The 144,179-nt window shown below is 43.1% G+C and overlaps 1 long non-coding RNA gene and 1 pseudogene across 1 annotated transcript; one reads left to right on the top strand and one right to left on the bottom strand.

Moving 5' to 3' along the window:
* Nucleotides 1-44,976: 44,976 nt before the first annotated feature.
* LOC145512414 (GTP:AMP phosphotransferase AK3, mitochondrial pseudogene) lies at nt 44,977-82,075 on the bottom strand (annotated as a pseudogene).
* Nucleotides 82,076-82,136: 61 nt separating this feature from the next.
* LOC145514818 (uncharacterized) lies at nt 82,137-139,944 on the top strand. The gene is made up of 4 exons (XR_014060480.1): nt 82,137-82,266; nt 83,043-83,105; nt 139,066-139,260; nt 139,666-139,944. It is a non-coding gene; the product is annotated as an uncharacterized LOC145514818 (long non-coding RNA).
* Nucleotides 139,945-144,179: the final 4,235 nt, after the last annotated feature.

Here is a 144,179-nt window from a genome sequence, read left to right as displayed (position 1 = left end):
ATCTGATGAAGTCCTGACACTGTGAAGCTTTTTAAGAGAAGAAACAAGAATTGAAAGCTAGGTTTTTCCTCTGCTGCTCTTAAAGTGACAATTTGCCAAGTGAGTGAGAGACAGAATAGATTAAGGGCATCTTTATTACAAAAGGAAAAACCCACCAATGATAGCTGATCTTTGTTGACAGTTTACATGGCAGGCATTTGTATTAACTTGTTTAATCCCACAACTTAATGCCTATGAAAAAACTGAAGCAAGAGGTGATTCAATAATTTCTCCAAGGTGACATAGCTCCTAAATGGTAACAGTGGAAGCAGAGTGAATCCTGTTTGGTTCTACAACCACATTCCTAGTCTCCTCCCCTCAGTCTGAACGTGCTTCTGCGGCCCTAGAGAAGGAATGGTCTACCGGGGCAGCACATACAGACGTGGACTCCACTGCTCCCGAGCTTGTTGGCATAGCAACTGAGCTGACTCCTGTGCTGATCGCTAGGCCAGAAGTACTAGGGATGGTTTCACTTACTTACTGAGCACTTACTCTGTGTGGCTTAATTTTATTCTTAGACATCCTTTAGATATTGACCTAAGCTGTAGAAACAAAGGCATAAATGGTAAATAATTGTGCAGGTTCACACAATGAGAAAGTGGCAGAGCCAAGATTTGGGGTAGAACTTTGTGACCCCAAAGATTCCTTTCTTAAAAGTTACATGAAACAACTAAAGTGCCTCTCTACTCTCTCCCACATACAGCTCTCCTCTCTCTGTACTCCCTGCCCAGAGTTTTCATCACCATTATTGTGGTGATTGATGGTTGCCTTCTCGACAGCCAGGATGTTGTTTATCTCTTGAGAGGCCAGGGATGGCTTTAGGCATTAGCATGCATATGCAGTTCTGGCTAGTGAGTCCACTGTCCTCTGGCCAGTAAATTGAGAGGTGAGTTGTTGGGGCAAGGAATAGCAACCTTCTTTGGAAAGTGAGCACATCAGGAAGATGGTGGACTTATGTCCCAAAGAACCATCTTGCCTGAGTTAGAATTCAGGCTTTTCTAATACCTAAAAGAGAGGCGGTAAAGCCAAACATTTCCTGTTAGGGTCAGCCTCTGGAGGGGATGTGTTCATTTCTTCCTTCCTGCAGTCATTCATAGGTTGGCCTGGTCAGGATGTTTCCTGTGAGCTAAACAAAGGTATTTTAGCTCATTACCTGGGAGGCAGGGTTCTGAGAGATGGGCTACATACATAATGTAAGCTTATAGGCAACATCCTTTTAGTGATTAATATTTGTTGTTCAGTCTCTCAGTCATGTCCAACTCTTTGTGACCTCATGGACTGCAGCACACCAGTCTTCCCTGTCCTTCACCATCTCCTGGAGCTTGCTCAAACTCATGACCATTGAGTTGGTAATGCCATCCAACCATCGTGTACTCTGTTATCCCCTTCTCCTCCTGCCTTTTAATCTTTCCCAGCATCAGGGTCTTTTCTAATGACACAGCTCTTCGTATCAGGTGACCAAAGTATTGGAGTTTCAGCTTCAGCATCAGTCCTTCCAGTGAATATTCAGGACTGATTTCCTTTAGGACGGACTGGTTGGATCTCTTTGCACCCCAAGGGACTCTCAAGAGTCTTCTCCAACACCACAGTTCAAAAGCATCAATTCTGAGAAGGCTCTCAGCCTTCTTTATGGTCCAACTCCCACATCCACACATGAGTAGTGGAAAAACCATAGCTTTGACTAGACGGACTTTTGTTGGCAAAGTAATGTCTCTGCTTTTTCATATACTATCTAGGTTGCTCATAGCTTTTCTTCCAAGGAGCAAGCATCTTTTAATTTCATGGCTGCAGTTGCCATCTGCAGTGATTTTGGAGCCCAAGAAAATAAAGTCTGTCACTGTTTCCATTGTTTCCTCATCTATTTTGCATGAAGTGATGGGAGCAGATGCCATGATCTTAGTTTTTTGAATATTAAGTTTCAAGTCAGTTTTTTCACTCTCTTCTTTCACTTTCATCAAGAGTCTCTTTAGTTCCTCTTCTCTTTCTGCTATAAGGGTGTTGTCATCTGCATTTCTGAGGTTATTGATATTTCTCTTGGCAATCTTGATTCCAGCTTGTGCTTCACCCAGCCCAGTGTTTCTCATGATGTACTCTGCATATAAGTTAAATAAGCAGGGTGACAATATACAGCCTTGATGTACTCCTTTCTGAATTTGGAACCAGTCCTTTGTTCCATGTCCGGTTCTAACTGTTTCTTCTTGACCTGCATACAGGTTTCTCAGGAGACAGGTAAGGTAGTATGATATTCCTGTCTCTTGAAGAATTTTCCACAGTTTGTTGTGATCCACACAGTCAAAGGCTTTGGCATAGTCAATGAAGCAGAAGTGGATGTTTTTCTAGAACTCTCTTGCTTTTTCTATGATCCAACAGATGTTGGCAATTTGATCTCTGGTTCCTCTGCCTTTTCTAAATCCAGCTTGAACATCTGGAAGTTCTTGGTTAACATACTGTTGAAGCCTGGCTTGGAGAATTTTGAGTATTACTCTGCTAGCATGTGAGATGAGTGAAATTGTGTGGTTGTTTGAACATTCTTTGGCATTGCCCTTCTTTGGGATTCGAATGGAGACTGACCTTTTCCAGTCCTGTGGCCACTGCTGAGTTTTCCAAATTTTCTGGCATATTGAGTGCAGCACTTTCACAGCATCATCTTTTAGGATTTGAAATAGCTCAACTGTAATTCCATCACCTCCACTAGCTTTGTTTGTAGTTATGCTTCCTAAGGCCTGCTTGACTTCACACTCTAGAATGTCTGGCTCTAGGTGAGTGATCACACCATCATGATTATCTGGGTCATGAAGATCTTTTTTGTATAGTTCTCCTGTGTATTCTTGCCACCTCTTCTTAATATCTCCTGCTTCTGTTAGGTCCATATCATACCGATTAATTTATAATAGAATACAAAGCTTCTTCCTTGTTACACTATGAGAGAAAGTCTGCTGGTAGAGGGTAGTTTCCAGAAAATGTTTCTGTCTCCTTGTAAAAGAAAGATGTGACCTCCTCCACCTTTGGAGAGTGTTAGAAGAGGATGTGGTATTTGGAGTGTTGTCCAGCATCTTGCCCCGATGAGCTTTAACCCAGGGTAGGTCACAGCCTACGTGTTGAGAAAGTCACAGTGAAGGCAGGAAAAAGTGTGACTCCTTGATGACATTTTTGAGTCAATGAATTACTCATTCTGGAACTTCTTGACCTTGGGACTTCTCGTCATGTGAGTAATAGCATTTCCTAACAGGTAAAGTCATTTCTGTTTGGGTTTTCTGTCACATACAGTTGCAGGCATCCACAGTGTACAGTTAATATCCTCAGCATCACCACCATCATCATTAACACAGGTTGACTGCTTATTGTTGCTAGAAGCTGTTGAATTTGTGTGTGTGTTATCTAATCTGAACTACAACCCTAGGAGCTAGACGCTTCTATCATTTTATTTTTACAGATGAGGAAGTTGTAGCTTAAAGAGGTTAATATGTCCCAGGACCTGTGGTGAGGGAGTGCAAAAAAAAAAAAAATAAAAATAACGTGTAGAGCTCAGACTCTACTTCCTTCTTCTTTATTAATGTTTGCAATAAAAACAAGTTTTATGGTCCATGTTTTATTGATGAGGAACCTGCAGTTTAAAGAGATTAAGTTCTGCCTCCTAGCTTTTAGTGCAGATTCAAAGTGAGGTCCTTTTTTTTTTAGGTTGTACAACATGATTTTTTTCAATGATGTATAATTTGATGATTTAATACACATCCATAGCGAAATGATTACCATAATCAAATTAACTAATAAATCCATCACTTCATATAGTTGCTGCTTTTTATGTGTGATGAGAACACTTACAATCTATTCCCTTCGCAAATTCCAGCAAATATGGTACAGTAGTAATAGCTATATTCAGCACACTGTACAGATTCCCAGAATTTATTCATCTTATAGCTGAAAGTCTGTGCCTTGTGACTAAATTGAGGTCTTTGTGACCGCAAGCATGTGTTTTTACTGCTCTTTCCAAACTCTGAATTCAAACACCATATTCTGAGCCTTTTGTTTATTTTGTGTTTTTCAGTTAACATTTTTTTAATTGGAGTATAATTGCTTTACAATGTTGTGTTCATGTTTGCTGTACAAAGAACTGAATCAGCTACGTGTATACATATATCCCCTCCCTCCGCAATGTCCCTCCCACCCCACCTCCAAGGCTTTCCTTTAGCTCTTCCTTCACCGCCTCCTACCTGTCTTGTGCCCCAGTCCGCCCTTGCTTTCTCCCAGGTGAAAATGGATACTAATCTCTGCTTACAAGTGATCTTGTAAGACCTAATCTGCTCCCTTTCCTAGTTACTGGATGACTTACATCTGCTAACACGCGCCTGTCTCTTGGCCGCCCTGAAATCTCAATGTAAGGATGGAGAGCGTGGCAGGCACGTGATGGGGTGAAGCTTGAGGGCCCCCGCCTGCTTCAGACCACTGTGCACTGGCATCCTGTTGAGAATGCTTTCCTATGTGAGGCTTACACTCTGCTCCTCAAGCAATTAGAACACAAGACACGAAAACCTGTATTTACCCCAAAGTAGAATGAAAATACGGATAGTGTTAAAACATCAGAGACAGATCAGGAAAGGAAGAGGACAGACCAGAGTTAGTCATTACTCTTAGTGATGGAGCCTTCATGTGGCCCCTCAAATTCCTTTCCACTTTTGCGCATGTGTCACCCCCTCTCCTAGAGGCTGAGGGCCCTCAGAAGCCGTGGCCAGTCTCCCAGCCTGGACTCTTGCAGAACTGCATGGTTCCTGCGCATCTTTCCATTTAGCCCTACCCATTTTTCAAGACTCGGGGTAAGTCCTGGTCTCCACGTAACACCATGACTCACCTGTGTCTCTAAGTTTCCCTGAATTCAGGTTGCCATTTAGGAGTTGTGACGATTCAGCTGCTAAGTGTAGATTGCTTATGAAATTTATTCTGTGCTCTCTCCAAAGCCTTGGGGCTTATGAGCCACGGACATGACCGGTCTTTGGAACTGCTGACCAGTGAGCTGTCCCTGCCTGTACCCTAAGCAGTCTTGTCTACGCAAGACCACCACATGCCCCTGCCGAGGGCATTTCCTGCTGTTGTTTAACCTCCATTCGTTCCCTCTCCTGGTAGCATAACCTCAGTTTTCCTTTGAGGCAGGGGTGTATGTGTGTTCAGTCACTCACTCGTGTCTGACTCTTTGGGACCCCACGGACTGTAGCCCGCCAGGCTCCTCTGTCCATGAACTTTTCCAGGCAAGAATACTGGAGCAAGTTGGCGTTTCCTACACCAGGGGATCTTTCCGGCCCAGGGACTGAATGTCCGTTATGTCTCCTGCATTGGCAGGCAGATTCTTTACCACTATCACCACCTGGGAAGCCCTTGGAGTAGCAGGAGGAGGGCCAAACCCAGCCAATCAGCTCATTTCATTTTTCAAACCTGCTGATTTGTTTAAGCAGACAGGACATGCTATGCAGGTCAGTGAGATGAACCAGTCCTGGGACTAACGTAGAGCTATTCAGAAAGAGACAAGCACTCTTTCCTTAGCCTAGCTGAATGAAAGCCTGGATTCTTCGAGCCTTCACATGAGGATGTGCTGAGAATGAAGCCCGCACAGAGGAATTTGAATGAAGAGTTAGCCAAAGAAAGATTGATTCCTGGCCTCGTTTGATCTGAATTAGGTATCCAGCCAGACCCGCCCCTGAAATGTTTAGCACATGCCTGCTGAGCAAGGGGATTTTTCTCAGTTGGAACTCAGAGTCCCAGATTCATCCACCCAACATGTGGGGCTTCCTAAAGCCATTATTGAACCTGTGCTCTAAGCTCACAGCTGCTTGAAAACAAAAAAAAAAATACTATCATCCCCCAAAACAAATGCTATAGTTCTTCCTTATTTCCCTCCCTTCTCCCTTAGAGTCCAGAAAAGGGTGGCAGGGCCCAGCATGTAGTCTTGAAAACCCTGGCTTTGGACTTGTCCTCAGACCAGTGACTCCATGCTTAGAGGAAACGAAGGCTGGCTCTCCAGACCTTGATACAACCGCTCTGGACCCAGTGAGATGCTTGTGCCAAAGGGCCTCCACTCTTGGGGCAACCTGATGCCAGATATTTCCTGGAATCACCCAGCATTCCAGACCTTCTGGACAGACTGAGACGACTGAAGAATGTTTTGAGCTTGGTAACTGTTGGAGATACAGCAACAAGAAGGCATTTTCAGAGAAAGAATGGTGAATTTTCAGTAGTCTCACTACTATAGTGGTAGGGATTTTTGAACAAGTTTATATCCTCTACAGGCATGGCAAGTTCCAGGGCTCTTTCAGTAAAGCAAGAAAGCTGGAGAGGCAAAGCAGAGAGGACGTTGTAGATAGTGAAGCAATATTCAACCGGAAAATGTAGCAACTGCATAAAAACCCAAAAAACAAAAGAAAACAGAACTGATACTTCCTTGGTTGCTCTTACTGCAGAAGCACTTTTTTTTTTTCTGTAAAACAAATTTTAAAAAATCGAGTCATCAGATTGTTCCAAGGGTTTACCAAGCAGGAGGAAAATTACTTGTCTGTGCATTGATTCCCAGGGACCCCTCTGCCTTGGGTCCCCATATAGGAGGGACTGTGGGTAGGCACCCTGAAGTCTCCAGGCTCAACTTCTCCTCTGGAAGAAGGAAAAAGGCTTGGATGAGTGACCCAGAGCTTGGGTGTCTCCTCCCTTTACTTCATGCAGGTGCCTGGACCTTGAATCCAGGAGGAAAGGCATTGAGGCTGACAGTGGGTTTCTAGGTGAGGCTGGCGGGAGGCTGCCGTGGTGGGCGTGGTGGGCGAGGCGGAGGACGCTGCAGGCAGAGATGGCTGGGATTTTTCTCAACCAAATGACTCACTGGACAAAGATTTGTCAACTGACCGGTTAGATTGGCCCCCTGTAGGCCCCACCTCACCCTGCAAATCACCTCACTGGTATTTAAATATAAGGGCTTTGTTCTCTGGGGCTTTTTACTATGCCTCCCAAGCCTTCCAGATTCCTTAAAGCATGTTTTAGACCACGTTTTCTTTCTTTTTCTGTTGTTAACTGTATTCTTAAAATTACACAAAGAACTCATCCTTATTCTAGAAACAGGACAAAATTCAGAAAAACAAATTGAAGTAGTAATAATAAGCCCAGAAATCATCTTTGTTAGCATTTTGTTACATGTATTTTTGTTTTTGTGTGCGTTGCTCAGTAGTCTTTTTCTTTTAAGTGAGTATAATCTAGATATCTTTCTTTGTTAGTAAATACACCTTGATACAGTCATTTTAAAGATTGGCTGCATTGTGTTGTCCAGGAGGTAGAAATTTCCTCTCTACCAGTTCTTTGAGTTGTTTGGGTTGGTCTAATAATTAAATTGACACAAGACTGATGAACTGGAGAAAAAACCAACTTAATTCATACACACAAAGGTCTCATAGAAATGCGTGCGTGCTCAGTCATGTCCCATTCTTTGCAACCCCATGGACTATGCTCCACCAGGCTTCTCTGTCTATGGAATTTTCCAGGCAAGAATACTGGAGTGCGTTGCCATTTCCTACTCCAGGGGATCTGCCTGACCCAAGGATCAAACCCGCATCTCCTGTGTCTCTTGCCTTGGCAGGCAAGTTGTTTTCCACTGAGCCACCAAGGACAGAGGAGCCTGGTGGGATATAGTCCATAAAGTTGCAAAGAGTCAGACACAACTGAAGCGACTTAGCACACATGCATGAACCACCTGGGAAGCCCCTCAGAGAAACGCTCCCTCCAAAGTGACGAAATCAGGCTCTTTATAAATCACTTTCAGACAAAGAAAAAATCATTTGTGAAGAGTTAACCAAGAGGCTTGTGCTTGGGGTAGCAGACTAATGGAGAAGCAACACAGCTTGTTTATACCGCGTTCTTAGCCTTAAATTCCCCAACTCTGGTGACAAGGATGCTTCCTATACTCCTGGTACAGGAAAGTTACTTTCACAGGGGAGATTTATTTCCCCTTTCTGGGGGGTGGGGGAAGGAGAGACGTCAGGGTATCTTTTTTATTCACCCCCTCCAGCCACCAATGGCTGTTTCTGAAGCAACTTTAATTCAAAATAATCAATAGGCCATTGTGGCATATCTCGGGGCAACCTGCTCAGAGCCCAAACGCTGTGACATTGTCTGGATTTACATAATTTACCTGCATGTCCCTGTTGTTGGATGAGAAAGTGGTTTCTGTTTTTTTGTATGTAACATCCTTATAGGTATGTATTGTAATTGTACACTAATGTGAATATTTCACATAACTTCCTTGACTCAGAATTTTGAGTGAAATCATGCTTGTTTTAAGGTTTTTATGCCCTTTGTCCAGTTGGGCCAGTTATAAGTGCTGTTACTTGAACACCAGTTTTCAGATACTGACGGTAATTCCGCTCAGGCTGCACCCCAAGGGCCACCAACCATACAGAATGCCTTTCTTTTTCCATCTGTTTCCATCTTCTTTGTGATTTCGCCTCTGATGTTCCAGGATACAGCAAGACCTTTCAGAAAAGTGGAGACATCTTGCCCCTCCATATGTTTAAGGAATATCTGCGAGGTGCCAGCTGTGAACTCAGGCTGGGGGCTCAGTAGAGCCGCACACAGGACCCAGGGGCTATTCTCCAGGAGCTTGCAGCCTAATAGTGGTAGCTGGGACCAGAATCTCACATGAGTGATAACCAGTTTGTGCACAGTAATTGTTAAAGTTTCCTCTTGATATGTAGTGCCTCTTTTAGATAGTATAGCAACACTGAACCAGTATTACTATCCCCATTTTATGGATGAAGACATCAAGGCAAAAAGATACCAGCTGAACTAACACAGAGTACTTACTCTGCATCTCATGCTCCTTCTGTTCTACCCCTAAGAGAGCAGAGGGGAAAGAAGGGATTATATTATGGACAGTAGAAAGGCCTGCAAACACAGAAGTGCTTTGTCTCATTGTCTTTCTTCTCTGAAGATCCTCCATGAGCTTCTTTATGGTAAACCTTACCTCCTGAGCTGTACTTTTTGTTAAGAGGTAAATAGACATAAAGCCCTAAGAAAAACAACAGTGTCTATAGGTTTCTCTTTATGGGAATGTCTAAGAGTGGAGGTTGAGTTGCAGAAATTCGAAAGAAGATGAGTGTACTTGATGCTGCTAAACTGTACACTTAAAAATGGTTAAAATTGGTAATTTTAATGTTAGGTATATATATATATGTATATGTGGTCATACTCAATTTTAAAAATCACCATAAACAAATAAATAGAGAAGCAGATGCTGTCATCTGTCAGGTTTAAAAAAACAAGCAGGAGGGTAGCATTTCAGGATATGAGCATTGCCTACTACATATTTAGCATACATGGGCCCTTTCACCATAAGATGTTGGAACTCTAATATTGAAATAATTGCTATTTTAAGAGATGTCAGTTTTTAAAGTTATTTGTTCAAGTCCAATGTTGTTCAATCACTGAGTTGTTTCTGATTCTTTGTGACCCCCATGGAGAGCAGCACGCCAGGCTTCCCCATCCTTCGCTGTCTGTTGGAGTTTGCTCAGATTCATGTCCATTGAGTCATGGATGCTATCTAACCATCTCATCCATTGCTACTCCCTTCTCCTCCTGTCCTCAGTCTTTCCTAACATCAGGGTCTTTTCCAGTGAGTCGGCTCTTCACATCAGGTGACCAAAGTATTGGAGATTCAGCTTCAGCATCAGCCCTTCCAATGAATATTCAGGGTTGATTTTTTTTTTTTAGGATTGACTGGTTTGATCTTCTTGCAGTCCAAGGGACTCTTAAGAGCCTTCTCCAGCACCGCAGTTCAAAAGCATCAGTTCTTTGATGCTCAGCCTTCTTTATGGTCCGACTCAAAATTGCAACCCATCCAGTACTCTTGCCTTGAAAATCCCATGGACAGAGGAGCCTGGTAGGCTACAGTCCATGAGGTCACAAAGAGTTGGACACAACTAAGCGACCTCACTTTCTTTCTTTCTCACTTCCATACATGACTACTGGGAAAACCATACCCTTGACTGAATGGACCTTTGTTGGAAAAGTGATGTCTCTGATTTTAATATGCTATCTAGGTTTGTCACAGCTTTCTTCCAAGGAGCAAGTGTCTTTAAATTTCGTAGCTGCAGTCACTGTGCACAGTGATTTTGGAGCCCAAGAAAATAAAATCTGTCACTTGTTTCCACTTTTCCCCCTCTTATTTGCCATGAAGTGATACGAACAAAGCTAGTGGCGGTGATGGAATTCCAGTTGAGCTATTTCAAATCCTCAAAGGTGATGCTGTGAAAGTGCTGCACTAGATATGCCAGCAAATTTGGAAAACTCAGCAGTGGCCACAGGACTGGAAAAGGTCAATTTTCGTTCCAATCCCAAAGAAAGGCAATGCCAGAGAATGCTCAAACTACCGCACAATTGCACTCATCTCACATGCTAGTAAAGTAATGCTCAAAATTCTCCAAGCCAGGCTTCAGCAATACATGAACCGTGAACTTCCAGATGTTCAAGCTGGTTTTAGAAAAGGCAGAGGAACCAGAGATCAAATTGCCAATATCCGCTGGATCATCGAAAAAGCAAGAGAGTTCCAGAAAAACATCTATTTCTGCTTTATTGACTATGCCAAAGCCTTTGACTGTGTGGATCACAATAAACTGTGGAAAATTCTGAAAGAGATGGGAATACCAGACCATCTGACCTGTATCTTGAGAAACCTGTATGCAGATCAGGAAGCAACAGTTAGAACTGGACATGGAACAACAGACTGGTTCCAAATAGGAAAAGGAGTCTGTCAAGGCTGTATATTGTCACCCTGCTTATTTAACTTCTATGCAGAGTACATCATGAGAAACACTGGGCTGGAAGAAACACAAGCTGGAATCAAGATTGCCGGGAGAAATATCAATAACCTCAGATATGCGGATGACACCACCCTTATGGCAGAAAGTGAAGAAGAACTAAAGAGCCTCTTGATGAAGGTGAAAGAGGAGAGTGAAAAAGTTGGCTTAAGGCTCAACGTTCAGAAAACTAAGATCATGGCATCTTGTCCCATCACTTTATGGGAAATAGATGGGGAAACAGTGGAAACAGTGTCAGACTTTATTTTTGGGGGCTCCAAAATCACTGCTGATGGTGACTGCAGCCATGAAATTAAAAGACGCTTACTCCTTGGAAGGAAGGTTATGGCCAACCTAGATAGCATATTTAAAAGCAGAGACATTACTTTGCCAACAAAAGTCCGTCTAGTCAAGGCTATGGTTTTTCCAGTGGTCATGTATGGATGTGAGAGTTGGACGGTGAAGAAAGCTGAGCGCCGAAGAATTGATGCTTTTGAACTGTGGTGTTGGAGAAGACTCTTGAGAGTCCCTTGGACTGCAAGGAGATCCAATCAATCCATCCTAAAAGAGATCAATCCTGGGTGTTCATTGGAAGGTCTGATGTTGAAGCTGAAACTCCAATACTTTGGCCACCTCATGCGAAGGGTTGACTCATTGGAAAAGACCCTAATGCTGGGTAGGATTGGGGGTGGGAGGAGAAGAGGATGACAGAGGATGAGATGGTTGGATGGCATCACCGACTCGATGGACATGGGTTTGGGTAGACTCTGGGAGTTGGTGATGGACAGAGAGGCCTGGCGTGCTGCAATTCATGGGTTTGCAAAGAGTCGGACACAACTGAGCGACTGAATTGAACTGAACTGATGGCCCAGATGCCATGATCTTAGTTTTTTGAATGCTGAGTTTTAAGCCAGCTTTTTCACTCTCCTCTTTCACTTTCATTTAGAGGCTCTTTAGTTCCTCTTTGCTTTCTGCTATTAGAGTGGTATCATCTCTGTATCTGAGGTTGTTGACATTTTTCCTGGCAATCTTGATTCCAGTTTGTGATTCATCCAGCCCAGGATTTCACATGATGTACCCTGCATATAAGTTAAATAAGCAGGGTAACAATATACAGCCTTGTGTACTGAAGTCCAATAATTCACCTTTATTTCAGAAGTATAATTTATAAATTATAACACCATCACATTCCCCTCATAGAGGTGTGCGTAAAGTCCAGAAACAAGACAGTGGGTTTCTGACTCTCCAGTGTTGGCAGAACCAGTTCCCAAGAGCCATAGGACAGTCTTGATTGTGATTTAATCAAATTGGGAAAACTCAAGGTGTGGAAGGGTCATCTTAGAGATAGGAGAACTTTTGTGTCTGTTAATAAACAAATATATTTCCTCTTATTAGACAAAAATTTAAAAATTAGCTTAGACTTTATAATTCAGCGCTTTCTTGGTTTTCCAATCCAGGCCCTTTTATTATTTTTTTTTAAAGGGTCTGTTGGACTTTTGGCTTTTGTCATAAGCTTTCTCATATAAAAAAATGTAGATGAGGACTAAAAGGTCAATAAAATGGAAGGCAATGTGAAAGCACCCCTTGACTGGCAGGCTGAAATCAAAGGACAGAGTTAATTTCTTTATCTGTCATCCATCCAAGTTTAGACCCCTGCCTGCCTACATTTTACCTGAGGCAACTGCCTTCCTGCTGTCCACGTGCAAGGTGTTTGTTCCCTTATCTATTATTTTCTTGGGCCTGAAGAAGCCAGATGGTCCTCACGTTGGCTTCTGAAGTTAATATTCTTATGCTCAGAGAGCCTCTGTTGGAGACGTGCTGTGTAAGTACGTCTGCTCCTCACACAGTGTCAAAAGAAAAGTTCCTCGAGCCTGAGTGAGCAGGGTCACCCACAACTGCTGCTGGAGAGCTGAGGCCCCAGGATGTTCCAGATGGTAGCAGGGAGGAGAAGGAGAGCGTCCAAGGAGCTGGCCCTGAAGGTCGACCCTGGACTGGGCTGTGTTGCTCTGAGACGCCATCTTCCAGTGGCAACAGGTGTGTCAGCAGACCCCTCCACACACCAGTGTAACGTTGAGTTTCTGCTGGGGTTCTCATCCCTGAGGGGCTGCCTTCTGTTTAAGGTTGGTTGCTACAAAGGGTTTTCTGTGTGGGATTTGGAGTGTGATGCTTGAGGACAATAGCAAAGATCCTCTGACCCTGTTTAAAGGAAGAGAGATGAGCCACATGGGCTGAGGGCTGAGAGCAGGACCTGGCATTCAGGGTGACGTCACTTCCTGGTCTCTCGCCGGTGGGGTGGGGCCCACCTACTCCTCTAGCTTCCGCACCACCCTCGGGCCAAAATGATCTCAAGGTCACCAGGGAGACTCCTGTAAGCTTATGTTTTGATTTTACTGATTTTACAGGGATAAAGAGCCTCTTGATGAAAGTGAAAGAGGAGAGTGAAAAAGTTGGCTTAAAGCTCAGCATTCAGAAAACTAAGATCATGGCATCTGGTCCCATCACTTCATGGCAAATAGCTGGGGAAACAGTGGAAACAGTGGCTGACTTTATTTTTTTGGGCTCCAAAATCACTGCAGATGGTGATTGCAGCCATGAAGTTAAAAGATGCTTACCCCTTGGAGGGAAAGTTATGACCAACCTAGACAGCATATTAAAAAGCAGAGACATTACTTTGTCAACAGAGGTCCATCTAGTCAAGGCTACAGTTTTTCCAGTGGTCATGTATGTATGTGAGAGTTGGACTATAAAGAAAGCTGAGTGCCGAAGAATTAATGCTTTTGAACTGTGGTGTTGGAGAAGACTCTTGAGAGACTGCAAGGAGATCCAACCAGTCCATCCTAAAGGAGATCAGTCCTCGGTGTTCACTGGAAGGACTGATGATGAAGCTGAGACTCCAATATTTTGGCCACCTGATGCGAAAAGCTGACTCATTTGAAAAGACCCTGATTTAGGGAAAGATTGAGGGCAGGAGGAGAAAGGGACAACAGAGGATGAGATGGCTGGATGGCATCACTTACTCAGTGGGCATGAGTCTGGGTAAACTCTGGGAGTTTGTGATGGACAGGGAGACCTGGCGTGCTGCAGTTCATGGGGTCACAAAGAGTCGGACACGACTGAGTGACTGAACTGAACTGACAGGGGTAAAGTCTCTATAGAACTCTAAGCAGTTTATGTTAGGATTAAAAAAGTAAGGAAATAATATCAAAATAACTTATTTTTCTCCTTTCTCTCACTTACTAGTCCTTCTGGAACATCGCATATCACTTCAAAAATAATGAAAGTTCAAAATCTATTTCCTAGGATTAATTTTAATATATCCTTTTAAATAGCTATTTTTTTTCCTTCTCCAAAGCAGATAGCTTCACTTCCCAGGCATTTCCTTTGCAAAAGTGTTTTCTGTCTTTATCTTCAAGGACCACACAAAGATAGCAAAACTGTTGGGAGCAGAAGTTCATTTTTAGCAACTAGGTAAAAGTATCAGAGGTTTTAGAAAGATGGACACTAAGATGCTAGGTAAGAGCAGTAAAGCCAACTTATTATACTACAAGTTCAGGATACTTCTTTGTCCAATACTATTTTTTTTAGATGATCTGTGGTCATATATTCTAATTATTTTGTTACTTAAAGCACAGTATGTAAACCATCACATTTGACATCATTTGGGAACTTTTCAGAAAAGATTTGGATGCTCTAGATTTACATGAATATGAAATAGATTGCATCAACTGTTAATAGTAGAGAATCCAAATTTCCTTTGCTTCAGCTCATTGGTCACAATGAGCTCTGATTACTAGTAATAATTCAACTGTCCTAGCTCAGATTTCCCTGACAGTGCCTAAGACAGGATTTCAGTTCATCTTCAAAGTGTCCTTAAGCTTTCCTTGGAGTCCTTAGAAGGTCACCACCTGCTTCTCGAGGAGCAGATTCCCCCCCACCCCACCCTGCACTGTTGCCTGTGGCTTACTGCCTGCTGGGGTGTTCAAAGGGAACCCCAAGTCCCCTCCCAGAAACAGGCACATGCAAAGGCCATGTTTCCTTCAGTACTGACCACTTCAGATTCCCCTAGGTAATGACCAGAAGTGGGGAGTGCCCCCTCGCCCAATCTCTGACACTATCTTGTATATACTCTAATATTATTGCCAGCCTGACTCTCCAGAGATCTAAGAGCTCTCGAAGGCCTTAGGTAGACACCTGTATTTGATAGACACCTGTATCCTTACTTCCCACATTCGTCTAGGCCCCCTGGCACCAAGTCCTCCCCACAAGCCATTTCCTCTGTCAAAATCACCTCGTGCAGAACCTGTGGGTTGCCATCAGTACCAATCTCAGACGCTGAATCCTCCCAGTTCAGGCTCAGCTGGAACCACTCCTATGAAAAGCAGTAGTATAATGTAGATGATTTAAACGATAAGACAACAGCCATATCAATAGCCAGTGCTTGCTTTTGTTTTGTTGCTGAGCCAACCAAAATACTTAGGGAAGTGTTCTTCCTCGATTACTGAAGATGCTCTTTGATCTGCTGAGACCACAGTGAGGATATGTAATTTAGTTTCAGGAGCTAAATGTTAAGATGGACATTCATAAACTGGAGAGGGCCAGTGTAGGCAAGAAGGTTGCTGAGGTGTCTGGAAAGCATTTATATACAGAGTGAAAGGCAATGGAGAGGTTTAACTTAGAAAATGGAGGTCAGGGTAATGTCTTTAAATTGTAAATAGCTGGCGTGTGGCTAGATGGATTCTCTTATGAGAATTTTTAAACAATCTTTAATGCACAAAGATTAATGAGAGGAAATTATGGAGAGGCAGATCCTAAGGCCACAAGTTGACTGGGGAGAAGTGAATGCCTTGAGAAGCAGAGTTCTATATCACTCATGTGTCTAAGATAAGAGGAGTGGTTTATATTAGAGCACTTTAGGAAAAATTACTGAATTAGGAGGGATTTAATCCATAGTCTAGTATCTTGAAAAGTAAAAGTTAGAAGGAACGTTAGAGATTATTGTCAAAGTTTAGGAGACTAAGGCCCAAAGTGCAAGTTTGACTTGCTCCAGTTCACACTAATTGCTGTCCAAATTTCTAATCACTGTCTCAGTATACTTTGGGCTTCCCTGGTGGCTCAGATGGTAAGGAATCCACCCGCAATGCAGGAGACGTGGGTTTGATCCCTGCGTTGGGAAGATCCACTGGAGAAGGATATGGCAACCCACTCCAGTGTTCTTGCTTGGGAAACCCCATGGACAGAGGAGCCTGGCGGGCTACGGTCCTTGAGGTCACAAAGAGTCGGACGCAACTGAGCAACTTTCACTTCAGTATGCTTCTTGTTACGTACCATTCTTCCCACTCTCCACTTCTTTAATGCTGTATCTCCCCCAGGGGGACCAGGTGAATGAATAGGAAAATGGAAAAAAGTCTGGTGGAACTTGGAGAATTTAAGTAAGTTAATGCTGTCCAAGCTAAACTACTTATCTTAGGACCAGTCTTTCCCACCGACCAGTTGAATCTACACATTGAATCTTTCACACATACAAACTGGTTTATCTTTTCAGAATATACTAACAGAGCTATTTTCCACTTACATTATGACTTTTTTTGATAGCCACTACAACATGGGGAACCTAATTGAGATTGAGAGGGAGATAAATAACAGAGAAATCTGAAGTCTCATTTATGAATGGGAGGTGATATGGGGAGAGCAAGGAAGTTTTCTAGGAAGCAGTAGTCCACGAGTCCGGGTCTTGGGGCAATTTCCTGTTATCTTGAGAAACAAAGTTTGGTGGCTTGTGCTCAGTGGAAGGAGGGAGAGCGATAAGACACAAGAGTTGATGGAGGCTAGAGATGTGGAGCTTTTACAGTCATGGTAAGGATTTTGGTTTGATTCTAAGTGGACTTGGAAATAGTTAAAACATTTAAGCAAGGGAATGACGTGACTAAGTTCGTGTTTTAAGACGTGCCATCTGGCTGTCATTAGAAAGACTGAATGAGTTGGAAGAAGAGAGGGTATGAGGTGTCCAGGTGATGGTGGTTGAGATGGTACAGTGACGTCAAGGCCAATTTGAGTCTATGTTGCGATTAGAGAACGGAATGACTTTCTAATTAGTATTAGTTGTATCTGGCCCAACTACATTTTGGGTTCTTCTCTTCACTTAGTGAGTTTTGAAGAATCTGTAATTTGCTCTTCAGTAGTTGTCTCTGATCCCATTGTCATGGTGTTTTTGTTTGTTTTTCTGTTTTTACCACACTGTGTGGCTTGCAGGATCTTAGTTCCCTCCCCAGGGATTGAACCTGGGCCACCACAGTGAAAGCACCAAGTCCTAACCACTGGCCTGCCAGGGAAATCCCCCATTTTCATGTTTGATCAGTATCAACATCAGCTCACTCAGAAGTCGCCTGTCCCGGTTCTCACTCCTCTCCTCCACGGCGTGGGTCTTCCCTGGACTCTGTCTGTCCTTTCCCTGTCCCCTTCCTGTGGGGCAGGAAGGAGGAAGATGATGGGAACCTGCCGAAGGAGAAAGGAAAGACTGTAGGGGAAGGAGCCAAATGAGGGCTGGGGCCCAGAGGAACTTGGCTGACCTCTTCCTTTTTCTGCCCCAACTTTTACTTTTTACTGCCGTTTGTGCTTGGAAACAGAGCTGCTGCGGGCAGGTCCCTTTTCACATCCTGCCTCTCATATCCCCTCATAGTAGGCAAGACAATGCTGACAAGGCTGTGTGAGCAGAAGTACTGCCGTTGAGGCTTGGCATCCAAAGTGGCTACAATTGTAGTGATTCCTTTGGAAAACGAGATACCCTCCAATCTCTCCCCCTCCCAGGGGAAAAGTTTTTTTTTATAATTTCACCGATGCCTGAAAATGCCTGAGGGAAGTGGGGAAGTGCTGCAGTGGGTGAGGACACAATCAGGGGAGGAGGAATGGACTACAGGTGCTTGGGAACCTTCCCAGGAAGGGTTTAGAGTGGACCTCATACATGCTGGAGCCCTGGGCTTAACCTGAAGACTCCTATGAGAAGTCAGGTGAATTTCCTAGAAAGGACAGTACACGAATGAATCGACCTTTTAACTGTAAACCCTTAATTAAATTATGGAATGAGAAAGTGTTGAGCATTTTCTTAGTGACAGAGCTTCAGCTGGACCTTGTGTCGGGACTGTCTTGTTATTCACAACAAGCCCCTTTCAACCTTACCCAAGTTTATGCTGATAGATCGACCCTGGAGTGGTGATGGGGTCCTGGGTAGCTTGAGAATGGAGCTAGTGACCTGAAAGACTGAACAGGTGAGTCGAGGGTTGGAACTTTAAGCCCCCGCCCCCACATTCTTCAGGGCAGAGAGAGAGGAGTTAGAAATTGAGTTCAGTCACCAGTGGCCCATGGTCTGATCAGTTGTGCCTCTGTAGCGAAGCTCAATGAAAACCTCTCAAGCCTGCACTTGGAGAGTTCCAGGAAAGTGCTGACTGACCCACTTTCAACAATGTAAGTTGATCCAGGTGACCCAATAGTTTTGTTAAATGTATTTTTGTTGACTAGGTTTTGCTGCCTAGCATCCTTCATCCATTTCCCCTTTCCTCTGAGAACAGGATATTCATTTTACTGCAGAACACATCCTCCTGCTCTTTCAGGCCATGGGAGGAGCTGACCCTCCCTATCCCCAGTAATAGGAGTAGTTCACAACCCATGGTGGCTGGTCAACAGATTCCATCCTTTTAAATAATAATAATAATAATTGCTTCAAAATGGGCACATGAAACAAGTTAGTTTAGTAAACTTAATCCTTGGATTTTTGCTCAACATTGCAAAAGAAAATTCTCTTTTTTCTTTTGAGATTGCTAACCTAGATGAATGTAAACAAAGACTTTCCCATGACCATCTCACCTCCATGAGGGTGGTGGTGCCTGAGAATGGAGCCCAGACAAGAGGAAATTGAAGGCTGGGTTGCAGGGGGCAGGGAGAGACTTTCTATTATAAGAGCCGATAAATTCTTCTTTAGTGAGTTCAGATTGGGTTTGTGTAACTTGGAACCAAATATATCCTCCTTAGCATTTTCAAATTCACCTTCCCCTCTAGTCCCAGATGACTTGGGAGGAACATGGACAAAGCTCCTAAATCTATTGTCTGAAATTATTTAGGGTCAGGAGACTCAGTTTAAGTCCTGGTGCCACCCTTATTTACTAATAATGATCAGGACAAGCCATATAATCTCCTGAAAACTGTGGATGAAAATGCCTCCCCTGCCTACCTCATGGGTTATTACTATACTAGAATGAGATGAAGGGTGTGCATATACTATCTTAGCCGTGTGAACATACTAAAACATTAGTGTGGAAAAGAGGAGAAAAGCACTAATGATATTTGGTCTCTGCTTGTGCCAGACACAAGGCCAGGCATTTCACATATGTAATCATATTTCATCTTTCCAGCAACCCCACACCTAGTGTATTTCCTGGTTTGGAGAGGTTGTTAAGTATTTATTTCCTGTCGTAAGTGTGCTGCCAGCTTAGGAATCTGAGATAAATAGCATCTCCATTTCTCAGATTTCTTCAACTGTAATATGGAGGCTTGAATGGTATTTAACATTTCATCTAAGCTGAATTGTTTCAGACAGATTTTGGAACTTGACTTGGAAAAAGAGTTCTGTGGTCACAAAAGTTTGGAACATGCTGAAATCAGAGGTAAACAGGGTCTTGTCCAAGGTCATAGAACAAATCTATAGGTGATGGGATGTTCTACATCTGATAGGGGTCTGGGTCAACCAGGTGCATGCATTTGTCAAAACACAGGACCTGTTATCTTAGTATTTGTGCATTTCATAGTATGTAAATTTTGTATCAGAAGTAAAGATCTGTAAAAAAAAATGCTGAGCTCTAATTAATAATATGCTTGCTGAAGTATTTAGGGGGAAGGGTATTGAGGCCTGTACGTCACTTTAAATGCACCCAAGTTAGCACGGAGTAATGGATGGATAGAGGGATAGATGGATGGATGTGATCAAGCAAGTATTGTAAAACGAGGGACTTCCCTGGTGGTCCAGTGGCTAAGACTCAGAGCTGCCGATTCAGGGGGCCCGGGTTTGATGCCCAGTCAGGAAACTAGATCCCACATGCCACAACTAAAGACCTGCATGATCCTGCATGCCACCACGGAGATCAAAGATCTTGCGTGCCACAGCTAAGAACCGGCACAGCTAAATAAATAAATAGTTTTTAAAAAAGAAAGTATAGTAAAACAATAATGATTGAATCCTGATAGGATTGTGCCAGCGTTCACTGCAAAGTGCTTTCAACTGTGCTGTACGTTTAGTTTTTCATAATAGAACGATAGGAAAAAATACCCCGACAGCCAAGGTCAAATTCCAGCCCTGAGCCTTTTTCTCTCTCTGACCAGCCCACGGCTGCTGCTTCCCTCTGGGCCCCCAGGAGAAGGCCCACTGCCCACAGACTCAAGAGCTCAATCTCTGTAAGGCCCCTAAGCTGGAGCAGGCGCACTATTTTTTTGTGGTGATTCCCCTCCTGGGTAAAAGTGTGTCACCTTTTTTCATAACCAGAGAGGCATAATTCCCTCGTGTTACTAAGAGCCAAAGTGCTCTGTCAGCCGCAGCGAGCAGTTCCGTGTCGCCCGTCTGCCTCAGCTGTCATCACCAGATGCTCTCTTGGCCGTGGCACCTCCTGTCCTTCAACAGTCACTCTGCCACCATCACTGCCACCTCAGCCTCCCCTCAGGCCTGACTTCAGGGCCCAGCAAGCCCTAGAGTCTTTGGAGCTTCTTCCTTTGCCTTCTGTCTTTCAGTCTCATCTAAGATGAACCCAGAGCTATAAGCAAATGGTTTTTACTTTTCAGGTATTTATCATTTTAGTTTGTTTAATAAATTAGTGAAGCATATCAAATCTGCTCCTGCTGTGTCTGAAACTCTGATCTCAGTCCATTTTTGCACAATAGTAGTTCCTTCATTTGCGTATGTTTTCTTTTTTTTTTCTTTCTTGTATATGCTTTTCTTAATACCAAGCACCTTCTGCTTCTCTCCGTAGCTCATTTAAACTTTCCTAATATAGACCCGTAAGTATCATTCAGTTTTCTCAGATGGAGAACCTGGGAGAGTGCAAGCTAACATTTATTGAGTTCCTGCTATATGCACTCACTTGCTACTTGTCGCCCTGTCCCCTGTCCCACTGAAAGCCCACAACCTCCTTGTGAGGTGCTTACTGTTTTGGCCCCACTTTAACAAATGAAGAAACTGAGGCCCGGAGAATGTTTTTTGAGGTCCAGCAACCAGATGACAACTGACCGCAGAAGTGCAGTCCCTCAGAGGACAGAGGAGGGAGGAACGCCAGTGGCTTCCGAGGCCACCCACTGCCTTTTCCACTTGAGGATCCTGAGGCCTCGGGAGTAGATGGGAGCTTTTTAGAAGAGAAGCTGGAATTGGAATTCAGGTCTAAATTTTCTGACTCAATTTAGAAAATGAGAAGCTCCGTATAGATTTAGACATATGGGCAAAGTTGGAGTGTTTCACACCCACAGGGTAGCGATATGCCACTCGAGGCTGGTGTTACCGTTATTAAATCTGCCGTGAGCTGAGGGCCGGGTTGTGTTGAAAGCTTAGCCACTCACAGTCTGTGAGACACTTGAGCCGCCCAGACATAATCGGTGTTCCTGTGTGACAATCCACATGCTCAGAGGCTCTGAAAGCAGAAGCAGAATCAACACTTGTCATATAAACATTGAAACGAGCAGCGAATGGAAAAATCATGGTACTAGCTTGGTACCTGGGCCTGCTCTTTCACAGCTTCTTGCTGTCACATCCTGACTCCACTTGGTTGGGCCTGAGGTTGAACGACTTGAGAGCTCCCGAGTCATCCATGTGGGAACTGTTACAGCCAATTCACTCTTTCTCCCTGAGTGGTGGTCCCCAAACTCATCGGCACACGGGAACCATCTGGGAAACCAAAATACACGGAGACCTGTGTCCCACCCCTGGAGACTGTGATTTAATTGGTCTGTGGTGTGGCCTGCACTTAGAAATTTTCAAAGCTCCCTAATGATGCTAATGTGCAGACACATTTGGGAAGCTCTGCTCTACGAGTCAAGTCCTGAGGGACCTCAACTTAATGTGTGGATATTTATCGGACTCTCCACTGGGCAGGCCCTTTTGTCTGTTTTGCCCAGTGAGGCTGCCAAATACCCCGGCAACTGTTTCCTCCCAATCAGGGCAAAATGACTTTGAATTCTTGACATGGGACTCAGATTTGGTATGGTAATCCTTTGCCATCTCATAAGCTCTTTGATGCCTTTAAGAAAGTTAAAATATAATATTTATTATTCCTATTTATAAAATATATTAATTACGATTTAATATATTTAAGTATATTATGCTACATATAGTACCCTGATAGCTCAGTTGATTAAAGAATCTACCTGCAGTGCAGGAGGCCGTGGTTCAATTCCTGGGTCAGGAAGATCCCCTGGAGAAAGGATAGGCTACCCACTCCAGTATTCTGGCCTGGAGAATTCCATGGACTGTATAGTTCATGGGGTCGCAAAGAGTCAGACATGACTGAGTGACTTTCACTTTCACTTCACAGTAATAATATATATGTGTGTGTGTGTGTGTGTGTATATTCTATACATTCTTTTCCATTCAACAGTTGACCTAAATGGAAGGGTTAGTCTAACCTGTCATTAAGGGATTTGAAAGTCCTCCAGTTGCTTTTTAAAAGAGGGAATAGGAAGTTGTATCATAGAGTTCTTATCCTTCTGAATATATCTTCTAGGTTGAAATTTAGTTTTCCTTCACTCATTTGAAGAGACTGTCTTATTGATCCCTAAGATTCATTGATCTTGAGCACTCACTGTAGCTGTTGAATAATCCTAGTCCTCCTGATGCCTGTTTCCTTATCAATGAAATTTTTTTTCCTCTTTGGGGACCATTATGATTTTCTCTTTTCCCTCAGAACTCTGACATCTCAACTTATGTATTTTGATATGGATCTTATACCATTCATTTTCTTAGGTATGAAAGAGACACTTTCAATTTGGAGATTTTTGTTTTTACTGCTAAGAAATGTTTTTGCCATATTGCTTTCATATTTCCCACTTCTCAATTTTCTCTTTTTTAAGAAATCATTTTGGTTGGGTGATTGACCTCTTGGGTTCATCCTCTACCGTAGTTATCTCTTCTGTCCTAATTTTTAGTGCTCTTTTTTTGTGCCAGTTCTTAAAAGAACTAGCTTTTTCCTCAACTTTATTCTCCAACTTTTCCATTGAATGTTTTATTTTGATTAAATTTTTATTTCTAGAGGAAAATTTTATTTTTTGTTCTTTGATTTATCCTTTTACATAACCTCTATTTCTGGGTGTAAAGAGATAGTATCTTCACTTATTTCCCTATAATCCTAGATTTTTAAATGTTATATCCCCTTCTGTTTGTTTCTTCTAGGTATTTTTTCCCCTTATTCTCACATTAGTCTTTCTCTTTCATGGTAGAGATTTCCCTCAATTGTCTGGGAGCCTTGGTACTCTGTTCATATTTAAGAGTGGGCCTCTAGTGTTTGGGGGCCTTGTGTGAGTGGACAGGACTCACGAACCTTGTCGGGCCCATTAGGGGTGTTCGAGCAGAGGGGTTCATAAGAAAGAGAGAGAGAAAAGGAGGGAACAGAAAACTGGAAGCTTTTCTTTAGAGTCATTTAACTAGTTGAGAAAGAATCTTCTGCTGTTCTTTATGTATCTGTCAGCTTAGGAGGGCAGTTGTGGGAAAGATAACTGTGTAGTTCAACCATTTCTCTTTCAGACTTCCATGTGCCTCCCCACTGCTGCCTCTATCTGGGTAACCCTGAATCTCAGTCTTTCCCATCAAGTTATACAGAAAATAACTCTTAAATCACCAGTCGGGAAAATTAGTAGCCTGACTATGTGCAATGAGGGAAGGATATGACTACTCCATAAACAAACTTTCAGCAACTATTTTTGGCCCCTCACCACAACTGAGGCCTTCAGTGTACCTTCCGTCTCCAAAGCTGAGTGTCTCGGGTTTTCCACTGAGGTGACCTGACTCACTTACTGGTGGTCATTCCCCTCCAGGTAACAGACCACTGCTTCCTCTGCCATGATAAGTCACTTACCTCTTCTCTATCTATGGGTTTCAAGTTCTTGCTTCTTCTGTCTGCCATCTGATGGATGAGGATACGTGGCTTGCACAAGCTTCCTGATGGGAGGGACTGGCTGTGGGGAAAACTGGGTCTTGCTTAGGTAGGCAGGGCCAGGCTCAGTAAATCTTTGCTCTGCTAGTCGGCTCATGGGTGGAGCTGTGCTCCCTCCCTGATAGTTGTTTGGCCTGAGGCAACCCAGTCCTCAGAAGAACGATAATCCCACAGTCTCCAGAATGAAAGCCACAATAACCTTCTGTTAACTAAAATGATCACGTGGCTCACAGCCTTGTGTAACTCAGTGAAGCTGTGAGCCAGGCCATGCAGGACCACTCAAGATGGACGGGTCATGGTGGAGAGTTCTGACAAAACGAGGTTCACTGGAGAAGGGAATTGCAAACCAATTCTGTATTCTTGCCTTGAGAACCTCATGAACAGTATGAAAAAGCAAAAATATATGACACTCAAAGATGAACCCCCCCAGGTTAGTCAGTTCAGTTGCTCAGTTGTGTCTGACTCTTTGCGATCCCATGGACTGGAGCACTCCAGTCCATCAGCACTTCCCTGTCCATCACCAACTCCAAGAGCTCTCTCAAACTCATGCCCATTGAATCGGTGATGCCATCCAACCATCTCATCCTCCGTCATCCCCTTCTTCTCCTGCCTTCAATCTTTCCCAGCATCAGGGTCTTTTCCAGAGAGTCAGTTAGTAGTTGTCCAATATGCTACTGGGGAAGAGTGGAGAAATAGCTCCAGAAAGAATGATGTGACTGGTGGTGAAGGTATAGCCCAATACTGTAAAGAAAAAAATAGCATAGGAACCTGGAATGTTAGGTTCATGAATCGAGGTAAATTGGATGTGGTCAGGAAGGAGGTGGCAAAAGTGAATATGGACATTTTAGGAATTAGTGAACTAAAATAGATGGGAATGGGTGAATTTAATTCAAATGACCGATATATTTACTGCTGTGGGCAAGAATCCCTTAGAAGAAATGGAATAGCCCTCATAGTCAACAAAAGAGTCTGAAATGCAGTACTTGAGTACAATCTCAAGGATGACAGAATGATCTCTGTTCATTTCCAAGCAAACCATTCAACATCACAGTAATTGAAGTCTATGCCCCAACCACTAGTGCTGAAGAAGCTGAAGTTGAATGGTTTTATGAAGACCTACAAGACCTTCTAGAACTAACACCAAAAAAAAAAAATGTCCTATTCATCGTAGAAGATTGGAATGCAAAAGTAGAAAATCAAGAGATACTTGGAGTAACAGACAAGTTTGGCCTTGGAGTATAAAATGAAGCAGAGCAAAAGCTAACAAAGTTTTACCAAGAGAATGGTCTGGTAAACCCTCTTCCAACAACTCAAGAGACAACTCTACACATGGACATCACCAGATGGTCAATACTGAAATCAGATTGATTATACTCTTTGCAGCCAGAGATGGAGAAGCTCTGTACAGTCAGCAAAATCAAGACCTGGAGCTGACTGTGGCTCAGATCATGAGCTCCTTATTGCAAAATTCAGGCTTAAATTGAAGAAAATAGGGAAAACCACTAGTCCACTCAGATATGACCTAAATTAAATCCCTTATGATTATACAGTGCAGGTGACGAATAGGTTCAAGGGATTAGATCTGATAGACAGAGTGCCTGAAGAACTATGGATAGAGGTTCGTAACATGTACAGCAGGTGGTGACCAAAACCAGCCCTGAGAAAAAGAAATGCAAGAAGGCAAAGTGGTTGTCTGAGGAGGCCTTACAAATAGCTGAGAAAAGGAGAGACATGAAAGACAAAGGAGAAATGGAAAGATATACCCAATTGAAAGTAGAGTTCCCAAGAACAACAAGGAGAGATAAGAAAGCTTTCTTAAGTGAACAATGCAAAGAAGTAGAGAAAAACAATAGAATAGGAAAGAGAGATCTCTTCAAGAAAATTGGAGATATCAAGGGAACATTTCATGCAAAGATGGGCAAAATAAGGACAGAAGTGGTATGACCTAACAGAAGGAGAAGATATTAAGAAGAAGTGGCAAGAATACACAGAAGAATTATACCAAAAAGGTCGTAAAGACCCAGATAACCACATTGATGTAGTCAGTCACCTAGAGCCAGACATCCTGGAGTGTAAAGTCAAATGGGCCTTAAGAAGTATTACTGCCAGCAGAGCTAGTGGAGGTGATGAAATTCCAGCTGAGCTGTATCAAATCCTAAAAGACGATGCTGTTAAAGTGCCACGCTCAATATGCCAGCAAATTTGGAAAACTCAGCAGTAGCCAAAGGACTGGAAAAGGTCAGTTTTCATTCCAGTTCCAAAGAAAGGCAATGCCAAAGAATGTTCAAAGTACTGTAGAATTGTATTCATTTCACATGTTAACAAGGTAATGCTCAAAATCCTTCAAGCTAGCCTCTAATAGTACATGAACTGAGAACTACCAGATGTTTAAGCCAGATTTGCAAAGGCAAAGGAACCAGAGATCAAATTGGTAACAACCATCGGTTCATAGAAAAAGCAATGGAATTAAAAAAAAAAAACACGTTAAAAAGAACATCTAGTTCTGCTTCATTGACTACACTAAAGCCTTTGACTGTGTGGATCACAACAAACTGTGGAAAATTCTTCAAGAAATGGGAACACCAGACCACCTCACCTGCTTCCTGAAAAGCCTGTATGCAGGACAAGAAGCAACAGTTAAAAATGGACAATGAAAAACAGACTGGTTCCAAATTGGGAAAGGAGTACGTCAAAACTGTATATTGTCACCCTGCTTGTTTAACTTATATGTAGAGTACAATATGTGAAATGCCAGGCTGGATGAAGCACAAGCTAGAATCAAGATTGCCAGGAGAAATATCAGTAACCTCAGATAAGCAGATGATACCACTCTCATGGCAGAAAGCGAAGAGGAACTAAAGAGCCTCTTGATGAGGGTGAAAGAGGAGAGTGAGAAAGCTGGCTTGAAACTTGACATTCAAAAACTAAGATCATGGCATCCGGTCCCATCACTTCATGGCTAATAGAGGGGAAAAAAGTAAACAGTGACAAATTTTGTTTTCTTGGCCTCCAAAATCACTGCAGATGGTGACTGCAACCATGAAATTAAATATGCTTGCTCCTTGGAAGAAAAGCTATGACAAACCTAGACAGTGTATTAAAACCCAGAGACATCACTTTGCTGACAAAGGTCCATATATTCAAACTAGTTTTTCTAGTAGTCATGTGTAGGTATGAGTATTGGACCATAAAGATGGCTTTGTTGCTTCTTTATCAACAAAGAATTGATACTTTTGAGCTGTGGTGCTGGAGAAGACTCTTGAGAGTCCCTTGGACTGCAAGGAGATCCATTCAGTCCATCCTAAAGGAAATCAGTCCTGAATAATCATTGGAAGGACTGATGCTGAAGCTGAAACTCCAATACTTTGGCCACCTGATGCGAAGAGCTGACTCATTAGAAAAGACCCTGATGCTGGGAAAGATTGAGGGCAAGAGGAGAAGGGGACAAGAGAGGATGAAATGATTGAGTGGCGTCATTGATTCAATGGACATGAGTTTGAACAAGCTACGGGAGATAGTGAAGGACAGCTAAGCCTGGCATACTGCAGTCCATGAGGTCGCAAATAGTTGGACACAACTTAGTGACTGAACAACACTGAACTTCGCTGTCTGATTCTGTCTTCCAAAATTTCATTAAATTCTCTTGCCTGTTTGTCTTATTTATTCTCTTTGTCTTTTATAGGTTCTACGTTTTTGTTATTGAAGTTCCTTCATTATCAATCAGTGGCAGCCCAAGCAAAAAAGGTGATAAAAATCTTTATTCTTAAGACATACCCCAATTAACTTTAGATGGCTTGTCTCTTAAAAAGAATTCTCTTGGGGTTTTTACTAAAATTGCTTTGGATTTATTGGTTAATTTGGGAATTGTCAATTCTATGTTACTGTGTCTTCTCATTCAAGAATAGGGTAAATCTTTCCATTTATTTTGATCATTTTGACCTTCTGCAAGTCTTTGCAGTTTTCTTCCTGTTAGTTTTATTACTGAAATATTCCTCTGCTGAAGAGCACAGCACAGTGATACAAAGGAAGAGTATGAAGGTTGACCTAAAAAACTGACCCAGAACATTGTGCATGCAAAAGGACAAAGAGAAAAAAATAGGTGAGAAGAGTTAAGAAACTTGGGAAACTGAGCTAGCAATTCCCACAGCCTTCTAATAAGAATTTCACAAGGAAGAAACAGAGAGGATAGAGGGAAGAAGCCATCAAAGAAATGAAAGAATGAATATTCCTTAAGTTGCAGAATGAGGCGCACACACACAGACACCCTACTCCACCCTATGAACAACATTTCAGAAAGACAATGAGGAAATTCCAAAGGGTTCAAGAGAGCAAAGATAAGTTCCATTAACTTATACCCTAAGGACTTTCTCCACTCATCACAGACAGATGAGAATCACTGATGATAGAGCTGGCAAATAAAAACTGCAAATATTTGTGTCTTGGGAGCAAGCATCCTCTGTCAGCAGCACCAGGAGGCAGGTGAACATCTCAGTCCTCCGTCTGTCACTGTCCTCATTGAGAGACCACTGTTAGCAGCAGATAGCGCTGGACCCATCTGTCATCCAGGCAGCTGCAGTGACTTCATACTCCCAGTCTTTCATCAAATGTGCTCCACTTGGAGGACCACCTTTCCCCCTCATTCTTCCAACATCTCTCTGGAACAGAGTGAGGCTTGAATCCTTAGAGTTGAAATATACCCCTCATCAGAATGGTGAAGGAAGATACTTTACTTACTTTCTGACACAGGGAACTAGTTTCATGGAAGATAGTTTTTCCATCTCCACAGACCAGGGAGTGGAGGGGTTGGTTTGGGGATGATTCAAGCGCATTACGTTTATTGTGCAGTTTATGTCTACTATTATTACACCAGCTCCACCTCAGATCATCAGGCATTAGAGCCCGGAGGACCTCTGCTCTACGTGAAGGGAGAGCCCAGAGCAAGACCCGAGGTTGCTCAGTTCCCAATCTTATATTTCCCTACCTTTCCTTCTGAGATCCAAGAAAAAAAGATGTTAATTCAGAGAAACTTTTGAGAGGTTTAAGTGCTCTTCCAGATATGTCACTAACAATAGATGTGATATATTTATATGCAAATGTAATGTATATATGTAAATGTGTTCTAAATGGCAGCCTGAGAGGTGTAGGTGGACAGTCTCACTTGTCATGAGGGTTATGGAGAAGGCAAATTTTTATGCTGATTATCTGTTCTAGCAGAAACTTTAGAAACACTTTCCTCTTTTTTAAAAAATATTTATTTGGCCACATTGGGGCTTATTTGGCTGTAAGCTTCTCTGCAGTTGTGGCTCACGGGCTCCAGAACACACAGGCTCAGTTGCTTTATGGCATGTGGGATCTAAGTTCCCCAATCAGGGGTCGAACCTGCGTCCCTTGCATTGAAAGGTGGATTCTTCATCACTGGGCCACCACCCAGAAACCCTTTCTCTTTGCCTTCTTTAGACACCCCTGATTACTTCCCAACTGCATATCTGGGACTCTGTGAAGCGTAAGCAGCAGAGCCATCAGGCTGAGAACCTAAACTAGCCTGAAGACATGAACCTAATGTTTGAGACACAGTCTACTTGGTGATTCAGTTGCTCAGTATAACATGAGCTTAATGCCTTTAAGAAGAGAAAGATGAACTTGGCCCCATTCTAAGAACTTAACATATATTAACTTACTTGGTTCACAACAGCCCTGTATTATCCATGTCACAGAAAACTGAGACTCAGACTATTTAACAAACTTATTAAAAGTCACAAAGCTAGGGACTAGCAGAGCTGGGGTTTGATCCCAGGAAATGTGTCCCCTGAGTCTAGGCTCCTAACCACATTGTTATCCTAGCTCTAAAATTAGATTTGATTAACTAGCTCAGAGTCAAGAAAATCTCCCAGCCTTGACAGCATCTAGCAGGGTGCTGACATTCGTTGATTCTTTGATGATTTAAATACAAGTTAACTCTGAGGCTCCATCACTTCTGTACCCCAAACTCCAGCCAATTAGACCTCCTGGATACCTGAGTAGCAAGCTAATGGCATGTTGAACTATAAGAAATTGTCAGTATTTGGTCATTTTTGATCTATACAAATGGCAGTTGCATATGATTCAACCTAATGTTACTGAGCTCCCACCTCTATGCGAGACTTGCTTCCAGGAGTTCTCCATTTGTTATCTGTTTTAATCTTCACTATAGTACTCCATAGTGTTTTTGTTTTTTCAGTTCAGTCGCTCAGTCATATCCGACTCTTTGCGACCTCATGGACTGTGGCACACCAGGTTTTCCTGTCCATCACCAACTCCTGCTGGAGCTTGCTCAAATTCATGTCCATAGAGTCGGTGATGCCATCCAACCACCTCATCCTCTGTCATCCCCTTCTCCTCCCACCTTCAATCTTTCCCAGCATCAGGGGCTTTTCCAGTGAATCAGCTCTTCACATCAGGTGGCCAAAGTATTGGAGTTTCAGCTTCAGCATCAGTCCTTCCAATGAATATTCGGGACTGATCTCCTTTAGGATGGATTGGTTGGATCTTGCAGTCCAAGGCACTGTTATTCTCTCTGTTTTTCAACTGAAGAAACAGGTGTCAGGAGGTTAAGTACTTGCTGCAATCAGGCTCCTCTCTAGTTGCAGTGTGTGGGCTTCTCATTGTGGTGGCTTCTTTTGTGAAGCACGGGGCTAGGGTGCGTGGGCTTCGGTAGTTGCAGTTCATGGGTTCAGGAGTTGTGGCACATGGGCTTAACTGCCCCGCATCACGTGGGATCTTCCCGGACCAGGGATCAAACCCGTGTCTCCTGCACTGGCAGGCAAATTCTTATCCACTGAGCCACCAGGGAAGCCCCTTTAGTGTTTTTAACCTTCATGTTTCATATTAGGAAGCAGGTTCAGACTAACTAGCTGAAGATCACACAGCAGTTTTAAGTGGATCCTGTTCCGGTGTTATTTCACAGCCCAGCATCTGCAGGCTGAGCCCTGGGAGCTGAGCTGTGGCTGCTGCTCCTGGAAGCAAAAAAGAAGGGTCACAGTCAACTGGGACGTTCAAGTTATACTAGTTTTGAAGTGAAACATGAGTCAGAAAGGGGAAATAATATGACCTCTGGAAAACAGATATGACTCAACCATCAGTAAAAGTTCACTTTGGAAAACTGAGTCAAAACAGCTTGATTTAATCCAATATGGTCACAACCGCTGACCTCCACACACTTGGGGGTGTGCTGGCTGCACCTTTAAAGAGAAATTGGGAGTTGAAGAATGCTGTGCCTCATTGGAGAGCTCTGCTGTGGTTGTTGGACAGGGAGAGCCAGGAGGAAGGGCACCTGGGAGAGCTGGAGGCTGTTGGGATGATCACTTCAGTTCAAAACCAGTAGGATACGGAAAATTAAATGATACTATCAGTTCAGTTCAGTCGCTCAGTCGTGTCCAACTCTTTGCGACCCCGTGGACTGCAGCACGCCAGGCCTCCCTGTCCATCACCAACTCCCACAGCTTGCTCAACCTCATGTCCATTGAGTTGGTGTTACCATCCAACCATCTCATCCTCTGTTGTCCCCTTCTCCTCTTGCCTTCAATCTTTCTCAGAATCAGGGTCTTTTCCAATGAGTCAGTTCTTCGTATCAGGTGGCCAAAGTATTGGAGTTTCAGCTTCAGCATCAGTCCTTCCAATGAATATTCAGGACTGATTTCCTTTAGGATGGATGGGTTGGATCTCCTTGCAGTCCAAGGGACTCACAAGAGTCTTCTCCAACACCACAGTCCAAAAGCATCAATTCTTTGGCGCTCAGCTTTCTTTATAGTCCAACTCTCACATCCATACATAACTACTGGAAAAACCATAGCTTTGACTAGATGGACCTTTGTTGGCAATGTAATGTCTTTGCTTTTTAATATGCTGTTTAGATTGGTCATAGCTTGGGATAATGGGTTGAGACAAATACAGCTAGAGAAGTGAGGGGTCGTGTGGGGAGAGCTGTGATGGGGAGGTCTCTCACAAATACAATCAAAAGAGTGAAAATGTGGGGCTCAATCCTTGGTGCTGGCCAGACTGTTGGGAGCATGAGAATCCAGTTAGACCTTCTAGAAAAGCATGGAAAGACTGTAAGTTGTAAGGTATGAAACTGGGACTAGAGAAGTAGGAGTGAGTGTTAAACGGGCATGAACACATGGAAATGTGTTCCAAATAATGGGACTGTCATTCAGCAGTAGATGCAGAAATAGTTGGAACAGTCTAGAGGTGTTCATTTTAATTCTTTGGTTTTCCTCTGTGGGTAACTGCTTTCATCAGGTCCTTTTCAATATGGATTGAGTCACATTCTTTTTATTTGACACAAGCATATATCTGCCATAAGTATTTTAAAGCATTGGACAATTGCTGCCTGATTCTTAGGGCTTTGATTGGGGCACTCTTGCTGAGCTGCTGTCTCGCCGAGTGGAGGAATTTGAGATGAATCCCCAGCTACTGGAACAAAAACTACCAAAAGAAAGTTCTTGATCAACCCAGATCTTTAACTTTTTTTCTGGGTCATCTGCCAGGTGTTGGGAGTACAAAGGCTTACAGGCTGCCTTTTAAGAGCTTATCATTTGTTTAGGGTAAAATATTACATATACACAGAACACAAGGTAATGGTTTACAAATGCCAGATGTATGATGAAGAAATGATGCAACTTATAGAAAGCAGAGGGACTGCCATTTGCAATGGAGCTAATGAGATGAGGATTTCTAAAGAGGGTAAATTTAAGTTAATCCTTCAAGAGTGAGTGTTTCAGGAAACAGGAGAGTGATAGAGGTCATTGCAGGCAGAGGGAGTGGTACACAAACATGTGCTTGCACACACACACACACACACACACACACACACACATCACACACACACACAGTCCAGGGGTTGGAGAGCCCATATTTGCTTAGAACCTAAGTAGAGTAGTTTGGGCAGAGTGAAAGATTTGCTGGGGAAATAATGTCCATGGCCCCCTCCTTTTCTTTACTTGCATATTCTCCTGGGTGAACTCACTCAGTCATTCGCATTTCAATAGTGTCCTGTACTGATTCCTGGATTTGTAACTCCAATACAGACCTTCTATATTCTAGACTTGTTTATTCAACTACGCTACTCAGCATCTCCAGTAATCCCACAGGAATCTCAAACTGAACACAGCTACAATGGAACTCTTGGATTTCCCCTCCTGACTGGTCCCTACCCTCCCATCTCCCATGTCTTCGTCCTCTTGGTGAATGGCGTTGTGCTTCACCCTGTGATCAAGATGAAACCCTGGGAATCATGCTTGACTCCTTCTCTCACTTACTTCCCTACCTCTCCTCCATCCATAATACATGTCATCTCTTCCACAGGAGAATCTGTCTAGGTCTTCCTGACTCTCATTGCTATCACCTGGGTACGCAAGCTCAAGGCACCAACCTCCCTTGCCCGTCATTCTGTAATACTCCCTAATTTCAGCCCTTCCAGACCTTGCTACCTGTAGTTCTTTCTCTGCCCCAATGTCATGTTTCATTTAGAGCACTGGTCAGAATCAGCATCTCACTTGTTAGTTATCTGGCTCCTCCATTGAAAGTATGAGCTTCATGTTGGCAAAGATTTGTCTGTCTTGTTCAGGCTGTACCTCCAGGGTCTAGCTCAGGGCCTGGTATTGGCATGTGTGTTTAGTTGCTTCAGTCTTGTCTGACTCTTTGTGACCCCACGGACTGTAGCCCGCCAGGCTCCTCTGTCCATGGAGATTCTCCAGGCAGGAATACTGGAGTGGGTGGCCTTGCCCTTCTCCAGGAATCTTCCCAGCCTGGGGATTGAACCCACATTTCCTGTGTCACAGGTGGATTCTTTTCCCACTGAGCCACCTGGGAAGCCCACCTGGTATTCAGTAGGTGCTTAAATGTTTGTTAAATGAGTGAATGTATGCATGCATGCTTGGTTCCATAGATTCACCTTGATGGAGAGGAAGATATAGGAAATATTTGCCATAAAGTACAACAGACACAGCCAGAAAAGGTGGTCCTCCCCTTTCTCGCAGGCTTTTACCTGGGAGCCATGGCACAGAATGTCCTGCACAGGAGGTGACTGCAGCTGGCTGTGCTCACCACAAGCCTGAGGTGAGTCAGGGCAGCAGATGGTTGACTCGGCTGGTATTCGCTGCTGGCCCAGGCCTGGATACTGCACTCACCCTACTTGCAGGTCCCTCTCGGGGCCACGTCAGGTCATGGACTGGTCTTGCCCAGGGTTGTTGGGCGGAGGTATCGGGTCAGGGTTACCTCTTCCTCTTTTGGACATGAACCACCCATTTATTTGAAGGCTTGTGGAGGGAGGTAGGCAATCACCTGTGAAAGGCCCAGCTTCTCCAGTCTTTCCAGAAAGGCTTTCGAGTGTCCTGCTACTAATTAAGTGGGAGCACTGACAGTAAAGTGTTAGTTGCTCAGCCGTGTCCGACTTTGTGATCCCCAAAGGGTATCCCACCCAGGCTCCTCTGTCCGTGGAATTCTCCAGGCAAGAATACTGGAGTGGGTAGCCATTCCCTTCTCCAGGGGATCTTCCCAACCCAGGGATGGAACCCGAGTCTCCGCATTGCAAGCAAATTCTTTACCATCTGAGCCACCAAGGAAGCATGTCTCCTGTACCGGCAGGTGGATTCTTTTACTGCTGAGATACCAGGGAAGCCAGCACTAACAGCAAACATACATTTGGGACTGTTTGGGACTACACTCGAGCTGGGACTGTTCTCAGTGTTTCTTGTGTATCAAGAGCTCTAATTCCCACAGCCACCGAGGTAGATGAATGGTGGCCACAGATTCTTTGCCACTCTTCCCACTGCGAATTGGGGTTTGTGTCCCCTCCCCTGGAATCTGGATGGCCCCCTGCCGCCTCTGATCCATAGAATATGGCAGAAGTGCGGACAGGCCGGTTCTGAGCTGACTTTGGAAACCCTGGCCTGGGACACTCACTCTTGGGGAACCCAGACAGCATGTGAGAGATTTGCCTGCTCTGCCAGGGCAACCATGGGGAGGGCCCTGAGACTGCACAGAGAGGGACGGGGCAGCCTCCAGCTGTTCCTTGTGGCGCATCAGACCCGGCAGAGACCAAGCCATCTTGGATCCCACCACCCCACCTGGGTGTCATCCCAGTGACACCACATGGATCCGAGTATTGTGCAGCTGAGCCTGCTTAAATTCTTGACCCACAATCTTGGTTTTTTTGAAGTGAAGTACAGTTGATTTACTGTTCCACAGTCTTGTAAGCAAGCTAAAATGACTATTTTAAGTCACTACATTTTGGGTAGTTTGGATTTGGGAATAAATAACTAGAACAGCCACCCTACCTCATAAGTATTGTTATGTCCTCGTTTTGCAGACGAGGAAACTGCAACCAGGGACTTGCTTGAAGTAGTGCAATCATAGGGTCGGACGTGGAATTCGAGCCCAGGCAGTCTGGCGCCAGAGCCTGGACCAGTCCTGTAGGGGCGCGGCAGGTGCTACTCATTCCTGGTGTCAGCTGCCAGCAGAGAGTTCTGCCTGCCCTCGGCTTCTTCGAGTCAGGGTGGCTTAGCACTTAGGGCCTCATTCTTCTTCTCTGCCAAATGACTAGGGCTGAATTAGGTTAAGGGCTTCCCGGGGAGCGCTAGTGGTAAAGAACCCACCTGCCAATGCAAGAGACGCGGATTTGATCCCTGGGTCGGAAAGATCTCCTGGAGGAGGGCATGACAACCCACTCCAGTATTCTTGCCTGGAGAATCCCACGGACAGAGGAGCCTGGAGGGCTATGATCCATAGGGTCAGAAAGAGTCGGACATGACTGAAGTGGACTTCGCACGCACGGACTAGGTTAAAAATCTAAAGCAGAGTTTCTCGATCTGCTTTTTGGCTGGATAATTGGGCTAGATAATTCTTCACTGTGGGCTGTGCTGTGCTGTTCAGCAGCCTCCCTGGCCTCTACTCACCTTCACTGTGTGGTTCCAGCCCCTCCTTGTGACAAGCAGAGATGTCTCCTGACACTCCCTGAGTCACGCACAGTGGAGAACTGCCTCAAGTCCCTTCTAGCCATGCCTTTATGGTTTCCTCCCCTTTGCAGCGCTGCCCCCTTGGCTACTCTTTTTTTTTTTTTTTTAATTTTTATTTATTCATTTGGCTGTTCCAGGTCTTTTGGGGCATATGGGATCTTCTTCAGTTGTGTCATGTGGGATTCTCCAGGCAAGAATACTGGAGTGGGTTACCATCTCCTTTTCCAGGGGATCTTCCTGACCCGGGAATCATACCTGGGTCTCCTGCATTGCAGGCAGATTTTTTACTGACTGAGCTACAAGGGAAGCTCTAATTCCCTGACCAGAGCAACCAGGCCCCCTGCATTGGGAATGCGGAGTCTTTGCCACTGGACTGCCAGGGAAGTCCCCTCCTTAGCTACTTTTAACTCTTGTTTAAAATTGAGGCGGTATCATGCAACCCACTCCAGTGTTCTTGCCTGGGAAATTCCATGGTCAGAGGAACCTAGCCGGCGATAGTCCATGGGGTGGCAAGAGTCAGACATGACTGAGCATGCACGCATTGCGTCTCATCTCCTCCATGACTCCTCCTCTCAGCCTCTTTGCCCCTGGGATAAATTATGTGCCCCTCCTGTGCTCCATCACGCCTGGGGGTCTTTCCATGGTATGATATGGAGATGAGCCTGTGTCACTGCTGGCCCTTAAGCTCCATCAGGACAGAGACTATGTCTTAATTGTCTTTGTACCTTAAGTATTGAACACCAGTCCTGGCTGGCTCAGAGTTGGTGCTCAGCAAATTCTTATCAAAACAAGGAATGAATGAGGCGGTACTTGGTGGTCATTTGTGGAGCATGGGCTGTGTGTCAGGCTGAAGCCAGTTTGAATCTTGGCTCTCTGTTTGCTAGCAGCATTCAAGTTGGCAAAGTTACATAACTTCCTCAACATTCCTCTCTGGAACAGAGACAGTGAAATCTCTACCTCACTGGGAAAGAGAAAAGGAGAGAGGAACACAGAAAGGAGATGATTTCTCTTAATCGCTTGGCACAGTTTGACACAGAGTAAATGCTCAGTAAGTGGTCTCTTTTACAAAACAAATGCATGTTAGCATTTCATGTCTCCTCCCCCTTCACATGCCTTATTCTGCCCCCGCAGTTCTGCAAGCCGAGTTTGTTGGCACAGACACTCATAGAAAGTCTCTTCTTTCTCTTTTCCTTGAGATGGCCTCAGTGCTGTGGGCTTCGATTCGAATTTGTGTAGTCTTCTCAGCATTGTCACCAGGGGCCATCCCAGCCCTACGTCCTCTGACAGACCCAGAGAGCAAGGGGCAGGGCACCTGAAGCCTTCGGAGGCCTTGTGACTTGAGGCTGGAGAGAACGGAGGCTCAGGTGATCAGGTGTGGCCCTCATCCTCAGATGGGCTGGACTGGGAACCAGAGCAAGGGAGCTGGCAGGCAGTGCGGGGCAGGGGAGACCGTGGCCGACTGTGGAGAGCTGTAGGGCAGCGGGGGGTGCTTGTAACCCTTCCCTCTTCTGGGGGACATCGCTGTGCATGGCTGTTGCTAGCAGGGAGCATAGTTGCATTTCATTCATGAACAATCACGGTGGTATTCAACAAGGCTGGGATGGTAAGGGTATTTATGATCTTGATTAATAAGAAATCTGGCAGAAAGATTGCTCTAATTGGCTAATTTAGTTATTTAACAGTGTCATCAAAGACCCAGATTCTTTTCGACCTGACTAGGTTGGCTTGTCTGGCTCCCCTGGTCTCAAAGTGGCTGCCATAGTTCCAGGCTTCACACACAGACAGTCATGTGCAGAGGCCAAAAAAAAAGGGGGGGGGCACTCTTTCTTGATTAGTCTTTTATCTCTTTTATTAAAGAGTTGAAAAAAAAAATGTTCCCAGAAGCCTCCCTGGCTGTCTTCCTTTGTATCTCGTTGCGTTGTTTCACATGTTCATCCTAACCCCACTCCTGGAGGCTCAGATCCCTCCCTGAAGTGCAGAGATCCTTGGGAGAGTGAACAAAATTTGGGTGCTGTTAAAAAGTGGTCAGGTAAATGTTGGTTAGGATTTAACAGGGTCTGCTATATAAAGTTATCCTGTTTTGTTTTTTGGGGAAAAAACAAAACGTGAAAAAAGAAACACATGAAAGAAGCATGTGCTATAAATGTGAAAGGGGCCTAAAACCATGCATAAGGGAAGGGAGCTGTCAGTCGGCAAAATTCAGAGGTGCTTCAGAAAACCTGCATGGAGCTCAAACTAACACACAAACCACAGTTTGTGTGTTTGGCACAGTCTGTCTCAGATAGATTTTAAAAAGTGTTTCTCTCTTCATAAAGTCAGGAGCTTTAACTGCTTTATCATATACTAACTGTGTAGCCTCAGGCAAATTAATTAGACTTTCTGAGCCACAGTTTCATCTTAGATAAAATGAGAATAATTATATATTTTCAGTCTTGATTTCTTAGTTCTTTTAGTTTGTTTTTGAAAAAATTTTATTGAAGTATAGTTGATTTACAAGGCTGTGTTAATTTCTGCTATACAGCAGAATGATTCAGTTATATATATCTCTGTGTGTGTATGTATATATATATATTCATTTTCATATTATTTTCCGTTATGGCTTATCAGGGAATATTGAATATGGTTCCTAAATGGGGATAATTATAAACCTTCCTTCTAAGGGTTGTTGTGAGAATTAAATGGGGTAAAGTATAACCCAGAGGCTGGAGTATGGCATCCAGTAAATATTATTATTATGGTTGTTATTGTGTTGTTATATCATCATCATTTATTATTATCATTATTATCTTTGTCATTATCTTTGAATCTTCAGCACTTAAGTTGAAGTACATGTTAATTTGTTCAATATATGTTTATTGAATGAAGACGAGTTGGGAATGAATGAACAGCGAAAGGGTATACAAGTATTGAATAATGGTCATAAAACTCCTGTGAAGCAGGCCGACAATGCAGGGAGAGGTAACAAGATGGCAGGGTGTGTAGTTCGTTTCCGCATGGGAGGTACCTTCGAGCAGGGCCGTGACCACAGAGGGAAGCGTCCCTGTGGGATGGAGCAGGCGGGCAGCCTTCCCCAGGAGGCTCTGAGACGATCCGTCTAGGATGGTGGGAGCTGAGGAAGGAGACAGGGAAGGGGGACAGTTTCAGGTAGAGGTCCCCCCCCCTCCTCAGACCTGACATCTTAGAAATTGCGAGCAGAGAGGATATACCCTCAGGGAGCTGAGGTCTGGTTTGGTGTTTTAGATCCGTGGCTTACTTAGTTCCTCAGGTCCCAGCCCAATTCCAGCGCCTGTTGACTCTCGCTGGAAAGCGGGAGGGAAGCTGCCGCCGCGCCAGGCCCACACATCTGCAGAAGCGGCCCCTCAGTTAACCCGCTCTCTATGACAACCATTGCGTGTGTTCTGGGGTAGGGGCCAGCTGACTCAGGAATTAATCAAACCCTTTTATGCCAGTTCTCATCAGCTTTCAAAGGGTCTTTACACAGAACACTCCGCACTGAGGAGCGGATGAATATTCATAGATACAGTTCCTCCACCGCTGATCCGGAAGGACCCGCCTTCAGAGCTGCTGGCTGACTGGGTGTAGGGACTGCCTTTGGCCATTGTGCTTACAGCAGAGAAGAGGGAAGTGAGTCAGCCTGTGACACTGGAGACATGTATCCTCCCCCTGTCCGTGAGCCAGTTGTCAGAGGCCACGCAGTGCTGGGGAAGGGTCAGAGGGTTTCCAAGCAGAGCCCTTGTCTGCCGTGTGTAGAACAGGTTGGCTCATGTCTTCTGCACAGCTGACCCAGGTTACACCTGAGAGACCCATTTTCTCATAACCTGCTTCTCATGCATTTGCCCTCCGCCTGATCTGCCATCCTCGGCGTGCTGGGTGGGCACCGCCTTTCAGTTAGAGTAACTCCCACAACACTTCCCTGTTGGCTCAGCCGATAAAGAATCCGCCTGCAATGCAGGAGACACAGGTTGCATCCCTGGGTGGGGAAGATCCCCTGGAGGAGGAAATGGCTACCCACTCCAGTATTCTTGCCTGAAGAATTTCATAGACAGAGGAGCCTGGCGGACTGCAGTCCAAAGGGTCGCAAAGAGTTGGACACGACTGAGAGACTTAGCAAGAACATTATTGTTCGTGAGTGGCTTTCATCCATATGATCTGATTCCCTAGACCACCCTGAGGGGAATGCAGGGCAGGGATAACAGAACCTATTGCTTGAGGAGGGGACCTGAAGCTCAGAGAGCGAGGAAGTCACTGCCAGGCAGAGGTGAAAGAACCCGTCGATCCTGAGCCCCACCCATCGCCCTCCCATCATTCACAAGGGTTCCAGCCACTGGCGCTGAAAGGCTCATAAGCTCAAAAGCTATTAATCGTCTTTTTATTTTTATCTAACTGAAATATAGTTGATTTACAATGTTGTGTTAATTTCTGGTATATATCAAAGTGATTCAGTTACACACACACACACACATTCTTTTCCATTATAGCTGATTACAGGATATTGAATATAGTTTCCTGTGCTATACAGTGGTACCTTGTTTGTTTATATATAGTAGTTTGTATCTGTTAATCTCAGGCTCCTATTTTATCCCTTCCCATCCCCTTTCACCTTTGGAAACCTAAAATTTGTTGTCTATGTCTGTGAATCCATTTCTGTTTTGTAAATAAGTTCATGTGTATCATTTTTAGATTCCACATATAAGTTATGTCTTAGGATATTTGTCTTCCTCTGTCTGACTTCACTTAGTATGACAATCTCTGTGAAAGTTGCTCCATCATGGCCAATTCTTTGTGACCCCTGAACTATGCAGTCCATGAAATTCTCCAGGCCAGAATACTGGAGTGGGTTGCCTTTCCCTTCTCCAGGGAATCTTCCCAACCCAGGGATCGAACCCAGGTCTCTCGCATCACAGGCACGTTCTTTACCAGCTGAGCCACAAGGGAAGCCCACACCTTAATCTCTTTAGGTCTACCCATAGGGCCGCAGATGGCATTATTTCATTCTCCAAGAACTGGTCTTGAGGACATGAAACCATTTTTGAGTTCTTCTTCTAAGGGTCTAAAGCAGTTGGTCATGTTCTAGTCTAAAATAGGTCTCCCAAGGGGTGCCCATGCACAGGGCACTTTCTGAGCCCATGGTGACTCCAGTGGGCTTGTTCTCTCTGAGCCTCATTCCAGTGTTCTTCTGGATGCTACTCAGTACAGCACCCAACAACCTGCTGCCGCTCAGCTCTCTGTCTCAGGTGTCTTCAGGGCTGCCCCTGCACGGGGAGCTGCTGCTGCTACTGCTGCTAAGTCGCTTCAGTCGTGTCTGACTCTGTGCGACCCCACAGACGGCAGCCCACCAGGCTCCCCCGTCCCTGGGATTCTGCAGGCAAGAGTACTGGAGTGCGTTGCCATTTCCTTCTCCAATGCATGAAAGTGAAAAGTGAAAGTGAAGTTGCTCAGTCGTGTGCAACTCTTCACGACCCCATGGACTGCAGCCTACCAGGCTCCTCCGTCCATGGGATTCTCCAGGCAAGAGTACTGGAGTGGGGTGCCATTGCCTTCTCCAGGGCGCTGGCTCTCTTCAAACATTTCCCCTGCCAAACAGTCATTTCCCTACGATGCTTCTGAGGGCATGCAGGCCAGCTGGATGGGAGACAGTTGGGTTTTATCCCTCAAAATTACTGATGTATTAGGCCGAGGGTCCATCAATCTCACTGCTGGGAAGTTTTCTATACGTAGCTTTCATATATATAACAGGATGAATGTATTAATATAAGATTTTCCATTGTAGCCTTTTTTTTTGTAATAGCAAAAATCAAACACAGTCTAAGGGACCATCTACAGAGGACCAGATAAATGAATTGTGATGGAACCACATAAACACTACATAGTTACAAAAATGAATGAGGAAGTTCTTAGTAAACTGAGAGAGAATGATTGCCAGCAAAAATGCCAAACAGTGTATATAGTTGGCTACATTTTGTGTAAGGGATGAGGAATGAGCATTTTCATATTTACTTGTATTTGCATAAAGGAACACTGCAGAGATACTGAGAAGCTAGTGAAATGCTTACTTTGAGGGGTGGAGAATGGGATGGATGGGGTGGTAGTAGGCAAGAGAATGGTAGATTTTTCAGTGGGCACATTTTATTCTCATTTTGAGTTTGGATTCTGCTCAAGCGCACACAACTTGGCTAGGAAGGTCTAGGCTGACTTGGCTGACTGGGAGGGGAAAAGTTTTAATTATTTGATTAGACATTAATGGATTGTTGTCATTACATTCAGCCAACTTTCCCCTTACCAGCTGCCAAGGCGGAGGCTTCCTAGATATGTGTGCACTTGAGCGAAATCCAAATCCTTAACCCCTGAGCCATCAGCCAGGTATCTTGGTCAAGTCATACCTAACAGGAGCCAGTCAGGAGAGAATGTGTCTCCTCCAGTGTAGATGTGATATAAAGTAAGGCATGTCCCGAGCTGGGCAGGAGCAGAGCAATCTCTTGCAGGATTGAGATGCTGCCCAAGGCTGTCGTGATGACTTTGGGATTTCGTGGAATGCAAGGCCTACCCTCGGAATTCCCAGGTCATCTCTCTGCTGTGCTCTGGCTTGACTGAGTCCTGTGGCACCGAGATAATGCCACTCGAAGAGTTAGTGGGCATTTGGATGCCAGCTCTGCTGCCAGCCCTGGCCTTGTCTGCAAAGAGGCCTGGCTTGACCTGGCTTCTGAGAGGGAGGTCTTGGCACCAACTGTTCTGTTCTATTATTGGGCAATGCTGGAGACCTCAAAGCACCCCAGGGCATCAAGTTTTCCCACTTAACAACCACCAGGTACCTGACTGCTCTGGCCCCGAACTTTAGCCCCCCTCCCTCCTAACACAGACCATGCCCTCTCCTCTTGTTATTGGTCCAAATTCAATTCAGGAAACCTCCTGCGTCTTCATCTTACTTGACAGAATGAGTCCAGCCTTCACCAGGAGCGCTGGCAGGAAGCCCTGATGGTCATCCTGCTTCTCCTGCTTCTCCTGCCCGACCTCCACCTCACTGAGCCATGGGGACAGATGTGGAAGTAACTTTGTCATTCTTACAGTTTTCCTGAAGCAGGGAAAATAAGGTAAACTTTCATTCTGAACTTTCACAGTTTAGAATGGCTCCAAGTTGGCTTCATTTGTTAGGAGTTTTGAACCACGCGCTTAGCACAGGCTCCGCACCCATGATGACTCAGTAAGTGCTTGGGGACGGAGTGAGGCACACTGCAACCTCTGGCCTCCTCCTTCAGGTGTAATAGAAATGCCCAAGCAGAGCAGGGTGTGCTGAGCAAACGGGCTTAATTTGGCAGATCTGCTCTTTTATTTACCTTCACCATGAATGACAGAAAGGGAAGTTTTCACTGATTTCTTATTTTTCTCCCTTTATCCCAATAGAAGAGATACTTCTTTTGCTTCTCCTGCTTTTTTGAAAATATCTAAATAGGTCAAAAGAAGACTAGGCAGCTTAATAGAGAGCACGCTGAATTGAAAGTCTAGGCTTATGAGTCTGTGGTTGCTTTCATCACAGTCTGTGGGCCTGTGTCCTACCTGAGGAATGGGTAGCATGAATCTCTTTTGAATGTTATGAAGGACATTATGAAAAGGGATGAGCTGATTCTCCACCTCTGTGGTCCCTCTCTTCTTGTCTCTTTGCCCATCATGTTTTCTCCCTGGTACTGCCATAAGGCCCCTTCTGAACACCCTGTGTTAAAGTCTGTGCAGTCTGGGCTTCCCTGGTGGCCCAGTGGTTAAAAATCTGCCTTGTAATGCCAGGGGCATGGGTTCAATCCTTGGTCAGGGAAGATCCCTTATGCTGTGAGGCAACTAAGCCAGTGCACCGCAACTGCTGAGTCTTTGATCGGGAGTCCCCAAGCCACAACTCCTGAAGCCCTTAGGCCCTAGAGCCTGTGCTCCACAAGCAGAGAAGCCAGCGTGAGGAGAAGCCCGTGCACCACAGCTAGGGAGCAGCTCCCACCCTCTTGCAACTAGAAAAAGCCTGCACACAGCAGTGAAGATGCAGCGCAGCCAAAAATTAAAAAATAAATATAAAAAAAAATCCCCTGCAGTCCATGTCTTCAAGGTGCTCACTGTTTCTAACAGGAAGGAAGCAAAGCCCACACTGACAGAAAGGACCGAGAAGAAACAGGTGCTACACCCTTAACAAGATTAGAAGCGTGTAGCAGGACAGTTGGAGAAGGCAATGGCACCCCACTCCAGTACTCTTGCCTGGAAAATTCCATGGACGGAGGAGCCTGGTAGGCTACAGTCCATGGGGTCGCTAAGAGTCGGACACGACTGAGTGACTTCACTTTCACTTTTCCCTTTCATGCACTGGAGAGGGAAATGGCAACCCACTCCAGCGTTCTTGCCTGGAGAATCCTAGGGACGGCGGAGCCTGGTGAGCTGCCGTCTATGGGGTCGCACAGAGTCGGATACGACTGAAGCAACTTAGCAGCAGTAGCAGCAGGACAGTGATAGTGGAGCCCATGGGGAAGAGTCAGGAGTGGCTAGAAGGTGCAGAGACAGGACCTCAGAGCCAGGTGTCTAAGGGGTAGGGGTGGGAAACTGCCCTCACCTTCAAGATAGGAGTTAGTGAAGAGGGAGCTGTGTGTTGAAGTTTTGGTGGGGACACTCACCTGCGGGCATGTGGAATGGCTGAATGCAAAACAGTGAGCCAACAGGACCTTTTGTGGATGCACAGACCCTTCCTGCAGGCAGGGGCCAGCCCCTCAGCTGCCATTTTGTGAACTCAGGGCCGGCAGGGCCTTAGCAGACATTCAGGGGTGTGAAGGAGAAATGGCAGAGCCGAGACTTCTCAGCCAGAGAGGATAATGTGGCACAGAGAGATATGGGGGGTTTAGGTGCTTGGGGAGGAGGGGGTCAGGGTTCTGAGCAAGCCCCCACCCAGGTTAGCACCTAGCCAATGTCTCTGAAGCAAGGAGCCCCAGCTGACTCTCAGTCCTGCAGAAGACCAGAACTGGGTATGCCTGTGTTATTTTTCTTTTTATCATTTGTCACTGCTGTCACCAGGTAACGGCACGTGGGAGGAGGGTCTTTGTCTGGGTCTGCTGGTGCCTGCCAGTCAGACAGGCTGGTCTGAGTCAGCCCAGTGCCCAGCTCCCACCCACAGGACAGGTCCCAGCGCGTGTGCCGTCCCTGCACATGTGGGAGGTGTTGGTGAATTAAGTCAATGACCTTTAGGCCCTCCACTGCCTGCCCCGCTACATGGCAGATCGTTTCTCATAATAACACGTGTCTAGGCATCTGTATTAGGTACATTTATGGTCACAAATAAGGCTAAGGAGAGAGTTTTAAAAAAACCCTGCTTCTTTAAAGTTGAGGCATCTGGAAAAGTGACAGCATCTCACTGTCACTTTTAATACAAACTGTGTTTGTGTTAAAAAACAACCCAACTCACATGTTCCTGATGCATCTAGTTGTGTTTTCCAAAGTTCTGGAAGAAGAGAAACATAGTCAAATGTTAACCAATGTATGTACAGTTATTAACCAATGTATGTACAATATATATATATATATTTTCCCTGAGAAAAAAACTAGCTGTGGGTGAATCAGATTACAGTAGAACTTGAGGAATTTGATGATATATTAATTGAACATACTTCCAGTTAAAGATTTGCCCTATTTCACTTTTCATCTGAACTGGGACCCCACTCAGCAATTTGCATTTCGTATTCATCATTGGGGTTTCTGCTATGCTGTAGAGTCAGAGTTGAGTCTGTTCACAGACCATATTGGCTTGTTCAGTGATAGAGACTGAGTCTGCAGTGAACTAGGTAACTGGATGGAAAGGGATAAATTTCATTAATCATCTAGAGGATTCCTGGGAGTCCCTGAATATCTGCTTCAGAAAAAAATAACCAGAGGGCTTCTAGGGCTTTCACATTTTATCTAAAAACGCTTCTGAAATGGCTAGTGCTGAATCCTTCATTTCCCGGTGCAGCCCCAGGGCCTCTGAGCCATGTCAAGCTGCTGCTTATGTTTGTTCTGCGGAGGTACTTGCGCTGGAGGTGGTCTGGCAGTCATTGCTCTGCTTCGTTCTTTAAGGAGAGTGAAGGTGAAAGCTTGTTTTTGTTTAGGACCTTGGCTTGCTTTCACTAGAAACAGAGGAGAAGAAAGGCCGAAGTAATCAGAATGAGATCCCAGGCAGTAGTTGGTATAGGGAATGTCTCCACTGGCCCCTCTGAAATGAGTCTTCGTGGGTCAGGCCAGAGATGAAGATCAGGGTGAAATCTGCAAGACTCTTTTGCATGTTTTTATAGGAAGAGCCTGACTGGTGGGTGAAATGAAGTTTTAGTGCTGAATGACTTAGATCAGGGGTTCAAAAATCCTGTAATGGAATCAAGCTTGTACATTAAATAGAGTGAGAAGGAAGTATGGCTAATTGGAGCATCTAGGCCCTGTCCCAAGGGGAGGGCACTTGAATCAGCTCCAGCCAAGTGTCATCCAGTGAAGAATGTAGGTCCCATGTTTCCCAATGTCACAGTTTTTCAAGAGAAGCTGGAAATCCAGCTTTTGCGTGTGTATTTCTGATTTATTGAATGTTAAGCAACTAATTTAAAAATATTTAAAATCTTATGAGGATCATCAAAGTATATTTGCAATCAGTATGTGGCCACTAGATAAAAAAGATTAACACATACTTCTTCTTTCTACAAAAATCTATGAAGTACCTTCTATGAGCAGCACTTGGTGTATGATCCTTTTTATGCATTGTTGGATTAAGTTTGCTAGTATTTTGTTGAGGAATTTTACATCTATATTCATCAAAGATATTGGCGTTTACTTTTCTCTTTTGGTAATGTCTTTGTCTGGTTTTGGGCCTTCCCTTGTGGCTCAGCTGGTAAAAGAATCCACCTGCAATGCAGGAGACCTGGGTTTGATCCCTGGGTTGGGCAAATCCCCTGAAGAAGGGAAAGGCTACCCACTCCAGTATTCTGGCCTGGAGAATTCCATGGACTGTATAGTCCATGGGGTTGCAAACAGTCAGACATGACTGAGCAACTTTTACTTTCACTTTCACTTTTCACTTGTCCAGTTTTGGTCAGGGTTATGGCATCATAGAATGAACTTTGGGGTTTTTCCCTCCTCTTCAGTCTTTTGCAATAATTTGAAAAGGATAGGTATAAGTTATTCTTTGTAAACTTTGGTTGAATTCCCCAGTGAAGCTGTCTGGTCCTAGACTTTTGTTTGCAGGAAGTTTTCTTTTTTTTTAATTTTTTAAATTACAGCTTCTATGTTACTTCTAGTGATTGATCTGTTCAAATTATCTGTTTGTTCTAGACTCAGTTTTGGCAGGCTGTATGTTTCTAGAAAGTTATATGTTTCTTCTAGATTGTCTACTTTGTTGGCATTTAACTGTTCGTAGTCTTTTCTTACGATTTTTTGCATTTCTGTGCTATCATTTATTCTTTCTCCTCTTTAATTTTTTATTCTCTTCATTTGGGTCTTATCTTTTTGGTGAACCTAAGAAGAGATTTGTCAATTTTGTTTATTCTTTCAAAAAAACAGCTCTTGGTTTTATTGATCCTTTCTGTTGGCTTTTTATCTCTATTTTACTTATTTTCTCTCTGATCTTAGTTCCTTCCTTTGTTGACTTTGAGTTTTGTTTGTTCTTTTGCTAATTCTTTTAGGTGGTAGTTTAGGTTTTTATTTGAGTTTTTTCTTATCTCTCAAGAAGGCCTATATTGCTGTGCACTTCCAACTTAGAACTACTTTTGCTATATTCCATAGATTTTGTATTCTCATTGTCATTTGTCTTGAGATATTTTCTGATTTCCTCTTTGATTTTGTTGACTCATTTTTAAAAATAGCACTTTGTTTAGTCTCCACATGATTGTTTTTTTCCCCCATTTTTCTTTCTGTAGTTGGTTTCTGGTTTCATACCACTGTGGTCAGTAAAGATGCTTGAAATAAACTCCATTCTCTTACATTTGTTGAGGCTTGTTTTGTGTCCTAGGGTGTGGTTTATCCTAGAGAATGTTCCATGTGCATTTTAAAATAATGTGTACTCTGCTTTTTTGGATGTAGTGTCCTGTAGATATCAGTTAAATCCAACTGTTTCTTGTGTCATTTAGGATTTCTATTACCTTATTGATTTTCTGTCTGGAAGGTCTATCCATTGATATCAGTGGGATGTTAAAGTCTCCTACACTGATTGTGTTCTTGTCACTTTCTCCATTTATGTCTGGTAGTATTTGTTTTATATATTTAGATGCTCTGATATTGGGTACATATGTATTAATGAGTGTAATATCCTTTTCTTGTATTGACTCCTTTATCATTATCTGGTGTTTATCTTTTTTATGGACTTTGTTTTATAGTTTGCTTTGTCTGATGTGATTATTGCTACCTCCACTTTCTTGTAGTTTCCATTTGCATTAAATACCTTTTTTCATCCCCTCACTTTCCATCTATGTGTCTTTCACCCTAAAGTATGTCTCTAATAGACAGCATTTTGTAGGTTCTTGGTTTTTTATCCAATGATAACCTTTTGATGTATTGAAATTTAGGTACCAGAGGGACAGCTAGGTGGAGAGGTCCTGAATATGGGGAAAAAATATTAGTCTAGAGCTTATGAAAGAAGTTAGAGCTAGAGATACATGTTTTGGAGTCTCCTTTACCATGGTGATTAAGTTGGGGAGTAGATAAAATTGTTACGTAGTGGTGGAGAAGAGAGCCCAGCTCAGCTGAAGAAAAACTTTGGGAAATACCATGCCTAGGATGTCAGTTAGAGATTTTCCTGCAAATAGAGAATCAGGGGAAAAAAGTAAAAAAGGAAGGCATAGTAACATTCCCAAATGCAGCTAAGGGTCAAAGATACCATGGACCCAAGAGAATCTTAAAGAGACATCAAGAACTCCCCAGTGCATGGCTTCAATTAGGTGGAGGTAGAAAGCAGAAGTCAAGGTGCAAATATATTTAACAGTAAGTGGGTGATGAAGAATTAGCAATAAGCCATAAAGGAAACTTTTTATAATTTGGGCAGGAAGAGGAAAAAAGAGGGCATAACTGAAACAGTACTGATGAATACTGATGGAATGTAATGGAGGCAGGTGATGTTCTGAAATACTACTTGAGGATGTGGTTTCCCATATGCGGTTGTACCCAGGCATTTCCCTGACTTAGGCAGCTCCAGCCTTGGAGTATGTATGACTCAGGGAAAGGCTGCTATAATAGACTAAAGATTTCTTAGGATAGCATCAGTAATTTTGGGTGAATTTGAGGCTCCCAGGTTTCAGGACTAGAGAAAACCCCCCTGGTTAAGGAAGAGGAAAGTGGAGGGGAAACAAAGGGTTATATAAACATTATATTTCTGAGAAAGACACCCTGCTCTCTGCATCTCTGTGATGGTTAATTGTACATGCCAACTTAGCTAGGCTACGGTGCCAAATTATTTGTCAAACAGCAGTTTGGATGTTGCTGTGCAGGCATTTTTAAAGTTGTGGTTAACAGACTTTAAGTAAATCATGGCAAATAGAAGGGGAAACAGTGGCTGATTTTATTTTTCTGGGTTCCAAAATCACTGCAGATGGTGAGTGCAGCCATGAAATTAAAAGACTCTTACTCCTTGGAAGGAAAGTTATGACCAACCTAGACAGCATATTAAAAAGCAGAAACATTACTTTGCCAACAAAGGTCCGTCTAGTCAAGGCTATGGTTTTTCCAGTGGGCATGTATGGATGTGAGAGTTGGACTATAAAGAAAGCTGAGCACCGAAGAATTGATGCTTTTGAACTGTGGTGTTGGAGAAGACTCTTGAGAGTCTCTTGGACTGCAAGGAGATCCAATCAATCCATCCTAAAGGAGATCAGTCCTGGGTGTTCATTGGAAGGACAGATGCTGAAGCTGAAACTCCAATACTTTGGCCATCTGATGCGAAGAGCTGACTCATTGGAAAAGACCTTGATGTTAGGAAAGATTGAAGGCGTGAGGAGAACGGGACGACAGAGGATGAGATGGTTATATGGCATCACCGACTCAATGGACATGGGTTTGGGTGGGCTCCCGGAGTTGGTGATGGACAGGGAGGCCTGGCGTGCTGAGATTTATGGGGTGGCAAAGAGTCGGACATGACTGAACGACTGAACTGAACTGAACTGAAAGCAGAGTACTCTCTGTGATGTGGGTCAGCTTCATCCAATCTGTTGAAGGCCTTAAGAATGAAGACTGGAGTTTCCCAAAGAGGAAATTCTGCCTCATAGATTGCAACATAGAAACCTTGCCTAAGTTTCTAGATTTTGGACTTTAGACTGCAAGATCAATTCTCACCTCAATTTCTAGCTTGCCTATAAATTTTGGACTTGACAGTCCCCACAATCACATGATCCAAACCCTTAAAAATCAATCAATGTATCTCTTTGCTCCTCTCCATCTGTATGTACGTGTGTGTGTAGATAGATACCTAGGTAGATAGATACAGAATATCTGTCTAAATCTTTATCTATCTAGTGGTTTTCTCCAGAAAACCCTAACTAATACACAATTCTTAAGACTTTGATAAGAGTTCAGGGAGTCTGAGAGCAATGGAAACTTTCCTAAGACCCCAGAGAACAAATGATAACTGAAGTGAATGAAGTAGGAGTGACAGAGACAATTAATTCCCAAGTGAATTCAGGACCCAGACTCCTTCTAAAAGGAGTGATGTCTTCTCAGCCCCAGGCAAGGGTTGCTATTTGGGCATGGAGTCTGGTGTTATTAGACAATGTGATTAATTAAGAGAAGCCCAAAATCTGAATTATTATGAGAAATTACAATAGAAAGGGTTTTGTAGAAGAGGTAGTTTTGAGCATTCCCATAGAAGTGCAGTCTACACTGAAGTGTAGGAAATGCTGAGTTTGAAGCCATATAAAATAAGCACAAATTCCCCTTTAAAACCAAGGACCTCCCTACCCAAAGAGGAAAATAGGCCCCATGAGTTTGAGCCTCTTTGAAGAAAATAAATAAAGTTAACTTTGGTCAACTGAGGCAAGTGTTTTTATTTAATCACCAAATGTTTCCTTTTAAAAAGGTGAAGAGGGCTCACCTTTCCATCAACTTCATTTCTGTCATTTTTAAAAAATCCTGTCAGATGTATTTTAAGAAGTCTTTAAATGAATGGCGTTTCATGAAGGCAAGGTAGCTTCCTGAAACTTCAGTCAAGTTATTTCTAGCTTGGTACTTTCAAAGGGCATCAGCGCTCACAAAGCAGAGAGAAGGGACAAACAACAAAGGTGAAAAGCAAGCCCTGCACGTGGGAGGCAGGCTTGCATGGAACATGCGATTATGTGGCAGGAGGTATGGATATGAATCACAAAATTGTATAGCAATTTTTTCCTAGGAAAAAAAGTTCAGTGAAACAGACCAACCTATCATTGAAAGTGACATAAATGCTGGTTGGTATTATTGAACTGTAGAAAGCTCAACTGATGATGATTTTTTCTTTTAAAAAGCAGCTAATTGCCAAAAATATATTTCCCCCTGCTTTTCAATGCTTTCTTATGTTAGAGAAAATTTGATGATTCATATGATTGAACAAAAACGTGTGTTATTACATAAGAGGAAAATGATTAAACCATCACTTGGATGTCTCTCATTTCCTAGTTCATTATTCACCATGAGAAGTACCTTGAAATTTTCTATTCTCTTAAGAGTGAAAAATACCCTTTGGCTGAAATGGTTTTAGGTAAGCCATTTTTTGCTAAGAATTTAACGCCCAAAATAATATTACCCTAATTCTTGAAACCTGCTCTGGAATATGCTGAGTGCCAGATGGTACCAGTCACATCAATAAAAGACAATAATTTCTAAGGCAGTAAGTGAAATGCTCGTGGCAGATGCCACTAGCTGCAGGGCCACAATAGCTGCAACGGGACCTCTAGTATATATTTTTCAGGTTGCATTTTCACCCCATTCAGCTTGCTCTTCCAGAAGATTGCAGAATGAAATAGGATAGTAGTTCTTAACTGTGGCTGCAAATCACCTAGAGTGTGTGTGCTGTGCTGTCGCTTCAGTCATGTCCAACTCTTTGTGACTCCATGGACTGGAGCCCTGCCAGGCTTCTCTGCCCATGAAATTTTCCAGACAAGAATACTGGAGTGGTTGCCATTCCAGCTCTTATCATGAGAAATATGCATGCTATTGGTCTGAGTTGTGACCTAGGCATCGGGGTGGGGGGGGGTGTATATTTAATATTATTTATTCATTCAGGCAGCTGCGCCAGGTGTTAATTGCCAGATCTTAGATAGATCTTCATTGTGGCTTTCTTCTTAGTTGCAGCATGCAAACTCTTGGCTGTGGCATATGGAATCTACTTTCCTGACTGGGGATCAAACCTGGGCTCCCTGTACTGGGAGCTCGGAGTCTTAGTCACTGGACCACCAGGGAAGTACCCCCTGGGTTATTTTTAAAGCTGTCGAGCTATTTCTAATGTTCAGCCAAGGTTAGGAGTCACTGCCCTATAGCAGAGCTCAGGAAGTTGTGGATTGTAGACTGTCAGAGTTTACAGAGAACAAATTCCTTGTTTTATAGATTAGGTGACTGATGCTCAGAGAGACTAAGTGATTTGCTCAAAATCACACATCTTTATTAATAGCAACATGGTGACCAGAACCCACCCCAATGTTTTTTCTGTAACGCTCTATCACACAGGCTTTGGTTGATTGGCTGGTGAGAAAGCAGGGACTTCAAAATGCTTGCAAAGTTGTCAAAATATTATATAAGGAGCTAACCAGTCCCCCTATACATGGGACCTCCCACAAGTTCACCACTCAAAAATGTTGTTCTGGGGTGTTGGGTATCTAATCTAGATGGATTCAGATATCCTAGCCTGTTTGGGCTTCTTGTTTGAAGTTAAAATGCTGTCTAGGGTAGGCAGGTATCTACAGAGACTCAACCTGTATGAGTCTTATTAACAACCTGTGTGAGTAAGTTCTGCCCTTTAGTGAGGTCCTTTGTCTTTGCAGACTGCCATACATGGCCCTTGCTCAAAGCAAACCCCTTGTTTTTTTATTGTTCTGATGGAGTCAGTCAATTGAGCAACAAATGATGTTGAGCCCCTGTTAAGCTGAGGGTCTCTTCCCGCTGCTTTTAGCAGGAAGATGCAGGATATGGTTGAATGCTGCTTTCAGCCAACATAAGATATAAATGATGGATAAGGCGTCATGGTAAACATCTTTTCTTGCTGCCCAGCATCTCTTGCAGAATCACCTCTTCTCATTCTCTGTTTACATGTATGTGGGCAGCCCCATCTCTAGATTTATGGCTGGGATTAACCCAGCCTTGGCCAAAATAGCCTGAAGCTAAGGAGGGGGCAAGTGATACAAGCTGAACCACACGGGGACAGCCCCAGACTTACTGAAGTGATGAAGAAGAGGCTCCAGTTTGTAGAATGTTGCCTCCCACGTTCCAGGCAACCAGAGCTGAGAAAGGAAAGACAGGAGCACTGTCCCGATGGCAGTGTTCAAGCCCCTGTGTTCAGACTGGCTTCAAGTCCCCTGACTTTCCTAAAGACCCAGGGGTCCCCAGGTACATAAACCATAACCTCCCCACCTCCTTTTTTATTTTGAGCTAGTTTGAGTTGGGCTTTTCTCCTTGTCTACTGAAAGAACCCTAAGATGTGGAGTTTACGTCAGACCACTTGAATTGTTTGAACGGTTTGCTCCCATTCATCTCCTGACTGTCAAAAACAGCTGAGGATTTTGGCCAGCATGAGGTGCTGATAAATCGGCTGTGCTGCCAGACCTGTCTAGTGGCTATTTTAGATTCTATTTGTTTTTGGTTGCTGGTAGAAAAACCTGGAGACACGTGTTTGTTTATATGTAGATTAATTTGATTTTTACTGGTAATACTCTCCTTTGCTGGAGCTCTGGCATCACAGTTAGCCATCCTTGGTGAGATTTGTCACTTTTTTAAAAAATAAATTCATCTCCCATCTGAGTACCAACCAGAGGGCCACATTTGGAGCATCTTTTCATTCTTTGGCTATTGTATGTATCAGATGTAGTTGAATATGTGATTCGGGACTTCACCCAGCTCTTCAGTGCATAATTCCATGTTACAAAATGGTCTATCGTCTTGGGTGTGCCACTGATGGGGCTACTGAATAGGCAAACTCAGCCTATAATTAGGGTTTCAGAAAAGAGATATTTTTGAAATGTATTTGATATTTCAAGAAAGCATTAAAGTATGTACAAGAGGAAATATTAGAACTTTGTAGTCATTCTACTACTCGTTTTGAGATTTAGAATTGTGTTAGTTTTCAATTATATATCAGTAAGGAATGGAAAATGTATCATAATTTAGTCTCTGGAGGTTTTAATCAGTCTCTAAATGCTAACTAGCATAAAAGCAAGAACTGAAGAAGAAAAAAGTTTACCAGCATGGAAAATGCGGGTCCAAAGAGGGGAGAAGATCTTTGGGCTACACAATACTTCTTAGTAGAGAATATTTTAGAAATGTGTGAAAGGTTTGTATTGTTTTATGTAGAAAGAGGCGTCTCAATTCTTTTGTAAATAATTTGAGGTTTCAAAGACTTTTGGCTTTCTGACATATTTCAAACAGTCATTGCTTCATGAATTGGCCTCAAGCAGTCCTCGGTAAATTATTTATATGATACTTGACTGCTGCTTCAGGTTTAGATCAAGTCACAGCTGTATAAACAGAGACTATTAACCTGTTGGTTGGATTTAGCAGGTACTTTGGTCTATTTAAATCCACTGACATTTCACATTACTTGTCCCCAGATTCTTCACAGAATAACTACTGAAGGTGACAGTGCCCGTTTCTAAATAGCCCTAAGGACAAACAATGTATGTGTTCTAAAGAATGGCCACTGAATAAAGGGGAATGGCATTCGATTTACACTCACAGTCATGGAGAGAAATTTCAAAGAAGTTGGAAGGGAGTCAAAATGGCTCCGAAAGGAAGGAAGTTTCAGCCCTTATGTTAGTGATGCAAACTCTTGTATTTTCCACATGAAGTGAATAATAGCAGTAGTTTATTGGGATTTTCCACATCTACATTCTTTTTTGGGTAAGCTTTTGGGTGACTGCTTTTGTCTGAGCTCCCCCAAACAGATCTGGAGACAGACTGAGGTTAGTTCTTTGGGAGTGGATCCCAGGAAGCATCTCTGAAGGAATGGGACTAGTAAAGCCGAGAGGAAAGCTGATAATAAGTGGATTACCCCTGCTGGTCACTGTGGCTCGGCCCCACCAGGACCATCAAGTAAGTGAGTAGAAGGAGCATCACAACTTTCCCAGGGAAGGTCAGAGAAGTTGGAAGTATTTATCCATCAACTCTGATCTCCTTGGTTGAGGATTTCCCTGGAGGCTTTGAATCCTGAAGAAAATCTCCAAGTAGAGAAGGAGAAAGGCTTGTTGCTTTAGATGAGAAGCTGCCAGAGGGCAAGGAATGGGTCTGCCATCTCCTAAGGGAATAGATCAAGGGAAACATGGGCTGGAATATCAACAGGGTCAGTCACACTGGCCATTTTTATACAGTTGGAAAACATCGGTTTGTCATGAGAAATCGTAGTTATTTTCTCCAATGAGAAGAGAATCTATTTGTCTGTTTCCTAACAAGAACTTCAATGGAATGATTTGGGGCAGGCTTCCCAGTCTGGGACTCTTCCAGTAACATTAATATGAGGTGTGAAGTGGATAGTAATAGAAGCTTGGCTAAATTATCAAAGTACCTTTGTGGTAATATGAAGCCATTAACATCCTGCTTTTGGAATTTTTAATAACATGAAAAATGCTAAGTGAGATGTTACCACTAAGTGAAAAAAGTCAGGTTACAAAACTACAGTTTTTGTTACATTAGAAAAATATTTTTACACAAAAAAAAAGACTGGAAAGAAATATACCAGCATGTTAGTGGTGTTTATCTTCGGGTGGTGAAATAATGGATAATTTTTTTTAACATAGTCTTCTTTTCTTCATTTTCCAAACTTTCTATGTTGAACTTTTTCACCTTTTTTTTACTGGCTTTTTGAGTCACTATGTTTTGGTCAGATTAAATGGGGAGCTTGTTGGGTAAACAGGTAGGTTTACCCTTAGGCTTGATGGTTGAGCGTGAGGGCAGGCTGTTACTCAGGGCATTCTGACAGTCTGCGGGTACTCATTTCAAGGTTAGCTCATCAGACTTTTCTACATGAACTTGAGAGATGAAGAGAGCATTCACGGATGGGTACCTGCCAAACGAGACTCTTGCAAGGAGTATAGGGAGACAGTGGCTGTTATCTGCCTGGGTCAGAGAATACCACCAAGGAGGCAGTACTGGGAGGGGTTTTCTGTTTGTCCTTTTTGGATCAAGCTGAGAATCACATCCTGATTCACTTTTATATCAATTTATCATCCTCAGTTACAGCCATCCAGGCTAGTGGTGGTCACAGGCAGTGCGTTCTCAGCTTCATCTTGGAATAAGCTTGGTGCTGGGGATGGTAGAGGGATACAAACAGGAGTATCCTTAAGGAGGCCATATTCCAGAGAGAAGATACTGTTATCCATTGAAAATAGTTATAAAGAGGATGTGATTAAAGACCAGTGTAACATACAAATATAGTGTGTGTTATGAGTTTGAGAGGTGGCTGGGGAGGGGTGTGCTAGAAAAGAGTCCCTGTGGACTGGAGTGGTTGAGAAAGGCTTTTTGGAGAAGGTCATGCTTTGAATAATGAGTCAATGATGAAAATACATACCATTGTCTCAGGTCATGTAAGCCCTGAGTGTGTATCTAGAAGTCCAATCGTGGTTCTGTCTCAGATTCCCTCTGTGTCATCAGGAGTGTGTTTCCTGTTTCATAAAAGGCCAGTGCTTACACTCCCCTGCCCAACAGGCATGTTAGGATGAGTAACTGATAGTAAACATCCTGGGCAAATTCAGTGGTGCTTTGCTAAAGGCTTAAAAATGTCAGATTAATTCAATATAGAGACAGACACCAGTGGGTTCTAGAGATAAAATACAGTGATAGTGATAGAAGGCTCAGGTATGCGTAAAGTGGCATCCAGTATCAGCAGATTGATTCAGGAAGAGTTTCTCACCTTGGGCATTCTAGTTACAGGCTAAATACAGAGAGGTGGAATCAACAGAGGACTATTGATTCTGTTCTTCGTGTGTGCTTAGCACTAAGTTGGGTAACAGGGATATTTAAAACATCATTAGCAACAGTGTTGTTTTGGCAACTTTAAATTCTGAAAGAGATGGGAATACCAGACCACCTGACCTGCTTCTTGAGAAATCTGTATGCAGGTCAGGAAGCAACAGTTAGAATTGGACATGGAACAACAGACTGGATAGGAAAAGGAGTCCCAGATAGCAAAAGGAGTACGCCAAGGCTGTATATTGTCACTGTGCTTATTTAACTTATATGCAGAGTACATCATGAGAAATGCTGGGCTGCAGGAAGCACATGCTGGAATCAGGATTGCTGGGAGAAATATCAATAACCTCAGATATGCAGATAACACCACCCTTATGGCAGAAAATGAAGAAGAACTAAAGAGCCTCTTGATGAAAGTGAAAGAGGAGAGTGAAAAAGTTGGCTTAAAGCTCAACATTCAGAAAACAAAGATCATGGCATCTGGTCCCGTCACTTCATGGCAAATAGATGGAGAAACAGTGGAAACAGTGACAGACTTTATTTTTTGGGCTCCAAAATCACTGCAGATGGTGACTGCAGCCATGAAATAAAAAGACGCTTACTCCTTGGAAGAAAAGTTATGATCAACCTAGACAGGATATTAAAAAGCAGAGACATTACTTTGCCAACAAAGGTCCATCTAGTCAAGGCTATGGTTTTTCCAATGGTCATTTATGGATGTGAGAGTTGGACTATAAAGAAAGCTGAGTGCCGAAGAATTGATGCTTTTGAACTGTGGTGTTGGAGAAGACTCTCTTGAGAGTCCCTTGGGCTGCAAGAAGATCCAACCAGTCCATCCTAAAGGAAATCAGTCCTGAATGTTCATTGGAAGGACTGATGTTGAAGCTGAAACTCCAATACTTTGGCCACCTGATGCGAAGAGCTGACTCATTGGAAAAGACCCTGATGCTGGGAAGGATTGGGGGCAGGAGGAGAAGGGGACCACAGAGGATGAGATGGTTGGATGGCATCACCAACTCAATGGACAGGAGTTTGAGTAAGCTCAGGGAGTTGGTGATGGACAGGGAGGCCTGGTGTGCTGCAGTCCATGGGGTCACAGAGAGTCGGACACGACTGAGCGACTGAAATGTGAGTGAAGGCACACAGACCTGGACTGGAAGCTGTAATTCTCAGGAGTGCAGACGCTCAGCTAGATTAGTATCACAGAGTTTACAAAGCCCTAGGGAAGAACCCTGAGAGAGGTCACTCTTCTCCAAAGATCTGATTCACCACAGAATTGAATTCATCTTTGAGCATAGGAAAGCCTTATGCACCTGCTTATTCCATTAATGTGAAATGGATTCAGGCAATCAGGAAACCCTGCACCAAAAATAAACAAAAAATAATAGAGAACTGACCCCATTTCACACAGAGAGCATACATTTCTTTATGTTGAACTATTTACAGCCTGGCTGGACCACCCCTGCACACAAGCTGCGTAAATATCAACAGCCAGTGCTCCTGCCCTTTGGGACTGGTCAGTCCTGCTGATTAAGGAACCAAGGAGAGGTCAGGGTTTCCTTGGTCAGGTCTGGCTTTCAAGAGGGGCTGTGTGGCTATTTCTTGCTCAGTAATGAACCTTTCTACCCCGAGCTGCAAGCCACCTGATAAGAGACCTTATAGTGTGGAGTAGAAAAACAATAAACAAACAATAAAAATGGGGCCACAGAGCATATTAATAACATTTCCTTGAGGTGGTATTTTCAGCACTTTTGCAGATATTGGCTCACTAAATAGGAGAGAGAAAAGCTAATCTGTTATAGAGCTGGGCCAACCATGTAGAGCGCTGGGTACGCCCTTAGAGAGTTTTTCCTGGCCCAGGGATCAAGCCTAGAAATGAGAATTCCTTTATATGCAACCCATGTTGTCTTCTATACCCATCTAAATTCAAGAAGGGCTTACAGCCTTTTCTCCCAGTGATTAGAAACATGAGGAGGCTAGCCCAGCTGCATGTGATGACATGTGGGCTTAATGGAAACAAGCATTCTATTTTAACGTGCAAATGTACTGTTTTCATTCCCCTCTGCCCTTTTTGTCTACATTGAATGGAGCTAACATAACGTCTTCTCTCTTCTTGGGACTGTTTGCTGATCAGGGCCTCTACCCCATGCATTTGGTTTATCTTCAGACTCGGGGTAGAGCAGACCAAAGCAATTATCTTAAAAGAACAGAAAAGAGAAGAGGCAAGTGTCTTAAAGGAAGCTGCTTAGTGAAGAGGAGGGAGGTTCTTTTGTAGCAGAAGAGGAAATAGGTCAGTGGGTTTCTGGAGAAGGGAATGTGCCCGCCATTTGGTTCAGAAGTGTTACTGAGTCCAAGTTCATACTGCATAACAGGCCAGTCAGTTGAGAGACAAGGTGTTGGGACAATGAATAGCAGCGTTATTTGTAAAGCCAGCAGACCAAGAAGATGGTGGGCTAACGTCCCAAAGAACCATCTTGCTTGGATTTGAATGCTAGTTGTTTTAATAGAGCAGAGAGGGAGAGTTGAGGAGATAAAGTAAAAAAGGCAATTTGTTGTTGTTGTTGAGTCGTGTCTTACTCTTTTGCAACCCCATGGACTGTAGCCCGCCAGGCTCCTCTGTCCATGGGATTTCTCAGGCAAGAATACTGGAGTGGGTTGCCATTTCCTTCTCTAGGGCATCTTCCCGATCCAGGGATTGAACGCACATCTCCTGCATCAGCAGGCAGATTCTTTACCACTGAGCCACCAGGGAAGCTCCAAAAGGCAGTAAGTTGTTACAAATATTTCCTGGTTCCAGACAGACTCTGGAGGGAATGTGTTAATTTCTTCTTTCCTATAGGTGTTCATAGGTGGGCCTAGTCAGGATGTTTCCTGTGAGCTAAACAAAGATATTTTAGCTTAACACTCAGGGATGGGAGGCAAGGTTCCTGGAACCTATAAGCTATAGACAGTACCCCTTTAGTGATTAATTGGTAACAAAAGCAATAGACTACAAAGGTTGAAGTAAAAAAAAAAAGATCCAGTATGGAGTCAGATTTGTTCTTCCCCATCAGTGGAGCCCGAGGAAGTGGCTAATCCTCAAGGGGGATGTTTGTATGCTGTGCCTGAGGGGATGGGGACACAGACTCTGAAGTTCTTGGTCTTGGCAGCAATTTGTGCCAAGCATGGACAGGGCAGCCACCTTCAGGGGTATGTGTGCATGTGTATGTGCACACAGCAGCCCAGCAGGGTGGGACTTACAGGTGGAAACCAGGTAGATTTCACAGAAAATAGAGAGATGTGGTCCTTGTAGTAAACCTAAGTGGAAGAAGCAACTCTTGAGTGTTTCAGTCCAGGACCACATCAGTCTGACCTGCACATGTGACTCTGCTACAGAATCTTGACCTGGCATACTCAGGGGCTAAATATGTAATCTGGAGAAGGGGGCTTCTTTAAGAAAAAAAAGCTTATAAACATAAAATTAGCTAGAGAGCCTTTGAAGGAGCCTTGTGCAATTGAGGAAATCTGAGCTTGTGCCTCATTGGTTTTATTTCTTTAAATTACTTATTTATTTATTATTCTTTGCTGTGCTGGGTCTTCGTTGCTGTGCATGCTTTATCAAGTTGCGGGGAGAGGGGGCCACGTTGTGATACTCAGGCTTCTCACTGCAGTGGCTTCTCTTGTTGCAGAGCATGGGCTCTGGGGTATGCAGCCTTCAGGAACTCTGGCTCATGGGCTTAGCTGCCTCATGCATGTGGAGTCTTCCCAGACCAGGGATCAAACCCACGTCTCTTGCATCGGCAGGTGGATTCTTTACTGCTGAGCCACCAACGGAAGCCCTACCTTTCTATGTGCAACCATTTTTAAAAGAAAATTTTGGTGTCAGCAAGCAACCCAGAAGATTGGAAGGAGGGAGGAAGGGGACTGTATACCAAACCTCACTGCTGCTGCTGCTAAGTTGTTGCAGTCGTGTCTAACTCTGTGCGACCCCATAGACGGCAGCCCACCAGGCTCCCCCGTCCCTGGGATTCTCCAGACAAGAACACTGGAGTGGGTTGCCATTTCCTTCTCCAACGCATGAAAGTGAAAAGTGAAAGTGAAGTCGCTCAGTCGTGTCCGACTCTTCACGACCTCATGGACTGCAGCCTACCAGGCTCCTCCATCCATGGGATTTTCCAGGCAAGAGTACTGGAGTGGGTTGCCATTGCCTTCTCCCCAAACCTCACTAGAATTGTTTACCTGGGTCTTGAAGGGAGACTGATTTGCTCTCGATCCTGAAAGCAGGCATAGCTAGGTCTCTTTCCTGAAGTACAGATTCCCTAAGATGGTTGGCTTCCTCAGAGCGCGAGGAGTACTCCTTTCACATAACTGGTCAACATTCTCTGCATCATCATGGTGCACAGATGAAGGTGCACAGTGGAGTGGTTTTTTGGGTGGCCTTTGCTAGAGAAGGTGGTGAGAGCCCAGTTTCATCAAGGTAAAGGATCATTTCATTGAAGACATGCAAGTACTCTAAAGGAAATTATTAAGACTATTCAGAAAGAAGTCCAAGATATTCTGAGCTTGGTGTTTATGCCACTCATTCAGATGTTTGATCTCATTTGAACAAGGAAATCTCATTAGGAATCAGATTTCACTTATATTTTAAAAATATCACAGAATGTTTAAAGGTGTGGTGCTTAATTGAAAATTTCTAACCTTCCCTGCACTGGGTATAACGAGTAAAGAAGTAGCATGCTGTCACTTCAGGCATGTCCAACTCTTTGTGACCCTATGGACCATCACCCGCCAGGTTCCTCTGTCCATGGGATTCTCCAGGCAAGAACACTGGCGTGGGTTGCTGTGTCCACCTCCAGGGAAAGAAATAGCAGGATCGTGCAATAGAAAAGGAAGAATTTGTGTTTGTTTTCCACATTTGCCTTTATGATCTTGCCTCTATTTTCTTTTTCAATGCCTTCTATAAAAAGCAATGGAAAATCCCAAGTCTATAGAAGAGGATTCAAAGGCCCCCCAAATAGCCTTGGCCTAAGGTGAATGAGCAGGACACAGGAGCCAGGAGATCTGGGGCCTAGGCTCCCTCTGGCCACTGGCCAACCAGTCTGGGAATCTGATCCATGTCCCTCAAGCTCCCTACCTTGATTGGTTGTCGGTGCCGTGAGAAGCTGGGCTAGATCATCCCTCAAGTCATTCCCAGCTCCAGTGTTTGTTTAATGCTTTTCCTTTGAGAATTCCAAAGCCTTTACATCACTCACAAGTAAGAGTCCATTTAGGGAAGTCCAGGAGCCTCAGCTGCGCTCTCATCACATAGAACTTGTCGAGCTCAGAAAGATACCCTGGCCAAATGTAGGATGGGAACAGTCTGTTCAGACACAGACTGGGAGGGTGAAGAGGATTCATCATCCTCTGGAGGCAGGCGTTGGAATGGGCTGTTGTCCAGCGTGGGGCTTGACAAGGGGGAGACGACCTTTGGTTGGAATCCCAGTGTAATGAATAGACATGGAAGGAGACCTAAAGTCCAGGATGGCCCGGTTCTGCCACAAAGATTGTCCAGCCTTTGGCCAAGTCACTCGCCTTTCCAGGACACTGTTTCTTTATAGGTGTGAAGTGGGGATGATAGAGTCAGACACTCCACATCTTCTTTATCCATTCATCTGTCAATGGACACTTGGGTTGCTTTCGTATCCTGGCTGTTGTAAATAGTGCTGCTATGACATTGGGGTGCACATTATCATTTTGAACTATGGTTTTCTCCAGGTATATGACCAGGAGTGGGATTGCTGGGTCATATGGTACATATGTTTTTAGTTTTTAAGGAACTTCCATACAATTCTTCATAGTAGTTGTACCAATTTATATTCCCACCAACAGTATAGGAGGATTCCCTTTTCTCCATACCCTCTTCAGCATTTATTGCTTATATTTCTTGATGTTGGCCAGCCTGACTGGTGTGAGGCAATACCTCGCTGTAATTTTGATTTACAGTTCTCTCATAATTAGTGATGTTGAGCATCTGTTCAAGTGTCTCTTGGCCATCTGTATGTCTTCTTTAGAAAAATGTCTTTTTAGATCTTCTGCTGATTTTTTGATTGTTTCTCCTAGCTTATCTTCATGATAGAATTTACTTTGAAGCCTCTTTGCTTGGATGGTAAATCCTATTCTCAATCATTGTACTCTCCTGCTTCTCTTGGTCCCACAGATCCTTATTAAGTCATCCCAAAGTTGTCTAGATTTTAGCAGAATCCCAAAGTAAGGATTGAGTCAGTTCTGTACAGTGAAGAGATCAAGACACAATAGTGATCCAAAAAAGGCCTGGTTTGATCCTTTTGGGGGAACAAAGATAAAGTAAATAAAAATCTTATGGTTCTGCACTGGTGTAGGAAAAGTGAGATGCCCTGGAAGGGATAGAAATGATTTGCGGTTGACCATTCCAGCTAGTGGCCTGCTGAGGAGACCTTGCACTGGCTCACATCTGCCTTCAAGAGTCAACTGTATGCATCTCCTCCCAACTCCACGTTCAAGCAAGTTAGCTGAGTAGCTTGGTCTTGGCCTAGGTGGGAGTATTAACACTGTGGAAAATGGCAAACACAAGAAATTGGAGTTTTATTTCCCTGTAGAGCCAGTTGTTACACGTGTCCCTGCACTGATTCCAGCCTTGTTTGTCATCTTTTCCAACAAATTATACGTTCCTATTAAGAATTGCTTCTGGAATGTGGTGTCTAAAAGGAAATCTTCATTCTACGTATGTAGATAGTTTACATGGATTAAAGGAGCCATTCTAACATGCGCAAGTAAAGACAGCACTGAAAATTGCTCAATAACTAAACGTGCTCAAGACAATTGAAGAAGAGAGACTTGGCTGCTGGTTCCAGAAGAGCATCCTTCTCAACGATGCTGACCACCTGCAGTGGTCAGTTTCCTTTGGCAAGGCCTGGCGGCTTGGATTGTGACCAGGAAACTGTGTGTGTCTGTGTGAAAGACCTTTTCCTTTTTGGCATTTAAAAATAACCTACCGAAGATAGCACGGGTAAATGAGTTGAAGCACAGAGCTGAGAGGATTCAGTTGAAACAAATATTTTGTCAGATCACCTAACTTTTCAAGTACATGTGCCTTCACCAGTTATGGCACTTAGAATGTTATCTGTAGAATCACCTCCCCTGATTTTCCATGGAACTGGGAATGAGGAATAGAAGGAAGAAGTGGATCTGCTGGTGACCCACATCTTAGTTTTCCTATTACTTCCAGAGTCTCTCCTATTAAGCCTTCTGTCTGAACTGGAGGAGAACCATGCATTTCAGCTGGCTTTCCAGCTCCTTCCTGCATTCCTCCCTGCATGCAAGGGCTCTTAGGGAGGTGGCAATGTCTGTTAGACAGTTACCCTGATGTCCTTTAACGACAGTCCTGAGAGAGTTGCCCTGCACCATCTCTCTTTCTCAAGTCCCTTCTAGTTCAAAGACTGTGTGCCGAAATAGCTGTCATCCATGGGGCTTGCAGCTCAGTCCATCCCTTGAAATAAATGTGCTGCTGCAGCCACTCAGGGTAGGAATGGGCCTGGGTTTCAGTCCTAGTCCTCTGGCCCGGTCAAGAATGTTGTCCTTTCAAAGAGTTCTTGCTTTCTTGATCTGGACTTAGCAGGTAGAAGGATACCTTCCCTCAGATTCCCTAGTAAGATAGCAGCCAGAGCCGTAGTGGAAATAACAGGAGATGAAGTTAGCCACCCTGAGTTAGCCAATAGCTCGCATGGCGGGGGCAGGGAGTGCTGGGCCAGCTGGGAGGCCCTGCCTGGTGCGGTCCTACATCTGCTGGGCTCTGCGCCTCCCTGCAGGGTTTTACATAAGTCTTGGTCACAGCAGCCTGCCCCCTCCCTGCTGGGACAGTTCACAGGACTCAGGATTAGCCGGCTCTAGCCAAGCTCTATTTCTGGAAGGCAGAAAGTTCACTGAAAGGGTAGCCACTGAGAAGATACTCGTTTACACCGTTGAAGGGAGCAGAGACAGAGACTCCTAGAGGGGAAGTTATTTTAAGAGACCATTTTGTGCAGATAAGCCAAGAACATTTAGGTTCAGAGCAGAGGAAGAAAGCAGAGCGTGAATACACTTGAAGAGTAATGGTGTTTCTTCCGTTGTGATCCTTTCTTTGGCTACTGCACTAATTCAGCCCCAGGATTTTAGAAGTCTAATTTATCCAGTAAGGCTGCTGAAACAAGAATCTTATGATTTCACCTTTGCCACCAAACTAAACTTATGTTTGGACGCACATTATACATCAATACATCATACAGTAAATTCTGATCATTCAACATCCTGGGGAATCTCTGTGCGCCAAGTAAATACCAGGTCCCCCTGTCAGACTGGACATTTGTTACTATATTCAGATTGTGGGGAGGGGCATTGCTGTCATGCATGTGTTTAGCCATGTTACTGCCTGACAATGTGATTAATTTCTGCAAGAAAGAAGGAAATAGGAGGTACGGTGATAACATGGCCAGTTAAAGAGAAATGGTTTGGCCTCATGTGTTTAGTGGTGATGACGGTCGTGTGTGTGTGTGTGTGTGTGTGTGTGTGTGTGTGTGTGTGTGTGAAATGACGGAAATGACAATTTTGGAAAGGGGTGGGTCCAAAACTGGGACAAGAAGAGCCAAGCTGGGATCCAGGAACAGAGGTTAAAAACTAGCCACCAAGGCAGGTTGAAAGCAGGGACACAGGCATGTGGGCAGGGAAAAATCCAGAAGGCAGAAACCAAGTCAGGGAAGGGCAATCTTCCAGCAGGAAAGGATAGAGAATGTGAACAGGAAACAGCTTTGAGGAGCCCTGGACGTTCCTGAAGCCCAGAGGTTAGCCAAGAGGGCGCACACACAAAGGCCCAGATCAGTTCTGTCTGAACTGTAGGCGGGGAATTGATTCTGCCTCCCAGATACTTGAACACACTGCTTGATATCTGATACTGTATATTCAGATGAGCCTTTTTGGAGGACACATTCTGGAAATTGCTTTCAGAGACAAGGTTTTGAACCATGCAGAACGTGAAACATAAGTTCTTTGTCAATGATTTTATTATGTTACTCTTCCTATATTTAAGCAGAAGGGTGCAAGACCAAATTTGGGTTGGGTGGGAGATAGATGGGTGCAATGCAGGGACTGTATTTGGGTTCTTTATTTAAGCAAATTGTTAAAAAGTTGGAGGCTTGGAAAGCCGAACACCAGTTTTTTGTATTAAGGAGTTTTTATTTTTACATGTGATGATGGCATTGTGGTGTTTTTGTGAGTGTGTTTTTTAGAGATATATGCTGAGATATTTATAGAGGAAATCATAGGACTGGAGTTTTCTCCAAAAAATATGGGGGAGTGGGAAGGAGTTAGCTGAAACAAGACTGTCTCTGAGTTGAATTTTGTTAGAGCTGGAGGATGGATCTGTGGGGACTCATTATACCTGGAGCCAAGGCTTTCCTTGTGATGACAGCTGCCAGTGCCATGTGCCAGAAACTTCTCAGAGCTACATGTCTGCTCTGTGTGTATCGATGAGCATTGCTATTTCTCTCAGATGAAGCCATCCAAATGCCCGCTTTAATAGAGAGATGAAGCAGAGCCGTGAGAAGGTGGGAGTTGTAGAGGAGCTTTTTTGTTTGTTATAAATGTCTGTATCCAGCTCTTTCTGCTAAAAATTGAAAAGAAGAAGCATTTTGGAGTTTATCAAGATGAGTAATGATGTGTGGGGAAAGCTAGTTGCCCCCTTTCTCTTTTACTTCCTTAGAAGCTGAACCTAATTGTTTGGCAGGCTAAATGGCTGCCCAGACATTCCCAGCTCCCTTATTATAAGGCATGGTCATTTGATTTAGTTCTGGTCAATGAGATGTAAGCAGAAATGTTATGTAGGACTTTCTGGAAGGCTCTTTAAAGGGAGCTAACTCATCTAGGAGGTGTGTCTCTCTTTTCTATCCTCTCTTTCTACTGCTGCCTGGAATGCAGTTGTGAGGTATGGAGCTCCAGTAACTACGCTGGATCACTGAGGGTGGAAGTCACATACCTGGTGTAGCAGAGCAGAGAGAAAGAAGGAACCTCGGTCTCTGATGACTTTCTGAACTGCCAGTCTCTGATCTTATTTTACAAAGAGGAACTATACTTTCATGTAGTTAAGCCAAAACTACCCTAGGTTTTTAATTAGATACAGAAAGCCTAAAAACTAATTAATACAGGTAACACATTGTTTATTGTCAGTAAATACAGCACTAATCAAAAATAAAGGTGTATAGAGTTGTTGACTCTGCAATTCCAGTCAGGATTTCACCTGGTAGATATTCACCAAGAACTAGTATTGTTTGCCGGAGAAGGCAATGGCACCCCACTCCAGTACTCTTGCCTGGAAAATCCCCCGGACGGAGGAGCCTGGTGGGCTGCAGTCCATGGGATTACTAAGACTCGGACACGACTGAGCGGCTTCACTTTCCCTTTTCCCTTTCATGCACTGGAGAAGGAAATGGCAACCCACTTCAGTGTTCTTGTCTGGAGAATCCCAGGGACGGGGGAGCCTGGTGGGCTGCTGTCTATGGGGTCGCACAGAGTCGGACACGACTGAAGTGACTTCGCAGCAGCAGCAGCAGTATTGTTTGCAAGAGCCAACAGTATAAGCAGCCTATGTATCCATGCATGGGGACTGGTTACAGTTCAGTGGGCTCTCAGGCAGCCAGGCAAACAATGAGACCTGTGTTGGCATGAAAGAGCCTTAGGTCTTATCATTCAGTGAGAATGAGTAAGTTGCAAAAAAGCACGTGTGGTTTGATCTCTTTTGTATAAATTGTATGATATAAATATAAATTGTGTATATAATTGTTCAGTCGGTCAATCATATCCGACTCTTTGAGAGCGCCTGGACTGCAGCACACCATCCTTCCCTATCCTCTACTGTCTCCCGGAGTTTGCTCAAGTTCATGTTCATTGAGTCAGTGATGCTAACTAAACATCTCATCCTCTGTCACCCCTTTCCCCTTTTGCCTTCAGTCTTTTCCAGCATCAGGGTCTTTTTCAATGAGTCGACTCTTTGCATCAGGTGGCCAAAGTATTGGAGCTTCAGTCCTTCCAATGAATATTCAGGGTTGATTTCCTTTAGGATTGACTGGTTTGATCTTCTTGCTGTCCAAGGGACTCTCAAGAGTCTTCTCTAGAACAACAATTCAAAAGCATCAATTCTTTAGCACTCAGCCTTTCTTATGGTCCAACTTTCACATTCATATGACTCCTGGAAAAACAATAGTTTTAACTAGACGGACCTTTGTTGGCAAATGATGTCTGTGCTTTTTAATATGCTGTCTAGGTTTGTCATAGCTTTTCTTCCAAGGAGCAAGCACCTTTTAATTTCATGGCTGCAGTCACCATTGGCAGCGATTTTGGAGCCCAGGAAAATAAAGTCTGTCACTGTTTTCACTTTTTCCTCATCTATTTGCCATGAAGCAATGGGACCAGATGCCATAATCTTCATTTTTTGAACGCTGAGTTTTAAGCCAGCTTTTTCACTCTTCCTCTTTTACCTTCTTCAAGAGGTTCTTTAGTTCCTTTTGCTTGCTGCCACTAGAGTGGTATTATCTGCATATCTGAGATTGTTGATATTGTTCCTGGCAGTTTTGATTCCAGCTTGTGACTCATCCAGCCCAGCATTTCACATGCTGTACTCTGCATGTAAGTTGAATAAATAGAGTGACAATATACAGCCTTGTTGTACTCCTTTCCCAGTTTGGAACCAGTCATTTGTTCCATGTACGGTTCTAACTGTTGCTTCTTGACCTGCATACCGTTTTCTCAGGAGGCAGGTAAGGTGGTCTGGTATTCCCATCTCTTTAAGAATTTTCCACAGTTTGTTGTGATCCACACAGTCAAAAGCTTTCTCGTAGACAATGAAGCAGAAGTAGATGTTTTTCTGGGATTCCCTTACTTTCTCTATGATCCAATGAATGTTGGCAATTTGATCTCTGGTTCCTCTGCCTTTTCTAAACACAGCTTGTGTATCTGGAACATCTTGGTACATGAACTGCTGAAGCCTAACTTGAAGGATTTTTACCATTAACTTGCTAGCATGTGAAATAAGTACAATTGTATGGTAATTTGAACAGTCTTTGGCACCACCCTTTTTGGAATTGGAATGAAAACTGACCTTTTTCAGTCCTGTGGTCATTGCTGAGTTTTCCGAATTTGCTGACATATCAAGTGCAGTACTTTAACAGCATCATCTTTTAGAATTTGAGATAGCTCAGCTGAAATTCCATCACCTCCACTAGCTTTGTTGGTAGTAATGCCCTAAGGCCCACTTGACTTCATATCACACTCCAGGATGTCTGACTGTGGATGAGTGACTACACCATTGTGGTCATCCAGGTCATTAAGACCTTTTTTGTACAGTTATTCTGTGTATTCTCGCCACCTCTTTTTAATCTCTTCTGCTTCTGTTGGGTCCTTACCATTTCTGTTCTTTATTTTGCCCATTTTCTTGCATGAAATGTTCTCTTGATATCTCCAGTTTTCTTGAATAAATCTCTAGTCTCTGCCATTCTATTGTTTTCCTCTGTTTCTTTGCACTGTTAGTTGAAGAAGGCCTTCTTATCTCTCCTTGCTATTCTCTGGAACTCTGCATTCAGTTAGGTATATCTTTCCCTTTCTCCCTTGCTTTTCGATTTTCTTCTTTCCTCAGCTATTTGTAAAGTCTCCTCAGACAACTACCTTGCCTTATTGCATTTTAATTGCATATTAATATTATATATAATTTTATATATTATATAATTATATATATTTATATATACTATATATTATATATTTTTTATTTTAATTAAATACTTTATTATAAAATAGTTGTATTTATGATATATAATTATATATTATGATATGTTATGTTAATATATATTAATATATTATATATTAAAATTAATATATAATATATAAATATACTAAATTAATATATATTAAAAAGATATATATTACAATCTATATATTATAATACTAAATTATTATATAATTATAATATATATTATATATATTTAATATCTATATCTATTATATTATGTTATTTTATATACATAATCATATATAGTTAATATATATTATATAATTATATATAATATATTAAATATACATATAATATATAATATATTAATTGTATATAATTATAATTATATAATATAACTATAATTATATATAATATATATTATATATAATATATGTAATATATACTTATAATATCTAATTTATTATATTTTATATAATATAATATATTATAATATATATTATATATAATTATAAGTATATATAATATATAAATATATATAAATATAATATCATATATTCTATATAATATGTACATACATATTCTGTAATACATATATATAATATAATGTATATACAATAAATATAATATATAATATATATTACATAATATATATTATAATTATATATTATATGTATATAATATAATGTATAATATATGCATATATATTATGTAATACATATATATTATATAATATATAATATATATAATATATATTATATAATATATAAATTTTATATTTATATATAAATATATGTATATATAAATATAATATAATATATAAACATTATGTATAATTTATATATTTACATATAATATATTAATAGATATAATAAATATATTAATGTGTTAATATATAATGAATATATTATTAATAATTATATTAATAATATGCAATATAATATAATATATAATATTATATAATATAATAAATATATTGTATAATATATAATATATGCAATGTTATATAATATAATAAATATATTATGATAATTAATAATTATATACTATTATATAATATATAAACCATATAATATATAAACCATATATAAATTATGTATAATTAAATACATATTATATATTGATTGTTTTATTGTGCCATATATCAATTATATATCTATAATTTGAATTAAAAAATAAATGATATAGCATAACAAAATTACATATACATATATAATTTACTGTACCATATATGTGTATATATAATTTTTATACGTGGAGTATACGTGTTTGTATATGTTTATTCTTTCTCCTCAGAAGGAAATTAAAACCTGCTAACTGAAGGAAAAAATTTTTTCTCTACAATCTCTCTACCATTTTCCCTCTACAATTTCTTTTTATTAGTAATAGAGTTATTTCCGATCGCACAATCCTCTCCAAGCCTGATTTTATAAATTAATAGCACAAAGTTTACATTAATTAAATTTCCTTCAGTATCATTATCTGAATATTTAAAGTACAGACTGACTTCAGTCTGTATTAAGTTAAATGGCTGAGATAAAGGTATTACTCCCCACATCCCATCTCCCTGTCACTGTCCTTCTCTCCCTCCTTCCCCTCTTTTTTTTTCTTCCCCTCTCTTTCACTTCCACTTCTCATCTTCCTCTCCTTCCCTGGCTCTCCTCCTTCCATAAGTGTGGACTATTAATTGACTCTCCAAGGACCTGGCCTTCCCAGGGCCCATGCAGAGAATCAGGGGCGACAGAACACAGAGAAGCATCTCCCCAGGACCCGTGGAGCTAGTTAGGGATTCTGCCCACCAGCACCTGGATGGAAACTGATGCTCTGCCTGAACACGCACTCCTGGGGACATGCAGTGATCTCCACGTGGTTTTTCCTTGGTTGTTTGCTTCTCGCTGATGAATGAGGACACATGTGTACCGACAGGAGCTGGCACGTGTCCAGAAGTTTATTTACTCAAGGCTTCAAATGCAGGCAAAGGTTTATTTTGACTCTTTCCTGCGGCATCAGAACTCTGCTTATGAGAACAGGATGAAGACACGGCAGAAGACAGCAGCAAGACCACCGGATGCCACGAGGCAGATGGTAGAAGAGGTGACATTGGTTTCCAAGGGATCCCAAGGCCCTGCCAAGCCCACAGGAGCAGCTCAGTTGGGGTTTTCAATTTTAGGGCAGTTATTTCTATGGGAAATAACCTTGGTTCCTGATCACATACTTTAATGATAAAATCTGACCCGTGGCAACCCTGTGAACCAGAAAGAATTATGCAGGATGATCCAGAAAACTCATGTCTAACGACTAGCAAGTTTCAGGGGAAAGAGTTAGAATAAACCTTTGCCTTCATTTGAAGGCAAGGCTTACTCTAGAGTTTTGTAGGTGACCACTTGCTGCCATGGGGACCCCGAGCCTGAGTGACAAGAACTTTCCCATTTAAGGCCCCTGTTTCATGTGTGTGAACTCCCATAGGCTTTGGAACCTGAGACCCCTGCCCTAAGTGAGGGAACTCAGCTCTTACTTGGAGGGGCTTCTCAGGGATCCCAGCTCCTACCCCTTCTGAGGTCTAATTTATTAGTCATCATCCTGAGTTCCCAAGACTTTTTCATACCTAGAGTGGGCATGCTCCCTTCTACCTCCACGCAATTCACCACTTATCTGAGCAAATTTGAGTGGGTTTCAGACCTGGCTGCAAACAGCTTCTGAGAATTAACCTAGCAAAGGCATGATGCCATGGGGAAGGGAGCTGGAATGTGTGGCACTTCATTTCCATGCCGTCACCTGGAGCCACTGGCTCTTCTGAAAAGGTCCTCCAGCACCTCCTTGATGGCCTCAGAACCCCTGTTATTGTGGCCTCTTTCCGGCTTCATCCTACCCGCAGCATCTGGGCACAGCTAACTATATCATAGAAGACATCAAGTTATAAATGACTTGCCTTTTTTTTTTTGCCCCCACATTCTTGTTCAAGTTGTCAACTTGTGTGCTTGGAAGGTATTTTTAAATGTTTGCTTTTGTTTTGCTGGATGTGGGTGACCTCACTCACTGGGTCTGTTTAGAGATGCCAGGAGAGGAGAGGGGCCTCGATGTTGGCACTCGGGGACTTGGGTGTTTTGGGCTCTGGCCCAAGGGAGTGGGTGTGCAGCCTGTTTTAAAGCCATCCTGCTGTACTTTGCTCTCTCCTCTGAGTCAGAGTCATGTGCTGTCTAAAATAGGTGGTGAGTGTGGGCAGGGCAGTCCAAACACAAATACAACTCGTGGAGTTTGTTCCCAGGGAGAGTATGACCCCTCATCTAAAGCCACAGTGAAGCTCCTTTTGGTTTTTGTAACGGTCGAATTGAGCGTGTAAACCCACTGAACTGACTAGATCAGCTCAGCCCTGGTGATCCCCACATACAGCCCCAGGCTGTGTCCTTTGGGAGATGGGGACAAGTGGCAGCAAGACCAAACACCTGGACCGAAGGCAGGCACACACCTGTGTCTGGACTTTTCTAATAAACCGTATAGAGCGTGTGGTTCCCTGAGGACGCACACGCTTCCTAATGTGGCTCCAGACTGAGGCACAGTAGGGGGCTTTACACTTTCAGAACATGTATTTGGAGATGAGGAAACCTCCCTCCCCCACACACTTGTATGAACACGTCCTCATGATGTTCATGTGATGTGATTGCTTGACCAGTGGCTCATGCTGGCACAGGAGACACTGGCTGAGTTCTCCATCTGCCTGTGGCCCCTCGTGCTCAGCTGGCCCCATTTTAGATCCTTGACAGGGGCATCCCGTGACTTGCAGCAATCTCACGTGAGACTCGAGGAGGGGAGCCTTCTGACTTGGAAAGACCATGTGGTGACGAGTGGACTCCAGGCAGCTGGTACCTGTAATGCATCAGAGCAGGGAATGGACACCTTTTCTCTAGTGCAAGGAGGAGGGGAAGTAGTTGTCTAGAAACACTGCAAAATCCTGGTGCAAGAAAAGCTAGGGATTTCCAGGGATTACATGTGCCTGTTGCCTGTTGTGTCAGAGAAGCCTTTTAGAGATCACTCTGAAGGCTGTGAGGAGGAAGGTCCCTGGACTAACACAATACTTACCTACCTCCCAGGCTTGCCACAGGCAGGCATGTGGCAGAAGGTTATCCTTTAGCTTCCCTTTCTGTCCCATTTTCTTGACCTTGCTCCTGGTTTTCACATCCCACCCCAGCACCATCCGTGCTGTAGACAACCGTCACTCTCTTTGCCCTCTTATATTCCTCATTTTTTTCCCTAGAATACATATTAGTCACTGTGTTAAGTCTTCTGATGGAGAAGGAAATGGCAACCCACTCCAGTATTATTGCCTGGAGAACTTCACGGGCAGAGGAGCCTGGCGGGCTACAGTCCATGGGATCAGAAAGAGTGGGACACGACTGAGCGACTAACACTAAGTCTTCTGAGATGATTCTAAGCTTTGCTGTGGAATAGAAGAATGTGTTTCCCTTTCAGTGTCTATCATCAGAAGGGAAAGGGCCTGTGGAAAATAGGAGGGCTTTTGTACTTTCTTGACACCACGAATCATGATTTAAGGCATGCTCTGCTAAAGGCAAAAACCCCAGCATATCCAACAAGAGACCAGAACCATAAAGTCATCCAAATAGAGGGGCAGTGTCCCCGAAAGGGACTCGAATGATTCTTATGTGTTGCTGTTTTTATTAGTTCTTTGTTTGTTTGTTTTAATTTGCTTTTTAAAGTTTTTTTTTGTTTTAGTTCTTTTTTTTCCCCCAAGAACTTGACATTTTCCCTCCTTCTGGTGCCCACAACTATGGAAGCAGCATTGGCTGACACATGGCATCTCTTGGGGACTCAAGAGTCACTACAGCTTCCAGGTAAGATTTCAGGTCCTGAGGGTCCCTGCCTACTGCATTTTGGGAAGACATTTTAAGTAACAAGAGAGCTACTAACAAACTACTTTGCTGTCAGATGGTAGTTGTTATATATACAGACAACCTGAATCTTAGCTTGTCTTCACCTGTGAAGCCTGCGTCTGAGCCCCAGCCCCAAATACGTACAGATATGTCATCCAATTGCCTTGTTACTTAAATTTGTTAACTTTTGAGAGCAATATCATGGAGACTCAGGAAAGGAAGATTCTAGGATTGTTAAACTTGCTAAAGGTTTTCACCAGTTCTCAAATGATTTCTGGGAGAAGTCAATGGCAACCCACTCCAGTACTCTTGCCTGGAAAATCGCAGGGACAGATAAGCCTGGTAGGCTACAGTCCATGAAGTCTCGAAGAGTCGGACACGACTGAGCGACTTCACTTTCACTTTTCATTTTCATGCATTGGAGAAGGAAATGGCAACCCACTCCAGTGTTCTTGCCTGGAGAATCCCACGGACAGGGGAGCCTGGTGGGCTGCCGGCTATGGGGTTGCAGAGTCGGACATGACTGATGTGACTTAGCAGCAGCAGCAGCAAATGATTTCTGAAATGATCACATTTGGAGATATATTACATGCAACTTTTCTACCTCTTAGAGTCCCATGAAATGGCCATTCCAAATGGTAATTAATGGTGCCAGGAAGTGAGTCCTATTCTTGCTAGATGCAAACCCCTTAAGACTTCATTTGCTTCAAAGTAGTTGACCTGGACCTCTTTACTTACCTAAGTTAATGGTTCTTACCAGTGTCCCAGTGTTCACGGGATATATAGTAGGCATTGTTTTTCTTTTTTTTTATAAGGAGGAAAAATATTGAGAAAGCATAACTAGAGCCTGTTCTCTCTGAGTCTGTTCTTTTTTTTTTTTCTATCACAATTCCATCAATTCTCTTGCCAATATTTTCTGATTTCTTTCTTACTTCCAAAGATTTTCTTCTAATTTAGTCCACCCTCAAATTCAATGTCCCGCCAAGTAACAATGTCCCATTCTCCTCCCACAGCCTTTCCAGTCAACATCTAACTTTGCTTCCTTCTCATTTCTTTCATCCCATGACTTCTACCCTGCCCTATTATCATAACTGGGTGGGCTTTTGCCATCCATGGAGCAGTGACTCAGTGGGATATCTGATACATTCCCCAGTCCTTACAGTTTTCAGTAACCAAATTCTGTATCCAGGTGGGCTGACATCCTCTTTACTAAACACACTTTCATTCTCATTACCTATAACTAGTCCTAACCCATTTGGAGTCTTCCACTACTGCCACCAATTTTGAATGTTTTTTCCAACCCCTTGACATTATGGAAATTTTCTCAGCTCGCTGAGAGAGGTGCTACTGTGTCATAATATTCGAAGTTCTCTCACATCTCCAATCTTTTCTCCTTCCTAATACCTTTTCCCCACCTGTACTCTATTCTGACTCGTTTTCATTCTGCATACCTCGTGTTTTCCTACCCCTTGCTGGAGAAGGCATCACAGTAAAGCTATCTAGATGGTCAGCCACCAAAAGCACACAAGGAGTTCACAAGACCATGATCCTAGACCTAATTGAAGAATAAGGACATCCTACAGTTGCACATAAACATGTTCCCACTTTCATTTATGTAAGTTTGTGTCAGTTATTGGGCTTCCCTTGTGGCTCAGCTGGTAAAGAATCTGCCTGCAACATGGGAAAACTGGATTTGATCCCTACCCACTCCAGTATTCTGGCCTGGAGAAGTCCATGGCCTGTATAGTCCTTGGGATCACAAAGAGTCAGATACGGCTGAGTGTGTGTGTGTGTGTGTGTGTGTGTGTGTGTGAGTTACTAGTAGAAAATTTTGCAAATTTTGAGAGAATTGCATTGTGTTTTGGGTTACTTCATCTTCAGAATTCATTTAATTGGCTTTTCCCCATATTTTTAGTTAGAACTAAACAAAAGCTATTGTAGACTAGAAAATACATTATGATTTCATTGCAAGCTGGTTTCACAACCTGCACACTTGAAAATACCGGGATTCCCTGGTGGCTCAGACAGTAAAGAGTCTGCCTGTAATGTGGGAGGCCTGGGTTCAACGCCTGGGTCAGGAAGATCCCCTGAAGAAAGGAATGGCAACCCACTCCACTATTCTTGCCTGGAAAATCCCATGGACGGAGGAGCCTGGCTGACTACAGTCCATGGGTCACAAAGAGTCGGACTCATCTGAGCAACTTCACTTTCACTTTCATACTTGAAATGAGCATCATTAGCTGAGTTTAAATACAATAGAACTATCAGAGACCTTGACCCACTGGGCACACAGGAAAAGGTGTTTATTTAAGCAAGCTTCCAAAAATCAGTAAGTAGATGACATATTTGATGTGGCACTTGATAAACAACACAGATAAAATGAAAAGGGTTAGTTATCCACAGTGATGACTAATGATAAAATAATGATAAAACATTCATTGCTTAAATATTTCTGTGTGTGGGTGGAAAAAATGACAAGGAGGACAGAGCCTTTTGTGACGAATGTTCCAGCTGGTGAGACTGCCAGGTGGTTTTTGAGTCTCTGCTGAAAACTTTTTGGAAGGCTGGCTGTCCCAGAGGAAGTCAGCTCTGCTGTTAAAGGTGCATATGTGCATGCTCACTTGCTTCATTTGTGTCGACTCTTTGCAACTCCTGGTCTGTAGCCCACCAGGCTCCTCTGCCCATGGGATTCTCCAGGCAAGAATACTGGAATGGGTTGCCATGCCATCTTCCAGGGCATCTTCCTGACCCAGGTATTGAACTTGCGTCTCCTGCATTGCAGGCAGATTGTTTACCACTGAGCTACCTGGGAAGCACCTACTTTAAGGTAGTGGTTTACAAAAGCCAGGGGACTTTGTAAGTACAACATAGTAATAACCATGGCTTCCACCCATGATAATTAATCAAAATATCCAGGGTGTCAGTATATTGTCTTAAAGCTCCCAGCTGATTCTAATGTGTAGCCAGAGTTGAAAGCCATAGCTCTAGGCTTGATGACTTATGTATTTTGAGGGTAGACAAGGAAATTGGTTCCATTTTAGGGTGGTGGACCAGCGTCTTTGTTCTATAGCAAGGGCCTTAACTAATGATCCTATGTAAGAAGTGAAACTTTCAGTGAACCAGAAACCGTGATAAATCCTAAAATATGGGATGTAGACTGAATTGATGCAAAAAAAAAGAGAGACAAATCTAAAACGCTTACAGAAGACTAGTGCCCAAAGGGGAAGGAGCACCAAGACTCCATGCCCACAGGTGGCAGACCCCGGAAGCAGAAGGGTATCAAGGACATTTGACACATCGGTCCTCGGGGCACTGCTGCAGGAGGGGCCAGCAACTCATCCTCTGCTGATGCTCTTCCATCTGCTCTTGAGCCAAACAGCAGTGACAAAGTGTCAGCTTCCAGGTAGGAGTCATGGCCAGGGAGAACAGTTTAGACAGATATGGCCCTGTGCCATAAGGAGGGAAATTGGGCAACAGGCCTGAACACCCCAGAGAAATCTCACCTAGTGGCTTTTCCTTCTTCCTGGTCCCTGGGAAAAGGCCAGAGGACAATTGAGGCCAGCAGTCTTCCCACACATATGACACACTGACAGAGGATGTAATTCATGCGATTCAGTAGAGCATCTCAACCACAGAGATTACAGAGACAAGATCGCCACGCATACGAACAAGACCAACACTGCAAAAGATGACAGATGCAACATGATGGATGAACCAACACCCAAGCAAGATAAATAACAGAGCAAGCAAAGCAGAAGCTAAGAATCAGCATATGTAGATTTTTCTGATAGATGTGTGAGGATAGAGGAGTCACAAATCAACTGGAGGTCATGAAGATTAAAACTTGGCCTGTTTAATAAAATACTGAATAGGTAGATATTTTTTTCTGAAGTCCAGTTTTATTATAATAAAGACTAATGATGCCTTATAACCTAGTGACTAGTGATAGTTCATAAGTTCGGTAATTTGCTTCTTGGAAAGCATGTAACAGTATAAGACATTATAGAAAGTATTTTAAAGTATGAAATGTTTTCTGTAGATCTTTTTGAAAGGCTTGGTCGATTTTGAAAAACTGACAATGAATGAAAAAATAAAAAGAAAGAAAAATAAGCACAACCCCCCACCCTGCAAATACATAAGAAACATTTGATGGTATTTGTGTTTTAAGTGCCTGGAATAAAATGGGATGAATTTTTCAAAGGCAGTAATAGTTTGTACAAGGACTTGTTTCATTTGATTTAGCACTAACTAAAATAGAGTAAAAATATCATTTAAGAAATAGCCTAGTTTCTCCTCCACTTCTCATACTGCTCCACTACTCCAGGCCATAAAACATAAGCACACATTCTCCTGACCCCACAGAAGGAACCCAAAATGATTGTTTTAACATGGCTGCTCAGAAAAAAGTGGCAAGATTTTCTTCCCTTAAGATGGGATGCCAGTGAACGCCAGCAGGTATCAACTTCTTTGATCAGGAATAAAGAACTCTGCCTTCAGCAAATTCAGTTACGTTCCTAGTCCTTTCTAACCTATCATATAAAGCCTTTCTAGTGCCACATTTACTAATTATGATGGCTTTTTCTAGCAAGTAAATTTCCGTTTACTAATTATGACAGCTATTTCTGTCAAGGAAATTTCCCACCAGGCATGCTTGATCTATTTTTGTTTCTTAATTATACAGTATTTGTATTTTACATAGCGGCATGAGTTTTCTTTTATTCATTCTTTGTTTTTTTAATACTTTAATTTGTTACTCACCAAAGCATATCAATCAAAAGAAGAACTGGCAAGAAGATCCTAAAGCACTCTTTTTTTTTTCCTGGCCACACAGCATGTGGGATGTGGGATCTTAGTTCTTCAACCAGGGATGGAACCTGTACCCCCTGCAGAGGAAGTGTGGAGTCTTAACCACTGGACCGCCAGGGAAGTCCCCTAAAACACACATTTTTTAACTGCTGCTGCTGCTGCTAAGTCGCATCAGTCATGTCCGACTCTGTGTGACCCCATAGATGGCAGCCTACCAGGCTCCCCCGTCCTTGGGATTCTCCAGGCAAGAACACTGGAGTAGGTTGCCATTTCCTTCTCCAACGCATGAAAGGGAAAAGTGAAAGTGAAGTCGCTCAGTCGTGTCCGACTCTTTGCGATCCCGTGGACTGCAGCCCACCAGGCTCCTCTGTCCATGGGATTTTCCAGGCAAGAGTACTGGAGTGGGGTGCCATCACCTTCTCCATCTTAACATCTGAAAACATGTCAATTACATTTTCCATTAAAGAAAATTCATTCAATTTTGGTGCTTATACAAGAACTTCTAATATCAATCTCTAACATAAGTTATATCCCTCAGTAAACATGTATTTTCAGAAGAAAACAAGTTCCATCAAAGTAATGTTTACCTAAATGTTGATTTTTTTAATAAAAAATAGAAAGTTCTGAGGAAATGGAAGGAATGTTTATCAACAAAATTAATGTAGCTCATGCGGCCACCTTATTGATTTCTTAAAGTCAGCAGTAAATTTGCATTCTGCAACAGATCAGTAAATTCAGTTATTTTTATCTGGAATTTTATAGAGATAGCATCTCATAAAACCACATTCTCCATGTTAAAAATGTCTCTCTTTTTTTGGTGTCTCCCTATGCAAAAGCTTCTGATGAAATATTTTCTCCAAATTAGTATTTTAATTTTTTACTTTTCTGAAAAAATATAAAACCTTACCAGTCACTTATTATTACTGAACAAAAGTTAGATTACTACCAATTGCTCTTTTACTTTTGGTCTAAAAGAATTTTTTAAAGTTTAGATATCTCTGATGTTTTTGAATTGCACACCCATAGAAGACAGCTGGATAAAACACACTAGATAATTTTAAAAGACAGTTCTTATTATCAGACTCATTTGGCATATCCTTTATATCCAGAATAAAATCCACAGAAATAAAACTAATATAATTTTCAAAGAATTCGTACAGGGTGGAGTCTTAGAAGGAGGAACTGCTTGTGAAAGAAGGAATCAGTTCAGTTCAGTCGCTCAGTGGTGTTCAACTCTTTGTGACCCCATGAATCGCAGCACACCAGGCCTCCCTGTCCATCACCAACTCCTGGAGTTTACCCAAACCCATGTCCATCGAGTCGGTGATGCCATCCAACCATCTCATCCTCTGTCGTCCCCTTCTCCTCCTGCCCCCAATCCTTGCCAGCATTAGGGTCTTTTCCAATGAGTCAACTCTTTGCATGAGGTGGCCAAAGTATTGGAGTTTCAGCTTCAACATCAGTCCTTCCAATGAACACCCAGGACTGATCTCCTTTAGGATAGACTGGGTGGATCTCCTTGCAGTCCAAGGGACTCTCAAGAGTCTTCTCCAACACCACGGTTCAAAAGCATCAGTTCTTCGGCGCTCAGCTTTCTTCACCGTCCAACTCTCACATCCATACGTGACCACTGGAAAAACCATAGCCTTGACTAGACGGACCTTTGTTGGCAAAGTAATGTCTCTGCTTTTCAATATGCTATCTAGGTTGATCATAACCTTCCTTCCAAGGAATAAGCGTCTTTTAATTTCATGGCTGCAATCACCATCAGCAGCGATAGTTCTGTTCATCTTGCTGATCACAAGGATTTTTTCCTCCTGGAGTAACTGAGTTTTTGGGTGTCTCAGTGGGACTTGGGTTTGCAGGAAAGCCTGAATACAGGGCCAGATCTTATTGGTTTCTGTTCCAGAAAATGTTTCCAACACTCCCTTTTTCTGATAATATTCCAGGACAGGTTTCCTTTGGTCTTGGTAAACCTTCATTCTCTTGCTAAGTGTCTCAGGTTTATCATCTACACGCTGAATGAGAGGAGCTCCAGTCACATCCTCCACACCGACCACTTTGGGAGGGTTAAATCCGAGGTTATAGATGCGGCCACCGGCTGGATGCACCCAGCGAGCCTCGAGGTGTTGCTGAATGACCTCAAGTGGCACATTCAGGTTCATCGCCAGTTGTACCTGATGGACTCTGTCCAGGGCTTCAGCCTGTGGAGGTGTCCTGGGGAAATCACACAACAGCCAGTTATATACCGGGTGAGATTTTTCAGCTCCTGGAGCAACAGCCGAGTCATGAGGTCATCCGGGATGAGCTTCCCCTGGTCCATGAAGGTTGTGGCCAGCACCCCGATATCTGGGTCCCTTCGCATGGTGTCTCGGACCAGGTCCCCACTGGAGGTCTTCAGCTGGACGTGTGTGGTAATGCGCAGCGCCAGGGTGCGCTTGCCGGAGTCCGGGGCGCCCCGGATCACGGAGGGCAGGAGCTGCCTCGGTGGCCCCGTGGCTGCCAAGCGAGGCTGGGACCGCGGTGACAGCTGGGCCCCGGGTCAGACACCAGCTGCGCCTGCGCGCTCGCCCCCGCCTCCGCTGCCCGGCGGCTAGAGCGGCGCCCGGAAGATGCGCTGCGTCAGAGGGTGCAACCCACAGCTGATGGACCATATGGAAGAGGGCGTGTGTGATTTGAACGACTGGGTCAAGAAATTCCCCCCAGGAGGGTGTAAAGGTGGAGCAGATGGGAAGTCTGAAAGGAAACTGAAGAAACAAAGTGTAGATTCAAAAGTTCCACTATTCACAGGAGAAAAAGGAGAGGAGGGAGGGATACAGTATTTAAAGAGACAATTAAAGGGACTTCCCTGGCGGCTCAGTGGTTAAGACTTGTCCCTCTCACTGCCAAGGGCCTGGTTTCAATCCCTGGTCTGGGAACTAAGATCCCACATGCCCACGTGGCCAAAAAATATATAAAAAAAAAAGATAATTAAAGACAAGAATTTCCCAGAATTAAAGACGATACAAGTCGCAGAAATAGATAGTGGAACAGTTCAGAGCATCTAGAAGCAAATGTCAGCAAAGTCGTTTTGTAGGCCTGTCACACTCCACTGGTGGGGTGTCCTCACAGCTAGCTTGGAAGGCAACTTGGCAGTGGAAATTTTTTAAGAAATTACTTCTTAGTGTCTTCCTTAGACAAACACTCTCATGTGATAAGAAGGCACATATACGATGTTCATTTCAGCCTTATTTGTAACAGCAAAAAAATTGTTAACAATTTAACTGTGTATTAATTAGAGAATAGCTAAGGGAACCTGTGGAACACTACCCAGCAGCTAAAAAGACAGATCTCTATGTGCTAACATGAAAAGATTTCTGATATGGTAAATGCAAAAAGTTTCAGATTGATACAATGTAGGTTAAAGAACGGTATTATTTATGTTTAAATATATTTAATAAGTGAACTGGGAAGCCGAGTTTCTAGCAGTGGACAGATACGATTTTTATTTTTAGACGATTGCTTCATTTGCAAGATGGCGAGCAGTTTGAAGGCTATTTCAATAGACCAACAAAGAGGTGAGAAAGTACACTATTTTAATTTTAATTTCTTCAATGTTAGTGAGATTGAGCATCTTTTCATTTGTTTTATGGACCATTTACACTATTTCTCCGTGGAGAATTTTTAAACTGACAGTTACCTGCTGACCACTTCCTTCGAAAAATACTTCGGGTTTGGTTTACGCAACAAGATGTGAAACAGGTGGCCAGCTTTGTCTTGGGTGGTCCAAGTACAGACAATGCATCACGTGGGGCTTCTCTAACTAGAAGTTGCTGAGCCACCAGCCCTGCATCCACTTCCTTCTCTAACCATCCTTGAGCCACTTCATTTCTGAAAAAAGACCCATAAAAATGAAGTGGTGGCTGGTTCTCATTCTATAAGCAAGAAAGAAAGCTATTTCCAGAAAAAAGGCTTTGAGAGTAGAAACCTCATTTCTGTAGTTGTATTTTATGGCAGCAAAGTAGAATGGCTGCTCCAATTTCCCAGACTTGAAAAAAACTTGTTTCTGCTATTTCGGATCTTTAAGTTAGTCATATAGTCTCTTTTATTGTTGCTATATCCAAAAGAGTTAAACTGAATACAGCAGGTGATTCAAAAGGTAGATGCATATTTAATAGAAATTTAGCTCTTATCTTCCAGCATAAAGGACAAAAAAAAAATCATGCTATGATTTGAATCAGTATTTTGCATAGTACTAATTGCTTTGCATAATAAAGTAGCACACGATGACTATCTTTTAAGATTACTAATTATATACACAAAAAGTAACACTGCCAAGGCCTTTCTATCCTACCAGATAGATTTAGACTTCTGGTATATTTAACCTTTAATTGAGATATCTAATTTGGTACCAGCCTCTGATCCCAGAATATTTCAGAGGTGTATCTGTGGAGTATGGGTAGGGTTCACTTGGCTATAGGTGTGAGTAAGGTGCAGCTTAGAGCAGACACCGTGAATGTTGGCCTGCTGGTAAGAGTCCCACTCTGGAAGTACATTGAGTCACTTTGGCCACCTGGGATTACCTCACCCCTTCCTCCTTTTCCAGACTAATACCAAACAAGCCACAGTGGACAAAGGGTTATCAAGCTTATTCTTAATAGCAGATGGTAAGAGATTCTTTGATGAAATACATATAAACTAGTATGAGCCAAGTAATATAGACAATACCTTTAACAAAAAGCATCTAGGACCAAGCAGATGTGATTGTGGAAGTTTGTGGAAGCTTTCTAGGTATTTTTTCACAGTAATGGAAGCCAAATGGTATAGCAGTAAAAGAAAAACAGCAGAGACTCCTCAGATTATGCCTGTTTTTACAGTACTAATCATTTTGAAGTGAAAACTTCAAAGAAAATTTCTAGGGAGAGTTACCAGTTTAGGGTATCCAAGGAGACAGAGCTGAAAGTCACCGAGAGGCTAAGTGGTGAGATAATCATTCATTCATTGATTCAGCAAATTTTAATCAGGCATTTATCTGTGTGACTAGTTGTTCTAAGCACAGAGGATGCAGCCCATGAAATAGAGTGAATCTTAAGTGTCCCTGTGATGTGACCTTCTCCTGGGTCTCTCAGGCCACTGTTTCCCAAGGTGTGACAATTGCTCCTCTGGGGAATGGGACATAATTTTAGGTCTCAGTGAAAGAAACGTTATGACCAACCTAGACAGCATATTAAAAAGCAGAGACATTACTTTGCCAACAAAGGTCCATCTAGTCAAAGCTATGGTTTTTCCAGTAGTCATGTATGGATGTGAGAGTTTGATTATAAAGAAAGCTGAGTGATGAAGAATTGATGCTTTTGAACTGTGGAGTTGGAGAAGACTCTTGAGAGTCTCTTGGACAGCAAGGAGATCCAACCAGTCCCTCCTAAGGGAAATCAGTCCTGAATATTCATTGGAAGGACTGATGCTGAAGTTGAAACTCCAATACTTTGGCCACCTGATGCGAAGAACTGACTCATTTGAAAAACCTTGATGCTGGGAAAGATTGAAGGCAGGAGAAGGGGCGACAGAGGGTGAGATGGTTGAATGGCATCACCGACTCAATGGATATGTGTTTGAGTAAACTCCGGGCGTTGGTGATGGACAGGGAGGCCTGGCATGTTGCAGTCCATGGGGTTGCAAAGAGTTGGACCCGACTGAGCGACTGAACTGAACTGAACTGAAAGAACATTCCTCTCTTCCACCCCAGGTTTGATAGCTATGTTTTATCTTATTTTTAAACCTGTTTTATTATGAAAATTTCAAAGCTGCCTAAAATTAGAGAATGGTATAGTCTCATGTCCTCGTAATCTAGTTTCAACAGAGATCAATCTTTTGCCAGTCTTGTTCTATCTCATATTTTTTTCTTAATATTTTAAATAACAACACCTTTAAATTTTAATGAAGGGTATCTGTGTTTTAATGTGCATAAAAAATACAGCTAGCACATCCAACCTCATAGTTCACAGTATTCTTGCTTAGGACAAAACTAATCCATAAATTGGTTTTAAAACTGCTACACAGAGAGAGCAAAGGTCAACAAGGGCACACATGACTGACTAATAAACATTCTCCTCCATCTTCCTTCCCTCAGTGAGGCTGGGATGGTTAGAAGTGATTTCTTCTTCTGTAGGGGATGCTTGGCACCATGGGTGTCACCTAAGAAGCACCTACAAAAGAGAAGCTAATGTGTTTGGGAGGCATCTTTGATTCCAGAGAACTGATCCTGGCTCACATTTATTAAGCAGTTAATGTGTACAGGTGCTGCGGTAGGAAATGTACATATGTCATCTCATTTCCTTTTCACAGCTTTACTCTGAGTGGACGTGTGGTCTCCATTTTCTGAATTTAAAATAAAAAACGAAGTAACTTAAGGTCACAGAGTTATTAAGCGGCAGGGCTAGGACTTCAGTTGAAAGCCTGTCTTTCTCCAGAGTCTATCATGGTTTTCTTCCAGGCCCCAGGACAGCCAGGGCCCACAGCCAAACTCTAGGAAGCAGCTGTGGAAAAGAACTAGGCCTGCGGAGTTCACACCTCATTTTTCCATTCGCTGCCATTGTGACTTTAAACGTTTCACTTCACTTTTTCTGACCCCCTGTTTCTTGTGCATACAATGGGAACAGCAAGATTAATTATGCAATTTTTGAGCACAGAAAAAGTGAAAGTGAAGTTGCTCAGTTGTGTCCGACTCTGCGGCCCCATGGACTGTAGCCTACCAGGCTCCTCCGTCCGTGAGACTCTCCAGGCAAGAGTACTGGAATGGGTTGCCATTTCTTTCTCCAGGAGATCTTCCCAACCCAGGGATCAAACCCGGGTCTCCCGCATTGCAGGCAGACTCTTTTTTTTTTCTTTTTTTTTTTTAAATAAATTTATTTATTTTAGTTGGGGTGCAGGCAGACTCTTTACCATCTGAGCCACCAGGGAAGCACAGAGTGAAGTCATTTATATGGAAATTTAACACTGTAGGCACTAAATACATGTTGGTATTATCTTCACATGCCACTAACAGGGCATGTGATCTTGAGCAGTCTCCTTCCTTTTCTGGGTCTTGGTTTCTTCAGCTTTAAAAATGATGTCATCGCCCTTAACGTGCTGCTAGGATTAGTTGTGGGCTTCCTTGTTGGCTCAGTGGTAAAGAGCTCGCCTGCCAGTTCAGGAGACTCGGATTCGATCCCTGGGTCAGGAAGATCCCCTAGAGGGGGAAATGGCAACCCACTCCAGTATTCTTGCCTGGAGAATCCCATGGACAGAGGAGTCTGGTGGGCTACAGTCCATGGGGTCACAAGAGTCAGACACGACTGAGCGGCTGAACAGCAACAAGGGGATAGTTGTTCCTCGATTGTATTCCAGTTGGATCACAAGAAATATTTACTGACTGAAGTTAATGGAAATAATTTGGTAAACTTCCATTCAGTGTGATTTTATTTATAATTATTTGTATTTATCTAGGTCTGACTCCTTAGAGGAGAAGGAAATGGCAACCCACTCCAGTATCCTTGCCTGGAGAATCCCATGGACAGAGGAGCCAGGCAGGCCATGGTCCATAGGGTCGCAGAGAGTCGGAGAGAGGTTCCTTAGAAAGCAGAGCCAGACAATGATATGTGCTGTTGCTTTGTTAGGAGGTACAGTGCCAAGGAGCAGAAGTGAGAGACCTGAGAGACACAGGAGTGAGGCAGGGAAGGAGAAAGAGAAACTGGAGCAGGAGTAACTGAGCTGGTTTCCACCCAGTGTTCCTGGTTGCTCTGTCTTAAAGAACCAGCCTGTGCAAAGCATCTCAGGACAGTCTCTTTGGAGTCAAGAAGAGAGGATGAATTTATCAACAGTTTCCATCTCCCATTTGGCAATGCTTTGACCACAGGACGTCAATTCCTCTGCAGATATGGGCTGTGCACTTCTGGGCTCTGGAGAAAGATCCCTTGTGCCCCGGATCTCTGTGTGAACAGGGAAGTCAGGGATGGGAGATGGGCGATGTATGGCCTGGACACGGGGCTGGGCTCTGAGAAGTGCACCTGCAAGTCATTGGAACTGGTTGCTATAGTGACAGTTTAACCAGGAGATGGGAGACTGAGAGGACCTGCAGTGGTGTAGGTGTGTGATACAATAACTCTTGCCCCATTGACTTATAAACAGAATCTGAAGGTACTTACTTATAAAACATGGATGATGAGAAGGAAATAATTCATAGAAATTTGAAAAGAAATGATCTCAGTTTATTACTGACCCCATGGACTGTAGCCTACCAGGCTCCTCTGTCCATGGGATTTTCCAGGGAAGAATACTGGAGTGGGTTGCCATTTCCTTCTCTGGGGGATCTTCCCAACCCAGGGATTGAACCCGGGTCTCCCGTATTCCAGGCAGATGCCTTACCGTCTGAGCCACCAGGGAAGCCCTGTTATCTGAAAAGGGAGGATAATAATAATACTTACCCATAGGATTGTTGCAATGACAATGATTTCAGGAAGCTAGTATTTGTAGAGCATTTAAAATATATGTGGCATATAAAAGCCACTATGTGGATGTTTGTTTAAAAAAAATAAACTACTTAGCCACATGAGCTTTGATGATTTCTGCAACTAAACATTATATTTGCCTCTAAGCTTTCTAGCAGCTAAGCAAAAGGGAAATATGGTAGGTTTCCTGATTTGCATTATCTGATCAAAGTGAGCCTGCTATTCTGAAAGACAGCTGCCAAGAATCTGCCTGTCATGAAAACCCAAAGAGAGTTGATCCCAAGGGACATTAAAAAGCAGACTAAGTAATGTTTTCAAAATGGTTACTTAAGTAAGATGTGCTGAGGAATGTCTGACATGACCAATTCTTTTGCTGATATTTTATAAGATGCAGCTATTTTCTGGGAGCTAAGGTAAAGAGGTTAAGATTTGTAGCTTTCTGATGTGTCACCTTGAATCAGTGGTTCTTAAGCAGGGGCAGTTTTGCACCCCAGGGGACATTTGACAATGTCTGGTGATATTTTTGGTTGTCACAACTTGAGGTTGGACAGTGGCGATGCTACTGGTACCCGAAGGATAGAGGCCAGGGATGCTGTTTATATTGCATGGGATGTACATATACTGAAACAATTTGCTGCTGTCTGAAATTCATGTTTGGGAACCCCACGTTTAAATTTGTGAACTCACGTAGCTACACTTCCTACAGTGCACAGGACAGCCCTCCACAACACAGGATTATTAGGCCGAAAATGTGGATAGTCCTGAAAGGGAGAAACTCTGCCCTAAATGTGTACAGATCCATGCATGCTTTCCCAGAGCAAGGCAGACATAGTATGGACATTAAAATATCTTTTCCTTAGTCAGACTTTTGTCTGAGATTAGTCAGCTGACAACTTCAGGTCAAAACCTTTGACCTCAGCCTAGCTTTTTTATATGCACGAAACTGACAGAAGCTTGAGTTGTGTCTCCGACAAGTAGCAAAGTGGGCCTTGCATGGGAAGTTTCTGGAACATTCCCATTGTTCTTTTTAAAGAAAATATTTATTTATTTGGCTGTGCTGGGTCTTAGTTGCCGCCTGAAGGATCTTCAGTCTTTGTTGTGGTGTGTGGGTTTTTTAATTGTAGTATATGGGATTTTTTTTTTTTTTTTTGGTTGCAGCACGTGGGGTCTTAGTCATGACACATGGGATCTGGTTCCCAGGCCACAGATCAAATCGGATCAGTGCATGAAGTCTTAACTACTCAACCACCAGGAAAGTCTCCCATTGCTCTTTAACTGTCTCCTCATACCAGTAATTTGGTGCTTAATCACCTCAGGCCTCATCTGGTTACTTGGAACGATTCATTGCGTAAGCACTCAGCTAATCTGATGTCAAACAAGGTGATTTGGGCAGCAAGAAAGAGGCAAGAAATAGAGCCTGCAATGTCCGAGGGGCTTATGTTCAAGGGAAAGAGACTCTAGGAAGGCATTGGCAATCTTGTCTCCATGTAAGAGTAAGTAAATGTCCATGGTTGACTGAATGACAAGCTAGGACAGAGCTGGGTGAAGTCCACTTTCCAGTCCGTTCTCTTGTCCTGGCTGTGTGGGTGGGCCATGGTTGGGCTCCAGAAAGACGTGGTCTTTCCATGGAGAAAGCCCAGGCAGGCATACAACCCTGAAAGAGGATAACGAGGAAGGCTTGGTAGGAAGTCAAGATTTTAATCCCTCTCCTCTACTTCTCTAATGACCTGTCACCAAGGTTCATGTCATGCTGCTTTCTGTGGTTTTATTAGACACTCCTTCATGTGCGTGCATGCTCAGTTGCTTCAGTCGTGTCTGACTCTGTGCGACCCCATGGACTGTAGCCCGCCAGGCTTCTCAGTCCATGGGATTCGCCAGGCAAGTCTACTGGAGTGGGTTGCCACACCCTCCTCCAGGGGATCTTTCCAACCCAGGGATTGAACCTGCGTCTCCTGCATCTCCTGCATTGCAGGTAGATTCTTTAAACTCTGAGCCACCAGGGAAGCCCCCTTCATGTAACAGAAGCCAAATAATTCCCCCCTGATATACATCACAAAGAAAATATTTCCCAACTAGAGCTGGGAAGGATCCCAACTTAAACTTCCTCCTGAAAGTATCAGTGAGTTTACCCCTCATCTCTACATGCTTCCCAGGCCTGGAATGACGTTACTAGGGATGACTGGGGTCTTCAGTTGTTCAGAGGATTTGTTTTGCATTCAGCAAACTACAGAAGTTGTATTACTAACAGAAAAGGCACAGAAAGGGAAATTCAGCTGCCAGCTGCTCTCCAGCTGAATTGCTAATATTTAAGAGGGTCGAAGATGCTCTCTACTCCATGGTGGCTCACCAGTGGTTCCACACACACGTGTCATATCCTTAATCCACATCCTTGGGGCTTTCCCTAGTCATTTCATGGCTGTGGAGAGATGGTCCCTGCATTTCCAACTCCATGACTCAGTAAAGAAAGCTAAAGGCAGAACCATGCTTGGTATGATGTAATATAATAGCAGATGTTCATACCAATGACCCTGATTAACCCAGAAAAGATTCAGTTGCATTTAGTGTCCTCTACTCAGAGGGCAGGGAACTTTATCATCTGCTTTTGAAGGCTTGCCATGAAAAAAAAAAAATGCTGGAAATAGTGGGGTTTTTTGTGACTGAAGGGTTAGTTTCAATTTTCTGAAAAATTGACCTCCATGGTATACTTCCTTCTCCATCTTGGCTGGGAAATAAGGTACCACTGTACTTTCATAATGTGCTGTGACTCCCAAAGGCACTGAGGATTTCTCATTGGCTTCATTTTGCATTGGAGAGCTCTTGATGACATACAGTCACTCTTTAAAAAGCAACATTTTTTGGATGGAATAATGTTAGAATTATAGAAAGGGGGGGCTTCCTTGGTGACTCAGATGGTGAAAAATCTGCCTGCAATGCAAAAGGCCTGGGTTTGATCCCTAGGTTGGGAAGATCCCCTGGAAAAGGGAATGGCAACCCGCTCTAGTAGTCTTGCCTAGAATTTCATGGACAGAGGAACCTGGTGAACTACAGTCCATGGGGTCACAGAAAGTCAGACATGACTTAGTGACTAATTCTTTCACTTTCACTTTGTATAAGTAGTACAGAATTTTCCTATATCCCATCATCCAGTTTCCCCCATTCTTAATATCTTACACAACCACGATACATCTGTTACAACTAAGTCAGCATTGGTACATTATATTAACTAAATTGCAGACTTTGAATTTCAACATCTTTTGGATTAACGTCCTCTTTCTGTTCCAGATTCCATTCTTTTTGCAATGTAGGAGGAAACAGAAGCCTAAAGATGGTAAATTACTTGCCCACAATCTTAGATTGGCACCTGGGTCTGTCTAACTCTACAACACCCCCTCTTTTGTTCTTAGCCGTGGCACTGCCTTGTCCAGTTAGTGAGACTGTTCAGTAAACATGATCATTCAGTTTCTTGTTAACTTTGATTCAAGATAGCACCCACTATTGGCCATAAACCCATGAGACTCCCGCTCTGTGTCCAGGGCTCAGGTCAGTGTGAGGCAGCTCACAGGCTCCCTCTGGAAATACTGGAAAAAAGACTGCCGTGCCGCATGGGCCAGTGCGCTTCAGAGCAAACCACAGAGCTCTGGCCGTGAGTATCCCCGGCCTCTGGTGCAATTTTAGACTTCATCCGTGCATGCGTGCTCAATCAGTTCAGTCGTGTCTGACTCTGTGAGACCCTACAGACTATAGCCCTGCAGGCTCCTTTGTCCATGGGATTCTCCAGGCAAGAATACTGGAGTGGGTTGCCGTGCCCTTCTCCAGGGGAATCTTACTGACTCAGGGATCGAAAACACGTCTCTTATATCTCCTGCATTGATAGGTGGGTTCTTCACCAATAGTGCCACCTGGGAAGCCCTTTACACTTCATATTACCCCGTAAATTTAGTGCTGATATTTGAAAAGTCATGAAAGCTCATCTAAGTTCAGTTCAGTCGCTCAGTCGAGTCCAACTCTTTGCGACCCCATGGACTGGGCACACCAGGCCTCCCTGTCCATCACTAATTCCCGGAGTTTACTCAAACTCACGTCCATTGAGTCGGTGATGCTATCCGGCCATCTCATCCTCTGTCATCCCCTTCCCCTCCTGCCTTCAATCTTTCCCAGCATCAGGGTCTTTTCCAGTGAATCAGTTCTTCACATCAGGTGGCTTAAGTATTGAAGTTTCAGCTTTAGCATCAGTCCTGCCAATGAATATTCAGGACTGATTTCCTTTAGGATGGACTGGTTGGATCTCCTTGCAGTCCAAGGGACTCTCAAGAGTCTTCTCCAACACCACAGTTCAAAGGCATCAATTCTTTGGTGCTCAGCTTTCTTTATAGTCCAACTGTCCCATCCATACATGACCACTGGAAAAACCATAGCCTTGACTAGACAGAGCTTTGTCAGCAAAGGAATGTCTCTGCTTTTTAATATGCTGTCTAGGTTGGTCATAGCTTTTCTTCCAATGAGCAAGCATCTTTGAATTTCATAGCTGCAATCACCATCTGCACTGATTTTGGAGCCCCCCAAAATAAAGTCTGTCACTGTTTCCCCATCTATTTGGCATGAAGTGATGGGACCAGATGCCATGATCTTTGTTTTCTGAATGTTGAGCTTTAAGCCAACTTTTTCACTCTCCTCTTTCACTTTCATCAAGAGGCTCTTTAGTTCTTCTTCACTTCCTGCCATAAGGGTGGTGTCATCTGCATATCTGAGGTTATTGGTATTTCTCCCTGTAATCTTGATTCCAGTTTGTGCTTCATCCAGCCTAGTGTTTCTCATGATATACTCTGCATATAAGTTAATAAGCAGGGTGACAACATACAGCCTTGACGTACTCCTTTTCCTATTTGAAACCAGTCTGTTGTTCCATGTCCAGTTCTAACTGTTGCTTCCTGACCTGCATACAGAAATCTCAAGAGGTAAGTCAGGTGGTCTGGTATTCCCATCTCTTTAAGAATTTTCCATAGTTTGTTGTGATCCACACAGTCAAAGGCTTTGGCATAGTCAATAAAGCAGAAGTAGATATTTTTCTGGAACTCTTGCTTTTTCAATGATCCAACAGATGTTGGCAATTTGATCTCTGGTTCCTCTGCCTTTTCTAAATCCAACTTGAACATCTGGAAGTTCATGATTCATGTACCGTTGAAGCCTGGCTTGGAGAATTTTGAGCATTACTTTACTAGCATGTGAGATGAGTGCAACTGTGCAGTAGTTTGAGCATTCTTTGGCATTGCCTTTCTTTGGGATTGAAATGAAAACTGACCTTTTCCAGTCCTGTGCCCACTGCTGAGTTTTCCAGATTTGCTGGCATATTGAGTGCAACACTTTCACAGCATAATCTTTTAGGATTTGAAATAGTTCAACTGGAATTCCATCACATCCACTAGCTTTGTTCGTAGTGATGCTTCCTAAGGCCCACTTGACTTTGCATTCCAGGATGTATGGCTCTAGGTTGGTGATCACACCATTGTGACTATCTGGCTCATGAAGATCTTTTTTGTATAGTTCCTCTGTGTATTCTTGCCACCTCTTCTTAATATCTTCTGCTTCTGTTAGGTCCGTACCGTTTCTGTCCTTTATCAGGCCCATCTTTGCAGGAAATATTCCCTTGGTATCTCTAATTTTCTTGAAGAGATCTGTAGACTTTCCCATTCTATTGTTTTCTTCTATTTCTTTGCATTGATCCCTAATCTAGGTTGGAGACCAGTAACTCTGTCTCAGATCCCTTGTTTGTAGAATGAGCTTAATAAAGTTTAGGTATGAAAAATATATTTAAATCATTGCTATTATTTATGTTTTTATGATTATAACAACATGAGAACTGAGTGTTTATACACAGCCGAATAAGCAGTATGTAAGGTTCCTGACTGACCAGTGAATAAGCTGGTGAAAGATGGTGACTGCAGCAGGTGCTGACGCAACATGTATGCTTACACAGGTGCCCACACACCTTGAGAATTCTGTGCATTCAATGTAACTCTTCCCAGAATTACATCCACTCTCGTAAAGAATGTTAGTGTCTACTAACATAATATTTATTGTATTTAACTTTTGTCTCCAAAGCCTTACTTTGCAGTACTCCCATTTATATCATATAGTTCTTGGTTTTCTCTTTTTCATTTCATCCTGAGATTGTTTAGTCTAGTCTTACATTTATTTTTCATATTTTTAACCATCCTTCTTCTTACTGAATTGTTCTTCCTCTGCTCACTGCATTTTTGTAGTTTTATTGGTTTCATACTCTGACCTTTTCTCTAATCTTACATTAGCAGTTCTTACATATAGGTCATTGGGGTTTTTTTTAAATACTTTTTAAAAGTTATTTTTATTGGAGTATAATTGCTTTTCATGTTGTGTTAGTTTCTGCTGTATGGCATGGTGAATCAGTTATATGTATACATATATTTCCTCTTTTTTGGATTTCCTTCCCATTTAGGTCACTACAGAGCATTGAGTAGAGTTTCTTGTGCTATACAGTAGGTTCTCATTAGTTATGCTGCTGCTGCTGCTGCTGCTAAGTCGCGTCAGTCGTGTCCGACTCTGTGAGACCCCATAGACGGCAGCCCACCAGGCTCCCCCGTCCCTGGGATTCTCCAGGCAAGAGTACTGGAGTGGGTTGCCATTTCCTTCTCCAGGGCATGAAAGTGAAAAGTGAAAGTGGAGTCACTCAGTCGTGTCCGACTCAGTGACCTCATGGACTGCAGCCCGCCAGGCTCCTCCGTTCATGGGATTTTCCAGGCAAGAGTACCGGAGTGGGGTGCCATTGCCTTCTCCACTCATTAGTTATACATAGTGGTATATATGTGTCAGTCCGTCTCCCAACTCATTCCTTCCCCCGCTTACCTCTTTGGCATCCATAAATTTATTCTCTATGTCTGTGTCTCAATTTCTGCTTTACAGATAAGTTCATCTGTACCATTTTTCTAGATTCCACATGTAAGTGATGTTATACAATATTTATTTTTCTTTTTGTTTTTTTTACAGTTCTTAAAACTTAAAACCTTTGCTTAAGTTACCTAAATTTTCAAACTGCGCTGAATTATTTTCGTGCTATAAAGCATTCAGACATGCTTAGAATTTTTATAATCATTTGTCCATACTTTAAGGGCTTCCAGGTGGCACAGTGTAAAGAATCCACCTACCAAAGCAGGAGACACAGAGACTTGAGTTTGATCTCTGGGTCAGGAAGATCCCCAGAGTAGGAAATGGTAACCCTCTCCAGTATTCCTGCCTGGCAAATCCCACGGACAGAGGAGCCTGGCAGCCTTCAGTCCATGCGAAGAGACACGACTGAGCACTGCACAGCAGCAGCTATACTTCATTAGCCTCAAAATACTGAACATCTGTTTAAAAGTTACAATTGTAGAAACTCTTTGTTTTATGTGAAAACATGTAACAAGCAAAGCTCGGCAATGCATGCCATTATTAGGAAGTGTCCCCTGACATTGTGAGCAGTTTTTTAATTAACAGGCCTAGTCTTCTTGTGCTCCCTATATGCTTGCACGTTCATTAGCTGCAGCGGTCCCATATGAAGAGCTGTTTCAGATGAGTGAGGAGGCACGTGACCTCAGCCCACAGGTAGAGCTGACTGGGTTCCCCTTCTGCCTTTCCCACAGATACAAGCCCACTTGCCTGAACTGTCCCGAATCTTCCTCCTTGAAGACTATAGATGAAGATATTCATCTTGATCGGGCTTTATCTCCCCACACAGGAGGGAGAATGTGTCTCAGGAGTACACGAATGTACCCACTTGTATATCCCCAGCCACCCTCGACCCAGCCCCGACAGCCCTGCATTTATGAGTCAGTGTGCTTTACACCGACCGACTAGGGTAGAAAATGCCTAAAGGAAGTTTGTTAGGAAGAAAAACAACATGTTTCCATCCTTCCTTGTATTCTAGAAGCTGATACATGTGAGGCCTCTGTCATTCATGTCTTGGTCTTTCTCTTAAGCCAAACCCTGTCATGAAAATGGCATCGTGACCGTGCAGATGGACTCATGCAAATATAAGGAGGTTATTGAGAGGTCAGGGCCCTAATTTAGGAAGATTTAATGGGACCTGCTCTCAGGACCTTCTGGTTACTTTGCTAGCGAGTACACACTACTTATGTACATCTCTTCAGGGCCTGCTGCCCAGGTTGAAAGTTCCGAGTGTCTACGCAGTGAGTCAGCAGTGGCTTCACCTCCCAGGCCTGTAAGCACTCCGCCTCTTTCAGCTTTTTCTTCTGGCTGGTGGGAGCAGTAAGTAGCCTCATGAAGGGAGGTGTGTCCTAAGTGTCCAGGTTGGAGAAATAAAAGCATCAGGAAGTGAAAGGTTTTTCAGAGATTTAAAGTGTCTGGTGATATGACCTGAGGTTAAATCTGTAGGAAACTTTGCTTCAGAGATTGAGGTAAAAAGAGTCTGATTTCTGAAGTCTAATTATGACTTAGCAAACCACCAGGGCTTCCCTGGTGGCTCAGACGGTAAAGCGTCTGTCTGCAATGCAGGAGACCCAGGTTTGATCCCCGGGTAGGGAAGATCCCGTGGAGAAGGAAATGGCAACCCCACTCCAGTATCCTTGCCTGGAAAATCCCATGGAGCCTGGTGGACTACAGTCCATGGGGTTGCAAAGAGTCGGACACGACTGAGCGACTTCACTTCACTTCAAACCACCAGGGGCAATAGATCCCAGACGAATGCAGCCCTCGCTCCATGTCAAAGCAGCGGTTGGAGGGCAAATTTATCTGGATGATTACAGCAGCAGAAAGAATCAGGTTTATGTGAGGACCTGGGCCAGAGACCAGCCAGACATTTTTCTAGGAAATGGCTGCAGTGCCAGCAAACTTTTTGTACTAGACGTAGAAATAATGAACATAATGTCAAGCTCTGAAATAAATTTTTTTAAAACACTGTTTATTCTGTTATTGGAAAAACGGAGATATTCTTTCTTCCTTTTCTTGCTGTAATCCCTAGCAGGCAAGGGAGGCTGCTGGCTTCCTCAGGTTGTCTAAGGGAGTCTGTTATAGTCCTCACTTTTGTGTTCATAGGAGAAACATCAAGACAATAGACTACATAGAGACTTTCATAATCTTGATTCTAAAATGTCCAACCTGACCAAAAATCTCTTTCTATGTCATTGGTTGAAAGTTCATTTCTTAGCTGTGCAGTCTTTTTTTTTTGGTTACTCTGGGCCTTTGTTGCTTCCGTTTCTGGAGTTGCGGTACTCCAGCTTCTCATTGCGGTGGCTTCTCGTTGCAGAGCACGGGCTCACAGCGAGCAGGCTCAGGAGTTGTGGCACACATGCTCAGTTGTCCCGAGGCAGGTGGAATCTTCCCAGGCCAGGGATCAAACCCGTGTCCCCTGCATTGGCAGGCGGATTCTTAACCACTGGACCACCAGGGAAGTCCTGAGGTTTTTTCTTGAGAGATTCGTAAAGTGAAATTTTAGCTACACCTGTACAGCATTTCTTCCACATTTCCTCCCATCTACTCAATAGCATTGACTCAGATCCCTGCCTTGGAAGAAGGGCAAAGGGAGATGGGAGAGAAAAACAGTGTTACTGATTGTCATGTTTTTTGGAAATGGACCCATATGCTAAAAATTCATTTTCCAGAATCAATATTGGAGATATCTTTTGCTACATAATAAGCTGCCTCCAAAGTTGTAGGTTAAAACAATAGCCACTTATGTGGCTCACAATTTTGTGGATCAGCAGTTTGGGCTGAGCTTTGCTGGGCAGTTCTTCTGGTCTTGGAAGGCTCAGTCATGAGTCTGCAAGGTTGGCTGGCAACCGTAGGGTGGGCCCAGGTTGGTCGGCTTATTGCTGCTTTATACTGTCTGCTACTACATTCCAGCTGGCTGCCTGAGGCTTTTGTACATGGTATCTGGGTAGGGATCTGAGAGAGAGCAGAAGTGTTCAAGGCTTCCTCAGGGCTTGCCTTGGAAGTGCACGACATCGATTGCACCGCATTCTTTTAGCCAAAGCAAGTCACAAGGATCCCCGGGATTCAGGGCTAGCCTACCTCTTGTGGTCACATTCTAAAAGCTCAGGTACAGGGAGGGGAAGAATTGTAGTCGTTTTTACAATCTTTTACACCTACCAAGTAAAAATAAAGGAGATTCAAATAATTTTATCTATTTACTTATTTTTGGCTCCCTGGGTCTTAGTTGCTGTGTGGGCTTTTCTCTAGTTGTGGTGAACGGGAGCTGCATGCTAGTTGTGGTGTGCAGGCGTCTCATTGTGGTGGCTTCTCTTGTTGCAGAGAAGGGCCTGTGAGCTTCAGTAATTGCCACTTTCGGGCTCTAGAGCACAGGCTCAATCATTGTGCGGCACGGGCTTAACTGTGCCACAGCATGTGGGAATCTTCCCAGACCAGGGATTGAACCTGTGTCTCCTGCATTAGTAGGTGTCTTCTTTACCACTGATACACCAGGGAAGCCCAGATCCAAATCATTTTATCCACAGACGAACCTTCCATAGACGAAAATGGGCTGACAGATACATTGTATGAGTTTGTACCTTACTTGAAATAGTAATTATTCTTGCTAATATTGAAACTATCAAAAGAGGAAACTCAGATTCTCAGTTAATTCTAGTCTCTCTTCCAAGGTTTCATACACCATAAATCTAAGGCTCTTCCATTTAATACCATAGCTTTTTTTTTTTTACTTTCTTTTTTTTTTTCATTTTTTTTTATTGAAGGATAATTGCTTTACAGAATTTTGTTGTTTTCTGTCAAACCTCAACATGAATCAGCCATAGGTATACATATATCCCCTCCCTTTTGAACCTCCCTCCCATCTCCCTCCCCAGCCCACCCCTCTAGGTTGATACTGAGCCCCTGTTTGAGTTTCCTGAGCCATACAGCAAATTCCCATTGGCTATCTATTTTACATATGGTAAAGTAAGTTTCCATGTTACTCTCCCCATACACCTCACCCTCTCCTCCCCTCTCCCCATGTCCATAAGTCTGTTCTCTGTGTCTGCTTCTCCATTGCTGCCCTGTAAATAAATTTAATACCATAGCTTTTGTTCTGCCAGTTTGTGTAGATGTTGTTGCAAGCTGGGTTCTTGGGGAGGTTAGACTCTGAGGTGGAGTGGAGTTTGAAGGATGTTTATTGGGTCACATCACTGGGATCCACACTGGTGGGAGAAGGAAGGTGGAGCAGAGGGAGAGGCTGAGTGGCCATGTGGTCCACAGCCTCAGTCAACCCTTCAGAGAGCGCTAGGTCTGAAACAGCTGGTCAGACTCATCCCAGGTGGGGCCAGTGAGGCTGGGCCTTTTATAAACAAGCATCCCTTCACCAGTGATGGGATGCAGGCCTCCTCCGGGAAGGGCCTGACCTCGGGCAAAGTGGCTTCTGCAGCTGAGGCATATCTTACGGTGCCCATGGATGCAGAGTGTCTGTGGACAGCTCTTCTGGGGCTGAAGGCCCTGCCTTCCAGCTGCAGCACAGTGCTGGCGGGATGATGGTGAGACTCAAGCTGCACAGCACTGGTTTGACCCACAGGAGAAGCAGCATGCACACATAACACGATGGTGTTTATTGACTCCTGTTTACCTCAGTTCACTCAGTCGTGTCCGACTCTTTGCGACCCCATGGACTGCAGCACGCTGGGCTTCCCTGTCTATCACCAGCTCCCGGAGCTTGCTCAAACTCATGTCCATCAAGTTGGTGATGCCATCCAACCACCTCATCCTCTGTCATCCCCTTCTCCTCCTGCCTTCAATCTTTCCCAGCATCAGGGTCTTTTCCAAGGAGTCAGTTCTTCGCATCAGGTGACCAAAGTATTGAAGCTTCAGCTTCAGCATCAGTCCTTCCAGTGAATATTCAGGACTGATTTCCTCAGAGGTTTCAAATAGCTGCATAAAGGGTGTCTGACTCACAGCACTGCTGAATTCATTTGCTGCTGGAGCTGAGCAATAAGTAGTGGGTTAACCGAGGAATTAATTAGCCATCGTGCAAGCTGCTTTCACGTGTGTTTAATGTTGCCTTCTCCTCTTCCTCCAAAGGAGCACTGATTCCTGCCACCCTACCCTCTGGCCAGCAGTTCCTGGCACTTGCAGATGAAGGTTTTCTCTCTCTTTTGTCTGGATCCTGTGTTACCCACCTTGTCAGTGGGGAGTGAATTGCGACTAAGTAGGGGTCAGGGGCCAGCAGTTGAATCCACCTCTAAGGCAGTCATATCCATAAAAATTAAAGCTTACCGAATAGTTCTCCTAGAACTAATTGTATTACAGTTACATTTTCTTCTCTTTGTGAAGACGTAAAGCTACCTTCCTTAGTGAATTTAGAATAGAATTTGATTTTTAAAAATTTGATTTGTGTATGGCCTTTCAGTCATCTGTTGCCCTACAGCTGGATTAGGAAAGCTTTAGTGCTTCCCGTCTGAATATGGGACCACCCTTTTAAGGGCCTTAGCATGATCTTTGTAAGAGTTTGACCAGCCATACTGGGAGGCAGCATTGCCTAGAAGTTAAGAACCCAGGATCTGGAATCTGACTGTTCCGACCCTGATGTTTTCTAGATGTGTGTTCTTGGACGAGTCAATCCCTCAAAGCCTCAGTTTCCTCATCTACGTGATGGAGACTTTAAAAGCTGTTCCCTCCAGGAATAACTACAAGGATTCTGCAAGGTGATGCCTGTGAAGAGCCTGGCATGGGCCCTGGCACATAAGTGTTAGCTTCTCTTTAGGAGGAGGAAGGTAATGATAATGGTGGTGGTGGTGCCAGGACAATCGGGATCTGCCCTCTGTCACAGTCCCGCAGACCCTCACTTCTCTTTGTGGTCTACTTAATCTGCCAGTTTTTAATTTTTCTGCTGCGGGAGACCTGAAGCAATAGATAGTGGGTAGATGTGAAAGAATGCAGAGGAGAGAAATGTGTTTTTGAAAAATACTACAGATTCACATTTTAAAATAACATCACCTGAAATATATCTAGGAGAATTACATCAAAATAAATCACTCTGGCTGCTTCAGTGATGCTTGAGGGCCTGTACCCAAGGCAATAGAGAGAGGTGTGTGTCCATGGGGTCCTGGCCCCCTGGGAGTGAATCACTTGGGTTCCGCAGTAGGGGGTGGGGAGTGGGGTTCAGCAGGGAAAGCCACGGTGCGTGTTGTGTGGCCACGTGGGAAGCACACAGGGCTGCAGGCCTCTCCCCGCTGGACCCAGCGGTGTCTAGCCAGCAGTGACTGATGAGAGGGACAGCGACCAAGGCAAACTGAGTAAGGTTTCTAAATATAAGGACTTTTGGCGTAGTCAGCGGAACGTCAGCTGTTCTATCATAAAGTTTAACCTTGGTCCACCGGAGCAAGACCTCACCAGATGGTGGTTTACTCTTGTTTGGCCTCCAGTCCCAACTGTGCTTTGCAGAGAGGAACATTGCTGAATTAACAAACCAGAAACACAGAGATACTTATTTTTAAAGTGCGGATTAGCTATGAGCTTCATGTTCTACAGTGGGAAGGAAGACCTCTGTCTCTGGCAGCGGTGATTTACTGGTGTACTTCTAGATTTGGTAGACGCTTATTTAGCTGGTCTGATGAGTTCTGGCATGTCGTGATTAATCCCTCTGCCTTGCTGAGCTATTTATCATGGTTACGCTCAGGTTACCAACTTTCAGAGAACTAGAATACAATGAAACGCATGAACACTGAAGCAAGGAAAATGAATTTACTCTCTTGGGCAACTTAGAAAAGCTTTAGGACCTTCGAGGACCTCACTGCTGCCATTACCACTATGCAGTCCTACAGGTTAGATACAAACTGTCGGGCCTAACATAAGCCCTGAAGCTGCCTCGTGACTGTGTCCTCAGCGTCTGATGCTGAACTGCTGCTGCTTCAGAAACTACTTCCAGTCACTGGAGTCTTCTCGGGTCTGGGTTCTGGGTCCGTGGGATTGTCCTGTTGCAGAAGCCCTCATATGCCTGCCATTCGTGACCCACAAGAGCATGGAGCCATGGATAGAAATCCTCTGGAGGAAAAGCACTGATGGGAAATACTTCGCCTGGGAATTCCAGGCCCTCTGCTCTTTCCAGGCCTGGTGGCAGGCTGGAAGGTGGGCTGCCTGATGTTTCAGTCTGCTTCTGGCAGTCCAGGAATGAAAGTAGCCTGAAGGGCTTCTTAAGTCATCAGGGGAAGGGGAAGTCGCTCAGTCGTGTCCAACTCTTTGCGACCCCATGGACTGTAGCCTACAAGGCTCCTCCGTCCATGGGATTCTCCAGGCAAGAATACTGGAGTGGTTTGCCATTTCCTTCTCCAGGGGATCTTCCCGACCCAGGGATCGAACCCAGGTCTCCCGCATTGGAGGCAGACGCTTTAACCTCTGAGCCACCAGGGAAGTCCCCTTAAGTCATCAAAGAAACTGTAAATCACTGTTCAAGTAATTCACTCATGGCCACTGTGGGACATGATCTATAGCCTCTAAGGGCCTTGCATGCTAAGTGGCTTCAGTCGTGTCTGACTCTGTGTGAGCCTGTGGACTGCAGCCAGCCAGGCTCCTCTGTCTATGGGATTCTCCAGGCAAGACAACTGGAGGGGCTTGCCATTTCCTCCTCCACAGGATCTTCCTGACCCAGGGATCGAACTCGCGTCTCTCACATCTCCTGCATTGGCAGGCAGGTTCTTTACCACTAGCGCCACTTGGGAAGCCCCCTAGGGCCTTATATCAAAGTCTTTTTGTTGTTTCTGTTCTAGTTGTTTTAATCATCTTTAAAAGGAGAGAAAGGTTCTCATTGTATTCTTGATCCTATTGTGTATACAGTTTGAAACAAGGAGACTGCTTTTCTTGGATAACTGTTGAATGGATTAACTTCAAATGGGTGTCCTAGGAGGGCTGTGAATGACACAGCAAGTATGCAGCTATTTCTGTTAAAATATGTGGCCGGCCCAGACACGGGCTACACCGCCGATCACTTGGCCCGTCACCCTTAGGCGAGTTGGCCAGGCTCTCCCCAGATACACAGCCGTGGGAACAGACTCCTCAGTGCCCTTCCTTCAGTTCCACCCCGTCTACCCAGCACCTCTCGTACCCTGTCCACTGCTCCTCTCCAGTTCTTGACCTGGGCATCTCAGCTCTTGCCTTGCCTGCAGCTTCTGGCCTCACCCTTGCCCATCATCAGCCCTGGTGCCCGGTGAGCTGCCCCAGCCGCCCCTGGACTCTGCACTCACACTGGGGTCGCGCTGGGTCACACCCCCAGTCCTGCCGGGCCCTGCACCCTCACCCCAAGGCTAGTGCACATGTGTATGTGGGCGTACACTTGCCTCAAGAGAAAGGTACTAACAAACTTGTTTTACCACAAACACCTTTTAATGGGTTTTCAGTAGATCTGACCTGTTCTGCAATATTCCTTCATTGTACACGTTCAGCATTTTTGGTTATTGATTTATTGACTGACATCTATTAAGACCTACTCAGTAGGAGTGCTTGGCTTCACACTGAGGAGTTACTGGTTACCTTCAGTCTTGAAGCAGATGTGAGGGTGATCTGACCGTGAGGTCTGTCTCCCCACGCATAGGTGAGTTGACTACACTTTATCTCCATGGTTGACATAAACATTTTCCCACCAAGTCCACATGAGCATTTCCCGAAGCTGTCAGAAGAGAGACATCATTCCCAGATGGACCACTGCTGCATAAAGTGCCTACACGTTGTCGAGTGCAAGCGCCGGAAGTAGAGTTTTGTGTACAGTGTATTATGTCCACTGAAAAAGCGAAGGAGAAACTAAATATATAGAAGCTCTGGAAGAATGTGCAAGAAAATGATAATGTAGGATTCCTCTGAGGAAGGGATTCGGGCAGCTTGGGAGTTGGGGGAAGAAGGGAAATTTTTCACTGTTTGTACTTTTGCAACTTTTGAATTTTAAATTCTGTGAATATTATGGCTTAAAAAAAAAAAAAAAACAAGTAAAATCTAGTTTTAAACGTTAAGTCCTTGAAAAGGAGGTAGGGGCTGAGATGCTGTCACCTGGAATCTTGAGTGAACTGATGAGAATGGTACACAAGTGTGGATACAGAAAGTGAATCCATAGGAAATCATAGAAGAAAGAAGTGGAACTTGGCATTAGAGGATTAGGTGTGGTTGCTATTGTTGTTGCTTCCTGAAAATATGTCGTCCACCTCTCATGAATATGTGCCTGCTGGGTCTCTGGCCCATGGCTGGGAAGGGAGTGGATGGGTGGATGACAGGCCAAAGTAAGATGCTAGTGGAAAGCTGCGTGCTGTAGTGAATCTGCGACTGCCAGCTGCATTCCTTCTACCTAAACACAAATGTGAGTTTCTGTGAGGGGCCAGCACCAATTAGGGATTTGAAAACTCACAAAGTGTTTATTTTGTGAGGCCCATGTGAATTTTAGGCAGGAAGGTACTGGTTTTGGTGATACCCTGTCACAGTATCTTCCTGATGTCTGTTCTCCTCAAAACAGAATAAATTTGTGTTCCTTGGTGTAAACAGTAAATAATATACACAGAAAGTGCTTTACAGTATTGGTTAAGGCTGTATCTACATCTGCTGTTTACATTCCCGTCTCTTTTTCTTGGTGACAAATGAGCCTAATACAGTGAAGAAGCTGCAACAGAGCCTACCGAGGGGAAATCTCAATTCACCAAACACACAGCTTGGTTATGGAGTTTTCAGATCGACCACAGTGGGCCACCAGCACTAAAACTCTTCAAAGGATTAACACAAATGTTAAAAATTAGAATTAACTCATTAAGCATACAGAATGCTGTACTGGATTAGCTTTTGTGCACAGTCTTTTAAACATAGGATTTTTTTTTTTTTAAGAAAAGCAGAGCATGCACAAGATTTATCCATTGGGTCATGTTTGATGGACATTTAAAATTTCATACACAAATAGTCTTACTGCAAGTCTAAACTGTGGGACGTTGGAACAAAGGCAAATCCTGGAGGTGGACAGAATTTTCTTCTGAGCTAGAACCAGGTGAGCCACCCCTTCTGGGATCACAAAGCAGGACCAGAGTCGTTCATTTTGCTCCTCTCCTTACAGTCAGGTTGAACACGTTCAGCTGCCAGCTCATCATCTTAGTGTCATACATTAGGTCATTTATGTGGGTTATTCAATCTTTACAACTGCCAGTTGGGCTCTAATTATTCTGTTTTATGGCTGAAGTAGCTGGGACACAGAGAGGCTAAGTCATTTGCCCCAAATCACAAAGTAAGTCAGTGGTCAAACCTAGGTAGTGTGACTCTCAAACCTGCCTTCTAAGCACCAGGTGAAAGAAAAATGCTTGTGTTTAGTGGGAACTTTTTATATACTGTGTTTAATGGAAAAGTATTAACTGTAACTCTATTTGAATAGTAAAGAACACTGTAGTAAACTTGGGTGGCCAGACTCAGTCGTGCAGGTGAGCACAGCCCAGCTGCAGGGCCCATCCGTGCTACAGCCCCTGTGAAGGAGACCCCTTGGGCCTGTGTAGTGCTCGGCATACGCAGTCATGTGCCATGACCCCGAGTCCCTGAAAGGTTGGTGAACTTTGGGGAGCGATGTCTTCACAGTGAGTGATACTAGTTCCTAAAGCATCCCTGTAAAGTTATGAAAGTTGATTATAGAAAAAGAAAAGCAGAGGAGGGGAAGAGACGATGTAAACCATGAAGAGATGGGCCAATTTATTTTTTTTAACTATATGCTTCCAGTTTGACAGACTGAATGAATTTGCTTTGCTGTGAGAAACTTGGAAATTTAAATTATTCTCCCACATCTCTTCCCTCTATCTTCCAGATTGTGTTTGTCACGTCATTATTTTTACGTGATCAAGATTTATAATATTTACAATATGCTAGGTATCCTAATTCCCACAGTTGCCTAGTTTTAATCCTACATCTAAATGGACCACCAGACCTTCTATCATGAGCTTTCCATGACTCAGAGTGATTAATTTCTTAATTGGCCCCCATATTATCACTGGGTTCCTATTATTTTGTGACTTTTGTTTAAGTATTTCTGTGGGACGGATTCCAAGAACTTGGAATTCTTGGGAAACAGGGGACAAGCATTTAACATTTTTGTAGGCTTTGTCCGATTGGCCTCTAAATACCTGGATCATGTTATACAATCACCAAGTCTTTGAGAATATCTTTATGCCTTGAATTTGTTGTTGATGTTTGGTCTCTAAGTCATGTCCGACTCTTCGTGACCCCACAGACTGCAGCGTGCCAGGCTTCCCTGTCCTCCAACCTTGAATATTAACCAACCAACCTTGAATAATAACACTTAAATTTTCCTTAATTATTTGAAGGATTGAGAAGAGTATCCCACCCCAATACCTAGAGATAATGACTATTAGTAATTTATTGTATATTTTCCACAACATTTTGCTGATACAGAAGTATAAAATGTACTCACCGCACACGTACACAGTCTTTTTTTTAACATGAAAGGGCACAGTCAATGCAAACTGTTCTCCATCTTGCTTTTTTCTCCTTTAATGATCTTACAGAAAGTTTCATATCAGCATATATCCAACTAAATGTTAAGAGCTGTTGCAATATATAAATATTCCAATATATAGATGACCATTATATAGTTGTTCCAGTATTTATTTAAAGTTCTATTAATGGTCTTTTAGGTTGTTCTAGGCTTTTACTTCAAAAAAAATGCTACAGTTAAAACTTTCTATCTGCGTCTTTGAACACGTGTGAACATGTGAACGTGCCTGTTGACCAGATTCCAAGAAGTAAGATTTCCAGGTAGAAAGGTCTGTGCATTTAATATTTTGATCACATATTGCTGAAATGGCCTCTCAAGAGAGGACACCGTTTGCAGCCCCACCCCCAGCCCCACCCTCAACAGTGCATGAAACTGCCTGTTTACCCGCAGCTTCTGCAGAAGAGTGTAGTGTTAGCTTTTAGGAACATTGCTGATCTAGAAAGTGAAATGTGGTATGTAAGTTTTAATTTTAATGTCCGCCTGTCTTATTTTAGGATGCCTGACGGTCATTTCTGCGTTCTTTTGTGTGTGTCTTTTCTGTGAAGTCTCTTTTTATGTCCTCTGCCCATTTTTCTATTGGGTTTTTGGTAACTGCTATTTCCTTTTGATTTGTCAGCTTATTTATATATTGAATTATAGCCATCTTTTTGTTAATATTAATTACCCTTTGTAGCCTGTCTTTCTTTGACATCTTCTTGACCATGAGGAAATATTTTTATTTTTATGTAGACAAATTTATAAATAGTTTATGTTTCTAGGTATTGTGTCTTCCTTAGAAAGACCTTTTTCTAATTTATGTTTTTATTGAGGTATAGTTGATTTACAGTGTTATATTAATTACTGCTGTACAGCAAGTGATGCAGTTATCCATATATGCATTCTTTTTGATATTCTTTTCCACTGTGGCTCATCACAGGATATTGAATACAGTTCCCTGTGCTGTGCAGTAGGACCTTGTTGTTAACCCACTCTCTATATAAAAGCTTACATCTTCTAACCCCAACCTCCCGCTCCATCTCTCTCCCAGTCCCTTCTCCTTGGCCACCATCAGTCTGTTCTCTCTGTTGGTGAATTTATTTCTGTTTTGTAAATAAGTTCATTTGTGTCATATTTTAGATTCCACTTATAAGTGATATCATATGATATTTGTCTCTCTCTTTCTGACTTACTTAGTGTGATAATCCCTAACTGCATCCACGTTGCTGCAAATGGTATTACTTCATTCTTTTTTATAGCTGAGCAGTAGTCCATTGTATATACATACCACATCATGTTTATCCATTCAACCGTCAATGGACATTTAGGTTGTTTTCATGTCTTGGCTGTTGTGAAATAGTGCTGCTGTGAACCTAGAGATGCTTGTTTCTTTGTGAATCATAGCTTTGTCTGGATACATGCCCAGGGGTGGGATTGCTGGCTCATATGGTAATTCTGTTTTTAGTTTTCTGAGGAACCTGCATACTGTTTTCCTCAGTGGCTGCACCAGCTTATATTCCCACCAAAAGCAAAGCTGGGTTCCCTTTTCTTCATGCCCTCTCCAGCATTTGATATTGGTAGATTTTTTGATAATGGCCACTCTGAGTGGTGTGAGGTGGTCCCTCATTGTAGTTTTGATTTGCTTTTCTCTAATAGTGATGTTACATATCTATTCATGTGCCTATCGGCCTTCTGTATGTGGAAAGACCTTCCTTATTCCAATATTGAATTTTAAAATATTCCATAGTTTCTTCTAGTGTTTTCATGGTTTCTTTTTAAAATACTTAAATATTTGACTTATCATTTTAGAGTAAAGTAGACATTCATTTCCCTTTTTATTCTCACTGTTGGCCTATTGAATATTGAATGATCCATCTTTTCTGCACTGCTTAGAAATGCTGCTCTCAGATTTCCCTGCTAGAGCAGTGGATAGGAATCTACCTGTCAGTGCAGGGGACACAGGTTCAGTCCATCGCTGGTCTAGGAAGATTCCACATGCTGCAGAGCAGCTAAGCCTGCATACTGCAACTACTGAACCTGCATGCTCAACTGCTGAACCTGCATGCTGCAACTGCTGAAGCCTGTGCACCTAGAGCCTGTACTGCACAACAAAAAAGCCATCACATTGAGAAGCCTGTGCATAGCAATGAAGAGCAGCCCACACTCGCTGCAGTTAGAGAAGGCCTGAGCAAAGCAGTGAAGACCCAGCACAGCCAAATATAGATAAATAAATAAATACAATTTAGAAAAAGAAAAGGGAAAAAAATGCTCAAGAAATTTACAGAAATTTCCATACAATATACTTTTAACTAGTTTTCAGCCGGTACATACACTGCCCTTCCCTGTCCTCCATCTCCCCAGGTGTGGTGGGAGTTGAATGGAAGTTTTACTTCTTATTAATTAGATATTTTAACAGTGTAGGACAACCTTAAGGTATTTTTTGTTGGAGAAAATTAAAACTAAACATCCTGTAGTTCAGTAGTTCAGTCAGTTCAGTCCAGTCCCTCAGTCATGTCCTACTCTTTGCAACCCTGTGGATTGCAGCACACCAGGCTACCCTGTCCATCACCAGTTCCCAGAGCTTACTCAAACTCATGTCCATCGAGTTGGTGATGCCATCCAACCATCTCATCCTCTGTTGTCCCCTTCTCCTCCCACCTTCAATCTTTCCCAGCATCAGGGTCTTTTCAAATGAGTCAGTTCTTCACATTAGGTGGCCAAAGTATTGAAGCTTCAGCTTCAGCATCAGTCCTCCCAATGAATATTCAGGACTGATCTCCTTTAGGATGGAGTGGTTGGATCTCCTTGCAGTCCAAGGGACTCTCAAGAGTACTCCACAGTTCAAAAGCATCAATTCTTCGGCACTCAGCTTTCTTCATAGTCTAACTCTCACATCCATACATGACCACTGGAAAAACCATAGCCTGGACTAGACGGAGCTTTGTCAACCAAGGAATGTCTCTGCTTTTTAATATGCTGTTTAGGTTGGTCATAGCTTTTCTTATGTGGAGCAAGTGTTTTTTAATTTCATGGCTGCAGTGATTTTGGAGCCCAGAAAAATAAAGTCTCTCAGTTTTCATTGTTTCCCCATCTATTTAACATGGAGTGATGGGACTGGATGCCATGATCTTAGTTTTCTGAATGTTGAGTTTTAAGCTAATGTTTTCACTCTCCTCTTTCACTTTCATCAAGAGATTCTTTAGTTGCTCTTCACTTTCTGCCATAAGGGTGGTGTCATTTGCATATCTGAGGTTACTGGTATTTCTCGCAGCAATCTTGATTCCAGCTTGTGCTTCCTCCAGCCCAGAGTTTCTCATGATGTACTCTGCATGTAAGTTAAATAAGCAGGGTGACAATATACAGCCTTGACATACTCCTTTCCCAGTTTGGAACCAGTCTGTTGTTCCATGTCCAGTTCTAACTGTTGCTTTCAGACCTGCATACAGATTTCTCAGGAGGCAGGTCAGGTGGGCTAGTATTCCCATTTCTTTAAGAATTTTCCACAGTTTATTGTGATTCACACAGTCAAAGGCTTTGGCATAGTCCAGTAGTCCAGGTGTAGTCCACCCATTTCAGACATGGGACAACATCTCTGCCCCTTGGCCATAGCTTTCCTTCTTTCTCTTTTAAAACAGTGTATGTATGTATTTTGGCTGTCCTGGATCTTCATTGCTGCACAGGCTTTTCTCCAGTTGCGGCGAGCAGGGTCTGCTCGCTCGTAGTGGTGTATGGGCTTCTCATCGCAGTGGCTTCTCTGGTTGTGGAGCACAGGCTCTAGGGCAGGTGCGCTCAGCTGCTGCGGCTCCCAGGCTCCAGAGCACAGCCTCAGTAGTTGTGGTGCACGGGCTTCGTTGCTTCGCGGCATGTGGGATCTTCCCGGATCCAGGATTGAACCCGTGTCTCCTGCACTCCAGACAGATTCTTTACCTCTGAGCCCCTAGGGAAGCCCCTTCTCTTCTTGTTTAGATCCTGCTATCTGGTCCTGTGCCTACAGAGCATCATGCAGCTGCAGCGGCTGCTTAAAAGCAGATTGTGTATGATGGTCTCTGTCAAGCAAACTGTGAAGAATGCTGAGGTTTTCTGTTATCTCCTGGAGATCTGAGGGTAGACAAAGGAAAACCTGATCGACTGGAAACAGCTTTGCATTTCTTGACACACTCACATAAAAATTCTTAGTCAGAAAGACAGTTCAATTTGCCATAGCAACAAATCCATTTCCTCTAGTGAGGTAGGCCCCTGCAAGGTTATTAGCTGCCCTCACAGCTCAGCACGCACTTGGCCTCCAAGCTGCAGGCTCCGGGTGCAGTGCCCGATGCAACTGCAGATTCAGGCCCACGAGCTCCCCAAGTGACATTTAGATTCCAGGCTGGTCAGATGGTCCCCAGGCCTAGTCCTTCCCCAAGGAAGTCACGGATTAGGTCGTGGTTCCTCCCCTTCCCCTCAAGGTTGATGCTTGGTTTGGGGGATGTATGGGGAGGCAGCAACAGCCTGGATTCATCAGTGCTCTTGGAGGAGATTTATGTCTCGTCATGGAGCAACCAAGGGTAAAAATAATCAAAAGCAGGAAAGAGAGGAGTCCAAGTGAGTCAAAGAGATGATCAGAGCATCTAGGGCCTTGCATGGGAGCTGTTCTCTCTGCTCCTCCAGAGCATGACCTGTTCCCCAGCACCCTGCAGAATGGGCTGAGGGCAAGGAAATGGCTCTCATTGCCCCCAGCCTGACCCCTGACTCCTAGTCCCCTTCTCCAGGGCTCTCTAGCCTCCCCCAAAGGGAAGGCGGGCTCTCAGGTCTTAGATAATGAGATGGCTGCTATACTGAGGCGGAGAAGGCAATGGCACCCCACTCCAGTACTCTTGCCTGGAAAATCCCATGGATGGAGGAGCCTGGTAGGCTACAGTCCATGGGGTCACTAAGAGTCGGACACAACTGAGCAACTTCACTTTCACTTTTCCCTTTCATGCACTGGAGAAGGAAACAGCAACCCACTCCAGTATTCTTGCCTGGAGAATCCCAGGGATGGAAGAGCCTGGTGGGCTGCCGTCTATGGGGTCGCACGGAGTCGGACACGACTGAAGCGACTTAGCAGCAGCAGCAGCTATACTGAGGAGAGAGAGCAACCAGAAATCTTCAAGGACTCAGGGAAGAAGAAGGGGTGGCCTTCTATCCAGGCTGAAGAAGGGGTAGGCCTTCAGCATTCCTTGGGCACAGCCTCATCCTGCCAAGGCCTGGAGAGTCACTGTCCAGTTCAAGTTGGAGGTCAGACCTTCAAGAAGAGCCCCAGTGAGAGGTTAGGAAGAAGGATACTCTCTTATTCCAAGAGGAAGGCCTTCTCTTCCACTTGACCACTATCTTTCCCACCATCATTCTCACCTGAGGTTATGCCTCAGTGAGTTGGTAAGTTACAAGGGGAGCAAGGAGACAATGAGCAGAAAAAGCATCCAGGAGATAATGCCCTGGGCCCCAGAGGCATTCTCCTTCAGTCTGTCTAACATGACAGAAGCTTGCCTTCATTCTCTTTGCTTGTAGATTGACTTTTGCCCTGTATGATAGTATTTTCCTTCTTGTGACAAGCCTCCTACATATCACTCCCTTCCAGGCAACCAACCCACTCATTTGGAGGAGGTTATTTTTGTGCACAATTTGCTTGTTGGAAACTACTTGCTTCAGTGTGAGCAGTGCAGACAGAAAGAAAAACAAAAAAGTCCAGTTCTCTGCCTTGGTGGTGAGAGTGGAGAATCAAAGCAGTAGTACCTGCAGCTAACAGGCATTTAGTGGTGAAGGGCGAGGTGAGCAGGGAAGGGTAGGGGGCCCAAAGTCATGGCCAAGATGTGCTCCCTCTAACAGTGTTTGGTCTAGGTCTGACCATCTTTCTTTATACCCTGTTCTGTCCTCCAGAATTAGGTGGGGTGACCCCAAATAAAAACACTAAAGCAAATGGGGTGCCTCTTTAACCCTTTGATGAGTTGAAAGTTGTCTTTGCAGGTCAGTTACAGTCCAAGCAATCTATAGAGAAGCCTTTTTTTTTTTGAAATAATGAGAATGACACCATGACATAAAAATTGACAAATTAACGTCAAGTAGCCTGGAATTTTGTGAAATGAAAATGATAACAGAAACATTAACCCTTTTGTTTGTTAAGGAAATGAATGAAATGGAAAGGGAGAGGCCTCTATCCCTCAAGGAGGGAAGTATGGAAAAGGTCGATTTTCATTCCAATCCCAAAGAAAGACAATTCCAAAGAATGTTCAAACTACTGCATAATTGCACTCATCTCACATGCTAGGAAAGTATGCTCAAAATTCTCCAAGCGAAGCTTCAACAGTACACGAACCAAGAACTTCCAGATGTTCAAGCTGGTTTTAGAAAAGGCAGAGGAACCAGAGATCAAATTGCCAACATCTGTTGGATCACAGAAAAAGCAAGAGAATTCCAGAAAAACATCTGCTTTATTGACTACACCAAAACCTTTGTGTGGATCACAGCAAACTGTGGAAAATTCTTAAAGAGATGGGAATACTGGACCACCTTACCTGCCTCCTGAGAAATCTGTATGCAGGTCAAGAAGCAACAGTTAGAACTGGATATGGAACAACAGACTGGTTTCAAATTGGGAAAGGAGTTCGTCAAGGCTGTATATTGTCACCCTCCTTATTTAACTTATATGCAGAGTACATCATGCAAAATGTCAGGCTGAATGAAGCACAAGCTGGAATCAAGATTGACAGGAAAAATATCAGTAACCTCAGATATGTGGCTGAAACCATCCTTATGGCAGAAAGTGAAGAGGAACTGAAGAGCCTCTTGATGAAAATGAAAGAGGAGAGTGAAAAAGCTGACTTAAAACTCAACATTCAGAAAACTAAGATCATGGCATCTGGTCCCATCACTTCATGGCAAATAGATGGGGAAACAATGGAAACAGTGAGAGACTTTATTTTTGGGGGCTCCAAAATCACTGCAGATGGTGATTGCAGCCATGAAATTAAATGACTCTTGCTCCTTGGAAGAAAAGCTATGACCAACCTAGATAGCATATTAAAAAGCAGACATTACTTTGCCCACAAAGGTCCATCTAGTCAAAGCTATGGTTTTTCCAGTGGTCATGTGTGGAGGTGAGAACTGGACCATAAAGAATGCTGAGCGCAGAAGAATTGATGCTTTTGAACTGTGGTGTTGAAGACTCTTAAGAGTTCCTTGGTCTGCGGGGAGATCCAACTAGCCCATCCTTAAGGAACTCAGTCCTGAATATTCATTGGAAAGACTGATGATGTAGCTGAAGCTCCAATACTTTGGCCACCTGATGCAGAGAACTGACTCACTGGAAAAGACCCTGATGCTGGGAAAGATTGAAGGCGAGAGGAGAAAGGGACAACAGAGGATGAGATGGTTGGATGGCAGCACCGACTGAATGGGCATGAGTTTGAACAAGCTCCAGGGGTTGGTGATGGACAGGGAAGCCTGGTGTGCTTCAGTCTATAGGGTGGCAAAGAGTCAGACACAATTGAACATCTGAACAGAACTGGTGAAGTCTCCAAGTACATGCTGAGATCCATGAGATGCTCTGCCTGAGCATATGAGAATGTGGCTATAAGTTTCTCCACACAGAAGTGCTTTCTTGGCATTCCAAGTGTATGAAGTAAACAGACAGCCATGGAGACCTCTCCCACTTGCCATTGTTCTAGTAAATACTCTGAGATAACAGGTGGAACTTAAACATTTTCCCTTCAGTGACACTGCCCACCGCATTGGAACATTTAAAGCAGTGACTGTGGGAAATTCAGAATGAATTGGAAAACTACCTGCCAACATAGAAGCCCTCTAGCCCCAGAGCACTCCCACTGCCCTGAGCTGAGCAGCATCAGCGCCTGTATAGCACACCCCGCAGAGAGAAGGGAGAGGGCGGGGAGACAGCAGCAAGGAAAGAAACGCTGATTTCAGCCTTTGGTATCTATCCCAGGATGCAGAAGCCCTGCCTGGGTGATCATCAGTGGATGAAACAATTAGACAAAAGGTTGATGGGGAATTTTACAAAGGAGTGATCAAGATGAACCCACCAGAACCCCTCAGGCCCAGCTTGATGAAACTTGCCGTCTGTAAGAGTAGCACAGCCATACACATGTCTCCTGATACTGTGTGCTAGGAAATACACAGCATCACCTATCACGTATTCTTGCCAAGGAAGTTTAATCTAAATTGAAATAACCCTATAAGTCTAACTTCTGCGTGGGTAGTGGAACAAAATTAAATGATTGCATCAGGAACCAGTCAAAGGCAGATAATGGAATGTTCTACAACAGCTGGCTTTGTATTTTCCAAAACATTGAGATTAAAAGGTAAGAGAAAGAAGGAAAAGCAAAAGAAAAAGATTGGCTCTATATTCAAAGATACTTAAGGCACATATTAACCAAATGTAACATATAGATCTATTGGATCTTGATTATAATAAGCTGTGGGGAGAAAATTTGAGGCAGTCAGGGAAACTTGAATATGAACTGCCATTAAATAGCATGGAGTTATCATTAATTTTATTTATTATGATATTAGCATTGCAGAATGCAATTTAGAAATGCATTGATAAAATGTCCATAATTTTAAAAGATGTGTGCTGAAGTTTATAGAAGTGAAATGATAAGATGTGTGATAGTTCCTTTAAAATACTCAAGAAAAAAAGGATAGGTAAGGCAAGAATCCTGACACCCTGGAATGTGAAGTCAAGTGGGCCTTAGAAAGCATCACTACAAACAAAGCTAGTGGAGGTGATGGAATTCCAGTTGAGCTCTCTCAAATCCTAAAATATCATGCTGTGAAAGTGCTGTACTCAATATGCCAGCAAATTTGGAAAACTCAGCAGTGGCCACAGGACTGGAAAAGGTCAGTTTTCATTCCAATTCCAAAGAAAGGCAATGCCAAAGAATGCTCAAACTAACGCACAATTGCACTCATCTCACACGCTAGTAAAGTAATGCTTAAAATTCTCCAAGCCAGGCTTCAGCAATACGTGAACTGTGAACTTCCAGATGTTCAAGCTGGTTTTAGAAAAGGCAGAGGAACCAGAGATCAAATTGCCAACATCCGCTAGATCATCGAAAAAGCAAGAGAGTTCCAGAAAAACATCTACTTCTGCTTTATTGACTATGCTAAAGCCTTTACTGTGTGGATCCCAATAAACCGTGGAAAATTCTGAAAGAGATGGGAATACCAGACCACCTGACCTGCCGCTTGAGAAACCTGTATGCAGGTCAGGAAGCAACAGTTAGAACTGAACATGGAACAACAGACTGGTTCCAAATAGGAAAAGGAGTCCATCAAGGCTGTATATTGTCATCCTGCTTATTTAACTTATATGCAGAGTACATCATGAGAAACGCTGGGCTGGAAGAAACACAAGCTGGAATCAAGATTGCTGGGAGAAATATCAATAACCTCAGAAATGCAGATGACACCACCCTTATGGCAGAAAGTGAAGAACTAAAGAGCCTCTTGATGAGAGTGAAAGTTCAGTTCAGTTCAGTTCAGTTCATTTCAGTCTCTCAGTCGTGTCTGACTCTTTGCGACCCCATGAATCGCAGCACGCCAGGCCTCCCTGTCCATCACCAACTCCTGGAGTTTACCCAAACCCATGTCCATTGAGTCAGTGATACCATCCAACCATCTCATCCTCTGTCGTCCCCTTCTCCTCCTGCCCCCAATTCTTCCCAGCATTAAGGTCTTTTCCAATGAGTCAACTCTTCGCATGAGGTGGCCAAAGTATTGGAGTTTCAGCTTCAACATCAGTCCTTCCAATGAACACCCAGGACTGATCTCCTTTAGGAGGGATTGGTTGGATCTCCTTGCAGACCAAGGGACTCTCAAGAGTCTTCTCCAACACCACAGTTCAAAAGCATCAATTCTTTGGCGTTCAGCTTTCTTCACCATCCAACTCTCACATCCATACATGACCACTGGAAAAACCATAGCCTTGACTAGACAGACCTTTGTTGGCAGAGTAATGTCTCTGCTTTTAAATATGCTATCTAGGTTGGCCATAACCTTCCTTCCAAGGAGTAAGCGTCTTTTAATTTCATGGCTGCAATCACCATCTGCAGTGATTTTGGAGCCCCCAAAAATAAAGTCTGACACAGTTTCCACTGTTTCCCCATCTATTTGCCATGAAGTGATGGGACCAGATGCCACGATCTTAGTTTTCTGAACGTTGAGTTTTAAGCCAACTTTTTCACTCTCCTCTCTCACTTTCATCAAGAAGCTCTTTAGTTCTTCTTCACTTTCTGCCATACAGGTGGTGTCATCTGCATTTCTGAGGTTATTGATATTTCTCCTGGCAATCTTGATTCCAGCTTGTGTTTCTTCCAGCCCAGCGTTTCTCATGATGTACTCTGCATATAAGTTAAATAAGAAGGGTGACAATATACAGCCTTGAAGTAGTCCTTTTCCTATTTGGAAACAGTCTATTGTTCCATGTCCAATTCTAACTGTTGCTTCCTGACCTGCATAGAGGTTTCTCAAGAGACAGGTCAGATGGTCTAGTATTCCCATCTCTTTCAGAATTTTCCACAGTTTATTGGGATCCACAAAGTCAAAGGCTTTGGCATAGTCAGTAAAGCAGAAATAGATGTTTTTCTGGAACTCTCTTGCTTTTTCGATGATCCAGCGGATGTTGGCAATTTGATCTCTGGTTCCTCTGCCTTTTCTAAAACCAGCTTGAACATCTGGAAGTTCACGGTTCACGTATTGCTGAAGCCTGGCTTGGAGAATTTTAAGCATTACTTTACTAGCGTGTGAGATGAGTGCAATTGTGCGTTAGTTTGAGCATTCTTTGGCATTGCCTTTCTTTGGAATTGGAATGAAAACTGACCTTTTCCAGTCCTGTGGCCACTGCTGAGTTTTCCAAATTTGCTGGCATATTGAGTACAGCACTTTCACAGCATGATATTTTAGGATTTGAGAGAGCTCAACTGGAATTCCATCACCTCCACTAGCTTTGTTTGTAGTGATGCTTTCTAAGGCCCACTTGACTTCACATTCCAGGATGTCTGGCTCTAGGTGAGTGATCACACCATCGTGATTATCTGGGTCGTGAAGATCTTTTTTGTACAGTTCTTCTGTGTATTCTTGCCACCTCTTCTTAATATCTTCTGCTTCTGTTAGGTCCATACCATTTCTGTCCTTTATTGAGAGAGTGAAAGAGGAGAGTGAAAATGTTGGCTTAAAGCTCAACGTTCAGGAAACTAAGATCATAGTATCCGGTCCCATCACTTCATGGCAAATAGATGGGGAAGCAATGGAAACAGTGGCAGACTTTATTTTGGGGGGCTCCAAAATCACTGCAGATGGTGATTGCAGCCATGAAATTAAAAGACGCTTACTCCTCGGAAGGAAAGTTATGACCAACATAGACAGCACATTGAAAAGCAGAGATGTTACTTTGCCAACAAAGGTCCATCTAGTCAAGGCTATGGTTTTTACAGTAGTCATGTATGGATTGAGAGTTGGACTATAAAGAAAGCTGAGCGCCAAAGAATTGATGCTTTTGAACTGTGGTGTTGGAGAAGATCTTGGGAGTCCCTTGGACTCAGGGAGATCCAACCAGTCCATCCTAAAGGAAATCAGTCCTGGGTGTTCATTGGAAGGACTGATGTTGAAGCTGAAACTCCAATACTTTGGCCACCTCATGCGAAAAGCTGACTCATTTGAAAAGGCCCTGATGCTGGGAAAGATCAAAGGCGGGAGGAGAAGGGGACGACAGAGGATGAGATGGTTGGATGGCATCACTGACTCAATGGACATGAATTTGGGTAAACTCCGGGAGTTGGTGATAGACAGGGAGGCCTGGTGTGCTGCAGTTCATGGGGTCACAAAGGGTCGGACACGACTGAATGACTGAACTGAACTGAACTGAAGGCAAGAATCCTGTATTTTAGAATCCTTATGAGATGCTTTTATTAACTATACGTGAATATACAATGTGTACCAGTAAAACACATTTGCTCTGTGAAACGTACACATGATGGAAAACATGTTAGGCCTGCTCGCTCTCACTTAAGCAGAAAAAGTGCTTGTTTGAGTCACTGGAAATAGATGTGTTCTTTATCTTTCAAAATAATCAAAATTTTAAAAACCCTCTTTAGGACAGAGATAGACAACTCTTTGAAAATCCTCTAATTTCAAAGAAGCGTAAGGAATGTTAACCTCAGATTTGCCACTTGGAACAAAATAGGACTGGATCTTTGTCTAGTGCCCAGGCTTTCTTTAGGATAGTAGTCTTCACAACATCGCCTGGACTTTCAGAAATGCTGTCTCTAGGTTTGCCCCAGACCTACAGAATCTGAAATATTTGGAGATGAGACTGAAATCTTCTTTGAACAAGCCCTCTCAGTGATTCTATGGTCACTTAAGATGAGAACCACCTCTCTAGGAGCAGCAAGTTAAGGGTTAAGAGGGTATATCAGTTCTGGGAACTCCTGAGAGATTGTTCACTGCAATGCAGATGTAATGCACTAAATGATTCAGGACTCTTATTTGCTAAATGATGGGGGTTTATCCAGTCATAATATCCCACATCCTCTCTTACAAACATAACTCAGCTGTCGAGCTCTTGTCAGGAGGTGTGGGTTAACAATTCTCTTAAAATCTAGACCTGATCAGGAGATTATCATTTTCAAAGGATTTTGAATCTGGTTGGCAGCTTGTGTTCATATAACATCTCATTCCCTGTCCATACCTCAGCCTCTGTTTTGGTGAACCTCATCCTTGAAGTATTATTAGCTGTAGAATGTTTGGTAGGTCCTTCAGCCTCAGAGGACTGAGTATATACACTCCTTGACAGGTCCCCACTCAGGCATTTATATTTCTTCAGCTCATTGGTTCACGCAAAAGTTAGAAGCAGAGGTAGAGATATTAGCAGAAATCTGTGCATAAGCCAGAAACATTTTTTCTCCCTTGATCTCTGTGCCAAGTGAGAAATTTTTTTTTGCAAGAAAAATGTATTGTTCAAAGAGATTAGAAGCTCTTCTTGGAAATTTCATTGTACTTCTGAAATGATCATCTGACTGTTAACTCATGTGAAAGCAGGAAAATGGAAAGTCACTTGAACAGGTTGAGGCCGAGCTGATGGAGGGCTCAAGGAACCAGTGTCTACCTTGGAAAAATATCAAGTGGATCGATTTTTTACTTTCAAAGACAACGCTGACTATGCAAGTCCAATCTCACTAGGCTCATGGCTGCCTACCAGCTTGGAGACGTAGGTCTGAATTTCTAAAAGTGGAAGCTGGTTTCCTAGTGAACTACAAGACAGGGTAGAAAGAGAGTAGATCCCAAAACCTGAAAGTACAGGCTTTGCATCTCAACTTAACACTTGTATCTGTTTGAACTAGGTCAGTTGTGTTCTTCTGAGCCTCCGTTTTCTCATTTATGAAATAACAGTAACACCTGGGTTGCAAAAGTTGTGTGAATTCTCTCACTCTCACTTTCTCTCTCTCTCTCTCTGTCTCTCACACACACAGAGAACATTCTATTTTTCTGCAGCCAGGCTTCTGCAAACACGAATGAGCTCATACATGGCTGGTACAGAGTGGAGCAGTGGTGGCCTAACGTGGAAGTCCTGATGGGCTTCACCAGCACACTACTGTTTTCCTCCATGGATACCAGCAGCTCATCACAGGGCGTTTCTATATAGCTGAACGTGGCAAGTGTGAAGAATACAGTATTGTCCACGATGTCTAGTCACCCCTTATTTGGGGGACTCAGTTCAATCCACTGCTCTGTCCAGAAAGTGTTCATAGCCTGGTTTTCCCCATCTTTGGACATGTTGCCCTTGCTGCCATAACTCAGCAGCCTGACATTCCCTGTACTCCTTCCATCAAGGTACATTCACTTTTAAATTATTTTTAGGTAAAAATTTTAGATTTACTGTAGTATTTCTTTATGAGGACTTTACCTTTTTTGCTGTACTTTTTATTAGGATTGTTATTATTTTTGTTGATAACCCCAGTTACAAATTTGTACAGATTTTAAGAGGGAGGCTCCTAATACTATATTTTCCTACAAGTTGTGTTAGTTTTAATATGAATGCTAATTTTTGTATTAATTTTATAGAATGCTAGGTTTATCAGGAAGGCAGATATCGCAATTAAGCAGAAATTATGTAATGTACCAGGGGAAAAGAGGAGGGATAAATCTGGAGATTGGCGTTGACATATACATGCTGCTAGACATAAAATATGTAACTAATAAGAACCCACTGTATAGCAGAAGGAACGCTACTCAATACTCTCTAGTGACCTGTAAGAGAAAATAATCTTAAAAAGTGGATATATGCACATGTATAACTGATTAACTTTGCTGTATACCTGAAACTGACACAATATGGTAAATCAACTATACTCCAATAAAAATTAAAAATAAATGACAAAAAAGGAAAGGAATTGCATAATGCACATATACACACATACACACTCGTATAAATGTATATACACATTTGGATTTCTGGTAACAGTGGTGAGCTCTTGTCACTCATTTTAATTTAAACTTGTTTTTTGGAGAAGTCGCTCTTACCCTTATGACTCCGATGGGGACAAGGATTACCTGTCAATATTGTGTCTGAAAACACTGGAAACTCATTTGCTCAGCCCCCTTGCAGCACAGGCAGAGGCCCGTCAGAGCCCAGCTATGCCAGGACTCTGATGTGAGAGGTAGTGACACTAAAACCCAGAGGCCAGGTGTTCTCGGTCATTTTTTGTGGCAGTGATGTCAGTGATTTCCTCCTCAGAAGGCTTTTGGGCCATGGCTTTTGTCTTCTTAATTCCTGCTTAGCTTGGAGCTAGGTCTTCAGGGGTTCCTATGAGACGTGAGTTACCCACTGTGCTTTCAAAACACTTGTCTGCTTAACTCAGTCAGAATTAGCTTCTGTTTATTGCTATGAAAAACTCTAGCTGACATAGTAGTTGTTATTATAAGAATATGATTTTTTTTAAACGTTTCCCACATTTACTATGCTTTAAGTGGTACCCAAATCATCAAATTACCTCTCTGTTGCAGGTATCTGTTGCTGCGTTTGACATCCACCCTGAAATCTTAGTAGCTTAAAACAATGATTTAGCTTTATCTTACATGTTTCTGCGGGTTGACTGGGTCCAGGGAGGGGATTCCATCTTGAAGTCTCTTACGTAGCTGTAGCGAGGAAATGGCTGACACCGGGGTTATTATCTGAAGGATGGACTGAGGTAGTTGCCCAGGATGGTTTCTTCACTTGCATATCTGGTTCCTTGTCCTCTTTTTATATGGTGTCTCATCCTCTGGGGCCTCTCCTTGTGGCCTGGGGCTTTTCACAGCATCCTAATCTCAGAGCATTTATGCTTGGTAGCTGGATTCCAAGAAGCAGGAAGTTAACACTTTAAGGGTAACACTTGAAATTGACATGGTGTAGCTTTGTATTCTGTTGAAGTGGTCACAGGGCCTGCCCGGGTCCAAGGGGATGGAGAAATGGAGAAATGAACTCTAGTTCATAAAGTGAGACTGGCAAGGTCAGGATGCCACTGCTGGGGATATTTTTGTGGTCATCTTTGGAAAATGCAGTCTGTCTTGCTACATGTAAGGGAATAGGTACTGTCCAGAGAATAATCTGGAAAATAGGCAGCAATATTTTTTCTTTTAATTTTTTTCATTGATGTATAGTTGATCGATAATGTCTCAAGTCTACAGGAAAGGGACTCAGTTATACATTTGCTGTTGTTTTTAGTCACAAGTCATGTCCAACTCTTTTGTGACCCATGGACTGTAGCCTGCCAGGCTCCATGGACAGAGGAGCCTGGCAGGCTACAGTCCATGGGGTCACATAAGAGTCGGACATGGCTGAATGACTACGCATGCACACAACCAATAATTAATGACGTTGAGCATCTTGTTCGCCATCTGTGTGTCTTCTTTGCAAAAATACCTATTTAGGTCTTCTGCCCATTTTTAGCTAGGTTATGTTTCTTTGATATTGAGGTTCATGAGCTGTTTGTATCAGCAATGTTTTTAAAAGGTAAAGCACCCTTTCTTAAGGGGTAATACTGTGCTGTGCTTAGTCCCTCAGTTGTGTACAACTCTTTGCGACCCCATGAACTATAGCCCGCCAGGCTTCTCTGTCCATGGGGATTGTCCAGACGAGAACTCTGGAGTGGGTTGCCATGCCCTCCTCCAGGGAATCTTCCCAACCCAGGGGTCAAACCTAGGTCTCCCACGTTGCAAACGGATTCTTTACCGTCTGAGCCACCAGGGAAGCCCAAGGGGGTAATATTAGCTGTGAATAATACAGAAAATACACAGTAGTATCATCTTTAAAGAAAAGTATTAACTTCTCAGTGGAGAGAGCCCCCCATCCACTTCACATGAGGTACTGCTCTTTATTTTATGGCAAATAATACGGTGTAATTTGGAGATCTTTTAGAGTTTCAGAATTTAAGAGAAAAGTTCTCTTCCAGTTATTGACTTTTTTCATTACTTGGGAAAATCTATCAGGTGAAGAAATTGGTCAGTAGTCTTCTAGCTAGTAAGGCTTTGGAATTGAGTGATAAGAAAAAAAAGTAAATGAAAAAGATAGTAAATAAACTGCTGAGCGGCAAGCATTTTCCTGAGGTACCTGATACATGAGTGTGCCATTAAGGAAGAGGGACGGCACTTCTGAATTTCATTATGATGGTCAGAAACTGAGAATATGTCTAAACACAACTTGATTTACCATAATGCTGCCCAAATAATAGTCTGTTTACCTTCACACTAAGCAATCTCTCCTTATGGCTATGCTTCAGGGATATATAATAAAGCGTACATTGTCTCTGATCTCTAATACATCTTTGCTTAGGGCAACATACACTCTTAGTAGCAAGTACCTAACAGAAATAAAGGCTCATACAGTCAAAGCTATGGTTCTTCTAGTAGTCACGTGTGGATGTGAGCGTTGGATCATAAAGAAAGCTGAGTGCCAACGAATTGATGTTTTCAAATTGTGGTGCTGGAAAAGACTCTTGAGAGTCCCTTGGACTGCAAGGAGATCAAACCAGTCAATCCTAAAGGAAATCAGTCCTGAATATTCATCGGAAGGACTGATGCTGAAGCTGAAGTTCCAATACTTTGGCCACCTGATGTGAAGAGCCAACTCATTGGAAAAGACCCTGATGCTAAGAAAGATTGAAGGCAGGAGGAGAAGAGGGTAAAAGAGGATGAGATAGTTGGATGGCATCACCGACTCAAAGGGCATGAGTTTGAGCAAACTTTGGGAGATAGTGAAGGACAGGGAAGCCTGGTATGCTGCAGTCCGTGGGATTGCAAAGAGTCAGACGTGACTTAGCGACTTAAGAACAACAGAAATACCTCTATTGGTTGCACAAAGCTTCTGAATCTAGCTTTTAAAAAAGAATAGTTTATTCATCCTGGGGCTTTTCCAAGCTAGACTAGGAAAGTGTCCTGCTGTTCTGGAGCATTAGGGGTTTCAGGTCTGATGTATAGTTTCTGTTTCATGTACCTCACTGGGACTAAGGTTCTTTCCATTTGATTAACAGAATGAGCCAAAAGTTCTCAGTGATGTTTCCCTGGATCTTGGTTCACTAATTTCTGCTTTGCTTCTGTCAAGGTTATATATAGCAAGGTTCCTATAAGATCCTTAGAGTCTTAAGGTCTAATATTATGTTCCCCTTCACGTAAAGTTTTCATGGGCTTCTTCCCATTGTTGTTGTTTAGTCGCTCAGTCGTGTCTGACTCTCTGAGGCCCCATGGACTGCAGCACGCCAGGCTTCCCTGTCCATCACCAACTCCTGGAGCTTGCTCAAACTCATGTCCATCGAGTCAGTGATGCCATCCAACCATCTCATCCTCTGTCATCCTTTTCTCCTGCCTCAGTCTTTCTCAGCATCAGAGCCTTTTCCAGTGAGTCAGATCTATGCATCAGGTAGCCAAAGTATTGGAGCTTCAGCTTCAGCATCAGTCCTGCCAATGAATATTCAGGGTTGAGTTCCTTTAGGATTGACGGGTTTGATCTCCTTGTAGTCTGAGGGACTCTCAAGAGTCTTCTCTAGCAGCACAGTTTGAAAACATCAGTTCTTCAGTGCTCAGCCTGGTTTATGGTCCAACTCTTACATTCATACATGACTATTGGAAAAAACCATAGCTTTGACTATACAAAACTTTGTTAGCAAGTGATGTCTCTGCTTTTTAATGCACTGTCTAGGTTAGCCATAGCTTTCCTTCCAAGGAGCAAATGTCTTTTAATTTCATGGCTGCAGTCACCATCTGTAGGGATTCTGAAGCCCAAGAAAATAAAGTCTGTCACTGTTTCCATTGTTTCCCCATGTGTTTGCCATGAAGTGATGGGACCAGATGCCACGATCTTAGTTTTTTGAATAGTTTTAAGCCAGCTTTTTCACTCTCTTCTTTCACCTTTATCAAGAGGCTCTTTAGTTCCTCTTCACTTTCTGCCGTAAGGGTGGTATCTTCTACATATCTGAGGTTATTGATATCTCTCCTGGCAATCTTGATTCCAGCTTGTGCTTCATCCAGCCTGGGATTTCACATGATGTACTCTGCATATAAATTAAATAAGCAAGGTGACAATATACAGCCCTGATGTACTCCTTTCCCAATTTTGAACCAGTCTGTTGTTCTCCCCATTATCTTTGCCTTTTCATTATTATCAGCACTATCCTTTGTATGAGTTAGTTGTTTCTAAGTTTCAAGTGACATAGAACCAAACTTACTTTGGCTTAGAGCTTCCCTGGTAGGTCAGCTGGTAAAGAATCTGCCTGTAATGTGGGAGACCTGGGTTCAATCTTGGGTTGGGAAGATCCTCTGGAGGAGGGCATGGCAACCCACTCCAGTATTATTGCCTGGAGAATCCTCATGGACAGACGAGCCTGGTGGGCCATAGCCCATGGGGTCTCAGAGTCAGACACAACTGAGCAACTAAGTACATTTAGTACTAATAAAGTACATTTATTCGTGCAGGAAGGTCAAAGGGCCAGGGGCTGTGCTGATTTCAGACAAGGCTGGATTTAATGCTTCAACCATTAGGACTCAGTTTCTGTCTGTTTCTTTACTTTGCTACCTACTATTCTGACTTTAAAGAAGGAAATGTCAACCCACTCCAGTACTCTTGCCTGGAAAATCCCATGGATGGAGGAGCCTGGTAGGCTACAGTCCATGGGGTCGCACAGAGTCAGACATGACTGAGTGACTTCACTTTCACTTTTCACTTTCATGCATTGGAGAAGGAAATGGCAACCCACTCCAGTGTTCTTGCCTGGAGAATCCCAGGGACGGGGGAGCCCGGTGGGCTGCCATCTATGGGGTCTCACAGAGTCGGACATAGCTGAAGCGACTTAGCAGCAGCAGCAGCAGCATTCTGACTTTATCCTCAGACTCTATTTAGTTCCAGGCTAAATAGTGACAAGATTGCTAGGGCAGCTCTAGCTTACATTTTCTCAGGTTCAAGTCCAGCTCCAAAGAGATCTTTTACAGTAGTTTCTAAATGAGTCTTCACATGTATTCCAGTTGGAACAATTTAGGTCACGTGCTCATTGTGACAGAGGAATCATTGTGGACAGAAGAATATGCAGTATATTCAGTGGCTTACGCTTCATTATGCATTCTGTCCTTAGAACCAAGGGAAGGGAGCTCACTGGGGAAGGGGCAGATCTGCAGTGGGAGTCAGGAGCTATTGTTGGAGGAGGCTAAATGAATTCTAGGGAGATAATCCACAGCTGTGTATGTTCTATTATTAGCATAATTATTTTTAAGCTACCATTATTTATACTATTCGTTTAGTCCCTAGTACCTGGCACAGTAGCTGCATAATCCATGTTGAAGGAATGAGTTCTTTACTAGTGATAAACATGAGGTCAGTCCCCTCAACCACCAGTCAGACAAGACAGGGCTGCTGAGAGTCAGGGGCATCAAGTGAGGAGAACATTATTCCCTTAAAGCATCAATAGTACATCAGACTTTAAAGCAGTTCTTCAGATCTTTGTTATTAGATTGTTTTGATTACATAGGCAGCATTTGCACATGTTATAAAGTCAAGTACACTTTATATCGCTATATAAATGGATGGTTTTAAGTCTCTCCGTAAGTAAGTGAGTCTGACACGCTTCACTTTCAGCCAAGTTGGAATGCATCCAAAACGTGCTTGCAGATGTTGCAAAGGCATCTCCATTCTGTTGCCTCCCTGTCTGAGCAAATGCCTTCCCACCCCTTGGACGGGGGAGGGCGGAGGCAGAAGAGAGAGGAGGAAACTGCCAAGTCAGCTTCAGCAGTGCAGAGGGATGGTTCTTTCTTTTGCATCTTTTCACTCCTACTGCTTACTTTTTCTACCCTCTAAGCAGAGAAAGGCAGGACCAAGACTTTTGGTGGAGGACAGGACACAGAAGATTATGTAACTATTTCTAAATTCTCCCAAGAGTGGTACTGGAAATGACATATAGCTAGTACCATTCTGTGTGCATAGAGATGAGATAATTCATTACTAGCACCATTGTATATGCATAGAGCAGAATTCTTTCATTACATATAATGCATGTTTTAGAGCAGTAGAGAATAATTCTCTCATAGAACTCTGCTTGAGAAAGGCTGAGTTAGATCTTGGTAAATCATCATCTTTGTTTTATTTGAGCCCCCTATTGTCTGTTAAAGAAAAGAAGGTTCATTATTTCTCTGGGCATGAACAGGAATGCAAACTGGGAACTGCTAAGCACACACACATAGACACATGTATGTATGTGTGCACATATAACATATTGGTACAATACATATCATGTTCGATATATTATGTATATAATATATATCCAATGTCCAATATACATTATATATTTCAAAATATATGTGTATATATATGTATATACATATATGTGCACACACACACAAAATCCTTTTTTTACCTTGGGAAGGAAGGAGCAGTATGGCCTCCTGAGTGTGAAGGAGAGAAAACCCCTCCTCAGTACCCACGGCTCCCCTTCAGAGATGCAGAGATTGCTGTTGAGGAGCATCCCAGTGGCCCAGTGTTAGCAGAAAATGACAGTGTAGTCGCCTTCACCCTGCCCGCATCACTGGACTCTAGGTCTGCTCTGCGAAGGGCGGGTGTCTTCCCCCTTGACAGCACTGTGGGCACTTCTCTGCTTGGGGAGGAGAGCCAAGTGAATCTCATGGAGAAGCACCTTTCCTGTTGCCTGCTTTCTGCCCAACATGGAGCCCTTCTGGTGGGAAGGGGCCCCTCCCTTCTGCAGAAGGCTAAGCTTTGTCACTGCCTTGCCCTTTTCCATGAAGTAAATGAAAAGATTCTTTTGACGTATCTGTCTTCGATTTCAGTGCCTGGAATGAGAGCTCCGAAGAAGGGTATGGAACCACGAGTCTTCTGACAAAGTTACAGGCAGTGTCAGAACTATGGGGCGGAGACAGGTGGGCCTTCTGTGCCCTTGGTCATGGCTGCGAGCAGCAGCGAGCCCAGAGACTGTGTCAAGGAGCAGCCATAACCCAGCTCAGATATCCAGATGGGGTATCTAGGGTTACAAGGATACTCCTGTTTTTTCTATGAAGCATATAAAGTAATGATCCTTTTTCAGTATGCACAGACCACATATGAGTTGAATACCTTGAGTTTGCATAATGCTTTTCATCTCGGTACTTCAAAACACTTCTTTGGAGAGAATTTCTAAACAGAGAAGTGAGAAGAAAATCAAAGCTAGATTGTTACAGCCTAACTCTGATTTTATAACATGCTGAGCAGGAACGGTCTGTCATGTCAATATTCTGGTGCTTTTTTCCCTTCTCTCTCCACTGACTGCTTCTCAGGGGTATTTTAACAAGATCCAGCGGAAGATTTCATCAGTCAGGGCTCAATTATGAAATTTTGACTCACTGAAGGCAATTTGGTGAGCAACTTTTCAAAGCTGAGTTTTCATTAGAAAGAAGATGGGAAGTTGGGGATTAAATGGGAACAGAACAAACTGGCAAGGATATGTATTACAGCTGTTAAGTCAAACAAACAATGAGTCATCTGATTTTGCCTCAGCTTTTCTCTGTGGAAGCTGCCCTGCCTGCGGACTGTGCTGCCTTTTTGTATTTGTAAACTGCAAATAGGTTTTAAAACATTATTCTGAGGAAGGGTGGATTCACTTTATTCTTGTTCCCTAAGGGCTGACCTAAGGATTGGACTTAGGAGTGGGTTTTATTAATAAAAACTGTTCAAATATTTCATGATTTAAGTATTTATTTAATCCTTCATTTTTAATTAAAATTCAACTGCCCTATTTCACATAGCCTTAGCCTAGGAAAAAGTAAAGTTTACCTTTTATTCTGGCGGCATTAGTGTAAAATATTTGCTTCATCACAAAATAAACTGAAAGAGCAATTTGAAATCAGGTCGAATAAAATCAAAAGTCAGTTTGGATAATAGTGTTTTCCTCTATCCTTGCATTCTATTCCTGCAGGGTTTAATTTTTCACAAGAGAAAAAAAATGTAGCAACAGAGAAAAAGGGCAAAAAATGAAAATAATAAAAACAGATTAGTATGAAATTGTGTAGAACTTTCTATGACCAAATTGCTGCTGGTGAGAAGTATATATGTATGGAAATACTGCATTTATGTATTCATTAATTTGTTAAATATTTATAAAGTACCCAGTGTGTAACAGCTATAGAAGTGGTGCAAGCAAAGTGATTTTAGAAGGTCACGCTTCATAAACTCAAATGGCCAAGAAATATAGATGAGTGATTGTGAGCAAAGCAGTAGGGGTGACCAGGCAAACAGAGAATGCTTATTCAGTTTAAAACATTCATATTGAATTTAAAGATCACTCAGGACCTGCTGTGGACTTTCAATTTTCCATCCGTGGATCATGGAAGAGAAAGTCAACTCTTATAGAAAATTTTTTATTTACTTCTATTTATATGAACCTTGCAGGTTTCCCTGGTGGCTCAGAAGGTTAAGAATCCACATGCAGTGTGGGAGACCTGGGTTCAGTTTCTGGGTTGGGAAGATCCCCTGGGGAAGGGAATGGCTACCCACTCCAGTATTCTGGCCTGGAGAATTCCGTGGACAGAGGAGCCTGGCGGGCTACAGTAGTCCATAGGGTTGCAAACAGTCAGACATGACTGAGCAACTTTCACTTACAGAATGAGTAAAACTCCCCCCACCATCACCAAAAAAGAAAAAAGAACAAGCAGGAAAGGGCATTCTAACCTGAGACGTCTCACAAACACAAGCCTAACTGGCAGTGGGAGAAGAGCCTTTGTGGGTAGGATGAGGTCTTGAACACCTGTGTGAGGAGTTTGAACTTTATTGTGCATAGAATAGAATTTTTAGATCTGCTCCAAGTATCTCCGTTTCCCAGGTACCATGGCTCAGAAACGTGGCTACCATTCCACCTGTCACTCTAGCCCAAACCTAAGAGCTACCATTTTTTACTTTCTTTTCTCCCAGACCCCAGGGACAGAGTCATGTTTTGTGGAAATGAATCTCATAAATTGGTGATGGGTTCTCTTCAAGAGAAAGGCAATATAGCCAGGTGCAAATATGAGTATTTTGGATGGTCTGTGCAAGTGGCAGGAAACCCACTTCTGCAGAAGTTATATCAAAACCATCATTGGAATCTGCTGCCTCTATCTTAAAAATACATTTCCAAACCCAACTGCTTCTCCTGACATCCACCACTTCTTCTCCAGACCAAGAGACCGTCAGCTCTGGTATTTGTTGTTATTGTTGAGTCACTCAGTCGTGTCTGACTCTTTGCGACCCCATGAGCGCCAGGCCTCCCTGTCCATCACCAACTCCCGGAGTTTACCCAAACTCATGCCCACTGAGTCGGTGATGCCATCCAACCATCTCATCCTTTGTCGCTCTTTTCTCCTCCTACTCTCAATATTTCCCAGCATCAGGGTCTTTTCCAATGAGTCAGCTCTTCCCATCAGGCAGCCATAGAACCCTACAATTCTGCCCCCCTAACTGGCCCCCCTGCTGACTCTCTTGCCCTGCTGCAGTCTATTCTAGACACATCCAGCAGAATGTTCCCTTTAAAGTCTAAGTAAGACCACGTCATCTCTTTGCTGAAGATCCTTCAGTGACTATCTACTATACACAGAATAAAATCCAAAGTCCTTCCTCTGGGTTGCGAGGTTCTAATGTATAGCCTCTGCTTCCTTCTCAGGCAACATCTTCTGCCACTCTCCCCACTGATCCCTCCACTGCAACTACACTGGCTTCCTTGCTGTTCCTTTAACAAGTCAACCACTCCACCGCCTTAGGGCCTTTGTATTTGTTTTTCCCTGTGCTTGGATCACGCTTTCCGTAAATATTTTCACATCTCTCCCCATCATTTTATATAACCTTAGCTAGAATGTCACCTTCTGATCACCCTGTCTAAATGTACCACTCTTTAACCTCTATCCCTTTACTTTTACTTTATAGTCTTTATCACTGCTTACTTTATTATTGATTTTTCATGTTATTGTCTATTATGCCCACTGCATGTAAACTCCGTGAAGGCAGAAGTTTTATCTGTTTTATTCACTTCTGTTTTCTCAAAGCCTAACAAAGTACCTGCCACAGAGAACAGTGTAAATCCTTCTCTGGAGGTAGATGGGATTCTTCAAACCCTCCACAATTTTTCAAACCCAGCATTTCCTTTTAAAAAAAATTACAGGCATACCAAGAAGGAGGACCAAAAGAAAAGAAATAGAAAGTAGAAAGATACCTTTAGATGACCCACTTACTGAAATTATCAGGCACAAACTCTATATTAATTAATACCTTTTTAAAAAGCAAGATTATACATATGAGACATGATGAAGATACAGATGCAATATGCTAAAAAGATGGGACTTCTAGGGAAAAAAAGAAGAAATAGGCTAAAAATAATATTTGAAAAAATAATGGCCAAGAATCTTTCAAAAGTCATTCAAAAAAAACCTTGCCATGAATTCAATCAGCTCTCCAAGCCCCTAAAGGGTTAGTGTTAGTGTTAGTCGCTCAGTTGTGTCCAACTCTTTGCAACCCCATGGATTGTAGCCCGCCAGGCTTCTCTGTCCGTGGGATTCTCCAGCAAGAGTACTGGGGTGGGTCTCCATGCCCTTCTCCAGGGAATCTTCCTGACCCACAGATCGCACCCAGGTCTCCTGCATTGCAGGCTGATTCTTTACTGTCTGAACCACCACCTTAAAGGGATAAATACAAAGCAAACCACAATGAGGCACATCATTGTAACACTGCTAAAGGTGACAAAGAGAACACCTTAAAGAAGAAGGAGGAGGGGAAAGGGAAGGGGGAGAGGAAGGAGAAGAGGAAAAGGAAGTTAGAAAAACAAGGCACTTCCTTCAAAAGAATAACAACAAGACTGACAAATTAGGTCACGTTGGAAGATGTGGCAGAAGAGAGACGGTGGCGGTCAGAAAGCAGTGTAACGGCGTCTTTAAAGTGCTAAAAGAAAATAACTGTGCTTAGTCACTTCAGTCATGTCTGACTCTCTGTGATCCTATAGACCGTGGCCCGCCAGGCTCCTCTGTCCATGGGATTCTCCAGGAAAAGAAAATAATTACCAAAAGGTAAAATTATGTTACCTTTTCAGATCCACAGAAATGTAGGTGATAACCTCCCTGTGATCTTCTCAATGTGGAAGCCAGTTCTTCCAAGGCCTCCTACCAACACTGGCACGCTCACGTCCTCTGCAGGCGCCGCAGAGCTCGCCTTGGGGCTCGCATCCGGGCTCTGCCCCCGCGGCGCACTCTCATCCCCAGCTGCTGGTCCTCTGCCCTCACCTGTTCCCCACAGAGCTGCTTCCTGGTTACCCAGCGACTACAGACCCGCTCCAGGCTGGGAGACCAGTGAACCGCTCTACCATCCAGTGGTCCGAGTTATACCTCCCACAAGGTCTGAGCTCCGGTGTTTGTCCTTTCTTGAGAATTCTCTCAAATTCTCCAATAAGGATGCCATCTAGAATTTCCTTATACTTTATAGTCACTCTTATCAGGGTGCAGTAATTCTTTTTTGTCTATTAAGGTTATTAAGCTTCTACTGTTTAACCCACTGATTGGACTCAGATTAATACAAAAGACTATGTCAAAATGATAAAGGGCCATTTCACCAAAGAAACAGAGCAAATTCTAAATTTGAATTCAGCTAATAATACAACTTCAAATTACACAAAACAAAAATGGACATAACTAAAAAAAGAGAAGTGAATTAATGTATCAGCATAGAAATTTAATATCTCTTAGTAATTGATAGAAAAAAGCAGAAGATCTCTATATTCCAAAGCTGTTCTTTGTATAAACATCCTTGAAAAGGTGTCTCAGAACAGAAGCAGCCTGTGCCTCTATACACAAAATTTGCAGAAATTCAAGAGACCCTGTGGAAAATTATCTCCCAACAGTTGTTTGGTGGTATATGGGTAAAAAAAGCTTAAATATTTTTCCTTAGCAGGCAAGTTTAATTTTTCTTGCTTAAAGCATTTGACTAATATTTTTTTTAATGTGAGATTTGCAATATGTATAATATATTGCTGCTGCTGCTGCTAAGTCGCTTAGGTCGTATCTGACTCTGTGCGACCCCATGGACTGCAGCCTACCAGGCCCCTCTGTCCATGGGATTGTCCAGGCAAGAGTACTGGAGTGGGGTGCCATTGCTTTCTCTGTATAACATATTGATGGGGGACCAAATGTTCCTGGGCCCTTATATGAGAAATATAAGGGCCCAAATATTCCAAGTATAAGGGACCAAATGTTCCTGGGCTTTTTTTTTTTTTTTTTTTTGGAGGAGAAAGAGTGGCTTTATTACTTTGCCAGGCAAAGGGGGAACACACTAGGCTAGTGCCTGGAGACCTGTGCCCCTGAGAAGTCTTAATAGATGAAATGAAACTTATTCTGTATCATTATCCATGTCCACTCTCAGTTAAGTGTCCACTGATAACCAGGGCAGCTCTAACCGGAGAAGGCAATGGCACCCCACTCCAGTACTCTTGCCTGGAAAATCCCAATGGACGGAGGAGCCTGGTGGGCTGCAGTCCATGGGGTCGCAAAGAGTTGGACATGATTGAGCGAGTAACAGTTTCACACTTACACATAGTTGATATACAATATTCTGTAAGTTTCAGGTGTACAACATAGTGACTCATAATTTTCAAAGGTTATACTATAGTTATTATAAAATATTGGCTATATTTCTTGTGCTTCACAAATATATCCCTGTAGCTTGTTTATTTTATGCACAGTAGTTTGTACCTCTTAATCACCTACCCCTATCTTTCCCCTCCTCCCCCCTCTACCAGTCTCTTCTTTGTATTCATGAGTCTTTTTCTCTTTTCGTATATTCTTTAGTTTGTTTTAATTTTTAAATTCCACATATAAGTGATATCACCCAGTATTTGTCCTTATCTGACTTATTTCACTAATACCCTCCAAGTCCACCCATGTTGTTGCAAAGGGCAAATTTTCATTCTTTTTCTATATCTGAGTAATATTCCATTGCGTATGAATATGTGTGTGTATATATAATATTTTTAAATGAAACAGAATACTACTTGCCAATCATCTGGGGTCTAGAGGAAGCAACTCTTGCAGCAAATCTGAAAGTCCTTAATTTTAGTGAGCATCAGAATCACTCAGGGAGCATGTCAAAAGCGCAAAATTCCCAGGCTCTACCCACAACATTTTTGAATGAATTAATCAGGTGGTGCCCAGTAATATGCATTTTTAGTAAACTCCCTGGGGATTCTTCTGGTGTTAGTGATGCACGGACCACTCTTTGAGAAATAGTGCCTCAAATGTACCAAGCTGGTTGGGACTTATTTATCTATCTGATATTACTTATTTCTGTTTCTCTTTTACCATATTCCATCATAAAAATCTGCTTTTCAGAATGATCTCGTTCTCAAATGGATCATAGAACATGGTGGAGAAGATCAACCTGAGGCAGGCAGCTCGTCTATTTCCACCCCAGAATCCTTACGTGCTTATCAGGGCCTGGACTTGACACTGCAGATAAAAAGTGAATTTTCCAGTGATTGAGAGATTGTGTCTTGGTTTGAGAGAAGGGAAATGGAGGAATTTCTAACTTTAAGGGCACAGAAACACACAAAAGAAAAAGTTATCAAAGAGTAAAGCAAACGGTTTTTATTAAATAAAAGGAACACTATCCGTTAATGTGGTTGGTCAGTGAGGATTCAGGTTATTATACAGATAAACTCAGAATGGATGTTGATATGTTTTCAGTGACAAAAATGGACCCTCAGGTTATAATTATGTTAATTAATATCTCCTGTACTTGAGAAAAATCATCTGAGGATAAAAGTGATGACAAACGCTGTATCCTCTTCCATGTTATCCTGATGCAGGTGGAAAATTCACGCTGGAGAGTGACTGTCAGTTCTTCCCACAGCTAGGACTGGGGGCAAGGGAGTGATTATGATCTGTTCCCAGCTGCTGTTTCTAAGGAATGAAGTATTTCTGTTACAGAGACTCTGTGTTTCTACAGGTGCTTTCCTGTTCATTATTCAAATCCATACAAATACCTGCTTCAGCAGCAGAAGTTCCTTTGCTTCAGAATGGCGAGGTATAAATAGTTTTGTAAGACTAAATGTCTAGATCATCTCATAATGTTGAGAACATTGGCATATAGCTGTGAATCAGCTTTCAAGCTGTTGTACCATTTCTTGGGGGAAAAAAGAAGTGTGCTTCTTTAATTTATCCCTCAAAGGTCTAATGAATTTAATTGCTCCTATTTTGCGCCTGGCTTCAAAAAGTACACCCAATTAACCTGGCTATATTTAAAGGAGGAGGAAATATCATCAACTCAAATAAAAATGCAACACCCAGAGGTACAAAACTGGAAACAGTGTTACTTTATATTGAGTCATTTTTTGAGAGGAGTTGAGTGACCTCTTACATGCTAGCAAAGTAATACTCAAAATTCTCCAAGCTAGACTTCAACAGTACATGAACTGAGAACTTCCAGATGTTCAAGCTGGATTTAGAAAAGGCAGAGGAACCAGATATCAAATTGCCAACATCCACTGGATCATAGAAAAAGAAAGAGAATTCCAAAAAAACATCTGCTTCATTGACTACGCTAAAGCCTTTGGCTGTGTGGATCACAACAAACTGGAAAATTCTTAAACAGATGGAAATACCAGACCACCTTACCTGCCTCCTGGGAAACCTGTATGCAGGTCAGGAAGCAAAAGTTAGAACTGGACATGGAACAACAGACTGGTTCCAAATAGGAAAAGGAGTACGTCAAGGCTGTATATTGTCACCCTGCTTATTTAACTTATACGCAGAGTACATCATGTGAAATGCTGGAATGGATGAAGCACAAGCTGGAATCAGGATTGCCTGGAGAAATATCAATAACCTCAGATATGCAGATGACACCACCCTTATGGCAGAAAGTGAAGAAGAACTAAAGAGCCTCTTGATGAAGGTGAAAGAAGAGAGTGAAAACATTGGCTTAAAGCTCAATATTCAAAAAACTAAGATCATGGCATCTGGTCCCATCACCTCATGGCAAATAGATGGGGAGACAATGGAAACAGTGAGAGACTTTATTTTTCTGGGCTTCAAAATCACTGCAGATGGTGACTGCAGCCATGAAATTAAAAAACACTTGCTCCTTGGAAAAATGTTATGACAAACTTAGACAACATATTAAAAGACAGAGACATTACTTTACCAACAAAGGTGCATCTAGTCAAAGCTATGGTTTTTCCAGTAGTCATGTATGGATGTGAGAGTTGGACCGAAAAGAAAGCTGAGCACAGAATAATTGATGTTTTTGAACTGGGTGTTGGAGAAGACTCTTGAGAGTCCCTTGGACTGCAAGGAGATCCAACCAGTCCATCCTAAAGGAGATCAGTCCTGAATATTCATTAGAAGGACTGATGCTGAAGCTGACACTCCAATACTTTGGCCACCTGATACGAAGAACTGCCTCACTGGAGAAGAACCTGATGTTGGGAAACACTGAAGGCAGGAGGAGAAGGGGACCTCAGAGGATGAGATGGTTGGATGGCATCACCAACTCGATGGACGTGAGTTTGAGCAAGCTCTGGGAGTTGGTGATGGACAGGGAAGCCTGGCATGCTGCAATCCATGGGGTTACAAAGAGTTGGACATGACTGAGCAACTGAACTGAGCTGCACTAAATGACCTGGAGGCATGAAGTCTCCAGGCCATCCTATATTTGGAGGTGAACATGGATACAGTGAAATGGAATGATTGACTTCCTTCCCCAGGAGGAGTACACTGATCCACCGTCAAGTGAGGGGAGAAGAACCTTTCTTCTCCATCTCTAACATAGACAATATCACACCTCCATAAATTCCTAAGAGAGAAAGTCTTCTTCCAACACCCTCCCGAATTCTGTCACAGAGGACATGATGGATGCTATGAAAGATACTGATTCAGAAACTTTCCTATAGTATTTTTAAATGAAACAGAACACCGTTTGCCGATCATTTTTAATCAATAAGACAACTGTGATTTGCTGTGCATACCTCTTTTTCCTGGCCCTTACTTAGATCGAGCTGTCCAGCCATCCATCCATCTCTCCCCTCCCACTCTCAGATTCATTGTTCAGAGATCATTTCCCCAACACTTTCCACTGTGGTCCCTGGCTTGTCTAACTTCTTATTCCCTCTGTTCAAAAATTATCGAAGGAGAGTGATGAAACTCAGAAGGCTGTGAATTACTGCATCTTCACAATGTACCACAGTTTCTGTGTGCACTTGGGAAAAGCACTGGGTTTGGGAAAAATAACCAGCTGATACTTTAGGGGTGCTTATCATGTGCCTTTGGCCTTGTTCTAATTTACTTAATCCCCACGTCAGGCCATGCGTTTATTATATCCATTTTACAAAAAAGTGAGTCAAGGAGGAGGAAGGGTCAGCGACTTGCCCAGGGTCACAGTTCACAAGGCTTGGAGCCAAGACTGGAACATGAGCTGTAGAATCTATGCCTTTAGCCACTATGGAAACAGGAAGATTAACCAACAGTGTGCACTCAAGCCCTGTTCTCCTGGCTAGATATTAAGTGGACCGTGTGACTTGGGGAAAAAAAAAGGGGGAAGAGCCAGCGTTGCTGCTGTCACTCAGAGTGGAGAGGACCAGCCTGGTCCATAGCTGAGAACCTTCAGAGGAGGCTGCTGGTAATGTTACGTGAGCCCCTCAGACCTGGGCTCTGGAAAATAGGCCTCCTTTCCTGAAGCTGCTAGCTCAGTTGATAAAGAATCTGCCTGCACTGCAGGAGACCTGGGTTCGGTCCCTGGGTTGGGAAGACTCCCGGAGAAGGGAAAGGTTACTCACTCTAGTATTCTGGCCTGGAGAATTCCATGGATTGTATTTTCCATGGGGTCACAAAGAGTCGGACCTGACTGAGTGACTTTCACTTCACTTCCTGAAGGCACAGAACTCTAAAGATCAATTGACATTTCGCTGAGCAGATGGTCTCTAAGGAAAGGGAGACGTTTCCTGTCCCCTTTAGGTGTCAAGACGTCCATCACATGTGCTAGTAGGGAGAGAGGCCACTGTCTTTTGTCCTGACTCTGCGTTCTTTTATCATTATTATTATTAATTTTTATTTATTTATTTGGTTGCACCAGGTCTTGGTTGCATTCAAGATCTGTGGCCTGCAAACTCTTAATTTGGGTGTGTGAACTCTTGGTTGCTGCCTGTAGGATCCAGTTTCCCAGCTACCGGGAGAACCTGGGCCCCCTGCGTTGGAGTCTTAGCCACTGGGCCACCAGAGAAGTGTCATGGCTCTGCTCTCTTGAGCCTTCTCAGCTTCATTCCCTAACACTGAGGTGCCAGAGCTTCCCTCCACTGCCCCTCTGCTTGGGGGAAAGGCCTGAGCTGTGAGGATGTGGTGCAGCTGGAGGGGTTTTCTCTGTGAGCAAACAGGAGCCTCAAGGCCCCAGGTGTGGCAATGGGAGGTGCACGCCTGAGAGAAGGAAGACCCACTTCCTGTTAGGGCCCGGTCCAGCGTGGCCCAGGGCACTCACACAGCGACACTCATGGGCATCTTTCCTGAAGTCCACTCACGGGGCAGCCCCTTTCATGTGTCCCAAAATCAGGTTCCAAGTGCAAGAGTATGTCAATTACACCTGTTTTAATCACTTCAGATATATATGTGTGTGTGTGTGTATATATATATATATATATATATATATATATATACAAACTCAGAAAAATCTCTAGATGTTGTCTTCCTTTCTCTTTTTCTTTTCTTCTTTTTCTCCCACACGATTAAAGCACAGAGTATCTTCTGCAGTTTTGGACAGCAGTTCTCTTTGCTAATGTCCCCTCTACTGTTTTAATAATAGTGCAGTAATTTCTAAACTTCAATGCAATGCGAAGCTTGCTTGTCTTTGACAAGTAGAAAACCATTTTTACAGAAACAAAAGTGCATGCTTCTGATTATGTATGTTTGCACTAACATGGAAAAAAGATGAAAAGAATATACCCTGGGTCAGGAATATTGGTTATCTTGGAAAGGGGGATAGTAACGGGGGTAATGGAGGTAGAGTTTATATTATTAAGGTTTTCTTCATATGTTTTTTATTGTTTTACTTGTCAGAATAAACATTTTTTTTTTTTTTTGTAGACCAAAGAACATTTTCAAAGAAAAAAGTAGACTTCCACTTCTACAAGGATGGAGTAGACACATTTTTCTCTACTCCTACCGCCAAGTGCAATTAATAACTCTAGACATTTTACATAAAACAAAAATGAAAATACTCCGAAAGGTAGAGAGAGGAGGCAGACCGTCATCAACCAGAGGACTCCATGGAACAACTTGGTATTTAATTCTCTGGGTTTTTCCTTCTGCCTTCTTTATTCCTGACTTTGAGCTAAAGAAGCTAGCCCCTCAGAAAAGCCATTGGATACAGACACAAAGAAAGCCTAGCAAAAGCTTGCTGTCTGTAACCAAATGACCCGGAAAAGGGCAGTCTAGTAGGACAGAAAGCATTTAGATAATAACCACTCTCCTCCAGCCAGACACCCAGCGAAGGTTGAGTGGGGAGCCTAGACTTTCTACCCTCAGCAGACTGTCAGAAGAGGGTGTCAGAAAAGACCAGGTCAAAAGCCACTGTGCTTGCCAGACAGTAACAGCCCCGCACCTTTGTGATGTCAGGTGAGAGCATGCGGGACCTGGCCTTCTACCCTGCAGGGTCAGTAACGGGCACTTCCCTCTTCCTACCAGGTAGCATCAGGGGATTCACCACCATCCAATGGCAAGGAGACGCCCTCCCTCCCCAAGCAGCGTCCATGGGGCAGTAACAAGGGACTTCCAGCTCCTCCCAGCCAGAGAGGTACCCACGGAGGCCTTGTGGGTACCACCACAGCCCCCTGCCCCCACTGTAACATCTGTCACCAATTTTTAAAAGCTGTGAGACTCAGAATAAGCACAGAGTGGTATCTTTACTTGACCAATGAACTACTAATTAGCGACTCATTAAACATGTGCCTTGGATGTTTGACATACCTGGTTTCCTCTCTGTTCTCAAAACTTTAATGTTTAAAACATTTATATAATATATCAATATATTCTAATTTGTTTTAAGAGTTTAAAGTCTATAGAAGTATATAGAAGAAGACAGTCATGGCTAGCAGTTTGATGTATACCCTTCCAGAAAATTTTATATCCATTTTTATAAATATACACATATATGTTTATAGATCTATGGATAGAAAAATAGTCATTGAAAATTTTAACATAAGTGGAATTAGGCTTATGTGTTGTTTTACTTTTTAAAAACTTATAAATTAAAAAAAATTTAGCACAATATCATGGGACCCTTTACATGATAGTACATACTAGTACATGATATTTACATGACACTACACAGTTTTTTCTCCACTGTGTATCTATTACATGCATATATCATAATGCCATCATTACCGTAATGAATATCTTTGTATTCTTTGGGCACATATATACGTATTTTTCTAAGGAAACTCTAGAAATGAAATATCTGGTTTGAAAATCATGGCACATTTAAAATGTTGACCCATCCCACCGCATTGTCACCAGTAAAGCATGTACCAGTATCTCCTCCCAACAGTGCGGGAGCCTCATGCCTCTGTATCTGGAACCCAGCGTCTCTGACCTGGGGGTACTTGCCAGAACAGACCCTCGCCTGCAACAGCCGTCTCCAACAGTGTCCTCGCTCAGCCCGCTTCTTCTTGCTGTCTTTCAGGGAAGTTTCAAAACATCTGTTAGTGGCAGTCCTTGTCTTCTAGTATTACTTTATTATTTACTTTTAAAATATGGATCTTGTTAATCGAAAGGATTTGAAGAGGTAGGCGTGTGGGCTCTGACGTCTCGTTCTGATCTTTCAGCTCTGCACAAAGGGAAGATGAGTGATTCAGAATTGTCACAGGAAAAAGACTTACTAAGAACCTTTACATAGAAATTCTCTAGGAAATTTTCCTCTTTTGGAAATCTCTGACCTTGAAATCTGCCAGTGGGCTCTGTGAAATATCATCTGTTGTGCCAGTTATTTTGTCGTTGTTGAACGTCTCTCACTGTGGGTCATGGGGGCAGAGGACATTAGATTTTTATATCATCCTAATGGATTGATGGCTTGAAATCATATCCCGGCAGAGTATCAAAGACTTACATCAGAAATGCAAGGGTGAAAGTTCTGTCTCTTGAAAATGTATAATTTGGGACCTGTTGTAAATGTTGAATATATTTATCATTTTCTTTTCATCTAAGAAATCAAAAGAAAACTACATGGTACCAAAGTAAGAAAGCAAGCCTCCAAAGAACACAAAATAATTTTGGAAGCAATAAAACCTACTTTAAAAGATTTGCTCATTTTGAAGAGCAGTTCAATGACCTCATGTTTTGTATCAAGTTTCTGAAGTCTGGACAATCGTATTCTGTTCTCCGTGTAAAAGTCCCGTTCCAGCGTCCAAGCACTGCTTTCTCCAGCTGCGTTGTGCCTTGAGCTGTCTCTGCTTTTTTATAGGATCTCACCCGCTTCAGGTGGCAGGAAGGCTTCCTGCCACAAACTCCACACTCAGGGCTGGATCTCTGCAACGCTGTGAAATCAAGAGATTTTCTTTTTAACCTCCGGCTTGCTAGTTGGAACAGCCTTTTTCTTCTTCCTCTGCATTTTCTTCTGTCTCCTGGCTATTATAAACCTTTTGTTCTTTGTTAGGTTTAGGTGCAGATAACTGTCAGTAGCTTAAACTCTTACCCCTTTAAAAGTACCTGCCTCTGATCATCGACGCCATAGCTGTGACACCCTGGTGTCAGCGAGCAGGTGAGGGGCTGGTGACACAGGCCTCTGTGCACCAGCACCTTCATCTGCTCGCCTGGCTGCTGCTTCTCTTCTCAGGACTCTCACCTCCTGGCAGCCAACCAGTTTCTGTACCTCTTGGTTCAGAGTCTAGAGTCAGCAGGGCTTCCTGTGGTCACTGCTTCAGTGTGAGCCCCTCAGAGGCCTCCAGGGGAGGAAGTTGGTGAGGGCAGGTGGGACTCCAGTCCCTCCCTAAACCTGTTCTTCAACCAAAGCAATTCTTATTTTTTCCTTTTCTTCAGGGTAAAATGTTTCAAAAGGGGATTCTGTGGCCAAAGAAAAAATTTAAAAAAGGAAAAAAGTTGTCTGGAATGGGAAAGAACTGGGCTCTAACTCCAGCTTCCTGGAGCTCAGGCGAGGTCAGTATACAGCTGTATATTGATGAATATACATGTCAGAAGATACATGTATGAATGGGCAAATTTAACTCGGATGACCATTATATTTGCTACTGTGGACAAGAATCCTTTAGAAGAAATGGAGTAGCCATCATAGTCAACAAAAGAGTCCAAAGTGCAGTATATGGGTACAATCTCAAAAATGACAGAATGATCTCTGTTCATTTCCAAGGCAAACCATTCAATATCATAGTAATCCAAGTCTATGCCTCAAGCAGTAATGCTGAAGAAGCTGAAGTTGAATGGTTCTGTGAAGATCTACAAGACTTTCTAGAACTAACACCCCAAAAAGATGTCCTTTTCATTATAGGGGAATGGAATACCAAAGTAGGAAGTCAAGAGATACCTGGAGTAACAGGCAAATTTGGTCTTGGAGTGCAAAGTGAAGCAGGTCAAAGGCTAACAGAGCTTTGCCAAGAGAACACACTGGTCATAGCAAACACCCACTTCCAACAACCCAAGAGAAGACTCTACACATGGACAGCCCCAAATGGTCAACACTGAAATCAGATTGCAGTCAAAGATGGAGAAGCTCTATAGAGTCAGCAAAAACAAGACCAGGAGCTGACTGTGGCTCAGATCATGAACTCCTTATTGCCAAATTCAGACTTAAATTGAAGAAAGTAGGGAAAACCACTAGACCTTTCAGGCATGGCCTAAATCAAATCCCTTATAATTATACACTGGAAGTGAGAAATAGATTCAAGGGATTAGATCCGATAGACATAGTGCCTGAAGAACTATGGACAGAGGTTCCTGACATTGTACAGGAGGCAGTGATCAAGACCATCCCCAAGCAAAAGAAATGCAGAAAGGCAAAATGGTTGTCTGAGGAAGCCTTACAAATAGCTGAGAAGAGAAGCGAAAGGCAAAGGAGAAAAGGAAAGATATACCCATTTGAATGCAGAGTTCCAAAGAATAGCAAGGAGAGATAAGAAAGCCTTCCTCAGTGACCAATGCAAAGAAATAGAGGAAAACAATAGAATGGGAAAGACTAGAGATCTATGCAAGAAAATTAGAGATACCAAGGGAATGTTTCATGCAAAGATGGGCACGATAAAAGATAGAAAAGCTATGGAACTAACAGAAGCAGAAGATATTAAGAAGAGGTGGCAAGAATACACAGAAGAACTATACAAAAAAGATCTTCATGACCCAGATAACCACGATTATGTGATCACTCACCTAGAACCAGACATCCTGGAATGCAGAGTCAAGTGGGCCTTAGGAAGCATCACTATGAAGAAAGCTAGTGGAGGTGATGGAATTCCAGTTGAGCTATTTCAAATCTTGAAAGATGATGCTGTGAAAGTGCTGCACTCAATATGCCAGCAAATTTGGAAAACTCAGCAGTGGCCACAGGACTGGAAAAGGTCAGTTTTCATTCCAATCCCAAAGAAAGGCAATGCCAAAGAATGTTCTAACTACTGCACAATTGCACTCATCTCACATGCTAGTAAGGTAATGCTCAAAATTCTCCAAGCCAGGCTTCAACAATACGTGAACTGTGAACTTCCAGATGTTCAAGCTGGTTTTAGAAAAGGCAGAGAAACCAGAGATCAAATTGCCAACATCTGCTGGATCATCAAAAAAGCAAGAGAATTCCAGAAAAACATCTACTTCTGTTTTATTGACTACGCCAAAGCCTTTAACTGTGTGGATCGCAACAAACTGTGGAATATTCTTCAAGAGATGGGAATACCAGACCATCTTTCCTGTCTCCTGAGAAATCTGTATGCAGGTCAAGAAGTAACAGTTACAACCAGAGATGGAACAACAGACTGGTTCCAAATAGGAAAAGGAGTACGTCAAGGCTGTATGTTGTCACCCTGCTTCTTTAACTTATATGCAGAGTATATCGTGTGAAATGCCAGGCTGGATGAAGCACAAGCTGGGATCAAGACTGCTGGGAGAAATATCAATAACCTCATATATGCAGATGACACCACCCTTATGGCAGAAAGTGAAGAAGAACTAAAGAGCCTCTTGATGAAAGTGAAAGACGAGAG

This window comes from Giraffa tippelskirchi, chromosome 7, assembly GCF_054371585.1.
Source record: "Giraffa tippelskirchi isolate mGirTip1 chromosome 7, T2T-mGirTip1v1.2.pri, whole genome shotgun sequence".
Taxonomy (NCBI): domain Eukaryota; kingdom Metazoa; phylum Chordata; class Mammalia; order Artiodactyla; family Giraffidae; genus Giraffa; species Giraffa tippelskirchi.
Note: the sequence above shows the minus strand (reverse complement) of the source record. Positions and strands in the feature narration are given on the sequence as shown.